Here is a 144,179-nt window from a genome sequence, read left to right as displayed (position 1 = left end):
AGAAAAGAAAAAGCTCTAGTCTCTTAGGCTGTAAAAGATATTTTCATTATATTGCTTCACCACAGTTAGAGAAATAAAGGAATGGTATATTTTATGATATGAATAAAAGTTACTACTACTAAAAATATTGAGCAATAACGTCAGTTAAATTTTATTAAAATATAAAATCATTTCCTGTTTTTCATGGATTTAAATATGCCAATTTAAAAAAAACATTTTAAATAACAAAAAGAAACATGTCATATTTTCAGAACTACTGCTTTTTTGCTAGATGTATTTTATAAATACTGATTAATTCATAGTAAAAGAGTTCATTAGATTTTATAAGTTTTTCAGAAAGGATGTAGTCCAGGATGAACTTCAACCTAGCTGAGGATGACTACAAACTCTTTTTATTTTTCTGCTTTTATTTGCTGAAGTGGAGAAACATTCAAATGGCCAGAAGACTAATGTAAGTCTATTGTGTCATGAATGTTCAGCAAGGAACGTCAAGTTAAATGCATATTCTATTTTATATTTGAATGAGACTCCCAAAGCATTTTAAACAAATAATACTTAAATACTATTTTATTGAAATAAAATACTAAGGATTAATATTAGTATTTTGATGAAATGTTAATTGATATTTTAAATATTTCATCATCATAGACCTAAAAGCTAGTTTCATAAAAACTAATATAAAAAAGTTGAAGAGCTTCTGGTATAAAATTGATATTTCTGTGAAGTACTCAAAATTTTCATTAGGATTCTATCGCTATTATGCACAAATGCACAAAATTTATAATTTAAACATATTGAAATTGTGTAAATACAAAAATAGTTTATACATTTTTGACATTAATATAAAAAGGAATGAGGTGACTAGAGATGTGTCTAAATGGAGTTGTGAACATTGGCTGTTCTTCCATAGGATCAGAGTTCTAATCTCAGAACACACACACACTCACACTCACACACACACACACACACACACACACACACCTAATTAATGGTTGTGTCATGTGATACTTTCCTGAAGCAGATTCATGTGATGTTTTGCTGAAGCAGATTCATGAGAGAAGAGGATGCTTAGAGAGTGCCCATTCAAAGGAGACCTGGCTGTAGCAGGTGTATTGTGCTGCTGCTGCATGTTTCCTGACATTTTTGAACTTGATTGGTGTATCATGACAACAAAAATTAGTATCACTCCAACGAATTACTTCTAAACAGGTCTACATCCTCATGATACTATTGCACATCTTTTCTTCCCTACCTTTGGATGGTGGGCTAGAAGATGGTTGAAGCATTTGAGAACCCTTATTAAAATAAGCTTTGAAAAGTCTAAGCACACACACACACACAAACACACACACAAACACACACATACACCATATATATATATACATACATATATATATATATACATATACATATATATATATATATATGTATATGTATATATATATATATATACATGGAGAGACAGAGACAGAAAGACAGAGAGAAACAGAAAGGAGGCAGGGAAGACGAAGAATTTGATTTTTTATTTCAGAAATTAAATCACACAAATAAAACTGTACTAATAAGAAAACAAAAGATTTAGCACAGTGTCTTTCAATATTATGGATATAATTTCTTCCTACTTGAAATAATTGTCATTTGAGAAGAATTGTTTAAAATTACATGAGCCAGATGAGTACTTAGTGTCTTTGAACCATATTTATTTCATGCATAACATGGGGATTATAAAATAATGCTAATAATGTTGTTATTTTTCACTTCATCAATTTGTCTTGATTTATTCTTCTGCAATTATGAATTCAAATACCGATTCTCAAAGCTCCTTTCTGTGGTTAAAATCCTATATATTTGTCTTGACATATATTCATACAGATCGCATCATATCATCTTATTTATGATATCACAAGTAAGATTTAAAACATTTAAAATAAATTGGTACTCATCATTTGGAAGTATTCTGAGAACTTCACCATGAGATTTATTTTTGAGCCAGAGATGCAACAATGAAATCTTACGCTGATGTTATACACAGCATATACTCTCTGCATTTAAATTCCTATAAACTAGCATTTTAAATGTAAGCTCTGGGTGTGTGTGTGTGTGTGTGTGAATACATGCCTATAGGCATAGCATGATATCCTTATTCCGTTTCAATAAATTAGTAGTCATCACAGAGACATAGCTATGATGAGGTAGGTATATCATCAAAATGCCTCTTTTTTTCACAAAAGCTCTGTACACAAATATGTTTTGGTCAGAGCAATTATGTAGATTTGTGTAGTGAAATTATTGCATTAAGTGATTTAGTCATCAAGCACACATTTTTGTATCACAATATAAATATAAAATTGATTACAAATCATCAAGGTAGAGCTATTTGCAATGGAAATGTAATTGAGATGTTATGATGAGGAAATTAATGTTGGGGTAAATGAGGTTATTTAAAACACTTTAAATTAGTATGGCATTATTCTAAAATTCATTTTCATTTGAAGAATTTAAATATGCAACAAAATGATCCTTAAGATGTGTAATTTTTCTTTGTTGCAATATAGCAGAAAATGGAAATCATACTCCAAATTGAAATAAAACTTCTAATCAGTCCTCTTTTAAGTAACACAGTCAAGTGTTACTCTACATTCAGTGGCTACAGGTAGTTGCTTCTGTGCAGTTTCTCTTTTCTGACTGACTTTCTCCTGGATTCATGAAAAACTCAAGAATAATTGGAGGATTCCCAAGGTCTCAACTGAGCGTATTCTACTATGAAGTAAAACTGGAGCATCAATATGTGCCAGAAGAGACTTAGAACTGATCTCAGCATATAAGCCATTGGTGTTCAATGCTCCAATGTAGGGAAATTAAGGGTGGGGAGGTGGGTGGAGGAATACCCTCATAGAAGTAGGGGGAGGGAGGATTGGCTAGGGACTGTCCAGGAGAGAGGAAACTGGGAAAGGAGATAACATTTGAAATGTAAATAGAGAATATATCCAATAAAAAGACTGAATCTTTTCTTGTCTCCTTATTTATTGACTATATTTGTACTTTGTAATCACTGGTTTACATATTTATTCATTCTGAATGTACTCAAGAAACACTTTGGAATGCTTTGCTGGTTAGATTCTGGACATATACATTTACCATAAGTTTGAAGTACATTTATTATCACTATTAAACTCCAAGTCCCAGGATATATTATAGGTTGCACACCTTGTAGGTATTTTTAAGATCTTCTTTCTAGTTATATTCTTTTGTTTGTTTGTTTTTGTTTTTTGTTTTTTGTTTTTTGAGACAGGGTTTCTCTGTGTAGCCCTGGCTGTCCTGGAACTCACTCTGTAGACCAGACTGGCCTCAAACTCAGAAATCCACCTGCCTCTGCCTCCCATGTGCTGGGATTACAGGCATGCACCACCATGCCCAGCTCTAGTTCTATTCTTAACATTATGTTTACCTGGAAGACATTCCACAAATTATTCCAAACAATGGACAGGAATGAAAGCTGTTCCCATCAGAATTCATTAACACTAATCTTACATATATATGATCTTTTAGTTGTATCTAGTATAATGGCTCAATACCAGTTGACTTTTAGTAAAAATATATATTTTAATATATTTTAAATATATGTCAAAAGGAAAATACTATTATCATGCTGTTTCTTCTATGTGAGGATATACACAAACTAAAAATAACAAAATCTCAAACTCTTAACACAGAAGAAAAACCTTTCCATCAACTCTTGCTCTATGACAGTTTCTGCTGCTAAAGAACAGAACAATATTATTTATTGTGTTCCACATTTGATTAACATATCAGAGCAACACAAAGCTGAATCCTGTAGATCCATCTTCCAATAGGGATTGGTGTGGAGATGATAGAAGAGAAACACCATGAAAGACGCTTCTCTTTCAGAGACATGTTGCTAAGTTCTGGCTCATTGACTTCAGCTGCTATGGCTAAATAGCTACAGAAGCTTTTGGTAACTCACATGCTTATTTTGGTTTGGAGCCCCAGACTTGACAAGTGGTCTTTAAAGTGTTAAAGTCAGTAGCATATTGCCTTGGTTTCCATATCGTGGTTGTCACAAGGACTGTGACTAGTTTTCTTTTAGTTTCATGAAAACACTGGGAGTATTGGAATAAGCCCTGTTTGTCACAACTGTTTCCTATCTTGAATTGGTCCAAAGTGTTAAATAAACAAAGTTCTGCTTTTGAACTGTTTTTGGCATCCATACCTATTAGTTTTCCCTTTACTGGATCAACCAAAAAGAAAAACCTTAATGACATCATTGTATTTTTTATCTCTTTCTATTGCATTCAATGTGTGTATATTCCATTGTGGTAATTAAATTAGAAGCTTATATTATTCAACTTATATTAGAGACATGTATATCAAGGCCACAATAACACCAGTGTACAAATTGAGTATATGTCTATTGATATCATGCAAGAAAATATGTATGTTAGAAAGAGAATGGTTTTAGATCATAAAATCACTAAAGAGAGAAAAGGGCCCCCCATGAAGCAACTGGTGTTGGAAATACTTACCAACAAGGAGAAGTTGCCAAGCTAATTACTACAAAAAGTCATTTAAGGAAATTTTACTGATAAAAATATTGCAGAGTGTTCAAAATGTTGTGACTTAAAATATCACTATAAATATGTAGAGGTATATGAGCAAATTGATGGAAAATATGGTAGGAGTTAAAATATGTACATGATGCCAATGAAACATTAATAAGCAAATTGGAACAAGATGTTTTTAGTTTCACTAGTTTTAATTTTATAATTTAATATGCAAGCCCTATATTTACCTCATTTCTTCCCCTTCGTCTCCCCCTCTAACTCCAACTCCTCCTGTATTTCCCCATTCCTCCTCACATCCATGTCTTCTTTAGTCATCATATTTATACATATATGTGCATATATATGTATGCTGAATTCATCTAGTCTAGGGCTGAATGAATGTATATGTGTTTAGGGCTGATTATAGTTTAAAATTTTAAGATAGTTTTATGAAACAGTGGAAACATTTACTTGAAGGTGAGTATTTAAGGTATAGAATCAGAATACCGTATCTATAAATACTTATTCCTAAAATAAATATACAATTCTTTTTTTTCAAAAATATTTAACATGTATCTAATTTTATAAACTCTTGTGTTACAAAAATCTGTAAAAATTAATGGAAACCTAACACAGCAAAATTAACAAGATCCATATTATATACAACTCAACAAAATTTAATACAATTAGCATAGGCATTAGTAGCTGCATGCTCTGATCATATTAAATTGTACCATCTACACACACACACACACACACACACACACACACACACACACTTTGGCACTTATCAGCTACCCAAAACAAATGATTCCATGACAAAATTAGAACTAAACAAACACACAACAAAACACTTGATTTTTAAAATTGTCTGTCCTAACTTGTCCCCATTACCTGCATTCAGTCCTTTCTTACCCACTTTTATTTAGCTTTTCCCATTATCTTTTCTTTTTTCCTTTTATTGAAGACTTTTTTCATACACTCTCTAATCTGACAATTGTTTCCCTCCAGCCAACTACTCCCAGCTTTTTCTTTACTGATTAGAGAGATTTTGATGAAAAAATTACTGAAATATATTTAGAAAGTGAAAGAAGTTACATTGCTTAGGAGTCTGGTCTATACAAAACAATGTAGAGCTAATGAGAAGTCTGTGATGTAGCTTAGTTGATTGAATGCTTGCCTGGCACTCACAAAGCCCTGCATTCCTTCTCATGCACCATAAATTAGTCATGGTATCACATGCCAGTATTCCAAGAGTTCCAGAGGTAAGGGGAAAAGGAAGTAGATTATAAGTTCAAGGCCACCCTTAACTGTTTAGAATTTAAGACCAGCCAGGAAAGATTGAGATTTTGGTTTCCAATTTTCAAATAAACAAAGCAAAAATAAATACATCCAAATGAAATCAAACTAATCCACAACAAAACAGAACAAAAACTGTCCAAAATAATTTAGCATCTTTGGTTGGCCCACTGATACATACATTCATTTATTAATACAGATATAGTTGATGTCATTAATTATGAAATGTCAAAAATGAAATGATGCCTTTGGAAGTGCTTGAAAATACATGGAAACTTTACAGTGTTACTAGAACATAGATTATTGTGTGTGTGTGTGTGTGTACATGTGTACTAACTCAACAATATAAACAAAACATTAAGTTGAAAGCTAATATACATAAAGTAAGAAATTAATCAGGTGGAATGTTTAAAAGAGGAAAATCTGAAAAAAATCAACATAAATAAAACAAACAGTATAAGGAGATAAGGATGGATCAAATCACATTCTTCTGCATGCTGACCTCCAATTGAACCAGCACCATTTGTTGAAAAGGTTATCTTTTTTCCCACTGGATGTTTTCAGCACCTTTGTTGAAGATCAAGTGGCCATAGGTGTGTGGATTCATTTCTGGATCTTCAATCCTATTCCACTGATCTGCCTGACTGTCACTGTACCAATATCATGCAGTTTTTAACACTATTGCTCTGTAGTATTGCCTGAGGTCCGGGATACTGATTACCCCAGAATTTCTCTTGCTGTTGAGAATAGTTTTAGCTATCCTGTTTTTTTGTTTGTTTGTTTGTTTGTTTTTTGTTGTTGTTGTTGTTGTTGTTCCAGATGAATTTGAGAATTGCTCTTTCTAATTCTATGAAGAACTGAGTTGGGATTTTGAGGAATATTGTGTTGAATCTGTACATTGATTTGGGCAAGATGGCCATTTTAACTATATTAATCCTGCCAATCCACGAACATGGAGATTTTTCCATTTTCTGAGGTCTTCTTCCATTTCCTTCTTCAGAGACTTGAAGTTCTTGTCATACAGATCTTTCACTTGTTTGGTCAGAGTCACACCAAGGTACTTTATATTGTTTGTGGCTATTGTGGAGGGTGTCATTTCCTAATTTCTTTCTCAGCTTGCTTATCCTTTGAGTATAGGAAGGTTACTGATTTGCTTGATTTGATTTTATAACCTGCCACTTTGTTGAAGTTGTTTATCAGCTATAGGAGTTCTCTGGTGGAGTTTTTTGGGTCACTTAAGTATATTATTATATCATCTGCAAATAGTGATAGTTTGACTTCTTCCTTTTCAATTTGTATCCCTTTGACCTCCTTATGTTGTCTAATTGTTCTAGCTAGTACCTCAATTACAGTATTGAAAAGATATGGAGAGAAGAGGCAGCCTTGTTTAGTCGCTGATTTTAGTGGAATTGCTTCAAGTTTCTCTCCATTTAGTTTGATGATGGCTACAGGTTTGCTGTATATTGCTTTTACCATGTTTAGGTATGGGCCCTGAATTTCTTTTCATTCCAAGACTTTTAGCATGAAAGGATGCTGAATTTTGTCAAATGCTTTTTCAGCATCCAATGAAATCACCAAAGCCAGACACACTGAAACTAAAAAAAAAAAAAAAAAGAAACTGGGGAAGACCCTTGAGGACATGGGTACAGGGAAAAGTTCCTGAACAGAACACCAATAGCTTATTCTCTAAGATCAAGAATTGACAAATGGGACCTCTTAAAATTACAAAGTTTCTGTAAGGCAAAGGACACCATCAAAAGGACAAATCAGCAACCAACAAACTGGGAAATGATCTTCACCAACCATAAATCTGACAGAGGGCTAATATCCAATATTTACAAAGAACTCAAGAAGTTAGACCCCGGAAAACCAAATAACCGTATTAAAATGGGGTACAGAGCTAGACATAGAATTTTCACCTGAAGAGCTTTGGATGGCTGAGAAGCATCTTAAATAATGTTCCACATCATTAGTCATTAGGGAAATGCAAATCACAACAACCCTGAGATTTCACCTCACACCAGTCAGAATGGCCAAGATTAAAAACCCAGGAGACATCAGGTGTTGGCAAGGATGTGGACAAAGAGGAACACTCCTCTACTGCTGGTGGGGCTGCAAGTTGGTACAACCACTCTGGAAATCAGTCTGACGGTTCCTCAGAAAACTGGGCATGTCACTTCTGGAGGACCCTGCTATACCACTCCTGGGCATATATCCAGAGGATTCCCCAGCATGTAATAAGGATACATGCTCCACTATGTTCATAGCAGCCCTATTTATAATAGCCAGAGGCTGGACCCAGATATCCCTAAAGGGAAGAATGGATACAAAAAATGTGGTATATATATACACACAATGGAGTACTATTTATCCATTAGAAACAATGAATTCATGAAATTATTAGACAAATGGATGGAGCTGGAGAACAACATACTAAGTGAGGTAACCCAGTTTCAAAAGATCAATCATGGCATGCACTCACTGATAAGCAAATATTAGCCTAGAAACTTGGAATACCCAAGACATAATCTACCTATCAAATGATGTCCAAGAAGAACGGAGGAGTGGGCCCTGGCTCTGGAAAGGCTCATTGCAGCATTGTAGGCCAATACCAGAACAGGGAAGTGGGAAGGGGTGGATGGGGGAACAGAGGGAAGGAAGAGGGCTTATGGGACTTTCAGGGAGTGTGGAGCCAGGAAAGGGGAAATCATTTGAAATGTAAATAAAAAATATATCGAATAAAAAAAATAAAACAAACTAAAACTGAAGACAGACAACTATGTACAACCAGAAATACATTTAAGTTAGATAAAATGTTCAATGCACTTAAACTGAAAAGTATAAACTGTCTTTTTGGAATAAATAAATAATAATACTATATGCAAGCTTTAATTTGTACTTTTAATCAATGATTTATATTTCAAAGTAAAAAAAAATAGATGAACTGGAATAGATTGGAAAAGACACCCATGAGGGAGTGTCTGTCCTTAAATATTTATAACACATTGAAGTATATTGGCTCAGTGATGTAGGTGTCGACAGTCTACATGGTGAAGAGTGAATGAAACTGTGCAGGCAGAGGAAGAAAGAGCTCACTAGGACCAGGCTTTTACCTTTTGCAGCAACAATTTCAGGAAAACTTAAGGCACCAAGGGAAGGCTGCATTCTAAGAACATATTCCCCAGGAGCTAAAGATTTGGTTCTATGTCCTATCTCTTAAAAATATTCATTGATAAATTAGTTCTCTAAATTTTTATTGATATATTGTTTTCACTGGGGTTTATATTTCAGTGATCATGCACCAAGACCAAAAGCAACTTGGAGAAGAAAGGGGTTATATTCACTTGCCATCTTTCTTATCACAAAAAGAAGTCGGCTGGAACTCAAACAGAATGCTGACCTGGAGACAGGAGCTCATGCAGAGGTCATGGGAGTGCTGCTTACTGGCTTGCGTGTCATGGCTTGTTCAACCTGCTTCTTACACTATCTAGAACTTCCAGCTCATGACCAGCACCCCCCACAGAGGGCTGGCTGGGACACTGTCCTTTCCGAGTTCCTTTTCTAAAAGAATCCAGCTGGGTCAAGTTGGCACAAAACTAGCCAGCACATGTAGATTTGTCACAGAGTGATGGGCTTCTTAAACATATTTTCATTTAAGCACATCATATATTTTTAACACTTTCAACTCATATTTGTCTATTTCCTTCCTTCATTCAACTCTACTTTCATTCATTCTTATGTATATGTATGTGTATGTGTATGTGTATATGTATATACATATCTCCATATAATTACAGATAGTCAGACTACTGAGAAATAAGAGTAGTATATTTTATTTGCATTTTACTGGTAACATATGTTGAAGGTACCTTTATAGAGTTATTGGCTATTTGTACTTACTAAAATTTTTAATGTTAGTACTTTCATGTCATGTCCAAGTAGTTTCATCCTGTGGCCCATGTTTTCAATCACATTTCATCTTTAAGGAATCTTTAAATCATACCCAAAACACAGCAGCCATTATGTGGCTAATTAAAACACATTTGAAGTGGCTATTTAAACCAGGTAGCCACCTTCAAGGCAAAGAATATATCCAGAAGGAGAGGATTCATATAGAACAAGAATAGATTGATTTACTAGGTAATTATATAATTCTTAACACTTATACCCTTAATAGTAGAGTACATATAGAATATACTAGAATGTTAAAATACACAATTTCTTACTTTGAATTAGAGACTTTATACCTGTATTTCAATACATGTAAATAAAAATTAATCAAGTTTAGAATAGTAAAGAGAACTAGGAAATAAATTAATCAAGTGAGGTTTTTAAAAATAAAACGTATTTGAACATATATATACATATATCACATATGCTCTGCTAGTGATCAACCACATGATTTTATTTGTGCTAGCGGGCATTATTCTAGTCCCAGATAAACATTCGGTATAAAAAAATCTTTACAACAGAAATAAAGAAACAATATTTTCATTTGTATCTCAGTATTGTATAATTTTTCCCTTTTATTTAAACAGATTATTTTCTTGTACATTATATCCTGATTATAGTTTCTACTCCCTCTACTTCTCCTAGTTTCTTCTCCCATCCCCTCCACTGATGATCTATTCCCTTTCTATCTCTCCTTAGAAAACCATAGGCTTCTAAGAGATAACTATTAAACATGACAAAATAAAGTATAATAAAGCAAAAACCATTACATCTAATTTGGAAAACACAAACCAACAAATGGAAAGGAGGCAAGAGAAAGCACAAGAATCATACCCATTCATTCTCACACTGAGAAGTCCTATTGAAAAATAATACAAAATAAAAACAACAACCAAACAACCAAACCAAACCAAACCAAACAACAACAAAAACCGTAAGATAAAAGCTATAAAGTATGCCCAGATGACTTGCTTCAGAACAGTCTAGGCTCTGTGCTGGCTGATTCAATCTGTGTATTCATATGTTCTTTGCTTAATTGATTCAGAGGGCCTTGTTCTCCTGGTGTCCTTTATTCTTTCTTGCTTTTATACCCGGTCTGCCTCCATTCTGATGCAGGGTTCCCTGAGCTCTAAGTGGAGGATGGATTTTGTGGAGATACTCCTTTTGATTCTCCCTTTGCATAATGGCTGGCTGTGAGTCTTTGCATCTGTTCCCATCTGCTGCCATTGGAAGATTATCTGATGGTGACTGATCTATGAGTATAGAAAAATATCGTTATGGATCAATTTATTCATTTTTTTAAGTCTAGTATTGTTTGGTTACTCTAGAATTCTTAGTGATACAGTCTCTGGTTCTTGGTCATCCAAGAGGTGTGGAATATGGATTCTGTGTCATGGAGTGGGCCTTAAGTTAAATATTACATTGGTTGGCTATTCTTGCAAGTTTTGTGCCACCACTGACCTAAGCATATCTTGCAAGTAGGACAGATTGTGTGCCGAGATTTTTGTGGCTGGGTTGTTGTTTCCATTTCTCTTTGGATAGCCTGCAGATTACATTTCAGCACCAAAGAGATCAGAACATAGGGGTGAAGGGTATATATTGGCACTCAACTAGACTTCATGTTAAATGAGATGTGTGAATATTTCCTTGCCAATAAGGGCCAGTCAGTTTGCAGAGAGTAATCCATTGTCATAATAACAGCCTGGGTTGTTTGGGGATTCACTTGAGAATCCCCTTTGACCAACTACTCAATTGAACGCAACCCAGCCCCACTATTGGAAGTCTATTGGTGATTTGAGAATGCCAGTTGAGACTTCATATCCCCGATTATTAGTAGACATTGGTTAGATCACATTCATATATTTTAGGATGGTTCCACTGCACTCTGTTTCTATGTCTACCTTCAAATTCCACTCAGTTACAGCTGCCTCGCCCTACATTCTCACCCCCTATGCTATCTATTCCCCAAGTACCCTCCTGATCCTCCCATTTCCCCCATCTTCCTTCAGTTAAACCATACAATCTGTATCATTTCTACCTCCTAGGGTGACCCATGTGTCTACCTGCTACCCTTCTTCTATATCTAACTCCTCTTAGAGTGCATATTTTCAAACTATAATCATTTACTTATGGATAATATCCACTTATAAGTGAAAACACATAATATTTATATGGATCTGGGTCCATATTGCCTCATTCAGAATTATTTTTCTAGTTCCATTTATTTGCCTCCCAATTTCATGGTGTCACTTTAAAAAAGAAAACAATGAAGCAATACTCCATTGTGTAAATTTTCTTTATCCATTCTTTTGCTGATGGACATCTAGGTTAATTTCAAATTTTGGCTATTATGAATAGAGCAGCAATAAACATGGTTGAGCAAATGTCCTTGATGTTAGATTCAGCATCCTTTGAATATATGCCAGTATTGCTATAGTTGGGTCTTCAGTTAGATTAATTCCAACCATCAGAAGAAATACCACACTGAATCCATTCTAGATGTACACGTTTATACTACATCCAGCAATGGAGGAGTATTTTCTTGTCCTTGTCAGCATTAGCTGTTCCTTGTGCCATTTATCTTAGTTGTTTTGACAGGTATAAGATGTAATTTCAGCATAGTCTTGATTTGTATTTCCCTGATTGCTAAACTCATTCAGTATTTCTTACAGTATTTATCAGCCATTTGAGAATCCTGTAACTAAGAACTGGACTTCATGTTAAAATGCATGCCATTTTTTAACTGAAATATTTGGTTTCTTAATATTTAGTCTCTTAAGTTCCTGTTATAGTTTGGCTATTAGTCCTCTATTAAATGTGAGGATTGTAAAAATCTTTTCCCATCCTGTAGGCTGCAGCTTTGTTTGAAGGATGGTGTCCTTTATTATATAGAAGCTTTTCAATTTCATGAGATTCTATTCATTGTTTATCTTAGTGATTGTTCTATGTTCTGTTCCAAAGTCTTCTCTGGTACTGATGAGTTCAAAATTACTCCCCAAATTTTCTATAATCAGGTTGAGTGAACTAGCTTATTTTTCTGTACTTACAAATTAGGCAAATCTGAGTTCATTTTCCATGCTAAAAAAAGAAAAATGTATTTGCTGTTTTTCCCAAGAATCAAGGGGGATAAGGTCATAACATGCTAATTAATGGGATAATCAAAAAGGAGGCTTGCGTGGACAATTTGGATATGTAAATAGAAGATTGGGCTATGGTTTGGAGATATGAACTCTCTTGATGATCCGTCTGGAGAGCCAGCAGAAGCAGAATACAAGCTGTCAGCTTTTACCCCTCGATTGATTTTGAGTTATTATTTCATCTCTCTCAAACATCTCTTCCTCAGGAACCCCTCTCTAATTGAGTCTGTTCCTTGCCACTATTTAGATTTTATAGTGTTAGAAGATGTTCTGCAACCTACCAGAACAGGTAAGAAATCATTAATTTTATCTAGCTGTGAATTCTGTGAACTATCACAATCATAATTTTGGCAAGACATATCCATTGATGCAGTCATGCTTATGTGTTATGGGAGTGTCCAAAAACTTGATTTAAGGCCCAACAAGTTGAAACCCATACAAGGGACCATTACTGGGACCAAGAACATGAATCTAGAGAGATCATAGGCCTTAGAACCTAATACCTTGATAAGTTAACATAAGGGCCTCATGAAAATAAAGAACTTCTCATTAGGAATAAAATTCAACAGTATTGCTATACTTTTCCAACACAATTGGAAATTACCTGGTAAAAGAAATCTCAACTCAATCAATAATACATGCTATATTCCTAGATTGGGCCGATCTCCCATTACACTACTCTATTGCAATCTATGTTATCCAATATCACTTACTGTTTTCCCAGGCCACCAGCTTCTCCCAGTTCTCTCCTATCCTCTGTAGCTCCTCCCCCTTTCTGTCAATCCTTTTCTCCTCCTTCAAACTCTCAGCTACTCCTCTTTCCTCTTGCCCAATCATTGACTCTAGACTTTATTTGAAAAGTTAAGGTAGGGAGAAGGTTCACAAAGCAACTCTTCCTCTGCAACCCCTACCAGGAGTGGAATTAGCATCAAAATACAAGCCTAGTGTTGTCCACAACTCAACAATTCACAGATTTTCTCCATAAAGACAAAGGCAACAGTCAAACTATTCTTTAACCAAAGTTTGATATTTTTTTCTTTGCTAACAATTGGTATGATATGACAATCCTCCCTGCCCCAACAAATAACCAGGCAAAATATAGTATTAGTACACAATACTAAGACATGCTTTTCACTCTGTTTTCATGAGGGAAAAATAGATATTTCATGGAGAAAGACTTCTATTTACTTACAAACTTCACATCCATGAGTGAAGATGAATTACAGGCAATCATTTAAGTTGTTTTCCATCTATTTCTTCTGGTAGGTGAATATTGTCATAGTTTACAAATCACTTATTTTTTTTAACTTTATATTAATTCTTTGTGAGTTTTATATCATGCACCCTCATCCCATTCATCTCTGCAATCCTTCATATTCACCATCTATCCTTGTAAGATACCTCAGAAAGAAAGCCAAAAAAATAAAATAAAAATAAAACAGCAAAAACAAGAACAAAAACATATTGCTGTGAAAGCTGTGGTGTGTCATGTTGTGTCACACATTATATATACATTTTTATATATACATTATATATATATATATATATATATATATATATATATATATATATATATATATATATATATATATATATTATCTGAACAGCTGTACTTGCAAATGTTCATTGCAATGAGTCATTGTTCTGGTTCCAGGCTTCTGGCTTCTGTTTCAATATCAAATGACATAATTTTTACAATGTAAAATGCTTTCCTCTCTACAATGTAAGACAAGTGTTATTCTTGAGAAACACGGGAACAATTACTTGCTTATGAAGATCTATGGGGAAAATGTATTTAATTTAAATGTTGACAATACTGTGCGTGTGTGTGTGTGTTAGGGAAGATAATTTTTAGATAAAGTGTAATATATGTAATCATTTTTAAGACTTATTTTATTTATTAGCACACTGTAGCTGTCTTTAGACACACCAGAAGAGGGCATTAGATCCCATTACCGATGGTTGTAAGCCACCATGTGGGTGCTGGGAATTGAGCTCAGGACCTCTGGAAGAGCAGCCAGTGCTCTTAACTGCTGAGCCATCTCTTCAGCGCTAGTTAATCATTTTAAACAATATTTTTATCTAGATTCTGCTATGTCAAAATGTATTAATCCTTATTGCTATTGTAATGTTCTATAATTCCTTTATTTTGGATAACTTACTGATATTTACTTTTGAAATACTGTTTTAGATTCAATCTCCCTGAGATAAGTGTGTTGTCAAAAATGTGATAACTCAAATATTTTTTAAATTTTTTTCATTAAGGAATATGATATAGAGATTGTCATGAAGAATAGTGAAGCTATGTGGTTATACTGATACATGATCTAGAGAGTGACTGCACAACTACTAAAGCTCCTGAGTGAAAAAAAAAAGTCTATGCATTGCTCTCCTTATCAGCCATCAAGCCAAACAGAAAAACAAAACAAACAAACATACAAAAAAGCCTATGCTGCCTGGTTGTACATTGCATTATGTGTGAGCAAGGCTGACTCAGGTAAGAAAAGTATTTGTGAGTGTAATAGGGACAATCCAAAATTTCAAGGCTGATTATATTTGAATAATTTATTAAAATAGCATATAAGGTGTGTACTTAAATTTATATGTATGTATACTCCTATAGCTCTGTCCACTGAAGTAAACTTTAGTATCAACATATAAGTATAAAAAATACATCTTCACCTCAAGTGTATGAGATTTTGCTTTATAAATAACAATTCTAACATGAACCTTGTCTTTATAAAAATATTTGTGAAGCTGAAGCACCTAGTGAATGGAAGTAACTTGTTCTTCCAGGAAATAGTTACTGGAAAAAAAATTGCTACCCTGACAAGGCACAGAACTGGACTTCTCTTGGTCAAATATAGGACAGATTAAGCTAGGTGATATAATTTTAATATATTATAAAATGCAATACAAATATATGCAGAAGTAATTAATGTTTTAATGTTGATAAAGAGACAACTATAATTGCATGGTACCTTGATACAGCATAATTGGATACAAAGGGAGAACAATTGACTTCATAATAAAAAATTTAAAAAAATCACAGGAGGCTTCACCTTAATGAAGCCATCAAAATGAGCTCCATCAGTTACAGGACAGATTGGAACTGAACCATCTGTTTAGACGCCTTGAGAATATGGCATGACTACTGTGATGTTACTGCCAGAAACATGTGTCCTGGATCAGATTAGGAAAAAACAGTAAACCACAGTGAGAATGGTTAACATCTATGAAATAAAGTGTCTACAGCCTTAAAAGGACACAAAAGTCAACTAAGGAAAGGGAACTGTGCTAGGGTTAAAGCTTTGGAGAGAAATGATGCCTAAACACAATGTGGGATTCTGATAAGTTGTTAGGATTGGTAGATGAAGAAGCTCTTGAGGTAACAGTGATGCTGTAATAGGCTTGCAATATTTTGGGATAATAATGAAAGATTAAGCAAATGGAAAATCTCACTTCTAAAAAATACATAATAATGTGTTTAGAGTGTAAGAAACATGTTTCAAAATGCAATCTAAAATCTCCTCCTGCTTGCAAATGCTATATATATTTTATGTTGATTTAAATATTAAGAAGTAATCAAAATGTAATTTAAAAATTCAGTGTGGATTCTCCTACAGATTCCATGATGCACTGGGTTGTAGGATGGGTCTTCAATACCAGGCATGGTTTTCCACTCATTGTGTGGACCTTAAATCAAACTATAGAACTGTTTGCTACGACCAAGGTGTGTATCACCAGATTACCGAGGGTTACGATGCTCTGCTTGTTCTTTCTCGGCACTGGAGTTTCATAGACTTCTTTCCCTTAGAACCTTGCATGTTGCATGGCACATTTTGGTCAAAAAGATCCTAAAGTAAGAAGACATTCAGGTAATTACCAGTTCAGGGGTCCTTGGTCCCTGTGTCCAATGTTCAGCAGTAGCGGCACATTTCTTGGGGTGGGGGCACCAATGGCAATTACAATATCCTATAATGTTTTAGGTTTCTCTTGGAGAACACTGAAAGGAAATTTCTCATGTAAATGGTTGGGTATTTTTTTGTTAGATGTACTGTATGGGAAAAGTTTATTTAAATTATATATTCATACACCAAATTGCATGCATTGTAGGTACCTTAGATAGGTTGTTAATAGTGTAATTTCTTATGACTTTTTTGTTTCCTTACTGTAATATTAGTCTCTTCCTTCTTTCTATATTTGTCTCTCCTTGCTCCCCTAACTAGAGCTTTTGTTTCTCCTATTTCCCTTTCAGATCACTTTTAAGGAGATATTTTCTTCTCTATTTTCCACCAACTTTTCCCATTTGACTTCTCTGGTATCTGCATAACTACATGGTGTGCAATCATGTACTCCCACATGAGGATTTGGAGTCAGGAACCTTGAATGGGTTCTTGAATCTTTCTGTGTCTGGTTACCTCACTCAGTATGATATTTTCTAGTTCTAATTATTTATCTACAAATTTCATCATCTCACTCTTTTTTGAACCTGGATATAATTCTGTACTGCACATGCCTCACATTCTCATTATCCACCCCTTGGCTGAAGGGCATTTGTGTCATTTCCATCTCGCTATTGTGAGTAGAGCAGGAGTGAACATGGCTGAGCAAGTATATGTGTTAAACCAACATAATACCTATTCACCTTTCAATATCTGTTTTTTATACATAGAGATCAGTATTGTCATTACCACTTCTCAAGTAGACTCTTAATTGTAACAGATGAAGACTATTATAGAAAGCCTCAATCATTCAGATTGCAGACTCATGTAGCCCAATTCCACCTAACACAGCAATAACATAGCTACTACACCCAAGGCTCAGGAATTATTTCTGAAAAGTTATTATCACAACAATAGGATCAGAAAGTTTTTGCTCTGTATCCAAAGAAAGTCAGAAAATACATACATAAAGTCTCACCAAAATGGATGTCAGAATATGAACTAAGCAAAGACAATATGAACAGACAAGCTAATGTCTGTTCAAGGCCAAGGAATGCTATGAAAAAGGACTGAATGTGATTAAGGAATGATGAAACCTGGATACACAATTTCTCAAGAAGAGCACACAAACCTGTTATCTGAGACCAAGGATAATTACTAAAGGCCTTCCTGCCTGTAGCATTATAGAGACTGACCAGGTTTTCCTGATGCATTTAATAGTGCATGCATGTGTGCACAAACACACACACACACACACACACACACACACACACACACACACAGAGAGAGAGAGAGAGAGAGAGAGAGAGAGAGCTACCTGAAAAATTTTTGAGTGAAGAAATGATAAGAGTTAATGGTTTGATTATATTCTAGTCTAGAAACTGAAACTAAAACAAAAAGATTAAACAAATTAAATTCAGTGCATCTAGGAGTGGAGATGAAATGTATAGCTCTGGCCAATAATTTCCATATTTCTAATTCTATTATTATGATTATGATTGTGATTATTATTATTATTATTATTCAAGACAGGGTTTCACTATGGAAATCTGGTTGTCCTAGAACTAGCTCTGTAGGCCAGACTTCCTCTTGCCTCTTCCACCCAAGTGCTGGGATTAAGGCATATGCCAGCATTGTCAGAAAAATTCTAGTTCTTAGTACAACATATACAGGATGCAGTTTGAGTTCTCTCCCCATATAGGCAAGTGTTCATCAACTAACTCAATATTTATTCTGGGTTTTCTGGTTTTATGAGTGTGTTCTCAAGTGTACATGTTCAATTCTACCTATCCAGAAAGTCACATGTGAAATTGTCCTATTTCTTATGCTTTCACAATCATTCAAATCATGACTGCGTTTAATACTCTTTCTTGAATAGTGTTTGATTATAGTCAACGATGTTCCATGTGCTCTCCATATTAAACATATTAGTCCAAAAATTCAAAATTTTATAAAATAAATTTAACAAAAATGTGTCTCATTTCTTATAAATCATTCACTATAAAAGCTGACAGCATCAGTATTCTATGCTGGTGAGAGACCTCTCTTCACTACATCATTTATCTTCTTTCTTAACATACTATTACAATTGAATTACTTGCTGAATATCAGATAACTTCAATATTTTATCAATATCATTCTATTTTGTTGATCTTTCATTTCTTTAGAAAATTCTTATTTATTAAGCGGTATATAGTTTTTTGTTCTCCCTAACTAATATTGATCACATCATTTTTATGAGAAATTGTGCATTCTAATTAAATATGTCCATACAGGATTTTTCTGTATGTATGTATATGCTTTACAAGTTGTCAAGACTGTCTCTAGGTACTCTTTCATACATTATCACAACTACAAAATTATGCTCACCTAATTAGTAAGCTTTACATTAAAGCAGTTAAATACTTTGCTTAGGAAGATTACAGCGATTACAACTAAAGCTATATGCAAAATAATTTATGGCTATTCCACACACACACACACACACACACACACACACACACACACACCACATATATATATATATATATATGTATATGAATATCAGCTAACTTTAATATTATATCAATGTCATTGTTCAATTTTTTAATCTTTCATCATTTCTTCAGAAAATTCTTATTTATTAAGCTGTATATAGTTTATTGTTCTTCCAAACTAATATTGATCACATCCCTTTTATGAGAAATTTATGATATATAAATATCATATATATATATATATATACACAAACACACACACATTACTTACTGACTTATGTGTTTGTGCATGTGTGTTTATGTATAAACTAGAAGATGACAGCTGTCTTACTCTCTCATTTTTCTCCCTTATTTCATTGAGACAGGATCTCTGATTGAAACAGAATTTCATCACTTAGCCTAGAATAGATTACCAGTAAACTCCCAGAGTCCTTCTTCTTAGCTTTTAATGTCTGGGTTATAGGCACATGCAGACTTACAGGGTTTTTTTTTTTTTATATATGGGTGAAGGGATTAAAAATTAGGTCCTCATGGTTACACAGCAAGTACATTGACTATTGTTAAAATTAATGCTAGAATACTCTCATATAAGATGAAGAGTGAAGGTAATCAAAAATATTCCATAAAATACAAATATAATTTAAAATTATATTTACAAATCAGTTTTAAAAGTTGGGTCTACTGATCCAAATATCTTATTCTAGAGCAGTTCAGAAACAGTCCACTCTAACCTTAGCATAAAAACATACAATTATGAGGGAGATTCACTTGAGTGAAATTTGTGAATACAATTATGCCTTTACATTTTATCTGTAGAAATACTGAGAGAGATTTTGGAATAGACCTTAGAATCTTAAGCATGTAGCTATACTGTATCTAAGTTAACACTTACATTCAAATATAGCACTTCATATGAAGTGATATGTATTTTTTCTTGAAGTAGTGACAAATATTTTATGATAGTTGAATGAAGAAATTTTAATTCACATTTATGAAACAAAATGATACGCCCTTAACTTTTCTCATTGCTTTTTGTAAGGAAACTGGAAATTGTTTCACACAAATCATAAAGGTCAAGGTTATAAGTCTGTGTATACATTTTATATCTTTTTTCTTTTATTTTTTAAGATTTCTACTTTTTGATAATTTCATGTACACCTTATTTTGACTTCATTTGAACATGGTTTCACTTTGTGTCTCCCTCTGTCTTGTCCAATGTGAGTTTTTAAACTAGGGTTTTGAAAGAATATGTCTTAAGAAAAATATGTAGAAAATCCCTTGTTATGCATGGACTATCCTTGCCATCCACATTGTGTCAAGGCTTCCATGCTTTTTGGATTATCATAACTGGCATTTCAATACTCAACTTACAGTAAAAGATTTTTCTTTCAGATGCACTAATTACAAAGACATTTTCTATTTAAAAATTCTTTAAAAGATCACAACAATTCATATATCTTACTACAAATATAGTTGTATAAGAATTTTATTTTTATTTTTTCTTTGCATTTAGATTAACATATAATGGAATATAAAAAATATAAATGGAAATGAAACATATTCCCACTCCTCATTTTAAAATACATGAAGATATTTCAATAACTTTTCTTATAAAATAAAGAACAAATAATGTATTATTAAATATTTAGAGTATTTAAAATTTATATTAATTTTGAAGATGAATTAATTATTTAATTTACTTTCAGGAATATAAATATATTACATATACACATATATGTAAAATTCATGATTTCTGATTTTCTCTCTAATGTAAGGTGTGATTTGACTGTTAATAAGTCAATAATCCACTCTAATTCTAGAAGTTACCATAAAAATTATTAATTCTGTATAAACTTTGCTTAAAGAAATTCAAAGCTCAAATCTTCCTTTAAAACATGACTTTAATGTGATATAATCTATAGTTAATAATAAATTATTAACCAGAACAAATATCAATTTAAATAAAATTTTACCAATTGAGGAATCATGACAATGTATTTTACTAACTCCATGATCCATTATTATTATAATAAAAACAGCTCAGTAATTAACATTAACATAAAATTTAAAATTAGTAAGAGTGTATTACAAATTAACATCCAAAGACCATTCATTTCTTTCTCAAAAGTGTTGACAAACTCATCTGCATAATTAGATACTCTGTCAAGATTAAATAATTAGAAATATAAAATCACAACAAAGCAAAATCACACATTGTCCCACATGTCATTACTCTCATAGCCACTTGTATTATTTTCAATATATTCTGATCAGAGTGAATGCTTTTTAGGATTTATTTTATTTACTTTTTGTTATAAGTATGTGTCTACGTGAGTGTTTGTGTACAGGCTGAGCAGAAGTGGATGCCAGATGTCCTAGAGATGGAGTTCTCAACAGTTGAGAACAATCAGAGGTGATGACTGGGAACTGAAATTCTGTATTTTTTATTTTTAGTTTTTTTAATTAGATATTTTCTTTATTTACATTTCAAATGTTATTCCCTCCCTGGTTTCTCCTCTGAAAACACCCTATTCCATGCCCTCTTCCCTGCTTCTATGTGAGTATTCCCCAACCCATCCACCTACTCCTGGTTCCCAGTCCTGGTGTTACCTCACACTGGGGCTGTAAGACTCCTTAGTATTCTTAACCAGTGAGCCAGCAATCTTTCTATAACTGCCTGAGTCCAATATTCCTAACCACTTTAGTTTTCTTACCTAAGACTGGGATATTGACTAGAAGTCATATTTACTGCTTATTTTGGTAATTTTTTTGAGCAATTGAAGCATTTGAGATAAATCTTACTGGTTCTCTTAACTTCTCTCCTGGATTCAGGCATGCTTTCAGTAGCTGGCTTCTATTATTTAATTATAATCTTCAACTCAGGTGAGTGTTGTCATATAGTCTCAATTACACAAACATTCCTTTCATGAATGTCTAAAGAGTGTCAAATATATATTTGATTCTGTTGTTAAATAATTGAATGCATATTTCATGATACAATGAAAGTGTCTGATTTTTCGAGTATATGTATGTGAAAGTATATATGGACATATACTTTTAAATATTATTAATATGTGCTTGCATGTGAACAGTTAATAGTGTGATAAGATGGTAGAATTTATTATTTAAGTAATTTCAAGCAGATACATGTAGACTCCGTTCTTTTCTTCCATTGTATTTAAGTAGCTGGAAAATAACTTGAACACCAATGTGATAAACATATCTGTAGACCTACAAAAACACGTTATACTTATACCCTTTTCTTGTTTAATTTGAAAGATAATTTTTATGTTTAAATGATCAGGAAAACTCCTGTGAGATTTTATCTTAAAATGTAGCCTTAAATAGATATGAAAATGTTAAAATATTCATCTTAATATGAGCCTGAGAAATAGCTCTCGTGAAATGAGTTCTCTGTTAGCTTTTAAAATGGTCTTGAATTATTTAATGTATTTCTAAGATCTTCAGTGAATAATAGCACAATAATTTTTTCATGAGCTCAGTCATCACAATGCTGGAATATTAAGATTTTAAAATTTATGTTCCTCCTATACTGAAGATGAGTAAAATATCTTCTCAGCCCATATAGAACTATTTCCCTAAATTGTTGATGTATATGCAATATGTACTACAGTGTTGCATATATAAATACATTCTTGTAATATCACAATTACATGCATAAATTTGAGCTTGCCACATATTGGCAATGCATTTTATTCTTTTCCTACTTCCCATGTCAGCTGGTTTCCCAGCAATCAAAAAGCAAATAGAGTAAGGTTTTAGAACTGTGAAGGTATTTATCTAACCCTAGACTAAAAGTTGCCTCAAAACAGCTGTATTTGTAGACAATAAAAACATAAAGAAAACATGATATATACATATATCATAATTTCAGGGAATTAATAATAGGAAAGTATTTCTAGAAAAAATGATTTGAATATTGTACATTTCCTTTTGTTGTCTGATCTTGCACTACTGGCTTATTCTTATCTCTGCTACAGGGTCATATTGTATGACTAAAATTGTTGACAGAGGATGAATATACAAGACAGATAACTGAATTATCAATGTTTTAACAAACAAATACAGATAACAGGGAAACAGGTGTGAATCAGCTATGGAGAGAATTAGTAGAACTGTGAGAGGAAAGGAGCATGGTTTATGTTTAATTCTTAATTTTCTTTTTTATTGATTATTTTATATATTTACACTCCAAATGTTATCCCCCTTCCAAGATTTCCCCCCAAAAACTCCCTATCCTTTCCTCCCTTCCACCTGCCTTTATGAAGGATATTCCCCCAACTGCCTACCCACTCCTTCCTCAATGGCCTAGTCTTCCCTTATCCTGTGTCATCAAGCCTCCACAGGATCAAGGGGCTCCCCTCCCAGTGATTCCTGATAAGTCAATCCTCAGCTACATATCCAGACAGAGCCATAGGTGACCCTGCGAGCTTTGAGGAGTGTGGTTGGTTAATATTGTTGTTCTTCTTATGAGGTTGCAAAGCCCTTCAGTTCCCACAGTCCTTGCTCTAACTTTCCCATTTGGGTCCTCATGATTATTCCAATGTTTGGCTGTGTTCATCTGCATCTGTATTGGTCCAGCTCTGGCAGAGCCTCTCCTGGGACAACTATACTAGACTCCTGCCAGTAAGCAGTTCTTGGTGTTCGCAATATTGCCTAGGTTCGGTGCTACCAAGGGATGGATCCCTAGGCGGGACAGTCTCTGGATGGTCATTTCTTCAGTTTCTGTTCCACTCTTTGTCTCTGCATTTTATTTTGACAGGAAAAATTCTGGGTTAATATTTTTGAGGTGGGCGGGTAGCCCCATGCCTCAACAGGAGGACTGTGCCAATCCACTGGATATGGTCTCTACAGGTTCTATTCTCCTTTGTTGTGTATTTTGGGCAAAGTCCTCCCTTTTGGGTCCTGGGAATCTCTTGGGTCCTTGGCATCTAGGACTTGCTAATGGCTACCCCATGTCCCCTCCCCCCACATACCTACTTTCAAATTCCTGACCCTGTGTACTTCTCTCTCATCTCCCATATCTGAAGTGGTTGCTCCTTTTTCCTTTCCTCCTCTTCTCTCCTCCCACATACCTCTCTCTCTCTCTCTCTCTCTCTCTCTCTCTCTCTCTCTCTCTCTCTCCCAGAGATTACTTTCTTCCCCCTAGTGAGTAGTGCTGTAGTATCCACACTTTAGTGTAATCGTCTTCCTTCTTGGGTTTCATATGATCTGTGAGTTGTCTTGTGGGTATTCCAAACTTCTTTTTTGCAAATATCCACTTATCAGTGAGTCTTAATGAAACTTAATTCAACAGATTTACCATCTAGCCTGTGTATATTTTAGAAAGAGAGTGAGGAAAGACAGAAAGAGGGGGAGGGGGGAAAAGTTGTATTACTACTGCAGGAAAAAGATTATTGCACATTGATCTAATCACAAATGTGTACATCTGTATAATGTTCTTACTCACGACTCCTTACCTCCTCACTCCAAATCTTTTTTTACTTCCAAGACCTACCCCTACTTTGATATCTTTTTTTTCTAATCTGTAGCCAAGGATTCTTTCTTAGGGCTGTCCACCTGACAGTTCTTGGTGGGGAATTATTTACTTGAATGAACATTCAGCAGGGGCTTTTCTTAGCATATTCATTAACTACTAGTCTCTGCATTGCAAACAGAAGCTTCTTTGACCAAAGTTGAGGTGACTACTACTCTATGGAAGCAAGTATAAATATTTAGAAGGCAGTTTGACCCCATGTTTTTAAAACAAAAACAATAGGCTTCCTTTGGCCTATGACATCCCCAGCTACAAGGTTGGACAGGTTTCCAGTACTGGATGTGAATTCTTCATGTGGAACTGTCCTCAAAACCAATAGATAAAAAGGTGATTTCTCCAAGAGTAATCCACAACTGTATCAGTTGGCATATCTTGCCCTACTCACCAAGCCAGCCACTCCTGCTTCCCTGTCCCGGCATTCTACTATACTGGGGCATCAAACATTCTTAGGACCATGGGTCTCTGTTCCCTTTGATGTCCAACAAGACCATTCTCTGCTACATATGCAGCTGGAGCCATGGGTCCCTCTTTGGTTGGTGGTTTAGTCACTGGGATCTCTAGGGTTACTGGTTGGTTCATATTGTTGTTCCTCCTATGAGGCTGCAAACTCTTTCAGCTCCTTGGGTCCTTTCTCTAGCTTCCCCGTTGGGGACCCTGTGCTCAGTTCAATGGCTGGTGGAGGGCACCCCCCTCCATATTTGTCAAGCACTGGTAGAGCCTTTCAGGAGACAGCAATGTCTACATTTTCTGTTGAGAGACAGAACTAAAATGTACCCACAAGTTAGGGGATGTGGAGAGGAACTTGTAAGCGAACCAGTAATCATGATGTATTCTGTGGGAAAATAAATCTAATTTTAATAAAAGAAACTCAAAGTAAATAAATATTTCAAATCAAACAATTAAAAATGAAACAATAATTAAGTTAAAATGTTATTCTTCCCTCCTTTGCCTCCCATGATTTTCTTTTCCCTCCCAAGTGGGATTGAAATATCCTCATTTGGGCCATTCTGCTTCTTAACATTCTTCAGTTCTATGGATTTTATTCTAGGTATTCTGTACTATTTTGTCTAATATCCACTTATTAGTGAGAACAAACCATACATATCCTTTGGGGTCTGAGTTACCTCATTCAGGATACTGTCTAGTTCCATCCATTTGCCTGCAAAACTCAGGATGTTCTTGTTTTTAATAGCTGAGTAATATTCCATTGTTCTTTTGGGGACATCTAGGTTGTTTATAGCTTCTGGTTATCACAGAAAATGTTGCTATAAATGTAGTGAAGCACACGCTCCTGTGGTATGGTGGTATATGCCCAAGAGTAGTATAGCTAGGTCTTCAAGTAGATCTATTTCCAGTTTTCTGAGGTACCTCCAGATTGACTTACAGTGTGGTTGTACCAGTTTTCAATCCCACCAGCAATGGAGGAGTGTTCTTCCTTCTCCACATCCTTGCCAGCATCGTTGTCACCTGTGTTTTTTATCTTAGCCATTCTTATTGGTGTGAGGTGAAAACTCAGGGTCATTTTGATTTGAATTTCCCTGAACACTAAGGATTTTGAACATTTCTTTAGGTGCTTCTCAGCCATTCAAGATTTCTCTGTTATGAACTTTCTGTTTAGCTCTATACTCTATTTTTTGATTGCATTGTTTGGTTTTATTGGAGATTAGATTCTTGAGTCCTTTATATATTTTGGATATTAGCCCTTTATCAGTTATGAGGTTAGTGAAGATTTTTTTCCCAATTCATAGGTTGCCTATTTATTCTATTGAATATGTCCTTTGCCTTATAGAAGCTTTTCAGTTTCATGAGGTCCCATTTATCAATTCTTGATCTTAGAGCCTGAGTCATTGGGGGGAACATGATCAGGTATGAGGAGGAGACAGTGAAGATAGAAAAGAAGCCCTGAGGGCCAGCAGAATAAATGGAAATAATGCAACCTTGGTGTTTAAGGGTGGGAGAACCCTCTAGAATATACCGGTGACCTGGGAGTAGAGAAACTCTCAGGATTCAAAAAGAGATTCCTTAGATGAAATGCCCAATAGTGTGGGGAGGGAACTTGTACAGTCCACCTCCAACATAAATGTAGGGCATCAAGTAGAGGGATGGGATTGCCATTCCACAGTTAAGAACTCTGACCCAGAATTGTTCCTGTTGAAAAGAACTGCAGGGACAAAAAAAGGAGAATAGACTGAGAAAAAGGTAGTCCAGTGACCTGCCCAACTTGGGATCCAGGTCAAGAGGAGGCTCTAAGGCTTGACACTATTTCTGATACTATGTTGTACTTACGGATAGGAGCCTAGCATGGCGGTCCTGTGAGAGACCTAACAAGAAGCTGACTGACACAGAGATGCAGATGCTTACACTCAACCACTGGAATGAAATTGGGGACCTCTGTGGTTGAATTATGGAAAGGCTAGAAGAAGCTGAGGATGAGGGAGACTGTATAAGAAGACCAGCAGTTACAATTAAGCCGGACCTCTGGGATCTCTCAGACTCTACACTAAGCCACCAATCAGACAGCATACATTAGCTGGTCTGAGGCTCCTGACACATATACAGCAGAGGACTGCCTGGTCTGGCCCCAGTGGAAGAATATGTGCCTAACCCTTGTGAGGCCTCAGGGAGTCGGGAAGCATGCTGGGGGGTGGTTGGCATCCTCTTGGAAATAGGGGAAGGAGGATAGGATGAGGAACTATGGGAGGGCAGACTGGGAGAAGGAAAATTACTGGACTGTGAAAGAGTAAAAGTAGAAAAAAACAATACATATATACATACATATATAAATACATACATACATGCATAAAATGTTATTCTTAATGATGTGAGTGCCATTATCCAAATATTTGTGAAAATAGGACATAATTACATAATTCTATTTTAATTTATCGAAAATTATCTTCATAATGAATAAGGAATTAAATTGAGTCACAATAAAATATGAAAATATTCTTTTAGCTTTAATAAATGTAAGATAAATTTTTCACATTCCTTTAATATCTAGCACAAATAAAAATGTGATTTATTAACACTTTGAATATGAAATATGTTAAAATACTTGATAAATATATTTAATTTTCAAAATTGTTTTTCCAGTTAAAGATGTATGTATAAAATTAAATTATTAGAACATGGAATTTATGGGGAAACAACACAGGTAATACAAATCCATCAAATATCCTAGATAAAAGTGTAGACAAAGAAAATAGCAAAGCGACAGTGAATATAGGAAAATTGACGTAGAAATACAAGGAGTCAGGGTACTATCAGTGAAAAGAAAAACCCGGAAGTACAGCATTGCACCATTAGCTTGTGAAAAAAATATATCTGATTACAAGAAATATTGGCTGGGAAAAAGGAACTTATACATATACATAACACTAATTGGATAATAATTAGTGCAATTTTTTTGGAGAGCTATTTGAGATGGCTATATGGAATTGAGATATAGGTACCACAATGAAGCAATATATTACAAAACACTCTTTCTGTAGGAAGTCTTAGATGGATCATTTATGAGAACAGAAAGAATTATGCTCATTACAGAAGTAAGGTAATAATAAAAGTTGGAGGATAACCTCCCAGTAGCTCGTTAGGAAAAACCTGAGTAAACAAACACTGGTTTCTTAACAGAGTAGAATATAGCAGGATTTTCCACTGACAAGAACTAATTTTCACCCCGCAGTTTCATAGAGATAATAATCAGTTTAAAATGATATTCCCCAAGATCAAGTCACTTACTATATTATAGTCTTTACATATAATTTTAAACATCAAAATCATTGCTTGTACCTATTTGATTTGAAATTTAAAAAATATTAAATTTAATTTTTTAATACTAATAAAGACAGCTTGTGTGTGAAAATGAACCATCTTCATTCTAATAGTCTTCATCTCCTACTTAAGTATACATAATTAATTATATGCAAAATGCAGAAAACCTTGAGATATGACATTTAGTTAATTAATTATTTCTTGAGTGGAGTGATATTTTTATTTTACCACTGCTCTCTTGAAATGCTTTATTTATCCTCTGGGGAAAAGGAAATAAATGATGAAAACTTCATTGCTTGTTTTGTGCTTGGGATTGAGATTTTGACTTGGGCATGCTAGGCAAGTTCTCTTTCATTGAGTAAAACTCTTTAAGAGAAAAACGTTGTCTGGTAAAATATATGTACACACTCTGAGGCTAATAGGCAGCATGGGGTTGGGGGGACCATGTAGAAAGTACCAGAGACCCTGGGAGGTGAAAGACTCTAAGGACTCAATGGCGCTGGCCTCAGCCAATGCCCAACAATGGGGAAAGGAAAGTAGAAGAGTCCACCTCCAGTATACCTCCTGAGCCTCAAGTGGAGGGACAGGGTTACTAACCCACAGTCAAAATTTCTGACCCAGAACTCTTCCTGTCTAAAAGAACTATGGGAAATTAAATGGAGAAGAGATTGAAGGAAAGGTGCCCAATGACAGGACCAACTGGTGATCCATCTCATGGGAGGGCACCAAAGCCTAACAATATTACTGAGGCTGTGATGTGGTTACAGAGGGAACCCTGTCACGGCTTTTAGGGTCAATTAAGAGGTAGAGGTTCTACAAGCAGTTGACTCCATCAGAAGCAGAAATTTATACTCAACCATTAAACTGAAGTCAGTGACTCCTAGGGGAAGGATGAAGAAGCTGAAGGGGAGGGTGACCCTGTAGGAAGACCAGCAGTTTCAACTAACCCAGACCTCAGTGAGCTCCCAGAGACTGAGCCACCAGCTAGGAGCATGGACTGGTCTAAGGACCCTGGCACAAATATAGCAGAAGTCTGCCTGGTCAGGCCTCAGTGGAAGATGTGCTTAATCCTTGAGAGACTTGAGGTCCTGGGGAAGGTGGAGGCCTGGTGTGTGTGGGGGTATCCTCTAAGAGGGAAGTGGTAGGAGGAATGGGATGAAGAACTGTGGGAAGGAAACCAAAAGTGGGGTAAAATGACTGAAATGTAAATTAAAACAAAAATAGAGCGGACCTGGTTTCCATTTCAAGTACCCAGAAGGAGATCCAGGGGATCTGACACTCTCACACTGACACATATGCTGGCAAAACATAGGTGGGCACAAAATAAAAGTAAACAAGTTATTACAAATAACATAATCAAATGTAAAAAAAAAAAAAAAAAAAACAGAACATTGCCCCTAAGGTTTTTCTATAGTAAGTGTTCCAAACTGTACTTATTTAGAAAGCTAAAGACTGTAAGGCTGAGGATTTATGGGCTGGCCTGCGTTGTCTTTTGTATTCAGGAACCATGATCATAGACAGCACGTCAATAGTTTGAGATCAGGAACATCGGCTTTAGCCAGTGTCCAACAGAACGTGTTAACATATTTTAGGGAATGTACAGAAGAGAGTGAGATCCTATATTTTTAACATCTGCTTGTAACAATTGACAAAATGCTGTGTTGTCTGTGATTGTTATCTACGCACCTATAGTGAGCCATTGTAAGGCTTAAAACATCAAATCAGTGTTAATAAAGACAGCTTGCTATTGCTAGAAATGGTTGCATAGCGATTTCCCTCATTTACTTGGGAGTTGATAGAGTCATACCATGTAAATGTTGATACCGGTACAGAGAACCTCAGAAGCATTATAATAGCCAGAAGCTGGAAAGAACCCAGGTATCCCTCTATGGAGGAATGGATACAAAAAATGTGGTATATTTAGCCATTAGAAACAATGAATTCATGAAATTCTTAGACAAATGGATGGAGCTGGAGAACATCCTACTAAGTGAGGTAACACAGTCTCAAAAGATCAATTATGGTATGCACTCACTAATAAGTGGATATGAGCCTAGAAAACTGGAATACCCAAAACATAATCCATCAAATGAGGTACAAGAAGAATGGAGGAGTGGCCCCTGGTTCTGGAAAGACTCAGTGAAGCAGTATAGGGCAAAACCAGAACAGGGAAGTGGGAAGGGGTAGATGGGGGAACGGGGGAGGGAAGAGGGCTTATGGGACTTGCAGGAGTGGGGACCCAGAAAAGGGGAAATCATTTGAAATGTAAATAAAAAATATATTGAATAAAAAATAAAAAAAAAGTTTTTGAGGTTTTCTTTTACTTATCATGATAAATCACTGTGGCATATGTACAGATGTTTATATGCATAGGAATCAGAACATCTGTGATTTCTATAAATTAACAACTGAAGATGAAATAAATGAGTGCAACCATTCAAAAGTAAAATACTCTTACATTCCCCTTCATGATGATATGACATCTCTATGGGACGTGTACTAAATAAAATGATTTCAGTTAGTTGCCATAATCTAGCATGATTTCAGTGATAATTTTGCATTTGAACATAGTTTTGTTCCTTAATTTGGTTTAATTTATATTTCATGTTTTTATAAATGATTTTTATATTCATTTACTAGCTTTAATTCAGTCAAATTGCTATTTAGAAGAAGATTTAGGAATACATTTCATAATTCTTAATAAAAAATATTAAAACTACAGATACTTTTATCCTATCACTAAAACCAAAATACAGGTAACTAAGAATTTGCTCATGCAATATAAATAAATAATATCTCATTAAAACCCTGTAAATCCCATGCTTTTATAGTATTAGCTACTCTGTTGTAAGCAGTGGGTGATTATTATCAAATTGTCAATTTTATAATGATGTTAAGTCACAGCATTTTCTCATTGTGGTTGTTGTTTTGATTAGACAGCAAAGATGGACAACTCTTCCTTCTCTGTTGCTAAATATATATTTCTCTTATGCCAATAATATGTAATATTCATGTCTTAAGATTCAACTAGTAAATGTACAGCTTTCATTCATAAAGGAATTTTTACCTTAAAAATACAAGTGAATTAACAAAGGACATCAGTATATCTATTTCTAATTTTGGCAAAAAAGTAATATTTAATGAGCAAAAAAATGTTTCATTTTCATTTTATTTTGTTTTTCAGACACCAAGGCATGGTATATAAGTCAAATCTAAAATGATAGATTAAACTTATAAGAAAGCAGTATAAAAATTTAAGCTTAGAAAAATCAATCTATTTTGACATGATTAATTCTCAATTATTCGTACCAATTACAAAGCTCAGTGCTCCAAGTTTTGCTCACAATTCCATGAAGTTATATGTCTGCATATTATATTAAATAATCCCTCTTTTAACACTGAATAAAAATAAATAAATGGTGTGGCTAAAATAGTGCGTCTTGTGGGAAAAGCAGCATTGTGTTATAAAAGAGCAATCATTTCCTCTTTGACACAGTGAGACATGTAAGGACTATTAATACATTATCCAATAGGCACATGTCTTCATATTTTAATAGTTATTAAGTAGTGTAAAAATTGAAATTACATTTAAGAAATTGGAGAAGAGAAAGAAAGTAGATCAAATCTTATGAAAGAAAGGACATTGCAATCATAGAGATGGAAAGACACTGTTTAATTGTAGGTTATTATGCCAAAAATTTATGAACATTTAAGACAAATAGTTTTTAAAACTTGGGTTAAAAGTGAGAGTAAGTCAGAGATTACTAGCCTTAGTTCTATAATCTTTTATAACTCTGCATATTTTATACATGTGTATATATATCTTTTTAATTTAAAGAATCCTTTAGTAAGTACCTGGGAGTACAAACCATGGTGGGAATAATGAGAAATTTCTTTTATTTTTTAAAAAATTTGTTATTGTTTTTTTATTTATTTACATTTCAAATGTTAATCCCTCCCAGTTTCCCCTCTGCAAACTCCCTATCCCACCCCCTCCGCCTGCTTCTATGAGGGTGCTCCCCTACCCACTCACCCACTCCTGCCTCACCTCCCTACTTTCAGGCATTGAGTTTCCACAGGACCAAGGGCCTCTCCTCCTATTGATGCCAGATACGGTCTACCTCTGTTACATATGCAGCTGGAGCCTTGTTTCTGTCCATGTGCCTTCTGTGGTTGGAAGTTTTGTCCCTGGGAGCTCTGGGGGATCTTGTTGGTTGATATTGTTGTTCTTTGACTTCCATTGTGAAGAGATGGGTTTCAGTTTTTGTCTCCTTTAAACATACAGAAAATTCTGGAGATATTTACTAAATCCTTCTTCCTTATTTTCCTTATATGCTTTAACTTTAGAATAATTATCCCAAAATAACTAGAGAATGACTGCACGTTTATTTTCCTATCTAATTTACAAAGTGATATTCTACTATGACAACTTTTTATGAAAAATAGGCAGCACTTTCTCAATTATGCTGTGATGTTTTGTACAATGACTCTGTCTATTATTATGCTTTGCTTCATTCTTATAGCTCTATTATACTCACAAATCTTTCATTGTCAAGATTTGCAGCCTAAATAAATTCCTGAGTTCATGTACTAAAACGAGCAAATGACGCGATATATAAAGCAAGGAGAGCCAATAATGCTGAGAATACAGACTAAATAAAATATCTCTAGTCTAAATTTAAGATGCTACAAATCATAATCAGTTTTCATAATTGGTTTTTCAGATATTATTTAGAGTAGATATGCATTTTAGAAGAAGTATGCAAATGTTTCAGCCCAATACAGATAATTTAGATGCCTTTCTAATACCTGTAGTTATCTGAATATATGTATGATTCTCATAGACTCATGTGTTTGAAGGCTTAGCCTATAGAAAATATCACTATTAGGAAGTGTGACCTGATTTAAGTAGTTGTGGCCTTGTTGGAGGAACTGTGCCACTGTAGGGGAAGGCTCTGAGGTCTCCTCTGCTCAAACTCCACCCAGTGTGGAACACAGTTTCCATCTGCTACCTTTAGATCAAGATGTAACACTCAGCTCCTCCAGCACTGTGTCTACTCTGGCATGCTGCCATGTTTCCCATCTTGATGATATGGACTATGCCTCTGAACTGTAAGCCAGCCCTAATTAATTTTTTCTTTATACTAGATGTCTTGGTCCTCATGTCTCTTCACAGAGTATGTTCAGTTTGTACTAAATTATTTATGAGAATCACATATATTATTGATGTGATTTGCATATAATTATACATAATATTTGTCCATATGTATGTATCTTGTGTGTGTGTGTGTGTGTGTGTGTGATATTTAGATTTAATTCAACTTGATATAACTTAGGATCTCCTAGGAAATTTCTAGATAAGAATGTTTTTCTTAATCAATTGGTCTGTGACCATGTCTGTCAAGTATGGTTTTGATGTAGTTAACTAAATGAGGTGGGGAGAACTAGCCCACTATGAGTGTAGTATCACCTGTAAATAACACCATTCACTAGGTTTGTGTACTGGACTGTACAAGAATGGACAAAAGCAGATGGGTATCTTGAGAGCATGAATATATTCTTTCTTTGCTCTAGACTGATGATGTTTTTGTCTGCTTTAAGTTTTTGCCTTGATTGCTTACCAATATTGGACTGTAATCTGAAATTGTAAACTGAAGAAACTTATTTTCCTTGAAGTTGACTTTGTTAAAGTGCTTTATTATGGTGACTGGAGAGGTCATGGAGACAAGATGTGCATATACACACATATATATACATACCACACATACATACACACACATGGATTATGCCAGGCTGTAGAAGAAAAACATTTGAGGAAAGGAAGAAATATAGTGCAAACATAGACACTTCTCTTTATATAATGATTTACTTGGTCACAAAACTGTACTGTATAATTTGCAGTTTTAAAAATATAAGTGGATGCTCACACCCAACCACTGGACTGAGCACAGGGTCCCTAATGGAGGAGCTAAAGAAAGGACCCAAGGAGCTGAAGGGGTTTGCAGCCCCATAGGAGGAACAATAATATGAACCAACCAGTATCCCCAGAACTCTGACGAATTAAACCATCAACTAAAGAGTAACATGGAGGGACATACGGCTCCAGCTGCATATGTGGCAGATGATGGCCTTCATAGACATCAGTGTGAGGAGATGTCCTTGGTCTTGTGAAGGCTCAATGCCCCAGTATAGGGGAATTCCAGGACAGGTTAAGCAGGAGTGGGTAGGTTGGTGAGCAGAGGGGAGAAGGGATGGGATAGAGGTTCTTTGGAGGGGAAAAAAGGAAAAGGTATAACATTTGAAGTGTAAATAAAGAAAATATCTAATTTTAAAAAAGAAAAAATGTAATGCTATAAAATTAATGAGCTCTTTATCCCAGATTTGAGATTTTCCTGATTCATGCTCAAATAATTTTACCCATGTATGCCATGAACTCTTATGGGTAGAAACAGTTTTATGGGAAGAAAATATTTTAAAAGTATCAGTTTTGATTAGGGACTTACTTATTTCTTTTCTTCTTAATTGTAATTTATATACAATGTATTATAGTACGGTTTGATATTGTGATAGTGTCACATGCTATCCTGTAATTTGTGTTCTCCCTGACTCAGCCTATCAATGTCTAAGATGAAACCTGTGCACTATGGAACTGGCTTCCCTGGTATCTTCTCAGCAATACTTTCAAGATTTATTTTTGTATTGTCCTCTACTATAAATAACAGTTGTAATTTTTATTGTTTTTATTTTCTATATTCTATATTTACATTCCAAATGATTTTCCCTTTCTCAGTTCCCCCCTCCCCATAAGTTCCCTAAGCCCTCTTCCTTCTGCCCATTCTCCTATCAACCCCCTCCTACTTCTCTGTCCTGGTATTCCCCTACAATGCTGGAACAAGCATTTTCAGGACCAGGGACCTTTCCTTCCTTCTTCTTGGGAGTCATTTGATATGTGAATTGTGTCTTGGGTATTCAGAGTTTCTGAGTTAATATCCACTTATCAGTGACTGAATTCCATGAGTGTTCTTTTGTGACTGGGTTACCTCACTTAGAGTGATATTTTCCAGATCCAGCCATTTGCCTAAGAATTAGGAAATGCAAATCAAAACAACCCTGAGATTTCACCTTACACCAGTTAGAATGGCTAAGATTAAAAATTCAGGAGACAGCAGGTGTTGGTGGGAATACAAGTTGGTACAACCACTTTGCAAATCAGTCTGGCTGTTCCTCAGAAAACTGGGCATAACATTTCCGGAGGACCCTGCCATACCACTACTCGGCATATACCCAGAGGATTCCCCAGCATGCAATAAGGACACATGCTCCACTATGTTCATAGCAGCCTTATTTATAATAGCCAGAAGCTGGAAAGAACCCAGATGTCCCTCAATGGAGGAATGGATACAGAAAATGTGGTATATTTACACTTGTAATTTCAAAATGTGTCCGTATTGCTATAATGCACGAGAATTTGGCATTTACTATATACATCATTGTTTTCTTAATTTAATCTATATTGTGTTTTATAACATGGCCAATGTGATATTTTCTTTTAAATGAAACATTATCTCTTGTCTTGGAGTGGTTCACAAGAAAAAACTCTAGAGACTTACCAGGAAACAGAAATTGAGAAGTCTAGAAGGTTAGAAAAGCTCCTCCCCAAGGATATGTAACAGGTTGTTGGAGGAGAGGACTGTAGTGAAGCTGTGTACTTGTTCAGGAAGCTGGCGGGAAGAAGCTTCTGTAAGTTGTTTCCTGTGCTGGAGTTGGTGTCCTGTGAATACATAGTGACTTTTAATCACCTGTGCTCTTATAAGTAGCATCTCTTTCATGATCTTGTCAGAAAGTTCAAAGGATTGCTGTGTGCCCTGTATGACTTAGGTCTAATGGTTTCCATTATCTGACATTCTTGCCTTACTTGGGGTGAATACATTTTATGTCTGTCCATGTATATTAATGGAATGTCACTAAATAATCATTATAGTTATATGTTTATATTATGTTTCTGTTTTTAAATTAACACTTTCCATTAAGTGTTCATTTATTCAAAAATATTTGGGCTAATATCAAAAAATATTAGAAGATTAGTTTGTCATTCTAAAGGGTCATATATACTTTATATAAATAGATAGATTAAATATTTTTAGTCTAAAGCAAAAGCATCTAGTGCATAAGTGTTCTCATCTCAAGCCTATTTTTCCATAAATTTTGATGTATTATTTTTTGGCTGCTTGTGGAATAGTAACTTGAGAGATGAGAGGGAATATATTCAACTCACACTATAGATTCTTAGACTGTAAACAATGTCAATTCAATTTACTATACAATGTTAAAAGTAATAATATTTTTCAGGCTTTTAATGAAAAACTTCTATTTATAATATAGTTATGTATGTATAAATTATTTAGTTCAGTTTGCACTGTAAAGAAATTTTTAAAAATAGAAAAATATCACTTGCGGCATCCTAACATCAAATGTGCAGGGTGTCTGAGTAAGTAAAGGCATTTATTCCTAAGACTGAGTCTCCATCACACTGTTGACATAACTTATGGGAAGGAGAAATCATTCTCCAGAGTTGTCCTATCATCACTAAAACCGGTACAATGTACATCATATGGGCATGAAACACAGACAAGTCAATAATTAAATAAAACAAAAGTAGTTTCAATTTTTTTTAATTGGTGACATTTTCTTCAATTAAAAGTAGATTTTTTTCTCACTGATTATGATTCATTCCTAATTTTCCTACTTCATCTCCATACCCACCCCAAGTCTGAATCTATACCCTTTTTGTCTACTATTGGGAAATAAAAAGGTTTCTACAGGGTGATAATAAAATTATAATAAGATAAATAACAAAACTAACATATTGGAATAGGACAAAGCAAACAGAAAGAAAAGAGCCCAAGGGAAGGCATGAGAAACAGATACAGACAAGGATCCCACCTGCCTCCCACCCTCAGAATCCCATAAAAAAATTGTGCAGAGGAATTTTAATGTAGCAATATGGTTGCTCTGGCAAGGGATCAAAGACATCAAAGACAAGACCTCCTGGAATGTATACACACCAAACAAATTTAATCTCTCTGGCTGAAATACATACATTAGATACCTCTAGTTAGAATCCATGCCTTTAGCAGATATGTTTAATCCAATTGAGGGATAGTCAAAGTGATAAATAAGAGATTTGTTTGCATTTCCATGATAACTAAGGATGTTGAACATTTCTTTAGGTGCTTCTCAACCATTCAATATTCCTCAGTTGAAAATTCTTTGTTTAGCTCTGAACCAAATTTTTTAAATAGGGTTATTTGATTCTCTGGAGTCTAACTTCTTGAGTTTTTTGTATATATTGGATATTAGCTCTCTATTGGATCTAGGATTAATAAAGATTTTTCTCAGTCTGTTGGTTGTCGTTTTATGTCCTTTGCCTTACAGAAGCTTTTCAGTCTTATGGAAAATTGAACATAGTACTACCTGAGGACCCAGCTATACCACTCCTGGTTATATATCCAGAGGATGCTCCAACATGTAATAAGGACACATGCTCTACTATGTTCACAGTAACCTTATTTATAATAGCCAGAAGCTGTAAAGAACCCAGATGTCATCCAACAGAGGATTGGATAAAGAAAATGTGGTATGGGCATATTTAAACAATGGAGTACTACTTAGCTATTAAAACTGATGAATTCATGAAACTCTTAAGCAAATGGATGGAACTAGAGAATATTATCCTGAGTGAGATAAGCCATCACAAAAGAACACGCATGGTATGCACTCACTGATAAGTGAATATTAGCCCCAAATATTCATGATACAAATCACAGACCACATGAAGCTCAAGAAGAAGGAAGACCAAAGTGTGGGTGCTTTGGTTCTTCTGAGAAGGGGAACAGAATACTCACAGCAGCAAATATGGAGACAAAGTTTAGAGCAGAGCCTGAAGGAAAGGTCATCCAGAGACTGTCTGACCTGGGGATTCATTCCATATAGAGTTACTGAAGCCGGATGAAATGCTTGCTGAAAGGAGCCTGATATGGCTGTCTCCTGAGAGGCCCTGCCAGAGCCTTACTAATACAGACGTGGATGCTTACAGCCAACCATTGGAGCACAGCGTCTCCAATGGAGGAGTGAGAGAAAGGACTGAATGAGCTAAAGGGGTTTGCAACCTCATACGAAGAGCAGCAATATCAACCAACCAGCCCCTCCAGAACTAATAGAGACTAATCCATCAACCAAGCATATGTAGCAGAGGATTCCAGCAGCATATGTAGCAGAGGACTGCCTTGTCAGGCATCAGTAGGAGGAGAGATCCTTGGTCCTATGAAAGCTTGATAGATGCCCCAGTGTAGGGGAATCGTGGGCAGGGATGTGGGACTGGGGTGGGTGGAGGAACACACTCATAAATGTAGGGGGAGTGAGGATGGGATAGGGAGTTTCCAGGCACGGGGGAACCGGGAAAGGGTATAACCTTTGATATGTAAATAAAGAAAATATCCAATAAAAACATAAAGAGAAAGATTTGACAAATCAATCAAAGATAGAATATTCCCAACTCTCACAAGAATAGACAATTAAAGTGAGGCAGCTTAAAGAGAAATGAGGGAGAGATAATTCAATTAAATTCTATTCAGTTGAGTGCAGTTGTTTGAAAAGTTCAGGGCAGAGCAGTTCATTTGGGGGAGTTCAGTTTGATGCAGTTGTGCTCAGCGGTTCTTTTCAGTGGCATTTGGATCAATTAAGTTCATGGCATTCAGGGGCAGTCTTTCCAAGCAGAGCAATCAAGTCAGAAGGCAGAGAAGCAAACATGAATCAGTCGTCTTAGAGAGGATTTTCAGCCAGAATAGCTGAGCTGGAAAGAATGAATTTCCTCAGCAGTAAACCTCAGAAGCCGAGCCATTCTAGGCCTAATTTAGCACATGGAGTCTGGAAGCTGAAGGCTTCAAGGTCCAGGCTTGCAGAAACCCAGATGCTGTGGAGGTTGGAAGCTTCCAGGGCTAGGTCTAGGGATACTTAGAAGAAAGAAGGAAGCTCTCTGGGCTCAACCCAAGTCATGAAGTCATAAACCTCTGGTATGGCTCCATTCTCATCCCTTCTTCTTAGGAAATAAAATTGACATTTACATTTACAGAATCAAAAATCATAATATACACTCAAAGAATATCTAGGGCAAAAAGAAAAAATATGCAATAAAATAATTTTTTAAAATGGCTTTACATTTTAAGATAATGAACCTCCAAAGATGCTATAGAGTTAGGTTTCTCTTAGTTATGTACTCTTGGGTATGCAGTCTATTCTGAAAAGTAGATTTTTTTCCCACTGAGACTCATTTGGAGAAAACTAAACTTTCATATGCAAGTAGATATCAATATGAGATAGCTTTTCTCTTAGGGATAGAATATGTGTCCATTAATCCTGTTAGTTCTAGGACTTTATCTGCAGTAGTCAGATGCAGGCCCTTTCCACACTGCCTTAGTCTGAGTTCATATGTGCTTGAGTTATCCTGTTCTCCTTGGAAGCCCTTTTTCCCCATTGGTGTTCTAAATCCACCCTGGCAACTTCCTCTCTTTTCTTTTCTTTTCTTTTCTTTTCTTTTCTTTTCTTTTTTCTTTTCTTTTCTTTTCTTTTCTCTTTTCTTTTCTTTTTTCTTTTCTTTTTTCTTTTCTTTTCTCTTTTCTTTTCTTTTTTCTTTTCTTTTCTTTTTTCTTTTCTTTTCTTTTCTCTTTCCTTTCTTTTCCTTTCTTTTCCTTTCCTTTCTTTCTTTCCTGCTTCCTTTCTTCCTTTTTCCTTTCTCCCTTTCTTTTTTCTTTCCTTCTTCCATTATTCCCTTCTTCCTTTTTTTCTTCTTCCTCTTCTTCCTCCTCTTCCCCTCCTCTGGCCTCCTTCTCTAAGACCAGGAGAGAAGGATTTAGTAGAGACATATCATTTAGCATTGGGTCTTCCCTGGCCTTTCATGCTTTGCATAATGTCTGGCTGTGAATCTTTGTATTTCTTCCCATATGTTATTTTGTAGGAGGAAACATTTCTAATGATGCTTCCTCTTACAAAATATATAGCAAGGCAGATATATAAGTGTATCTATATCAGATATATAAGTGTAGTATAATGTCATCAGAGATCATTTTACTGCTATAGTAATTTGGCAGAACAATAGTATTGGGTCTTATCTGAGGTTCCTTGCCACCCAAACTGTGTTGATACATTGGCTGGTTACTTTTACAAGTGTGTGCCACCATTCACTAACACATCAGGCTGGAAAAAACAGCCCTGTAGCTCAATAGGTTTGTAGCTGAGTTGGTGTTTAAGTTTCTCCTCTGGTAGTGTGCAGAGTAACTTCTGGTAACAAGAACACTAGACAGTAAGAGAAAAGGCTTAAATAGATACTATCTTAACTTCTCCATGTTCAAAAAATTGTTTAGGCTTTGTCTCCAGAAATAGACCATTACCATAAACTTCAAGATAGCATCTTATAACCTTAGAAACAGTCTGGATTGTTTGGGGATTCTCATGAGAGTGCTTTGGCCAACAACTATAATTGGATATATTCCATTCCCAGTAGTAGACGCTATATTTGATCTTGATCACAAGAGTTGCCCATTTGAGATTCTGTCTCTTCCATTATTTGGCAATTTAAAATGAAAAAAAAGCTTTTTTTTTATCTTAAAATTGTTTCTTCACTAATTTCAGCCATCTAGCAGTAAAAAAGAATAATCAGAAATAAAGTTATTTGATGAAGCATTGCCAGAGAAGAAAACATTGACCTAATAAGTAATATAAAATCTCTAAACTTGAACATTGAAAGGAAAATCTCCATTTTCCTTATAGTGAAAACCATTTTAAGTAGCAGGAAGATTTGATCACCCCCAAAACATTGAGGCAAATACAGAAGCAGACTCATTGTATTGGGATGCTTCCTAGGTCAGGAGAGGTTTGGGGTAATTCAGCACAGAGCTTTAATCACTGATTGTTGTGCATGACTGACCTTGGCAGGCTGCTTTGGATGGTTAGGTAATTTAATCGACTAAACAATAAGCTGCCATGAAATACATTGGGCCAGAGAATCAGATAAATCTTTCTCTTTATAATACCCATGGAAATACCCCTCCTCATACATGGTGTTGCTGCTATGTTGGAATTAGCCATGCTGGTTTGATATATGAGCATCTGAAACATTAATTATTATTCATTATAACCTAGGGTGATCTACTTGCATAGTTTTGTCATATATATATATATATATGTATATATATACATATATATACATATATATATATATATATCCTGATATTACTTCTAAAGGCAGAACTATAAAATAAAGGTATTTTATGTAAAATATTCCATCAAATAGGATTAGTTTCAACATGATAATAATAAATATAATATAATATAATATAATATAATATAATATAATATAATATAATATAATATATACACACACACATATTTTTTCTTCCCTGATGCTAAAGGAATAGTTGTCCATTTTGGAAAAGCATATAAATGAAAAACAACTAAGAAACACAAAAGGCAAACTAGACAGTGAAAAGTATGACTTTGAACCCACACTTTTAAATGAAAGAAGATGTGAATATTGGTCAGAAATTTCTTGTCCTATCTCCTTGCTTGGTACCCTAGGGCATATACAGAAGTGAAATTATAATGAAGCAACCTCTTCGAAGTACAGCAGATGGTCAAGTACAGCTCTGGTTCAAATCTGCTAGTGAAGGCCTAACAGGCCAGTAATTAAATTAGAAGCTTATGTATATGTAATTACTGAGAGAATCATAGTAGAATTCTGTTGGCACTTGGATTTGGGGGAAGATAAATATCAGGGTAGATATTGTATAAGCTGAACTCACTTGTATTATTGAAATAATTTAATAGAAAATAAGCTGATTCCTAGAATTAGCATAGCTGACAAAGGAAATCAAGGGTAGAAGTTACCTTTAGAGGAATTTAGGTTTTAATGAAGCAAGTAAAAAAGATTGGAAAATAATTCTGGACAATACTGGAACCTAGTGTAAGAAATAATTTTCTCTACTTGCTTTTAATTACATTATAGTATTGGTTCAATTTGCCCATTTGTTTTTTTGTTTGTTTTTGTTTTCTATTTAATTGATTTGGTACACATACTAAGGTAGGAATGTTAGTAAACTTTAGTGACAGTCTTTACCCCAAACTAAGTTAAGCCACTCATCTTCAAAACACTAATCTAAACAGCCAAATAAAAAATAGAAAGCAAAACACAATATTCAATATGGATACTTTGGAAAGAGGTTCAAAGAGATCAAAGGTCTTTCTGAAGTCAATATTCTTCATAGTTCTGTGAGTGAGATTCTCATTTAAATAGAGGAGTAGGGAGTCCTGGTCAAGATATATATCTTATTTACTTTTCTGTTGTGGTGTTAAAACATCATGGCCAATGATACTTAGAAAAGAAAATATTTTATTTGGCTTATAATTTCAGAGGATTAAAGTCCAAAGTGGCCGAACAAAGGAAGAGCTGAAAACTCATCTATTGATGCCCAAACAAGAGTAAGAGAGTGACACTGGGAATGGCATGGACGTTGAAACCTCTAAGCCCCTATAACATACCTCCTCCAAAAAGGCCATGTCTCCTAATCCTTCTCAAACAATTCTACCAACTGGGGACTAAGTATTTAAACATATTAGCCTTTGGGAAACATTCTCATTCAAACCACCACAAGGTGATCCTGCCAACCATTGACTTATATCATGCTCATTCATATTTGGTTAGGTGTTGTTTGCTCATATTTGAGATCAAAGTGCTGTTTATTATGTTGACACTTCACTCCACTTTAGTTTGAAAGAGAATTTTTCTGTATGCCCTAGGATGTCATTGAAACTGTGATCCTTCTGTCTTAAGCTCCGAATGCTGGGTTATCAGTATGATCTAACTGACTTCATATTCTTATTATTTATACTTCTTATTCCTATTATTTATACATTTATTTATTTCAGGGCTTTGTCTATGTACTTATTTGTGCACTTTGTTTATGTTTATGCCCATGAGAGGCTTGAGGATGGTCTAAGATTGCTGAATGCTAGACTCTCAGATAGTTTTGAACTACTTTGTGATCTTAACTACTGAGCCAAGCCAAACTCTCAAGCCCCAACATGGTTGAAAAGCCTGAGGTTCTGGCACAGGAGATGGAGTTACATAGCTCTGACTTTCCAGTCTCATCTAAACCTAGTCTCTAAGAAAAAGAATACAAAAGCCATTTCTAATAAGTTATGTGTTCTCTTCCACATTCCCTCCTGTACACTGGACAAATGATCCACATTAATTTCCATCATAACAGACATGGGATTTGCAACATTTGAGAACAGAAAGAATGACCCTTCACCATGGGACTATAAAGACCAGACCACATGGTAGGCAAAATGTATGAGAGTAGATTCTGAGGGCATGTGTTCTGACATCAGCAAATAAAACATAAATGGACAAGTTGACATATTTTAAGTACTCTTACAGTTTGGAAAGTTTTCATACCCTAAGAAAACATTAGAGATATGTATGATATTGGTACAACCTGGAAAAGAATGTGAAATGTGATAAGTATTTTTTGTTAAAGATAAAATGCCCACTTGGTTAAGGAGATGTGCTAGAGGAAGACAATACAATAAATGGTTTAAGGAACAAATCTTGTGGAAATGCATCTACAAAAGCCACTCTTCATACATGTTACAAGACTATAGAAATATCACTAAAAACTATGCTCCAGGTTTTTCTTATATATAGGTAACTGTGATAAATCATAATTTAGGATTAGACAAAATGCGACTTTAGTAATAAGACTTGAAATAAAAGAATAAGCGTTATAGTTAACATAGTAAAAATAATTTAAACTTTGTATATTGTTTACTTTAAGAGTTTTCTTTTTTTATTCGATATATTTTTATTTACATTTCAAATAATTTCCCATTTTCTGGCCCCCCAATCCCCGAAAGTCCCATAAGCACCCTTCCCTTTCCTGTTTTTGTAACATAGTTGACTGTCGGTAACTGAGATTTGGAAAACAAAATTAACAACCAAGGGCGTGTTTGGGAATAGAGCTGCTGATTCAATAACATTTGCATTCTCCCAAATGTCTCAAAGGACACCTTATTCTTTTTTTTTTAATTTATTGATATATTTATTTACATTTCAAATGATTTCCCCTTCTTAAAACCATAAGATTTTCATGTGAGAGAGGATTTCTGTCCCAGAGATCAGAGTTTATTCAATTGCATGAGTAAGGGCAGATGGTATTACCAAGTTGTTGTCAAATCCTGAAGACACACTGGCCACAATTCAGTACCGAACACTGGAAGGTAAATAAGTGTGACTGTATCAGGAAATAGGAGCATTGTGTAACTGAGTTTCTGCATGGTCAGAAGAGGGAGAAAATAAATGAATGCTGGAAATTAAATACATGTAAATTTTAGGTTTTATGAATATTAAAATAAAGGGACTTTTTTCTTATGGTATGTCATCCAGCACATATCTGCTCATTTGATGATTGTGTTGTGGAAAAGCTAGTACGTTCCTCAACACAGCAAGGTGAGAAAAGCCACAAATGTTTTAGAAATACTGAGGAGAGTATTTATAAAGTCATGAAGGTTATACAGGAAGCACATAACAATAAATGTGAAAAGAATGTAAACATGAATCTGGACTGTCAGAGAAATTTAAGTGTCTAGTGTATTATGAAAAACAATTTCAATCAGTCTGGAGGTTCCTCAGAAAACTGGACATGACACTTCCGGAGGGCCCTGCTATACCTCTCCTGGGCATATACCCAAATGATTCCCCGGCATGCAATAAAGACACATGCTACATTATGTTCATAGCAGCCTTATTTATAATAGCCAGAAGCTGGAAAGAACCCAGATGCCCCTCAAAGGAGGAATGGATACAGAAAATGTGGTATATTTACACAATGGAATACTACAATGAATTCACAAAATTTTAGGCAAATGGTTTGATCTGGAAAATATCATCCTAAGTGAGGTAACCCAATCACAAAAGAATATACATGGAATGCAATCTCTGAGAAGTGGATATTAATTAGCCCAGAAGCCCTGAATACCCAAGGCACAAATTGCATAACAAATGATTCCCATGAAGAAGCATGGAGAGGGTCCTGATCCTGGAAAGGATTGATCTAGCATTGGAGTGGAATATAAGGACAGAGAAAAAGGAGGGAAGTGATTGGAGAAGGGATGGAGAGAAGAAGTTTTATGGGACATATGGGGAGGGGGGATCCAGGAAAGGGGAAATCATTTGGAATGTAAACAAGGAATATAGAAAATAAAAATATAAAAAAATAAATAAAAAGAAAAACAATTTGTAGCAATTCTACAACATAAAAGTAGTGGTCAAATAACAATAATGCAGAGCAATGGGAAATAAAATAGCGGTTATTTCAACAATCATCAAATGCGACAATTATTGTTTGACTGAAATCAGGCTTTTATTCATTCAACAAATATTTATTGCATGATTATAAACTCCTATCATGATGACAAATGTGGATACTGAAACTTTATTTTAAATGGTGATTAGAGGTACAAATTAAAAAAAAATATATGGTTAGGAGAAACAGGAGTTTTGAAAATTATTAATTATTTAGATAGAATACAATATATATGCCAGCTAATACTATTAGAGTAACTACCAACAATGGAGATTAAAGAATTGTAGATTAGTCACAATAAAATATTTGTAAATAACAAACTGTAAAAAGAAAAAAGATCCAATGGGGGCTGGAGAGATGGCTCAGCATTTAAGAGCACTGACTACTCTTCCAAAGGTCCTAAGTTCAAATCTCAGCAACCACATGGTGGCTCACGACAATAATGAGATCTGATGCCCTTTTCTGGTGAGTCTGAAGACAGCTACAGTGTACTTACATAGAAGAATAAATAAATCTATGAGAAAAAGAAAAATATCCACATTTTACTATTCTGGAAAATGTTCTATACATTTTAAAATACCATCTTCAGGCAATAGCCCATTTACTAGATAACCCATTTTGTAATTTTTATATGTTATACATAAAGATACATTGAAGTCCCATACAGCAGTATTTTCTTTTTTTAGATATATGCTTTATTTACATTTCAAATGATTTCCCCTTCCACCCCACCCCAAAGTCTCATAAGTCATCTCCCCTCCCCTATTCCCCAATCAACTTTCCCCTCCGGCTTTCCCGTCCTGGTATTCCCCTACACTGCTGCATCAAGCCTTGCCAGGACCAGAGGCCTCTCTTCCCTTTAATGTTCAACAAGGCCATCCTTTGCTGCCTAGGTGTCTGGAGCCATGGGTAACACCATGTGTACTATCTGGTTGATATTTTTGTCCTTGGGAGCTCTGGGAATACTGGGTAACTCATATCGTTGTTCCTTCTATGGTGCTGCAAACCTCGTCTGCTTCTTGGGTCCTTTGTCTAGCTCCTCCATTGGGGACCCAGTGCTCAGTTCAATGGCTGGCTGAGAGAGTTGCCCTCTGTATTTGTCATGCACTAGCAGAGCCTCCTGGATGACAGCTATATCTGGCTCCAGTCATCAAGTACTTGTGGGCATCAATAATACTATCTGGGTTTTGTAAATGTATATGGGGTGGATCACTAGGTGGGGTAGACTCTGGATGATCCTTCCCTCAGACTCTGCTCCACACTTTTTCTCTGTATCTCTTTCTGTGGGTATTTGGTTGCTCCTTCTAAGAAGGACCAGAGTATCCATACTTTGTTCTTCCGTCTTCTTGGGCATCATTTGATATGTGAATTGTGTTTGGGTATCCCAAGCTTCTGGGCTAATATCCACGTATCAGTGAGTGTATATTATGTGTGTTCTTTTGTGATTGGGTTACTTCACTTAGGATGATATTTTCCAGTTCCACCCATTTGCCTAAGAATTTCATGAATTCATTGTTTTTAATAGCTGAATAGTATTCCATTGTGTAAATATACCACATTTTCTGTATCCATTCCTGCACTGAGGGACATTTGGGTTCTTTCCAGCTTCTGTCTATTATAAATAAGGCGCTATGAACATAGTGGAGCATGTGTCCTTGTTATATGTTGGAGCATCTTTTGGATATATGCCCAGGAATGGTATATCTGGGTCCTCAGGTAATATTATGTCCAATTTTATGAGGAACTACCGGACTGATTTCCAGAATGGTTGTACCAGCTTGCAATCCCACCAACAATTGAGGAGTGTTCTTCTTTCTCCACATCCTCTCCAGCATCTACTGTCACCTGAGATTTTGTTCTTAGCTATTCTGACTGGTATGAGGTAGAATCTAAGGGTTGTTTTGATTTGCATTTTCCTGATGACTAGGGATATAACAATATTTTATATAAGGATACAAGTATATTTTAAAATTTATATTTAACTTTTATTTTTTAGGGATATGAGTATAAAAAGGACACATTTATTGCACATATAATAATGTGTAATTTCATTAATAGTTATAAATTAGTACTATTGTTGTAAGAAACAAATTTATTAAAGAAACTGTATGAAAGTTAGAAAAAGGGCTGTCAAGGAAAACCTGGCCTTGAAAGTTACAAACATCGATCCAAATTTATGATTACAGTATGTGTAATATTTATTATTATAGTATTATCTAGTACTATTAAATAATTAATGATTTGTATAATATTAACTGTGTTACAGAATAGTATTCTATTTATATATAATAATTATAGTAGCTAAGGTAAGTAGATTTGACATGAAATAGAAAGCAAATATCATACTAAATAATGTTGAAAAATAAAAAGTAAAAATATATAGTCATAACTTACATTTGCTTAGTAATGTATCTCTGTAGCTCTTCCAGAAAATTTATGGGTATAAAGATTAAGTGAATATCAGGTACTATTTCCTAAATGACAGTTTATTTACCATCTAGCAACATATATTTTTATTTGGATAATATTTTTAATGTAATTCTATAAAGTTATATTCTGCCTAACTTTAGTATTTGAAATACCCTCAGAAGTTTGGAATAGAAACATTTGCTTTTATTTGTAATATTTTACTCATTTAAAGGAATTTTGATGGATCATACTGTATTTTAGTGAGACCATAAATTATTTCACCAAAGGCTTAAAAATTGACCCCTAGGTCCCCGACCAAGAGTGCTATAGATCTGTGATTGGTTTTTGACACCAAAAAGCTCATCACTGAGTCAATCTGTTGATGGATTCATGCTGGTTTCACCATTAGGAGATGGTACTTTAATAAAGTAGCTAACTGGAAATGTGTCTCTTCAGATATGTCTGACCTTTGCCCCTCCCCTCTGCAACTTTTGTCAGTCATTCTTTGTTCCTTATTTGGCTTTGATCAAGGAGGTAATACTGCCACACTCAACACCCTCACTAGAGGTTCAGAAGGATTGGAGCCACCATGCTTGGCAGTTTCAGAAACTGAGTCAAATTCAATCTTTTCATTGCAAATTAATTTTTTCAGGCATTTTTTTTTACAGTAACAAAAGTGTCTAAACTCACATTATAAAAGTAAAAGAAAAATGAATTTGTTTAATATGGAATTATAAATCCTATCAAATTTATTTTGTTTGAATTCTCTTTTTCACATTATTAGTTTTAGTTAAAAAATATTTTACCATTTGAGAATTTCACACATGTACATGTTTTTTCAAATCTGTTCCCCAGTTATTTGCCTCCAATTTCTTTTCTCTGCCACTCAACAATACCCCAGTCCCATTTCATATGCTCCACCACCTCCTTTTCTATTCTACTGAGTCCACTTATAGCTGCTAATTTGTTAATAGGTGAACAGGCCATCTACTGAAACCTAAGGACAAAAGCTTGAGGAAAACCATCTCTTTCTCTACATGTAGCCAGCCTCTAGGCTTAGTGTTGTCTGGCTTGATGTTGTTCAGGTCTTATGAGTACTGTCAGGGGTGCTTTGATGCAATATATGCACCTACCTTTGATTCTTATCATCTTTCTGTCTCCTTTTTCTGAACATTAGGAGGAGGAGCATCATATAGATTTGCCATTTAGTGCTCTACAGTGTGTCTGCCATCTCTTATTCTATGCTTGCTGCCTGGTTCTGGGTCTCTGTATTAATCACCATTTATTATAAAAAGGAGATTCTCTAATGAGGGTGGACAGGTTCACTAATCTATGGATAGAATGAAAGGTCATTAGGCTTTAATGCCACGTTAATTTAGAAAAGAGTAGTTGTAGGCTCTTTCTTGGAGCCTAGTAGTTCTCCAGCCACAGGTCCTTGGTGAAAAGGAGCACCAGGCATGAATTTTCTCCTGCAAAGTAGGTCTTAAATCCAAGAATAAAGATGTTGGTTACTGGATTAACATTTTAACACTATTGCACCAGTAGGTATCTCGCCAGGCCAGTGATTATCATAGCTTGTGGGGTTCACATCTGGCTAAGACTGATGATGTCTTTTCTCCTCCCTCTAGCATTTTGAAAACTCTCCTGCTGTTATAAAGCTGATACCTACTAGATGTCTATATTCTATGATTCCAGTAAATAGTGTCTTTATGAACTGGTTCTTTTCATCAAATTCTGGTGGGTAACCAAGAGAAATATAATTTGAGAATCCCGTGGAACCCCATTGGACAACAATTCCTAAACTGGTAACCTATCACTGAAATTTTTTTTTAATTTAATAGACTATTCCACAAACTGGATAATCTAGAAGTTTGAGGCCCTCCTTATATAACCTTTATGCCTCTTTAAAAGGTTTCTAATGTTAGTTGCCATTTCCCACATCTTTCTCCTGTCATCTCATTACCCCACTGTACTTAATCCTTCCTGTTCCACTGTTCACCAGTCCCCCTTCATATTCCCTATTCTCTGTTTCCTTTTTAACAATTGCTTCTAATAGTGGCTCCTTACTAGTGTTCTGACTTCTATGGGTAGACAAATTTAAATGTAAAAATTCAAAGCTAGTATTCCCACACATAAGAGAACATGAAACATTTGTCTTTTTGTGTGTAGGTTACATCACTCAGAAATAACATTTAAAGCTCCATCTGCTTACTTGACATTTTCCATTTTTTTTTAACAGCTAGATAAATTGCAAGGTGTAAATGTACCACATATTCTCTATGCACTCCTCAGTGATGGATGTGTAGGCTATTTCCATTTTCTGGATATTGTAACTAGAGCATCAGTGAACATGAATGGATAAGTGCTTTTGTAATGAGATATAAAGTTCTTTGGGAATATTCCCAAGAGTGGTATGGGTAGATCATATGCAAATCTATTTGTAGCTTTTTCTGGTAGTTCCACATTGATTTCCATGGTGGGTGTATAATTTTACATCACACCAACAGTGTAAAAGCATTTCCATGTCCACACTTCTTCACGAGCAAATTTTGGCATTGTAATTTACATTAGCCATTCTGAGTGTGGTGAGATGAAATCTCAAAGCAGTTTTAATTTTCATTATCTGATAGTTAAAGGTGCTGAACACTAAATAGGGTATTTCTGTTATTTGTATTTCTTCTTTTGAGAAGCATCTCTTTAGCTCTATGACCTATGTTTAATTAGGCTGTTTTCTCAATATTTTTTTTTCTGTTCTTGGTATATAGCAGATGTAGAGCTGAAAAAAGATTTTCCCACTCTGTAGGCTGTCTCTTTATCTGATTGAAATCTGAGACCCTGTAATACAGTCCCTTTATTATGTTGTACGTTTTTACATTAATTAATTAATTATTTAATTCACTTTACATTCCAATTGCCGACTCCTTCCTCTTGGTCTCCCTCACACAGACATTTCCTCTATTCTCCTCTCTGTTCTTGTCTGAGTAGGTGAATGCCTCCTCCCCTTTAGTATACACCTACCCTGGTACATCAAGTCTCTACAGGGCTAGGCCCATCCTGTCCCATTGAAACAATATTTTTAAAAAATAAACTAAATTTATATTTAGTTAGTTAGGTATTTATTGATAGAGTCTCTTTATGTAGCTCTGCTGTCCTGGAATTTGCTATGTAGAACACGCTGGTGGGGAATTAAGAGAGCTGCCTGCCTCTGCCTCCTAAGTGCTGGCATTAAAGAGATAGACCACATGTCAAGTTTAGAATTTTAATTGTTTTAGATTTACTATATATTTTGAGTGTGTATGTGAGTGTTTGTGTGTGTGTGTTTGTGTCCTTGTGGAGGCCAGAAGAGTGTTTTGGATCTTCTGGAATAGATATTACATGTGGTTTTATGCTACCTGATATGAGTGGTAGGAACTGAACTTGGGGCTTCTTAACCTCTGAGCCATCTCTCCAGCCTCTTTGTTATTATTATTATTTATACTTGCCCTATACTTTTGCATTGCTTGATATAATATTTAAGATTTTTTAAAAACTAAAAATTTATAACTATGCATGTATAAAACTGCCTACATTACTTTTTTCTCTGTTTTACTTAAGCCTCAGTTAAATCCCTACTATGAGGCAGGGATTTGGGTAGGGCTGGAGTTAAAAAGCAATAAAGGACTCTTGTGAGCAAAAGACAGCTTCATTAATAAAACTCATTACTTTAACACATAATTAATATAACTCATTACTTTAAAGTGTACAACACACTTTAAAAATATGTTGTATAAATATTTTGAATGTTGATTACAATTATTTCCTTGCTACTTCCTACGTGTAATTTTGCTTCAGTTAATAATCATAATGCACTAGCATAACACATACAGAGGGGAACATTCTCAGCCAGCAATTGAACTGAGCACAGGGTCCCCAATGGAGGAAGGAGAAAGGACCCAAGGAGCTGAAGAGGTTTGCAGCTCCACAGAAGGAACAATAATATGGACCAACCAGTACACCCAGAGCTTCCAGGGACTAAACCACCAACAAGAGAGTACATATGGAAGGTCCCATGGCTCCAGCTACATATGTAGCAGAAGATGACCATTTCAGACACCAATGAGAGGAAAGGCCTTTCATTGTCTTGTGAAGGCTCAATTCACCAGAATAGGGAAGTGCAGGTCAGGAAATTGGGGGATGGGGGCTTGAGCAGGAAGCTGGGGCATGGGATAAGGGGTTTTCAGTTGGGTAATGTGTAAGGGGGTTAACATTCGATATATAAATAAAGCAAATATCTAATTTCATTCTTCTGCTTATACTCTCCAGTTTTGTTGGCATCATTTTACAAGATGCAATATTTCTTTCATTGTGTATTACTTGATGTTTTTAAAAATTATCATGTGTATTTAAAAGCATTAATTTATATTTGTATCTTCAGTTTCTTTATGTTGACCAATGTACTGGTATTTACATTTGCACTATAGAGTGTTTATTATGATCCCTCTGTTGTTTAGCTTGAAATTAGGATTGATGATGCCTCTAGTAATGTTTTTATTGTTCAGAATATTTTGACAATCTTGTATCTTCTATTTTTCCATAAAAATTAAGATTAGGTTTCAATTTCTATGAAGAATAACATTGTAATTTTGATAGGAATTACATTGAACATACTTATGTTTATATATTTTTATTTATTATTCTGAGTATTAAAATGAAGGCCTTATGACTCCTAAGCAATTCATTTTCATTAAAAACTCCAAGCTAAGATTTTCTTTTAAATAGATACAATGCTATAAGAAAAAGATTTTATTATTTAACAGAACATGCCCTTTTATTTAATATGACTAACAGCAATTTAGTGAATTCTGTATCTTAGAATTGAGGATGTTTTTTTCTTTAGTTATTTGTTGTTCAGTTAAAGTAGAATTGCAGGTAAACAGAGCTGATCATATGAGTTGTATAAATTCTAAGACTTACTACCCTGGTGAGGTTTAGTACATGCAGCACAAAATATAGCATCTTTTCAATGGAAAAAGTGGAAGAAACAATTTTTTACTCACTCTTCCTGACACTCATTCCATCTAACATGTTGTATAGCTTAGCTGCCTTTTATCTATTATTGTCAAGTTGGTCACAAAATCATTTTATCAGCTACAAAAAAAGAAAGAAAGAAAGAGAGAGAGAGAGAGAGAGAGAGAGAGAGAGAGAGAGAGAGAGAAAGAAAGAAAGAAAGAAAGAAAGAAAGAAAGAAAGAAAGAAAGAAAGAAAGAAAGAAAGAAAAGAAAGAAAAAAAAGAAAGAAAGTAAAAGGACTTGGGCTTCCAAGAATCCTTACTTGAGAAATTGCGTGGGCTTATATCTTTGTCTTAACATCCGGGTAATCAAGGTCTGCATCAAAGTTTGTGATTCTATTGAGCTGCAATTATAAGAATGTAGTTAAAAGAAAAATATTTCTTTATAAAATTGGAAAGAGACTGTCAATGTTGATACATTTATTTAATCCCAGAAATTGTGAGGCAAAAAAGAAAATCCCTGTGAGTTTGAGGCCATCCTTGTTAGCAAAGGGAGGTCTAAACAGCAGACACTGTATAGTGAGATCTTTTCAGACACAGGAACACAAAACTAATAAATAAAATAAAAGATTTATTTTAAAAAGTAAAAGCAGGTCATGAAGGACTTTTTGTATTGTCTTAAATTTCTAGTGCTGTGGATTAATCCTAAAGTCTTAAGCTATAAAGTCTAAAAACTGATATGCAACAGCTAAATTTTCAGTATTCAATAGTGAATTCATTAATTATATACAGAAAGCCAAAGTAAAAGAATTAGTAGCAAATGACTGTAGTTTGACAGAGAAATGCCATCAAATCCAGAGCTTGAAGCTTTCAGCAGATATTAAATGAAAAACCCCTTTAGGACATCCAGTAAGAGCTCTTAAGAGAGAGTCCTGGTTGGAAAATATCATCCTAAATGAGGTAACCCAATCACAAAAGAATACACATGGAATGCAATCTCTGATAAGTGGATATTAATTAGCCCAGAAGCCCTGAATACTCAAGGCACAATTTGCATAACAAATGACTCCCATGGAGAAGGTCCTGATCCCGGAAAGGATTGATCTAGCATTGGAGGGGAATATAAGGACAGAGAAAAAGGAGGGAGGTGATTGGAGAAGGGATGGAGAGAAGAAGTTTATGGGACATATGGGGAGGGGGGATCCGGGAAAGGGGAAATCATTTGGAATGTAAAAAAAGAATATAGAAAATAAAAATATTTAAAAAATAAAACAAAATAAAATAAAAATAAAATAACACAAAACAAACCATCAAAAAGCAGCAATATCAGTAAAAAATACCCAAATACCAACAGAAAGATACTATCATAAACAGTGCTTTACAAATGTCCAGCTAAAAGCAACTGAGAAAAGATGTTTAAAGTACTTTTAACTAGTTTTATATATTATGAATTAATCTACTAAAACATCCTTTGCATTTCAGATTTAGGAATATTTCTGTTTTTTAAACAACATACATCCAATAAGAAGAATAATAGACTACAAAAAAAATAAATGCTTGTTCCCAAGTCTGGCAACATGAGTTCAACATCAAACTAAATGGAGAGAAAATTGAAGCAATCCCACTAAAATCAGGGACTAGACAAGGCTGCCCCCTCTCTCCTTATCTTTTCAATATTGTACTTGAGGTGCTAGCTCAGGCAATTAGGCAACATAAGGAAGTCAAAGGGATACAAATTGGAAAGGAAGAAGTCAAACTATCACTATTTGCAGATGATATGATCATCTACCTAAGTGACCCAAAAAACTCTACTAGAGAACTCCTACAGCTGATAAACAATTTCAGCAAAGTGGGAGGTTATAAAATCAACTCAAGCAAATCAATAGCCTTCCTATACTCAAAGGATAAGCAGGCTGAGAAAGAAATTAGGGAAATTACACCCTTCACAATAGCCACAAACAGTATAAAGTACCTTGGTGTGGCTCTGACCAAACAAGTGAAAGATCTGTATGACAAGAACTTCAAGACTCTGAAGAAGGAAATGGAAGAAGACCTCAGAAAATGGGAAAATCTCCCATGTTTATGGGATCGGCAGGATTAACAGAGTTAAAATGGCCATCTTGCCAAAAGCGATCTAGAGATTCAATGCAATCCCCATCATAATCCCAACTCAGTTCTTCACAGAGTTAGAAAAAGCAATTCTCAAATTCATCTGGAATAACAAGAAACCCAGGATAACTAAAACTATTCTCAACAACAAAAGAAATTCTGGGGGAATCAGTATCCCTGACTTCAAGCAATACTACAGAGCAATAGTGTTAAAAACTGCATGGTATTGGCACAGTGACAGACAAGTGGACCAATGGAATAGAATTGAAGATCCAGAAATGAATCCACACACCTATGGTCACTTGATCTTCGACAAAGGAGCCAAAAACATTCAGTGGAAAAAAGATAGCCTTTTCAACAAATGATGCTGGATCAATTGGATGTCAGCATGCAGAAGAATGTGAATTGATCCAATCTTATATCCATATACTAAACTTCACTCCAAGTGGATCAAGGACCTCCATGTAAAACCAGACACACTGAAACTAATAGGAATGAAACTGGGGAAGACCCTTGGGGACATGGGCACAGGGAAAAAGTTCCTGAACAGATCACCAATAGCTTATGCTTTAAGATCAAGAATTGACAAATGGGACCTCATAAAATTACAAAGTTTCTGTAAGGCAAAGGACACTGTTAAAAGGACAAAACGGCAATCATCAAATTGGGAAAGTATATTCACCAACCCCACATCTGATATATTGGCTAATATCCAATATATACAAAGAACTCAAGAAGTTAGACCCCAGGGAACCAAATAACCCTATTAAAAATGGGGAACAGATCTAAACAAAGAATTTTCACCTGAAGAAATTCGGATGGCCGAGAGGCACCTTAAGAAGTGCTCAACATCATTAGTCATTAGGGAAATGCAGATCAAAACAACCCTGAGATTTCACCTTACACCAGTCAGAGTGGCTAAGATCAAAAACTCAGGAGACAGCAGGTGTTGGCAAGGATGTGGAGAAAGAGGAACACTCCTCCATTGCTGGTGGGGCTGTAAGATGGTACAACCACTTTGGAAATCAATCTGGAGGTTCCTCAGAAAACTGGACATGAGACTTCCAGAGGACCCTGCTATAACTCTCCTGGGCATATACCCAAAGGATTCCCTGGCATGCAATAAAGACACATGCTCCATTATGTTCATAGCAGCCTTATTTATAATAGCCAGAAGCTGGAAAGAACCCAGATGCACCTCAAAGGAGGAATGGATACAGAAAATGTGGTATATTTACACAATGGAATACTACTCAGCAATTAGAAACAATGAATTCACAAAATTTTTAGGCAAATGCTTTGATCTGGAAAATATCATCCTAAGTGAGGTAACCCAATCACAAAAGAATACACATGGAATGTAATCTCTGACAAGTGGATATTAATTAGCCCAGAAGCCCTGAATACCCAAGGCACAAATTGCATAACAAATGACTCCCATGAAGAAGTATGGAGAGGGTCCTGATCCTGTAAAGGATTGATCTAGCATTGGAAGGGAATATAAGGACAGAAAAAAAGGAGGGAGGTGATTGGAGAAGGGATGGAGAGATGAAGGTTTATGGGACATACGGGGAAGGGGGATCCAGCAAAGGGGAAATCATTTGGAATGTAAACAAAGAATATAGAAAATAAAAATATTAAAATAATACTAATGTATATAGAAACATAACAGACAATTAAAGGTAACTTAAAAGTACAGTAAAGATTGTTTCATTTGAAATGATGTTTGTATCTTTTTTCCATTCTATGTAAACTTTGCTATTTTGCTTTATATTTTGATATCCTTATATTCATAAGTAGTATAGTATCTGAAACAAAGATATCTACTTTTGATAATATTGTGTTTTCTTTGTAATGTATGAGACTTTTTCTGTTATTAATTATCAGATTTTTAAAAATAAAATTGAATTAATATTTTCCTCTTAATGAAATAAATGTTTATACAATTTTAGGCAATTAAGTAAAATTATATTAATCAGATACTTTATTTTCCATATTAGTTTATTTTCTTTTCTCTATGACCAAATACATAACAAAATAATTTATGGGAGGAAAGGCTTATTGTATATTTGGGTTTGAAGGTTGATTTTTTTGCCAACTGGTGAGATGAAAAGAAAGAGAATGGGGAATGGGGACTGCGGGCACTCAGCCAGCTACATAATTTTTCCATTTTATTCAGTCAAAGAATGAAGGCCTATTAGTAAGAAGGTCCTGACATTCACAATTGTGCTTCTTCTGATATCCAATATGGTGAATGCCACATTGAAGACTGTGCTACTCCCCCTTTGTTATTCCTCTCTGGAAAAATTGTAACAGACACACCAAAAATATTGTTCACCAGGGCCCTAGATATTTCCAAATTCAATCTAGATAACTTCGGAATAACCTACCAAAGTCAGATCTTCAATACAACAAATTACTTAATTTTACTAACCTTTTTAAATGTATAAACTTTTTAATCTTAATATGGATATAGCAGCAGATTTTCTATGGCTACAGTTAATTTTAATGTAAAAATTACCTATTTCTATACATTTTTCCTCTGAATTCATAAACATCATATTGTTAGCATTTATATTAAAATATTAAATCTTAATTCAAATGTTAATCCACACATTGTTAATGAACAATGATACAGTTTTATTAATATTGTTATGTTGATGCCTTTTTGGAAAATTTATATTATCGAGATTCTCTATGGTCTCTTACAGTCACATTAGTCTTCCAGTGGTCAGCATTACAGTCATGTCAAGGCCACAAAGTCTGCCTTTTATTGATGTTCAAATTTCAGCTAGGAAACCACATGGTTTCTGTCTTTATTTAGAGAAAATATGACTGCAGATTCTTTCAGGGTCATGAAAACTGGTAAAATGAGTGTGCACACTAAGGGAATGGTTTGCACAATGTGGACTTGGATAGTGCTCTTCAAATGTGATGTAAATCCTCCCTAACACAACACCTGTTAGATCATAATTATTGGTATTCTGTCTAAGCTCCACCCCACACCTACATGGCAATAGCCAGGTATGCCCCGCAAGGGCCTGCCTGGGCACCCCATTCCCCAACACTGCCATGCCATACTCTCTTGACCCCCCATCCTCTCTTTTTAAGCCCTCACAATGATCAGAAAGAAAAGGAAGCATTTATTTATGTTTTGAATAATTTCCTGTTATCTTATGAATGTAAATTAATTAATATTCATTATTATTAAATTAAATAATATTCATTATTTTATGAGTTATATAAATGCCTAAGAGAAATATTTTTGTCATTTTAATACTTACAAACCATTTTTAATTGACCTCTTCAGCAGAAATGTTTTTAATAGTCTCCAAATAGTTTCTAGATTTATGTAATTATGTTACTATTCTGTGAAGAATTTTGTCTTGACTTAGTAGAATGGGTTCTCAAGAAAAAAAAACCCTTATGTTTTGAAATGAGTAAAAGTATCTAAGAGCACACCATGAGGCAAATGTCTGCAGAACCAGGTTGCTTTATATACACAAGGACAAGCTTCTGGCCTGCCTAAGTGTAAAAAGACTCTGACAGAAAATAAGAGGTTCTAAAACATTGGTAATGTCAGTTGCAGAGGGATTTAGGCAAGCAACCCAGCTAGCTGCTGACACCCACAACTGTCTGAGGAACTCTGTAGAGAACTGTATTCAGGTGAAGTAGATTGTCATGGAAAAGAATTTCACAATAAGAAACAGGTTTTTTGTTTGTTAGAACAAAAACGTAAAACATATTTAAATTAAAGGAAAGCAAGGCCTTTAGGAAAAGGAAATTATACCCTTAAGAGAATGGCCAGGGGCTTCTCAAGAAAGAGTAGTAAATGATTGATTCTACAGTAGCCTTGGAATGTTTGTATGAAGTGACTACAGCTTCCGAAGTTATAGCTTGTGTTAGTTAGAATGTGGTCAAGTTAGAACAAACTAGGGTCATTTGAAAAGAGAAAATATGGTTACAAAATTGTCTCCAATAAGATTGGCCTGTGGACAAATGTGTGATTAATGAGGAAAGGGTCCACTGAGGGAGGTCCAAATCTTGACTAGTAGTTTTGGGATATGAAATGTAGTTATCTTAAAGAATGGTATATACTCTTAACCACTAAGCAATCTCCCCCTTTGTCAGAAGATGTCTAGGAGAGGCTAAGTCTAGCAGGTGACTCACCTGTAGAAAGCCCACCATTTTGCATGGCAATTACATAATCTAATGACTCCTGGGCATCAGACTATTCCATTCGGCAAACTTTTTGAATATCAACATGAAAATGGACTTTTTATGGATTAATGCTATTTAGATGAATTAATGATTTTATAGAATTCCTGATTTGATTCAAATGATTTTAGAAAAAAAATTTAGAAAATGTTTTTTGTTGTTTTGCCAGAAAGCTGTAATAAAGTTAGACTCAAGAATATAATGTGCCCACTCCTCATAAATAATAAGTGAAGATTTTATAATAAGAAATAAAATGAGATTTCACAATTACTCTAAAAAGACCTATAGGCTTGGAACAAGTTTAAGTTTCAGAAAAAGCATTCAGCTCCAAGGATGAAGCCACAGGTGTGCATTATTTTAAAGCGAGATCATGTGAAACTATGGCTTTGAACTTATAATGAGCTAATAGGATGAAACACTGCTTTGAACTTACAATTGGCATTCTTCTATAAATCCCCATTTTATGTAACAGATATCTACTATGTAATTCTTTCTTACATAGAGAACTGTTTCTCTAAAAGCTATAAAAAACTGAAAGCAGTAATAAAATGAGGTGTAGCCATTTCTACTACATCCATTGTGTGTGTGTGTGTGTGTGTGTGTGTGTGTGTGTGTGTGTGTGTGGCTTGCCTTTGGCCTTTGCTGTGTGTGTATGGTCTTTGCCTTATCCACCAAATGTATATGTGTGCCATTTGGGGTTCATCCCCATCCACCAAATGTATCCAAATGTATATACATATGTGTGTGTGTGTGTGTGTGTGTGTGTGTGTGTGTGGCATGTAGATGTTAGGCAATCCCAGAAGACTTCTCACAATTTTCCAGTATAACTGAGATATTAATATTTCCTGTGTTATCTTTACATATTCTAACAAAAAGTCATCTTTGGCGAATGTTATTTCTGTGTGTTAATTTTATTGAGCTCCTATTAAGAATATTGTGTTTGTGACTATGCTGAGATTCAGGAGGACAGCTGCAGTATTTTTATTTTGGGTAAGGGAGGTCTATGTCTATTTTACTATCACTCTTAGAAAACTAAATAAATAGAAAAGATTACAGTATGAAATTCAAGTAATTCGCTCCCCACAATTACTTATTAGTTCTCTATGGGGTAAGAGTTAATGGATTAACTTTTGGAAAAGTAGAGAAGTGAAAGTGACAGTTTGAAAAAGTCAGGAATCCAAGAGGTAAAAACAAACACTAAAGAACAGTGCCATTTATCTCATCTCAAGAGCTTTTCTAAATAGCTTCAAAGAAATAACTCCTGTGAGTCTTCTTATGCATCTCTTACTGTAAAGAAGATCATCTACATTGTAACTCTTCTAGGTAGGTGACTGTCAGGAAACAGGTCTGTGAGCTTTGGATGATAATGTAATTGATAATTAGACTACTATTACTACCCAATTTCAGTGCCCTCTCATGATTTCTCAGAAAATAGTACAGATGACTTAGAGTTGAATCTCATAGGAATTGCACATATCTGCACAAAGAGATGGCTATAATATGCTACTGCAGAGAGAGAGAGAGAGAGAGAGAGAGAGAGAGAGAGAAAGAGAACATGGCTTTATGAATATACGTCTCATATGAGGTTTTCTGGTATGTTACATAATACTCATAAATATAAAAGGACAAAAAATGAAATTTCATCAAAAAATGAAATTTTGGAAGAAATACAAATATGGTTGGAATGAGGGCCATGTGTACCAGATGTTCTCTAGAAGGAACATTTGTAATCATGTTCTGAAGAGAAAAGAAAGGACAGTAACCTTTCCCAGGAGAATATAATTTGGTAAAGTATGTGTCCTTGAGAGTAATATATGCTTTTGTGTTTTCAGCATTTAATGCAATCACACTAAGAGGAAAGTCAGCATGCCTTTGAGCCTTAAATAGACATACTAGGTTGATAGGACAATCTGCTAGAGAACAAATATGGGAAGAGTCATATACCCCATCCACAATAAACAAGAAACAATGTTAATTAATATGCAGTAAGATGTATATGAAGGCAAAGTTATGCAACTGAAATGATAAAGCAATGTGTCAATTCTAAGGGAGCAATAGAGTTACTGGTGTTAACTATAACGGAACTTAAATGCAGGTTTCTTACTCTTCCTTTATTATAGATGGACCAGAATGCTCATTGTTTTGGTGATACATTTAAAGAGAATGAATAAATTTGGTCTTCACCACTACTTTACATAGTTCATAGTTATACAATAGCTCATGCAGTAGTGAAACCCATAATTGTTAAAATCATCAAAATGTTTCTTATTGCAATATTTAATTATCACAGTCTTTCCTGACAGTTCTTGCTCCTTTATATGCATAAGGAATGTCATAGAGACATTTGCTAAGAATGATAGATGTTTAGCAGGCTACACATTCAATTAATCTTGCATTAGGTACATTTAATCAATAAACCCTTATATAGTTTGTATACTGGATATTTCTTTAATATTTCATCTTGCTCTCTTTTATAGGAGTGGATTTCTTTGTAGTTTAATTGAAAATTAAATATCAATATATTTTCTGATAGGTATGCATAAAATGAGAAATAGATATTTGAAGAGTTTGGTGAGGCTAATTGAAGCCTACTAACATAATTCTACTTGTTATAAATTATGGTGACCATTATCACACAGACAAAATGTCTATTTCTCTATATTTAAGTTTCACACACACGCATGCACACGCACACATACACAAACACACACACACACACACACACACACACACAGACAGCCACATGCTGTCTGAGGAAAGTATATGTTGACAACTAAATGAGCTTAGTAGGTCGACTTATGTGATTGGGGGTAGGGGGTGGCATTGTGCCTCGTAGGATGACTTGTGTGACTGGGGATGTGCCTATGGGAAGTATGTTGATATGCTGATATCTTTGTATCTCTTTTTCTTACTTATAGCTGGTACAGGCTGAGTGGTTTCTATCTGCATGTGCTCCTGTCCATAATTATTGATGTTCTTGAGTCACAAGATCAATGGGTCAAATGAGTCTACAACTTAACAAAACTATGATCCTAGCACAGTTTTCCAGTTGATTACAGCAAATATTGTGCAGTAGCCATGAGAACCTGATGGCAGCTTGTCTTTAATATGATTATTCCAGAAAGAATGGATCTTTGGGTCTAAATTTTAGTACATGACTGCAGTAGATATTTTGTTTATATAATCACTTATGTGACAAGAAAGTGAAAATAGTCAGTTGTATTTATAATTGCAATGGGAACTAGCCACAGACCAGAAGACTCTGATTCTTGTGGTAGGTTTTTAAAGGTTCAGAAAGTAGATCGGTGCATTTTTCGGTGTACCACCAAGAGAGTTTAGGTCTCTAGCACAAAAGATGTATTTTGAGGACTTGGAACCACCAAGGGTATTTAAGGATGTATACCACCAAGTAAGTTTGATTATTTGCATTATCAAGGAATGATGCTGAGGTCTCAGTACCACCATGTCTCTTCCCCCACAACTAAGCTGGCTGGCAACTCCCAACTCTTCCGATGGCTACCTCCGGCCTTTGTTCCTGTGAACAACAAGGCGCCTCACCTTGACTACTGACACCGCCCCAAGGCGGTTTTACCTGACTCCCAACATAGACTTGCCAGTCTGAAGGCAGGCGACCCGCTGAGACCTGGAGCCAAAGAAAATTCACAGCCCCGCCTTTGATGTGACCGACTTCTGGGAGGGGTGGTCGATTCCCCAATGACTATATAACATGCCTTAAAAATATTAAAGTCAGTCTTGACCGGAATTACCGCCTTGACTCAAATCTTTTTTGCCTTAACCTCAAAATTCTCTTTCAGGCAACCCAGTTCACATGTAGCCGCTGGTGGTCTACACCACCAGGGAAGTTTAGGTCTATGTAGTGGAAGGGTATTGAGGTCTGAGTATCACCAAAGAAGACATTTAGGTTTGGATAGCACCAAGAGAGTTTCTTTTGTTTTATATACCATCAAAGGTGTCTGTATCTGGTAGTTTGTTCCTTTAGATCTTCTGCTTATCCTCCTTCAGAAGAAAAAAAAAGAACCAAAGATTTAATTTATACTTGGGATTCATCATGTTTTTAAATCTTTGTTCAATATTATGTTATCATTTAAAATATAATTAAAATATTGCCTGCTTTTTTATGGCCACATATCTTTCTCCCCCTTCTGCCTCTTAGATTCCTGTAAGGAGTGGTTTATCTCTATCAAGACAGTTCAGATGTCTTAAAGCCTGAGCTATCTGAAGTGCTTGAGGGAGCCCTTATATTTTCTTCATTGTGGGAAGAAAATATTTTTTAAATATTTTATATTGTAAGTCTTAAAATATTTACATATTTTATAGAGAAATGAGGATTCCATATTTCAGTATTTTCAATTCCCACATCAGAATTCACAATTTAATTACAAATTTTCCTTTTTAAAATGAAGAAGCTGTAACATGGGTGTGGTATTTGAGGAACATCTTAGAAAAAGGTATTCTATTTCTGTTACTGGGATTTATATTTGATATTTACATTATCTACTCAGGGGCTTGCCCTCTGCCCATTATAAGGTAATTTTGAATATAAAGTCTCACTATGAAAACTTCTGTGGAAGCTTCTGCAGTAGGATGTTTCAATAAGCCTTTCCAAATGACCATTAACATTATTTTCTCTTCCGCAAGCTTCTAAAATTCTCTTTGCTACCCTTCCCCCATCCTCTAATCCAACTAAATGCTCCTATGCCACTTACCCTCTTTCTCCTTTATAAACATTTTATGCCACTTCAGCCTTCAATGATCCCCTCCTTTCCCAGAACGACCTAAGCTATATGGGAATTCCACACAAATCACATATTTAAAGCTCAAAAGTTTATTAAGAGAAAGCATATGATATTTGTCTTTCTGTATCATGGGTTGCCTCTGTCAGAATGATTGTATGATTGTTTCTAGTCACATCCATTTATATGTGAACTTCAATTTTTCATTTTTAAAAATCTGAATAATAGTCCATTGTATAAATGTACAACATTTTCATTATACACTCATTAGTAAATAGACATTTCACTCATTGAAGTTCCAGACTCGAATATAAGGCAGTAATGAACATGGATGAGATATTATCCCTATAATTGGATATGGGCTACTTTGGTGTACTCCAAAGAAATGTGCAATCAGATTGCATCATAGGTCAGTTTCCAGCATTTTCAGGAAACTCCACAATTATTTCCACAGTGGTTGTCGCAGATTGTCTTTTTTTCTTTTTTCCTTTTATTTGTTATTTAATCTGTTTTTACAATCCAGACTTTATCCCCCTCCGAGTCCACTCTCTGACTGTTCCACATCCCATCCCTGCTCCACCCAACCCACTAGTATCCATGAGGATGAACCCTTCCCCATTTGCCCCACCCCACCAGACCTCCCCACTCCCTTGGTCCTCAAGTCTCTTGAGGGTTAGGCGCATCTTCTCTGACTGAGTCCAGAGAATATATGTATTCTACTTTATATGTGTTGGGGGCCTCATATGAACTGGTATATGCCACCTGGATGGTAGCTCAGTGTATGAGCAATCTCAGGGTCCAAGTTAGTTGAGACTACTGGTCTTCCTATGGGGTTGCCTTTCTCTTCTACTTTATCCATCATTTCGCTAATTCAGCCACAGGGGCACCAGCTTCTGTTCATTGGTTGAGTATAAGTATCTGCATCTGACTCTTTCAGCTGCTTGTTGGGTCTTTTGCAGGGCAGTTCTGATAGGTCCCTTTTTGTGAGCATACCATAGCAGTAGTAATGTTGTCAGGACAAGGGGTTTCCCCTTCATCTGGATCCCATTTGGGCCTGTCATTGGGCCTCTTTTTCCTCAGGCTCTTCCTCCATTTTTGTTGCTGCATTTCCTTCAGACAGAAACAATTCTAGGCCAGAGTTTTTGACTGTGGGATGGCAACACCATCCTTTCACTTGATGCCCCGTCTGTCTACTGGAGGTGGGATCTACAATTTCCCTCTCCCCACTGTAGGGAATCTCATCTAAAGTCCCTCCCATTGAGTCTTGAGAGTCTCTCATCTACCAGGTCTCTGGTGCATTCTAGATGGTCCCTGCCACCTCAAGAAATAAAGATATCACTACTTGCAGATGATATGATAATATACATAAGCGACCACAAAAATTCTACCAGAATCTCTAACTGATAAACAAATTCAGTAAAGTGGTTGGATATAAAATCAACTCAAATAAATCAATTATTGTCTTTCATCAGATGCAAAAAATTAGCTTTCTGTCTTAGTCAGGGTTTGTATTCCTGCACAAAATATCATGATCAAGAAGAAAAATTGGAAGGAAAGGGTTTTTTCAGGTTCCACTTCCACGTTGGAAGTCAAGACAGGAGCTCACTCACTGCAGGAATTTGAAGACAGGATATGCAGACTCCATAGTGGGATGTTACTTATTGGCTTGCTTTCCCTGGTTTGCGCTCAGCGTGCTTTCTAACAGAGCCTGGGGCCACCAGACCATGTATGGCAGCACCCACAATGAGCTGCCCTCTCCTTATCACTAACTGAGAAAATGCCTTAAAGCTAGATCTCATGAAGGCATTCCCTCAAGGGAGGCTCATTTCTCTGTGATAACTCCACCTTGTATCAAGTTGGCACACAAACTGCCAGTACACTCACAAACCCACATCAGTTTCAGCATTTGCTTACATTTATTTCTTTTTATCATAGCCATTCTGAATGGTGTGAGATTTTATTTGCATTTCACTAAAGGCTAATGACATTATCATTAAAAATGTTCCTCAGCTATTTCTGCTTGAGCTTTTGAGAAACTTATGTTGAGCTCTAGGCCCTAGTTTTAATTTCTTTTTCATTTTTGTTTAGTATTTTGTGTTTTCTGTGTGGTATAAATATTTATCAAGTATAGAGTTGGTAAAGTTTTTTTCCCTGTTCTGTAGTTTGCCTCTTCATTTGAGTGATGATGCTCTTGTGCTTTATTGTACAAAATGGTCTTTTTTTATGTTGCTCCATTTTTCAACTGTTGTTCTTAATGCCTGTGCTATTGGGGTCCTGTTTAGTCCCTTTTGTGTATAGAAGTGCAATTGTGTTATTTAGATTTTCTTTGTCTGATGAGGTCCTTGATTCATTTGGAGTTTTGTGCAGAGAAAAAAAATATGTATTGAGTTATATTCTTCTTCCAGTAACTATCCAGTTTGATATTTGTTCCACTATATGTTGAAGCTGAGATCTAGCTTCACGATTTATTGAAGATTATTGCTATTGCTCTTTGTTATCCTCCAGGAATTGATATTTAAACCATATTGCTGAGGATATCACACACTTGTGTCATAAAATATTGAGTGCTAGTAATTTGGAAGCTTAATTTCTTCTTACTATATTCATAGTGTTGGAAGGTGCTATATGCATGGTATCAGGAGAGAAAAGTATTGACCAACTTTATGTAGGGAGACCGTTGAACTATAGTATTGGTATTGCTGCCAAACTGCCACTTGTGCAATATCGGCATAATATGGCAGTAACTAAACACTTTCTGATTGTATTTCTGCCCCCTCCATAAACTGAAATCCATACAGCGTTGTCAATGAGGCAAAGGGACCATGACTAGATGGATCATAAGTTCTCACTGAGAACCTACTACTATTTTTATATTAAATGGATATAGGAGTAAAGTAACTCTTAATGACTTATTGGTCTACTATAAAGCTGTCGAACCCTAAATCCTATTACATAGGCATCTTTTTGTGATACATGAAAAATATGCCACCACTATCCTCAAGGTTCACATGATGTAGGACTATTGTAAGAACCAGAGATGGTAGATAACATTAAAGAAACCATTTTATCTGGATACAGTGGGATATATAAATTGATAAGTTCATAGTGATTGCATGAACAAATTCAGATTATATCTGAAGCCAGATATAATCTCAGAATAGATGAGAGAGTTGGACACAAATCCACATACCTAGATGATGAGTTCTTGTCATTTGGTAGCTTCTGGAAAGGGAGTGTTCTGATATATTGAGCAAACTCCAAGGCAAACCCTACAGTGTAATTGGTCAATATGAAGGATATTCAGAGAGGGAGGAGGAAGACAAGGTACAGGTAGAGGATGCAGCTGAATGGTTAGGGTTAGGGCTGGATCTTTGAGGAGTTCAGGGAATGTGATAGAAATTTGTTGTATGGAATTCTCAAGTAATTAAGAAACCATGAATACAAAAACAGAAACTTATGATATTCAGGATTTGATTTCACTAGAATGTGAATCTCTTTGCATAAGATTGGTTCAATGTTTTAATAGGGATGAACAGGATTTCCAATTCTACTAATTTAGTAAGAATCTCACGGATATTTTATCTATTTCAATTATATTCTCATCTTCCTTTCCCCATATTGTATTATCTAACATTGAATAGCATATAAATTTTAAATGCTTAATATATACTAAACATATATCATATAGTAACTTTGAATTAATTTCTGAAAGAACTTATCTAATATTGGCTGGCAAGCTCCATAAAGCCTTGATTCTTTTTCTTTCAAGAGATGCTAATTTAGAACTTGTTATTGGGTTAGTAATATACAATCTCCTTTAGATAGCCACAGTGTGGATGTATTCAGCAACATAGGCATGAAAGAAATATTGGGTCAGGTAGGATAGTAATGATTAGGGATAGTTCAGATATTTATTTTAGAAAGAAAAATGATTCTATGTTGAAGGGTACACTAAGCACAGCTACATAGTACAGTCACTGAAGCAGAAATATGTCTTGAACTCCCTTTTAACTGTGATTGTGGAATTGTGTTACGCATGATGCGTCCTTTAGTATTTTAGTTAAATTTACTTGATGGAGGCATTGGTACTTAGTGTTAAAAGGTGTCAGGTGTGGCACCATAAATGACATGTGAATATAGGAGGAAAATTTGAAGGAGGTGGAATAGCAAATAGGAAATGCTGTTGTTTGCCTGTCTCTGTAAATGGATGCCTTCTTTAAATGAGAAACAACATCATCATGAAATAGGCAGTTTTGTGTTAGTCCTACCAGCAACACAGGTGTATTATGTGAGTTTAGTGATGTCTGCAGGAAATCATGTTTACCCTAACAAGCTTTGTCCCTCAGTGTCTTAGAACTGAGAATATCAGGAATCAGAGATTAAGCCCATAACGTGTGGCTTTTATATGCTCATTTAAAAATTTCTACTTCAACACCAATGTGTTGAACAGAGAATATACTACTTGAAATATTTACTACCATTCCTCTCTGAACCAGCAATCAAAAATTGGATTTTAGTCTATTTTAAGTTGCTTTTATTTAAAAATTTACATTTTAAATCTTCTTTTTTTATTTTTTTAAAGTAGATTCTTTTCACATATAATATATCCTGATTATGGTTTCTCCTCCCTCTATTCCTCTCAGGTCCATCCCACCTTCCCTCTTTTCTGATTCCTTTTCTTAAATTCTTTTCAGTGATCATGTTAGCAAAATTAAGTCTGGTATAAGTATCTCATGAAAATTTTGGTGGGCAGAGGAGAAGAAGAAATGATATGCAAACAGTGGGGAAGTTGAAGGCACTACATATAATGAAACAACATTTACAGAGCTAAATAACAACAACAGCAATAATAATAATTCCAGGGTCAAGCATTTGTAAAAGTAACTATTATTCTCCTGAAGTAATTTGTCATCTCCAAGGCTGAATAAGCGTACTCTTTCTAAGCACTTTCCAAATTCTGGCTGGCTAGTTCAACTCAGTTCTGGCTCAAATTACTTTCTAGTTTGACTGATTCAATCTGGCGTTTCTCTTGGCCTCTGGCTGAAATGCTCTCCTTGAACTCATATGAACTCTAGCAATCTGTTCAAGTCTTCTAGCTCTCTCTTATTGTCTGGCATCAGCTGCCTCTGTTGACCTGAATTGCATGAGCTCTACTCCACTGTACTGACTCACTGAACTGTCTCAACCGACTGAACTGCATTCAGTTTGATAGTGTGCATTCAATTGTGCTTATTCCCCAACTCTTTAACTCTTAACTGCAGCAAATGACTGATTTGAACTCAACTGACTCACTGAATTCAGAAATACATGCCTATATGTCATGAGTGCTTGAATTAAAAGTATGTACCACCATGCCTAGACCTAGGCATTTTATAAACTTAAATTTTATATTTTTAATTACTTTGTATCCTGCTCACTGCCCTCCTCCAGGTCACTCCGTCCCGCAATCCTTCTTCCATCTCTCCATCCCCTTTTCTCAAGCTTGTGAAGCACCCCTGGGTATGCCTCAACCCTCGCATTTCAAGTCTCTGAGAACCTAGGTCCTTCATCTCCCACTGAGGCTGGAAATGGCAGCACAGCTAGAAGAGCATATCCCAGGAACAGGCAACAACCTTTTATCACATGAAACTTGCTTTGTACCAGGATGGTATTACACTCAGAGATCTGCTTGTATCTGTCTCCTGAGAATAAAGGAATGCCTGTATTCCATCTGAACCACACAAATGTTTTTATAACACTATGGAGTTATTAAACAGTGCCAATACTCTTGGTTACACTTCAGTTGTTGATGGTAATACCCATATCCTTAAGAAATGTTAAACTGTTACTCACCTGGAAGCTTAATTTTTCCTGTACAATTCTGATTTCATTGGGATGCTATTCCTGCTAGTACTGGAGAAAAGTAATAGTCTTCCCCAGCTATGTACCCTGTAAACTACAATAACAACTATCTTGTCAAGAAATACATACTATTACTATAGTGACATAAATGTTATTGGGATAACCACTTGTTTTTCTGGTAACTGGATTTAAGGCTTTATATATAAGGTCTCAAATTTCACACCTGACTGATATTTGATAAAGAACTTATCACTAAACAAATCAGAGACCATAACTGAGAACCTACAATTATCTCACTATGAAATGGGTAGTATTAAATCAACTTCCAATAGATTGTTTTACCATTGATTAGGAAAATTTCAGCTCTCAGCAGGAGAGGTTTATTTTTCAGTAGATGAGAATTACCATGGAGACCCACATCTAGACAATATGCAGAGAATGAGAGATTTCAGAGCACTCAGTTCTAAATGGGTTTTCTTCTCCCAACTTTGCTTCTGTTCTTACTGATTCAGTGTGATGTGCAGTACCTTCATTTTCCAACCTTCTCACGTCCCTCCCAGTCATCAGCTGAGCTCTTTTGAAGCCTTCCATGGCATGCATTATCTACTGACTTCCTGAAAGTGTACATTAAAGCAATATGTTTCATTTAAATTGCTTCTGTAACACAAAATTTCATAACAAAATAACTAAAATTATAGTTTAGAAAAACTAAGAAAGTGTACAAGTATCACACTGTCAGATAGCCACAAAATTATATATCTTAAGATGTTTATTCTAAAATTTGCCAACTTTTCTCCATGACAAAATTAAAAGATCTTCCCAATTTGTTATTGACAGTAAGCTAAAAATCATTAAACTAAAAATTTTGTATTTGTGGTTGCATGTAAACTGGTTTTTTAATTCATATAAGTAATTATACAAAGTCCAGTGTACTAATATCCAATATATATAAAGAACTCAAGAAGTTAGACTCCAGAAAACCAAACAACCCTATTAAAAAATGGGGTACAGAGTTAAACAAACAATTCTCACCTGAAGAACTTTGGATGGCAGAGAAACACCTTAAAAAATGCTCAACTTCATTAGTCATTAGGGAAATGCAAATCAAAACAACCCTGAGATTTCACCTTACAACAGTCAGAATGGCTAAGTGACTGGGTGCTGGAATAACTAGCCTTGCATTGTTTCATTGTTCTCGCTTGTTCAATGATCTTCACTTTTTTGAGAAAGGCACGGCAGAAAACTTATTCTGGTGTCCCATCTGGTCATGGTTGATTCTACTGATTCGTGCTGATTCAGTGGAAGACTGGCAGTTTCTGCTAGATCCTGATACTACTACTGATTCATGTTTGGTATACTGACCCTACAGAACTGGACTGCTGGTATCCTAACAGCAAAGATTGGAATTTCTCCAAAGAACTACTTCTGAACAAGTCTACATCTTGTTATCATATTTACCATCTTTTTTCCCCTACCTTTGGATGGTGGGTTAGAAGGGGATGGAGATATTTGAGAACCCTTATTAAAGGTAAGTTTTGAGCTCACAACCAACCACTGGACTGAGCTCAGGGGTCCCTGATGGAGGAGTTGGAGAAGGGACTGAAGGTGCTGAGGGGGTTTGTAGCCCCATGAAGGGAACAACAGTGTCAACAGGCCAGACCCCCAGAGCTCCCAGGGACTGGACCACCAACCAAAGAACATACATGGTGCGGCCTATGGCACTGGCCACATATGTGGCAGAGGCTGGCCTTGTTGGACATCAGTGGGAGGAGAGGCCCTTGGGCCTGAGGTTGTTCAATGCCCCAGTGTAGGGAAATGCCTTGGCAGGAAGACAGGAGTGGGTGGGTAAATGGCCAGCATCCTCACAGAGGCAAGGGCAGGGGGGATGGAATACGGAGTTTCTGAAGGGGAGGCCTGGAAAGAGGAAAATATTTGAAGTGTAAATAAAGAAAATACCCAATCAAATGAATGAATGAATGAATAAATAAATAATTAAATAAATAAATAAACAAAAAGGAAAAAGATAATTGCACTGGCTAATATTCTGTAGTTTCATTATCATTGCATAAGTAATCTATAATTAATATAGCTTATGTGAGACAAGGACGTAATTAAAGAGAGAAAAGTATGCGCACACTTGCAGAAATCTACACAAATGTGATCTCTATTCACAAAACAAAGAAAAATATTCATAATTATTTTTAATAATTGGTCATTTCATCATAATTTGCACTTAAAACGACACATTCTGGAAGATGTGATGGTTAATGCCTGTCCACCCAGTGTTTAAGAAGATGAAGTAGGATGATAACAGTGGGATGAAGCCATTTCACCACTTCTCGGGAAGAATGAGATATCTCAATGGAAAAAGCCATTTGCTTCACAGTCTGATCAATCTGAGTAGGATACCCAGCATCCACAGGTTGAAAGAAAGAACTGATCACCCACATTGTCATCTGACCTTCATATGTATGTGTCTGCGTGTGCATACACACTCACACACACATACACTCACAAACACACAATACACTCACATACTCACACACTCAGTCACATACACACACCAACACAAACTCGTAAGTAAAATAACAGTGAATAATTTCTCCATTAAATTATTTATGAAAAATTCAAATTACAGTTTATTGGACCTGGTAAGAAGAAATAAGTGACAGTGCTAGATCTTGCATTTGTTACCAGGGATAGAAGTGATCAGTTAGAATTAATTTAAAATAGTAACATTTTATAAAATGCCATGTACGGGCAGTTTATGCTATTTATTTTAGTTATTTTTTAGACCGCCCCTTTTTCAATTGGATAATTTCTTTCTTTACATTTCAAAGGGTATCACCTTTTTCGGTTTCCCACCCAGAAATCCCCTATCCCACACCTTCCCTGCTTCTATGAGGATGTTTCGCTTCCCACCCACTCACTCCCACCTCTCCCCCCTTGCATTCCCCTACACAGGGGCATCAAGCCTTCACAGGACCAAGGAACTCTCCTCCTCTTGATGCCTGACAAGGTCATCCTCTGCTACATGAGGCTAGAGCCATGGGTCCCTCCATGTGTACTGCTTGGTTGGTGGTTTAGTGACTGAGAACTTTGGGGTATCTGGTTGGCTAATATTGTTGCTCATTCTGTGGGGTTGTAAACCCCTTCAGCTCCTTCAGTCCTTTCTCTAGCTCCTCTGTTGGGAACCCCAATATCAGATCAATGATTGACTGTGAGCATCAGCCTCTGTATTTGTCAGGCTCTGGCTGAAACTCTCAGGAGACAGTTATATCAGGCTCCTGTCAGCAAGCACTTGTTGGCATCCACAATGCCAAATATAGAAAAAGTTTTTTCTATATATTAGATATTATCCCTCATCAGACGGAGGATTGGTAAAGAACTTTTGCCAAACTCTTGGTTGCTGTTTTTGTCATATTGACAGTGTCCTTTGTCTTACAGAAGTGTGCAATTTTATGAGATCCCATTTGTAGATTCTTGGTCTTGGAGCAGAAGCCATTTTTTCTGTTCAGGAAATTTTCTCCTGTGCCCATGTGTCTGAGGCTCTTCCTGACTTTCCCTTTTATTAGTTTTATTAGTGTATCTGGTTTTATGTGGAGGTCCTTGATCCACTTGTGCTTCAAATTTGTACAAGGAGATAAGAATGGATTGATTTTCATTGTTCTGTATACTGACCACCATTTGAACCAGAACCATTCATTGAAAATGCTCTTTTTTTCCACTGGGTGTTTTTACTCCTTTGTCAAATATCATGTGACCATAGGTGTGTGGGTTTATTACTGGGTCAGATTTTATGTGGAGGTCCTTGATCTACTTGGACTTGAGCTTTGTACAAAAAGATAAGAATGCATGGATTTGCATTCTTCTGCATGCTAGCCTAGAGTTGAACCAGCACCATTTGTTGAAATGGCTGTCTTTTTTTTCCACTGGATAGTTTTCATTCCTTTGTCAAAGATCAAGTGACCATAAGTGTATGGGTTCTTTTCTGGGGATTCTGCAGCATGTAATAAGGACACAAGTTCCACTATGTCCGTAGCAGCCCTATTTATAATAGCCAGAAGCTGTAAAGAATCCAGATGTCCCTCAATGGAGGAATGGATACAGAAAATGTGGTATATTTACACAATGGAATACTACTCAGTTATTAAAAACATTGAATTCATGGAAATCTTAGTCAAATGGGTGAAACTGGAAAATCCTAAGGTATATGATATTGGGTGAGGTAACCCCAATCACGAAAGAACACACATGGTATGCACTCACTGATAAGTGGATATTGGCCCAGAAGCTTGGAATACCCAAGACACAATTCACATATCAAATAATGCCCAAGAAGAAGGAAGAACAAAGTATTATGTTCCTTATTAAAAGGGGGAACAAAATACCCACAGAAGGAGATGCAGAGACAAAGTGTGGAGCAGAGGCTGAGGGAAAGACCATCCAGAGACAACCTCCCATATAAAGCCACAAACTCCAGACACTATGCCCACAAGTACTTGCTGACTGGAGCCACATATAGCTGTCACTTGGGAGGCTCTGTTAGTGTATGACAAATACAGAGGGGGACACTCTCAGCCAGCCATTGAACTGATCACAGGGTCCCCAATGGGGGAACTAGAGAAAGGACCCAAGGAGCTGAAGGGGTTTGCCACCCCATAGGAGGAACAACAATATGAACCAAACAGTAACTCCAGATCTCCCAGGGAAAAAGACATCAACCACATAGTACAAATGGCTCCAGATGCATGATCAGCAGAGGATGGCCTTGTTTGACATCAAAGGGAGGAGAAGCCCCTGGTCCTGGAAAGGCTTGATGCAGCCGTGTAGGGGAATACCGTGACAGGGAAGGAGGGGGGGTGGTTGGGGAAAGGGGGAGGGGAGAGGGCTTATGGGACTTATGAGAGGGGGTAAACCAGGAAAGTGGAAATAATTTGAAATGTAAACAAAGAATATACCTAATAAAAATAAAAGAAAAGAATTTATGAGTGTTTTTACATTAATATTCATAAGGGAAATTGGTCGGAAGGTCTCTTTCTTTGTAGTGTCTTTTTGAGATTTAGGTATAAATGTAATTGTGGCTTCATACAAGGAATTGTATACTCTTCCTTCTGTTTCTATTTTGTTGAATAGTTTGAAAAGAAATTGAATTAGTTCTTCTTTGAAGGTCTTATAGAATTCTGAACTAAAACCATCTGGTTCTGTGCATGTATTTTGGTTGGAAGACTTTTTTTTTCTTTTTTTTTCCCCTTAGATATATTCTTCATTTACATTTCAAATGTTGTCCCCTTTCCTGGTTCCCTGCCCCCAAAAGTCTTATAACTCTACTCCTCTCCCTCTGTTCCCCAATAAACTCTCTCCTGATTCCATGTCCCAGCATTCCCCCACACTGCAGCATGGAGCCTTTCCAGGACCAAGGGCCTCTCCTCCCTTTGATGTCAAACAAGGCCATCCTCTGCTGCCTATGTGTCTGGAGTCATGGGTATCATCATGTGTGCTATCTGGTTGATGTTTTTGTCCCTGGGAGCACTGGGAGTATTGGATGATTCATATTGTTGTTCCTCCTATGGTGCTGTAAACCCCTTCAGCTACTTGGTTCCTTTCTCTAGTTCCCCATTGGGGACCCTGTGCTCAATTCAATGGCTGGCTGAGAGTGTCCCTCTCTGTACTTTTCATGAACTAGCAGAGCCTCCCAGGTGAGAGTCCGGTCAGCAAGACCTTGTGGACATCAATAATAGTGTCTGGGTTTTGTAACTGTATATGGGATGGATCACTAGATGGGGTAGTCTATAGGTGGTCCTTCTCTCAGACTCTGATCCCATTTTATCTCTGTATCTCCTTCTGTGGGAATTTTGTTTCCCCTTCTAAGAAGGACCAGAATATCCATACATTGTTCTGCCTTCTTCTTGAGCATCATTTGATAGGTGAATTGTGTCTTGGGTATTCTAAGCTTCTGGGCCAATAGACTTTTAATGACTACATGCATATCTTTAGGAGATATTGGACAGTTAGTTTATCTGATCCTGATTTAATTTTGGCACCTGGAATCTCTCTAGAAAGTTGCCCATTTCTTGATCGTACAGCATATGCTATTGGTGTTCTGTTCAGAAACTTTCCCCTTGTGCCGATGTCCTCAAGGGACTTCCCCAGTTTCTTTTCTATTAGCTTCAGAGTATCTGGCTTTATGTGGAGGTCCTTGATCCATTTGGATTTGAGCTTAGTACAAGGAGACAAGGATGGATCAATTCGCATTCTTCTGCATGCTGACCTCCAGTTGAACCAGCACCATTTGTTGAAAAGGCTATCTTTTTTCTATTGGATGTTTTCAGCCCCTTTGTCGAGGATCAAGTGGCCATAGGTGTGTGGGTTCATTTCTGGATCTTCAATCCTGTTCCATTGATCTGCCTGCCTGTCACTGTACCAATACCATGCAGTTTTTAACACTATTGCTCTGTAGTATTGCATGAGGTCAGGGATACTGATTCCCCCAGAATTTCTTTTGTTGCTGAGAATAGTTTTAGCTATCCTGGGTTTTTTGTTATTCCAGATGAATTTGATAATTGCTCTTTCTAACTCTGTGAAGAATTGAGTTGGGATTTTGATGGGTATTGTGACAAATGGGACCTCATAAAATTACAAAGTTTCTGTAAGGCAAAGGACACCATCAAAAGGACAGATCGGCAACCAACAAATTGGGAAAAGATCTTCACCAATCCTACATCAGATAGAGGGCTAATATCCAATATATATAAAGAACTCAAGAAGTTAGACTCCAGAAAACCAAACAACCCTATTAAAAAATGGGGTACAGAGTTAAACAAAGAATTCTCACCTGAAGAATTTCAGATGCCGGAGAAGCATCTTAAAAAATGCTCAACTTCATTAGTCATTAGGGAAATGCAAATCAAAACAACCCTGAGATTTCACCTTACACCAGTCAGAATGGCTAAGATTAAAAATTCAGGAGACAGCAGGTGTTGGCGAGGATGTGGAGAAAGAGGAACACTCCTCCACTGCTGGTGGGGTTGCAAATTGGTACAACCACTCTGGAAATCAGTCTGGTGGTTCCTCCGAAAACTGGGCACCTCACTTCCAGAAGATCCTGCTATACCACTCCTGGGCATATACCCAAAAGATTCCCCAGCATGTAATAAGGATACATGTTCTACTATGTTCATAGCAGCCCTATTTATAATTGCCAGAAGTTGGAAAGAACCTAGGTATCCCTCAACAGAAGAGTGGATGCAAAAAATATGGTATATTTACACAATGGAGTACTATTCAGCCATTAGAAACAATGAATTCATGAAATTATTAGGCAAATGGATGGAGCTGGAGAACACCATACTAAGTGAGGTAACCCAGACTCAAAAGATGAATCATGGTATGCACTCACTAATAAGTGGATATTAACCTAGAAAACTGAAATACCCAAAACATAATCCACACATCAAATGAGGTACAAGAAGAAGGGAGGAGTGGCCCCTTGTTTTGGAAAGACTCAGTGAAGCAGTATTGAACAAAATCAGAATAGGGAAGTGGGAAGGGTTGGGTGGGAAAACAGGGGGAGGGAAGGGGACTGATGGGACTTTAGGGGATTGGGCTCCAGAAAAGGGGAAATCATTTGAAATGTAAATAAATATATCAATAAATTTAAAAAAAAAACTCCAAAAAAAAGGAAAAAAAAAGAAAATTGCCCATTTCATCCACATTTCCCAATTTTATTGAGTATAGGCTTTTGTAGTAGGATCTGATGATTTTTTTTTTGAATTTCCTCGGTTTCCTTTCTTATGTCTCCCTTTTCATTTGTGGTTTTATTAATTTGAGTACTGTCTCTGTGTCCTCTGCTTAGTCTGGCTAAGGGTTTATCTATCTTGTTGATTTTCTCAAAGAACCCAGTCCTGGTGTTGTTAATTTTTTTGTATAGTTCGTTTTTTTTTTTTTTTCTACTTGGTCAATTTCAACCCTGAGTTTGATATTTTCCTGTTGTCTAATGTCCTTGGGTGAATTTGCTTCTTTTGGTTATAGAGATTTCTGGTGTGCTCTCAAGCTGCTAGTGTATGCTTTCTTCAGTTTATTTTTTGGAAGCACTTAGAGCAAAGAGTTTTCTTCTTAGCACTGCTTTCATTGTTTTCCATAAGTTTTGGTATGATGTGCCCTCATTTTTATTAAATTCTAAAACATCTTTAATTTCTTTTTTTTATTTCTTCCTCGACAGAGTTATCATTGAGTAGAGTGTTGTTCATCTTTCGTGTGTATGTGGGTTTTCTATTATTTTTGTTGTTATTGAAGGCCAGCTTTAGTCTATGGTGACCAGACAGGATGAATGGGATTATTTCAATCTTCTTGTAATTGTTGGGTGCTTAGAAGGAGGTATATTCTTTTGCTTTAGGATAAAAATGTTCTATAGATATCTATTATATCCATTTCATTCATAACTTCTGTTAGTTGAACTGTGTCTCTGGTTTCTGTTTCCATGATCTATCCATTTGATAGTGGGTTGTTGAAGTCTCCTACTATTATTGTGTAAGATGCAATGTGTGCTTTGTGCTTTAGTAAAGTTTCTTTTATGAATGTGGGAGCCCTTGCATTTGGAACATAGTTGTTCATAATTGAGAGTTCATCTTGGCAGATTTTTCTTTTGATGAGTATTAAGTGCTCTTCCTTATCTTTTTTGATAACTTTTAGTTGAAGACCAATTTTATTTCTTATTAGAATGACTATTCCTCCTTGTTTCTTTGGAACATTTGCTTGGAAAATTGTTTTCCAGCCTTTTACTCTGATGTAGTGTCTGTCTTTGTAACTGAGGTGAGTTTCCTGTATGCAGCAAAATGTTTGGTCCTGCTTATGTATCGAGTTTGCTAGTCTATGTCTTTTTATTGGAGAATTGAGTCCATTGACATTAAGAGTTATTAAGGAAAATTGATTGTTGCTTCCTGTTATTTTTGTTGTTAGTGTTGGGATTATGCTTGTGTGGTAATCTTCTTTTGGGTTTATTGAAAGATTATTTTCTGTATTTTCTAGAGTGTAGTTTCCCTCCTTGTGTTAGAGTTTACCATCTATTATCCTTACTAATGCTGCATGTGTGGAAAGAAATTGTGTAAATTTTATTTTGTCATAGAATATCTTTATTTCTCCATCTATGGTAATTGAGAGTTTTGCTGGATATAATAGCCTGGGCTGGCATTTGTGTTCTCTCGGGGTCTGTGTGACATCTGCCCAGGATCTTCAGTCTTTTCTAGTCTCTGATGAGAAATCTTGGGGAATTCTGATAAGACTGCCTTTATATGTAACTTGCTGTATTTAATATTCTTTCTTTGTTAAGTACATTTGGTTTTTATTATTATGTGACCAGAAGAATTTCTTTTCTGGTCCAGTCTATTTAGAGTTCTGTAGGCTTCTTGTATGTTCCTGGTCATTTCTTTCTTTAGGTTAGAGAAGTTTTCTTTTATGATTTTATTGAAGATATTTACTGACCCTTTAAATTGGGAATCTTCACTCTCTCCTATTCCCATTCCTAAGGTTTCATCTTTTCATGTGTCCTGGATTTCCTGGATGATTTAGGTTAGGACCTTTTTGCAGTGTTGAATTTTCTTTTGATGTTTTTAGTGTCAATGTTTTCTATGGTAGCTGCTACACCTGAGATTGTCTCTTATATCTCTTGTATTCTGTTGGTGATACTTGTATCTATGACTCCTAATCTTTTTCCTGGCTTTTCTATCTTCAGAGTTGTCTCTCTTTGTGACTTCTTTACTGTTTCTGTTTCCATTTTTAGATTCTGGATGGATTTGTTCAATTTCTTTACCTGCTTAGTTGTGTTTACCTATAATTCTTTAAGGGATTTTTGTGTTTCCACTTTCACAGATTCTACCTTTTTCCATATGTTCTCCTGTATTTCTTTAAGAAAGTTATTTATGTCCTTCTTAAAGTCCTCTATCATTATCATGAGAAGTGCTTTTTATTTATTTATTTATTTTTGGATATTCTTTATTTACATTTCAAATGTATCCCCTTTCCCAGTTTCTCCCCTTCCCAGGTAGCCCCTATCCCATCATCCCTACCCCTACTTCTATAAGGGTGTTCCTCCACCCATCCCCTCCCACCTCCCTGTACCTGATTCCTTACAATGGGGCATCTATTGAGCCTTCATAGGACCAAGGACCTCTACTCCTCTTGATGCCTGATAAGGTCATCCTCTTCTATATATGCAGCTAGAGCCATGTGTACCCCTTGGTTGATGGCTTAGCTTCTTGGAGCTTTGTAGGGGTCTGGTGTTTTAAAATCCAAATCTTGCTTTTCTGGTGTGATGGCACATCCAGGACTTGCTATGTTGGGAGAACTGGGTTCTGATGATACGAAGTAGCCTTGGTTCCTGTTCCTTATGTTCTGGTTATCTTTAGTGCTGCCTCTGTCTCTGATTGAAGCCTGTCCCACCTGTGATCCCGGTTGTGTCAGAACTCCTTAGAGTCCAGCTGTCTATGTGATCCTGTGATTCCGAGATCCATGATCTTGATATCCTGAGTGAGTCAGAGCTCTTGGGAATCAAGTTGCCTCTGGGATCCTGAAATCCTGGTGTTACCAAGTTCCTGAGATCCTCCTATCCTGGGTGTGTTAAGAGTACCTGAGAGTTGAGTTTTTTCTCAGTGTTGTTGGACTGGATGCAGAGCTAGTGCCCAAAGTCTTGTCGGGGCACTTACTCAGCCAGGAAGAAACTCATGCCACTGGCCAGGTAACAGTTGCTACATCCCTGGATCTAGTGGGTCCCAGTTACTCCCAGTATTTTAGCAGATGCTGTGACCTCCTCATTTATGATCCTGGGTGTGTTAGATCACCTGGGAGTGAGAGTTTATACTATTTTTGATCATATGTAATAGTACTTAACATTTTCTACACTCACCAATAGACTGGTGAAATAGATACTTGGAAAACCATTCAACAACAACAACAACAACAACAAAAGCCTAACTTAAACTAAACTCTATAATTAAGTGACATATTAAACCAGAAACATTTACGAGACACTTATAGAACATTATATGCAAACATCAAAGAATAAATGTTCTTCTCAGCAGCCCATGTAACTTTCCTTAAAATTGATCATGTATCAATGCAAAGGAGATCTATATTCTACATGACCACAATTAGATAAAGCTGGGTATCTATATCAATAGAATTTATGGAAATACACAATCTTATGGAAATTCAAAGAAGAAATCCAAGATGAAAATTTAAAATCACCAGAACTGAAACAAAATGAAAACATTTTTTAGGAGAATCTGTGGGATAAAATCTACAAAGGCAAGTCTATATAAAAGAAGAAAGTCTACAGAGCTATGTGACCATATAAGCAAAATCAGAGCTCTCTAATAACTAACTTGTATACCAGAAGGCCTTAGTAAATTAGAACAGTGGCTCCCAAATTTAGATAGAAAGATACATATGTAATTTACTGTTTGTGCTTTAAAACCATTTCAAGTTAAATATAGTGGGCAGCTTTTGAACAATTTCAAAATTAACATAATTTTAAAATTAACATCGTCATCTCACAATTTATCCTCAATTAGATATTTCATATTTTTACATTAATATCCTTATGTTTTTAGAAAATAATGATAATTTCTATTGTCTTTACCATTTCTAAAATATCTACATCAGCTCCACAGAACAGATAATCTGGCCTTACAATTTCTTCATACCTTACAATTCATTCTATTTTGATAATTTGATATTATATCAATACTTAGTTCTGTACTTAATATATTTGCTTTACTCATTTCTATTTATTGATAGAAAGGTGGTATATTTTTATCTTCATAAAAATCCAGTTAATAAACTTCTACAGATTAAAACTATACATTTTTTCTTTTATTGTGTTTATATGAGTAATTAATTTATGCATGTTTGTTCATCATGTGAGTGCACTACTTACTGTGGTCAGAAGAGGGAATCCGATAACTTAGAACTGGAATAAACAGCATTGTGAAAGGCTATGTAGGTGTGGAGAATTGAACTTGGGTTCTCTGAATATGTACAAGTGCTCTAAAAGTTTGAGCCATTTTTCTAGCTCCTCATACTTTGTTTTGATAAAGTGACTTCCTTGCCACTACCATTTCCTTTGAGACTTGTAATCCCACATTTATCTCACTAATATATCCTCTTCTTTAATAACAGAGATAAAATATAATGTTGGAACTGCTAACCTCATTATTGTATACAAACATAGAATCCAAAGAAGTTTGAAAAGCAGATATAGAAAAACACTGACACATATAGCAGCGATTTTGTTTAATGTTAACTTCATCATTTCAAATATAAGAAATATATTATTCCATTTGCAAAAGACACTATAGATTTAGCAATCATATTCCTGGCAAATACATCCATAATAAATATAGATTTCTTAAACATATTAAAGAGACAATGTTTCTTTTTCCAAATAAATCCGAAATTCATTTGTATTATTATGGGGTTACCAAAGAGGAAATCTACCCAAACTCCTGAATACGCCAAATGAAGTCTTTATATACCACTAGGAGGATTGTACAAAGCAGAGTAGCAGGAAGCAGTCACAACCTCAAGTCCTTTGTTGGTTGCTGTTTTTTTTTTTGTTGTTGTTGTTTGTTTGTTTTTAATTTTAAAGCAAAGACAGCGCTGGACATTGGTAGTGAGCAAGCATTGTTTATAGAAGTAGAGAAATAGCAGTTAGGTGGGTAGGTACTTCCTATAACTTGAGGTCAGTATCAGAGTGCATAAGAATTTATGGCTAGTCTAAGTCTTTTACCCAAGATAGTTTAGCAATTAAAACATTCTTAGGAATGCTTTCATGATGTATCATATCTACAGAAGTCAACTACAATATGGCTGCCCTGGGGTCAGTTTCTCTCTCTCTCTCTCTCTCTCTCTCTCTCTCTCTCTCTCTGTGTGTGTGTGTGTGTGTGTTTATATGTGTAACATGTCTATTGATATTATCTACACTATCTCTGAAGCTTAGGTTTATGTTTCTCTTGGTCTTACTAAGAGCTAAACAATCAATTAAAACAATATTATAAATACAAGAATATATTTCCAAAACTCTCCTTATACTTCTCCTTGGGACTTTTGTTAGGAAATTTTATTTACATCTGCTTCAGAACACACACATGTGTACTAGAAAGCTGAGGGATGGTTGGTTTTGTGTCTGAGAAATAACTTAGATTTTTTTAGAAGCCTCCAAAATTGAGTTCATTTTAGAGTTTAACATTTGAAATAGAGATTCCAGTAGAATACATATCAAGAATTATATGATGTTATATATCATTTAATTATATATGATTATGTTTCAACATATACTGAGGGGAGAGACTAATTATTGAGTATCTAGGAGTATGATGATATAATATCTAAATTACAATTCTAATTTAGACTTTATTGGATGTATATTTTTAAAATTTTGCTAGGGGAACTGGTTTATCTTATTTTTTGGTAAAAATATCTAGAATACACTACTATTTTATTTATACAGAAGAACTAAAACATAATTTGAATGATCATCTCTTGTGTGAGATATATTCTTTGGGGGTCACTGAGAAATGATTCAATGAACAATACAGAAATGCTAATCATAAAATTTAAAATTTGCTCTTCTTGAAGAGTAGAACTTCAAGTACTGCAAGGGGACTTTGAATTATATATGTCATAAATATCAAAGAATAATCTAAAATTATGGAAAAATCCTTGCTGATCTTATGTTGGAGAAAATAACTCCAGATTTCACATTTATTTAACAATCATCAGAAGCAGTGTGGTTTCTTTGTGAACGTTTTAGAGCAAACCTAATTGTTCCTGCTGCCTTGACATTTTTACTAGCTTGTATGCCTCATCAGTTTAAAACATTTACTTCTGTGACTGCTGAACCATTGAGCAAATTGGTTCCTGAGATCAATATTCTTTCTCTGAAGTAGAAGAAGCCATACCCAGGTGTCTGGCAATGTTTATTCACTGAAAGCAGTTCATTTTCTACTGTTGATAGTGGCAAAGTGACACTCCATTTCAGGTCTTTAATCATTTATACCTTTTCTGTAGAAAGGTACAATTTCAAAGAAAAAAGAAGAAAGTTCAATGTCTTTCAAACAAAATCGGCCAATCAGTCAACACAGACATCCTTATCACCACAATCAGCAATAGCTGTATCCTAATTTAGGCTGTGATTCTGCAGGTGTTCAAAGACTATGTAAATAAATCTACTTATTTAAAGTGTTTTGAAGTTTTATAAATTTTGTATGGATAAGACCAGGTACAGAATTTAGAGAGACTTTTCAGACTCATTTACCAATGACAAGATTTTTGACAAAGACGGAAAAATAAAATCTTGAATATTTTGCTAAATTTCATTCACTTATCATATGTAACAATAGGTATTTGAGCATCATCACATTTAATAGGTCAAAACTAATAGTGCTTTATGAAAGATTTTAACTTTCTAGAAGAATCCAGTAATTATCATCAGGTTGTGTGTATCATAGCCATATACACTTAAACTCATTCTGTTGAATGATAAATTTTAATGAAAATTATCTTCTTAGAATTTAATGGTTCATTAAAATTTGCAGTTAACATGATCTCAAATCTCCTAAAAACACTTGTAAAATTAATAAATCTATATTTTTATAAATTATATTGATTAATTTGGAAATATATGTCAGTTTTAGACTACTTGTTCAGAATTTCTCATAGCTTTTAAGTTTCTTTTCAAATAGTTATGTTTTTAAGTTTTCAAACAAGTAAGCACTAGGATGTCTATGTACATTCTTATTTATAAGAAGGGGTAGGTCTTCCTGACTGCCTCTACTCACTGAAATTTATGAGGTGCATGCATTTCATTGCATGCGCTTTACCATGGTTTGCATATGGGGACTAGCAAATTTAATTAAATAATGTTTGTGTGGTGCACTGAGATTTGAATGCACTCTGTAAGGGCTAAGTGTCATTGCTGTTATTAAACTTCATAGCTGGCAAAAGGTGACAGCAGCCTAGAAAATTATTCTCTTAGGATTGGATTAATTACTTGAGCTGGATAAATAATTAGGATATCAAAATGTTATTTAAGAAGGGGGAAGTTTTGGTTGTTCTTCCTTTTCTTTTATAAAGTATAAGAACAAATTTAAGGTAAGTAACAATTTGGCTAGCAGCTGACTTGCTAACAGAAATGATAGAAAGTAGAATATAATAATACATTTTTTAGTAAAGGTCTGAAAGAAGGTAATTATAAATATAGAAATCTTTAGATAGAGTGAAATTATGAAAGAGTTAAATTCAGGGGGAAATTGTCTATTCTGGCTTGGTAAATTGTTCAGAAAGTTAAAGGACTTACTGCTTAAACCTGGATACCTGCATTTAATCCTGGAACTCATATAAATGTGAAAGAGATAACACACTCCACAGAGTGAATTCTGACCTCCTCACATACTCTGGGCATATATGCACTTAAACAGTTTGTGTGTGCTATCTCGGATGTAAGCATGCACAATAATAATAATAAATAAAACAAATTGTTGTGAAGTAACAGTTGTAAATATAAAATATTACATTATATTTATTTTAAGTGAAATTTAATTTCATTTGTATATAAGTAAAGTAATCTAAGTGTAAAACCTGAGGACACTTTTTAAACGGATTTACTTAAAGAAAGACTCTATCATGTACAGAGCCAGTGTTCAGTATAGTGTCTCACAAGCTTCTCAGCTTCCCCATCAAAGTGTCCCCATGCTTCAAGACAACGTTTGATAACTCTAAGCACTTACCTCTTTGATTCTTTTCTATTATATTTTTATTATAGAATAACAAATGAACCCGTTTCCCATTAAATAATATCTGATGTGAGATTCATCTGTATTTTTTTATCAAAGTACATTTATTTTTGTTTATGACTTTTTTTGAATAATGTTTTGTAATTGTAGAATGCTATTGGTATTATTAAAATGTTTTTTGTTTTAATCACTTTTGCTCTGTAATTCAGCTTGAGTGTAGGGTTAGTATTTCCCCCAGAAGTGCTTTAATTGTTCAGAATAGCTTTGGCTATCTTGGGTTTTTGGCTTTTTTATATGAAGTTGAGAATTGCTCTTTCCATTGCTGTGAAGAATTTTGTTGGAATCTTGATGAAAATTGCATTGAATTTATAGATTGCATTTTGTAAGTTGGCAATTATTACTCGGTTAATCCTATCAATCCATGAGCCTGGAGTTTATTCCAGTTTCTGAGGTCTTCAATTTCTTTCTGCAAGCACTGGAAGTTCTTCTCACACAGGTCATTCAATTGCTTGGTTAGAGTTATAAAAATAATATTTATATTATTTGTAAAAGGGAAGGCTACTGATTTGTTTGAGTTCATTTTATATCAAGCCACTTTTCTGAAGTTGTTTATCAAAAGTACTTTATTGGGACTCTTTCTTGGTTTTTGGTTTTTGTTGTTTGTTTTGTTTGTTGCTGTTTCTTTCTTTTTTGGATTTATATTCCTTCACTCCACATGAGTATGAATATAAATATATTAGAATCTAAATTCTTGCTGTGGGAGAACATGTGATACTTGTCTTTCTGAGCTCATATTTATACTCAGTTTATACTCTGAACAATACCCTCGACATTATGTATGACAGCTGTTCTAGAATATGTGAAACAGATTCTCTGAGTACTATTTTTTATTATTGAGAATATATCATAATGATTTTTTTTTATCATTTTCCTTCCTCCAAATCCTCTCATAAAACCCTCCTTGTTATCTTCTATATACTTGGGCTCTTTATGAATTCTTTTATATGTATACATATATACATATATATATGATGCATATGCAAATACAAATATTACCAAATATGTTAGTATATACCATATAGTATTAAGTCTATATGGTATATATCTATATCACAGCATACATATACATATATATATATATGCCTCACGCTATATATAAACATTATATATAACATATATTAATATATGTAACATATTACATTTGTTACACACATGTATGTATGTTTGTATGTATGTATGTATGCATGTGTTTACAGAGATAATCGTTGGACAGCCAATGATTCTCTTTTCCAAGGAAGATTTCTCCCACTCTCAGCATTACTTAATTGTAGTGTTTTGTGTAGGTTTAAGGCCTACTGAGATTTCCCTGTCCATATTTATTACTCCGGATACTCAAGGATTGGTGGTGAGGGGAAATGAGGGGAGTTTGACTGTGCTTATTCCACAGAACCACCTGGTGGGTGTTGGGCTTCAGGGAAATGCCTGTATACTGCTCAGGGGGTGGGAAAATGCAGTCTGATATGTGGTAAAGCCAAAGCTGGTACTCCCGGGCTTCTGTTCCCCAGTCACCACTGGAGAACTGCATAGAGAAGACAAGAACCACATGTCAGTGTTGTGGGTCTTTAGGCCTGTGAGGAGGCCAGGGCCAAGGTGACTTTCACAGTCTTGGACATCTAGGTACCACTGGAAGTTTTGGAAAAGTGGAGAACAGAGTCAGGTTGTGGGCCATGGATGGTTTCTAGCTGGAGGTGTGGAGCAGGGAGGGGATCTCCAGCTAGTCCCAGAGGACTAGATAAGTGTCTATAGCTTGGCAGAGGCAGGCTTGAAGTGTAGAGGCTTTAACAATCCTTCTATAGGATTTTTAGCTGTAAGGCCTTTTTCCCATGGTGTATCTTGATGAAAGAGAGAGTTCATGGTTCTAAACAGTTTATTGACTATTCATGGTAGAAAATAGATGGATACCAAACTGTACCATAAGGAATTCTCAGAATGGACCTCAGATTAAATACCTTTTTCAGGGAGGAACCTTTGGGAAGGGGAGATTATTGGCCAGTCCCTTGGGGCCTCTAGGTACACCATTAGCATGGAGAACTCTGTTCTGGGCCTACATGGCCAAATTTGGAATTGTGATATGTCTTCCAGGCCAGAAATCTGACAGGGAGTGGGGAATCACCTAAGTCTCAGGTATGTGGCCACTGAGTCTCAAGGTCTCACTCAACCCACTGTGCCCACTAAGCTTCCTGGCATGATTTTAATATCCCACACATATTAGCAGACCTATTGTTTTAAAATTTTGTTTTCCTGATAGTTAAGTATACTGAATAATTTTAAAATATTTGTTGGCCATTTATATTCCTCTTTTAATAAAGGAATATTCAGAGATACCGCCAAACTGATTTCCAAAGTGGTTGCACCATCTTGCAATCCCACCAGCAGTGGAGGAGTGTTCCTCTTTCTCCACATCCTTGCCAACACCTGCTGTCTCCTGAGTTTTTGACCTTAGCCATTCTGACTGGTGTGAGGTGAAATCTCAGGGTTGTTTTGTTTTGCATTTCCCTAATGATTAATGATGTTGAACATTTCTTAAGGTGTTTCTCTGGGCCCTTCCTGAGGGCCCTGTTATACCACTACTGGGCATATATCCAGAGGATTCTTCAGCATGCAATAAGGACACATGCTCCACTATGTTCATAGCAGCCCTATTTGTAGTAGCCAGAAGCTGGAAAGAACCTAGATGTCCTTCAACGGAGGAATGGATACAAAAAATGTGGTATATTTACACAATGGAGTACTATTCAGCCATTAAAAACAATGAATTCATGAAATTCTTAGACAAATGGATGGAGCTGGAGAACATCATACTAAGTGAGGTAACCCAGTCTCAAAATATCAATCATGTTATGCACTCACTGATAAGTGGATATTAGCCTAGAAACTTTGAATACCCAGGACATAATCCACAAATTAAATGATGTCCAAAAAGAATGGAGGAGTGGCCCCTGGTTCTGGAAAGACTCAGTGCAAGAGTATAGGGGAATTCCAGAACAGGGAAGTGGGAAGGGGTGGATGGATGAATAGGGGGAGGGAAGAGGGCTTATGGGACTTGCGGGGAGTGGGGACCCAGAAAAGGGGAAATCATTTGTAATGTAAAGAAAAAAAAAGAAAAGAAAAGAAAAGAAAAGAAAAGAAAAAAAGACTTGGAGGATGGAGAGCTACAATAAGGATGTAAAGTGAATAAAAAATAAATATATCTCAAGTAAAAAAATAAAGGAATATTCAGTTTCATAGATGATATGTGGATTTTTAAATTTATTTTCACTTAGTTTTTTGAATTATTTGCATGTTCTATATATTAGTTTTATATCTGATATATAACTATCAAAAGTTGTCTTCCATTCTGTAGGCTGACTCTTTTCTTGATTAGTAGTTTTAATAGCATCATTTAGTTTCAGGAGGTCCTATTAGTCAGTAATCATATTTCCTGAGTTTCTGAAGACCTGTAAGGAGTGGCCTTGTCTTTGACAGTATCATGAAATCTTTTCCCCACATTTTACTCCACAATATCCATTTTCAGATGTTAAATCAACGCATTTGATCCATTTAGAATTGATTTTGCTGTGGAGTGAGAGAAATGGCTTCCTGGTTCTTTCTGCTGTGTGGGGCTGCCCAGTTTTCTCAGTAACATTTGCTAAAAAGTTTGTCTTTTCCTCAATCAGTATGTCTTAGTTACTGTTTTATTATAGTATGAAACATGGCTGAGACAACTTTTAAAAGAAAGCAGTTAATTGACAGCTTGCTTAGAGTTTCAGAGGTTGGTCAATGATCATCAGAGCAGAAAGCTGGGAAGCGGTCAGGCATGCATGAGTATCTAAATAGCTTACAGCCACATTTCCTGGCCGAGAGAGAGAGAGAGAGAGAGAGAGAGAGAGAGAGAGAGAGAGAGAGAGAGACTCAGCCTAGCATGTGCTATTGAAACCTCAAAGCCTGTGGCCAACAACACACCCCTTCCGAGAAGGCCAACATTTCTTAACTTTCTCAAACAGCTCACTAACCTCAAAGAAAATATAAAAATATATAACCCTATGAGCCAACACACTCATTCAAACCACCAGTATATTTAGAATTTAAAAAATGCTTTATATCATAGATATGCCCAATACTGTTTTATTTTGTGTTTAAATCAAACAAAATGATGTCAATTGGCAGAACATAAATGAAATAGAGTATCACTGTATTAAGTGAATTAAGACACTTTCCGGACAAGTATCATAGTTTCAGTATTATACAAACTGATCCATAGGATTAAAAATAAAAAAGGAACAAGGAAATAAAAGTAGAATTTTCTATTAATGTAGAAAGGACAGAGAATGGGGTAATGTAGATTAGGAAAGGGTGGATTCTGTTTCATTTTAAAATCTGAACTTGGTAAATCTAATCAAAGCTCCCTCCATGTGTGTACCAATGGAGCAAACTTTTTGACTGTTGTACATTTCATCCACAGGAAAAAAGAAAGAAAAAAACACTGTAATTTGGTCAAACTTATTAAAATATTTTCATCTTTTATCAAAGGTGAATCTATCTAAAATAACCTCATTTTAGTTGGAAAATCCTATCATAAAAATATTTTACATTATTGAATTTAAACCCATAGTATAAATATAAAGAATTATGATATAATATCATGTACTGGTTTTGACACATTCACTGACATGAAGAATTTTTAAAGTGGCATGTCTGAATTGAATGAGGCAAATAAAATTAAAGGAACATGCAACAACAATAAGAAAAAGCCAACAGAATTAACATCATTGCAGAAAACACTAAGTATAGAAAGAATCTTATCTTTATGAACTGAATATAAAAGTTGAATGGAAAATTGTAAAAATAATAAATATTTAAAGCTCTCCTGCTAGTTATGAGCTTGATGTTTTTTGTTATCCTCTCATGAACCTATCTCAGATAGGAAATTTTTTTATGATATGTAATTTGATGCTCAAATGGAAATAAATAATTTGACTACAAATATTTTCACAATTAAGATTTGTGAATTCTGTTTTGTTTTAAATTTTAATCTTTTAAATTTGTGGAAGTAAATGACAGAATAATTACATATTTTAAGTTCATTCTGAGTAAATATTTGAACAGCAAGAGAAAGCAACCAGGGTAGGTCATAAAGTCTAAGTTAACTGTGTGGGAGAAAAAGTAATTTTAGATGATATTTTATTTTCTTTTTTGTAGTGCAAACATATGGACCTGGATGCAAGACATTATGGTGATTAAATGGAAAAGAGAGAGAGAGAGAGAGGAAAGGTCAGTATTAAAAAGGTTTTGTCATGAACAACTTTGTCTGAGTATAGAAATATACTATCCTCTACAAGACAGCAACTTGTAGTTTCTCTTCTTGTAGATATTCTTATTAGAATGAACTTAGCTTTGAAATTTGAAAATTTAAATATGCTTTGGGTTTGGAGATACTTTTGAGTGGTGAAAATGAAAATCCAATTTCATTTTTTTGAAGCATGTCATTAATTCAGAATTATAAAAGTTATTATATAAGGGCTTTCCTATTTTAAAATAAGGACAATTTTAAATGACTGAATAAAGAGAAAACCCAATTTTTGGAAATTTTTTCTTATAGAAATAATTTTAATGTTTGAAACTTTAATGAAATAGCAAACATGCATATGAGTATTAAGTGAAACTCTTATTATAAAAGAGGCAGTATAATTTGTATTGTAGAAAGTGATTTTACATGTATTATATAATGTCAGGAAGAATTGAATTATTTATATAAATCTTCATGATTTAGGAACATGAATGGAAAGAAATTATGTCTCTGGTTGCATTCGAAAGCTAACATATATACATAATTAAACATTTTAGCCTCTTGGGACTGTTACTCTTCTAGGATAAAATATGCAAATGGTCTCTAATTCAATCATTTTTTGTGATAATTACTTTGCCATTGCTATGATGAAATATCATGACTAAAAGCAGCTCATGGAAGAAAGAATTTATTTTGCCTTTCAGTTCCACAAAGATAAGAGACCATCATAGCAGGAACAGAAAGCTGACATTTTGAATCACGGAAAAAAGCAGAAAGAAGAAACTCCATGTGGCAAAAGGGTTTAGACTTTCAAACTACGAAACTTCACTGACATAAGAGAATTAAAATTGACATAAGGCAGAGCAATTTTAAAATGCTTAGTCTTTATTTTAAAACAAATGCTTGCATGCAAATATACCTAAACAAATTTCCATTGATAAACATAAGACAGGAATAATCATATTAAGGTGTACTTCCTGGCCTATTTGACATGTTAATTATCTGTGTGTATGTACCCCAAAGACAGAGTAGCATAAAAAAATGTTTCTATTATCTCATTTTACCAAAATTTTTCATTTCAGACATTTTTGGAGAAATCTCTAAGACTTTCTCATGTCTGACTTTCTATTTTTCTGTGAAAGTTACTTTCTGTACATTTTCTCAAGGCTTTAAGATTTTTAAGTCTAATAAGTTATATAATAAAGAAAGTATTTCTTATTGTATATTTTGTAAAGGAAGATATTAGAAATAGCAATAGAAAAGAGATTAAAATGGAAATCCGAGTAGTTCTAAAAGTCTCTGCAAAGAAATACTGAAAATAATAATGGGATTTGGAAAACTAATATTGGATTTTGTGATTGTACTTTTGTGTCTTTTATGTGAGTAGTTGCCACATATATGGAGAAGAGATTCATAGAGTATGTAGATTAATTCTGAGGAATTTTGACAAAATGTTATTTAAAATGTCATTTTTACAGGCAGTAATTTTTAGAAACATTCACTTCTGGAGAGCTGTTATCAGATTGATTGACAGAGACGGGAACCACATTTACAATACAGCTATTTCTGCATTCTGTCAACATCAGGAATGAATAAGCACAGCATGGTTGTGTACAGCACGCACTTTAATATCACTCAGCACACAATCCAAGCAAGTGTGCTGGCTCTGAATATATGGGAAAATAAATTAAAACGAAAGTAAATGAAGACATTAGAAAGTTTACTGACTCAGAGTAAGCATCAAATAAAGCTGGAGCGTCATCCTAAAAAATCAAAAGTAGTAGTTTTCAAAATGTTAAAAACATTATATGTAAAGAAGACTAAGAAATACTGCAGATTATAGATGTGGCAAATGTAATCAAAGGTGATCAAATACACCACATTTTTGTAACAGATAAAGAGGATTCGGAGGGCACTAATGTAATTAAAGCAGTTTCTTTAATTAGCAATATTGTATCACAGTTCTTTGTTCTTATAAATAAACCACAGTTATATAATATTAAAATTTAGACGATGCTTGTTAAAGATACATCTAATCTCTGAATAAATTTGGATGCAAATTGATTATTTTAATATATCAGAACTTTTTTAAATTAATATTAAAATATTTCTAGCAAAGAAGCAAAACATTCAAATGAACTATTTGTTAAATATATAATGTAAATATATGTGATATATCTACTTAATTTATACATAACTTGAAATATTGTTTTATGAAATTGAAATATTAAAGTTCTCATGAATTATATAAGGCCTATGTCAGCATTCTTCCCCACTGTGGATAGGTATGTAGAATAGTATATATTGTATATATTATTAGTAACAATGTGTTTTATAAAATTTAGCCTCCAGAAATATTTCAAACAATTGAAACTGGGTAATGGTAGTGCAAGCCTTTAATCCCAGCACTTGGGAGGCAGAGGCAGGTGGATTTCCAAGTTCGAGGCTAGCCTGGTCTACAGAGTTGAGTTACAGGACAGCCAAGGCAACACAGAGAAACCCTGTCTCAAAAAACCCAAACCAAACCAAACCAAACCAAACCAAACCAAACCAAACCAAACAAAACAAAACAAAACAAAAAACAAAAACAACAAAAACAAAAACGATCCGCAACAACAACAACAAAACAATTGGCAAAATGGTATGACTCTCACAGTATACAAAGGTGCTATGCAAGTTGCCAAAAGGAAAAAAAAGCAGTCAATAGTCCTACTGTATTATAAGTCATATGATCCACAACAATGATTGCATGATATATTTTCAAGGGGGTAATAGTACCATTTATATCACAGGTATAACCAACAACATCTAATTGGATTTAACATCTGATTTAATTGAATAATGGGAGAAATTACACTTTGGCTACTATAACCCTAGATAACTGCCCTTGGCTAGTGAGACCTTGGCTTCTTAAAATAAACTACACTTCCCAGAATTTTCTAAACCTGTATAATGTCTTACTCAACTTTAAATACTTATTCCTATGTCTACAGATAGTTGTAGCTCTCACTTGCATAGGACCAGCATGAGTGCTGGCCAGGTCCAGCAGAGGAGATAAGGAGTCAGCAGAGGAGGACTGAACCAGTCATGGTGGGTGGAGGGATTTTGGGCCTGTGGGATCTTGCAGCCTGACTGACTGGCAGTCAGAGTGCTTTTTTATTCATTCAGAACTCAGTTGACAAGGAAAGAGTTTTGCTGTTCCAAACATAGACCATATCATTTTTGTCCACTTCCTCTTGGTCATAAGTTTAGTCATCTGTGATAAACAGTGAGAGAACAGAGTTATATTTTACAATCATTTTGCCTCATAAGTCCCATAACCCAATATTTAAGAATCTAGAGCAATGCTTCTCCAAAGCATGACGTGTCTCACACATTTACCATGCAACCAAACTCAACTTGGAGTACTGTTACCTTCATAGCCTCTCTAAGGAAATATGTTTTTTATTTTATAGTGGAAGTCGAGAAATTTGCCTATAGTGCAGAACAAAAGTGACACACATGAGCATTTCTCTCAAGTGTGAGGTCTTTCTAACAATTCCTAACACCCTGTTACATTATCATCTTATACTTCAAGTTAGGACAGTAATGAGCTTCCAAAGTGTTTATCAGCCACATGGTTGACAGATATGATGTTACTATGTTCATGTTTTCTGTTTCTTTCTTTTGTTTTATTTCCTTTTTTATCAGATAATTTACTTATTAACATTTCAAATGTTATCCCCTTTTCACATTTCCCCAATAAAAAAAAAACTATTCTATCCCACTACCCCTGTTCCCTAACCCACCCACTCCTGGCCTGGCATTCCCCTACACTGGGACAATGAGCCTTCACAAGTCCAAGAGCCTCTCCTCTCATTGATGTCCTACCAGGCCATCCTCTGCTACTCATGTGGCTGGAGCCATGGGTCCCTCTATGTGTACTCTTTGGTTGGTGGTTAAGTCCCTGAGAGCTCTGGGGATTCTGTTTGGTTCACAGTGTTGTTCCTCCTGTGGCACTGTAAACCCCTTCAGCTCTTGGTTCCTTTTTCTAGCTCCTCCTGTGCTCAGAATAACCCTATTAAGATGGGGTACAGAGCTAAACAAAGAGTTCTCAACTGAGAAATAATGAATGGGCTGAGAAGCACCTAAAGAAATGTTCAACATCCTTACTCATCAGGGAAATGCAAATCAAAACAACCTTGAGATTCCACCTCCCATCAGTCAGAATGGCTAAGATCAAAAACTCAGGTGACAGCAGATGCTGGTGAGGATGTAGAGAAGGAGGAACACTTCTCCATTGCTGGTGGTATTGCAAACTGGTAAAACCATTCTGGAAATCAGTTTGGCAGACCCTCAGAAAATTGGACATAGTACTACTGGAGGACCCAGCTATACCACTCCTGGGCATATACCCAGAAGATGCTCTAACATGTAATAAGGATATGTCCCACTGTGTTCATAGCAGCGTTATTTATAATAGCCAGAAGCTGGAAAGACCCAGATGTCTCTCAACAGAGGAATGGATACAGAAAAAGTGGTACATTTACTCAATGGAGTACTACTCAGCTATTAAAAACAATGAATTCATTAAATTCTTAGGCAAATGGATGGAACTAGAAAATATCATCCTGAGTGAGGTAACGCAATCACACAAAACATACGTGGTATGCACTCACTTATAAGTGGATATTAGCCCAGAAACTTGGAATACCCAAGATCTAATTCACAGACCATATGAAGCTTAAGAAGGAAGACCAAAGTGTGGATACTATGGCCCTTCTTAGAAGGGGTACAAAATACCCATGGGAGGAAATACAGAGAAAAAGTTTGAAGAGACTATTCAGAGGCTGCTCTTGCAGTTCTAAGGGCACTAAACTGAAAGAAAACCTCCAAGTCAGTAAGACTGCTGTTTACTGAGTAGTATATTGTTAACTCTTAATAGTCAGAAGGCCAGTAATCATTATACCCAAGGAAAAAAATCTTCAGGCCAAAGCTGCTACAGTTGCAAGTCAGTTAGTACCATGACAGAATTCTATATTTTTATCTTTACACAAATTATTTATATGTCTATTTTTGGTACTTCTTTTTTCCATGGTCATACATCAGAGTGGCCCAGTAACAGCTAGCTTTTCTCTGTCTCTCCATTTATTATTATTATTATTATTATTATTATTATTATTATTTCAGACCTTTATTAACAAGGAGCTAACTTATCTAAAAGAGGGAGTCCTAATACTTTAGTTTTTTATCATTTATCAACACCAGTACTTTTTCCTGAATATAAACCCCTGAATAGGGCAAAGATAACTCCAGCCAGTCTAATTTTAATGCTTTATCTTTTCCTCCAGGGGCATACCATACACAGCACCAAATCTTATATGCCATGTAACCATCTGAACATACAGTAGGAAGCAGCTTTTAATTTGTTCTGCTGCCACCTTCTCTAGCCTACCATATATGTTTACCTTTTCAAGTTTACTTTGTTCTGTTTATCTTGTTCCTGAGTAAGTACAGAGGTGAATGTTCTAAGATTATCTTGGAATCAGAGCCTCATAAGTAGATCGCTGTCATCTTTATTTGAGTCACAACCTCCAGGGCATAAAGAAGACATTCAAATTGGGCCATGTAAGACAATCTCTCTAAAATCAGGATGGGTAGTATTCTCAGGGCTTTCCTAAAGAAGCTTAGAAGCATTAGTCCTTGTGGAAAGCATAAATAATTTATGAGAAAATGAGCATAAATAATTCGCGAGAAAATTTCCACCAATCCAATATCCTAACTTGTACAAATATTATAAGCCCTCAAACATGCACATGTGGAGATGATGAAGAAAAGTGGAAGACATCACAACAGTGATTGTATCACTTGGATCAACTTAGCAGGATCTCTGTCAAGCAACTGTGCTGCCTTTGTGACTTTGCCTTAGATATTGCTGTAAAACTCACCCTTCTCAAAAATAAAATAAAATAAAATAAAATAAAATATTTTTCTTTTCCCAGCAGATTGAGACTACTTCAAAAATCCACAAGTGGTCGGGAAAACAGCTGAGCCTGTAGTGCTTGCTACCTCCAACTGATATATTTGCAATATGAGCCCTATGCTTAAGGCTCAGAAAATATCTGGAAATAGGGATGGGAATTGATTGTAAAAGGCAGAATAGCAAATCTTCTGCAAGTCAAGGATTTCTATGTATTACAGGAAAACTAGACCCACAAAGCCACAGGAATATGTTTGTGTAAACAAGACATGTACACAGCTATCACCACTTGGCAGGACAGCCTAGATGAAGAAAATTTTCAAGGCCTCATACCCACATGGAATCTACAGGCAAGTGATGACTGATGAGGAAAGGAGATGCAGACTTCTCCTGGGAAATGTCACCTGGTTATCTAATCCTAAATGGTCAGCCTTAAATGAATAGACATTGAGCAATGCTAGATAAACATTCAATATTGTGTGTATGTGTGTGTGTGTGTGTGTGTGTGTGTGTGTGTTTGTGCTGGTGCAAATGTGGGTGTATACCTTTCTGTATGTAACAATGACAATTAAATAAGCAGTCATTAATTTTAGGATGAGTGGACAGCATAAGAGAAGTTTGAGGGAGAAGAGGAGAAGATAGAAATAAAAAAGGAGCACTCATGTATGAATTTCTCCAAAAATATTAAAAAATCATACTAATATTTTAATTTAACAATTTAAATATAATGCTATGGTCATTTTGATGTCTTTGAATTTATTTTTAGTTTAAATAAATGTGGTACCCTACATGTGAGAAACTAATGAAAACCCTAATATTGTTAGTCTGACTTTTTAATTTCCTATATTTTTGCCTGTTTATATTAGCGACATTATGGTACTTGTAGAGGCACTAAAGATTTTATCTCAGCTTTAAGGGTTCAAAAGGATGACATACAAATAAGAGAGACTATGAAGCATAAGTGTTTCTGAGTCTGAGCTACTTCACTAACTGTAATGTTTTGTAATTTAAGCCACTTACCTGCAAATTACATGATTATATTTTTGTCCACAGATAAATAGAATTCCATTTTGTAGATGTTTCACATTTTTTGTAGATGTTCCACATTTTTATTTGAAAGCCCTTTAGTTTGATACAGATCTTAACTATTATGTGCAAAGCGGCATTAAGCACAGCTGAGCAACTATCTATAGTAAGACATTAAGACTTTCAGGTTTATAGGCCAAGGAGTCATCAAGCTAGGTCACTTCATAGATTTACTTTTATCATTTTGACAATTTGTCTGCAGTGATCTCCATAATCACTGCACCAATATACAATCCAGAGAGATGGGTATAGAAGGTCAGTCATAGGTGCTATGAGTGGAAAAAGGAGGAAGGGGGGGTGAACTTTAATGGAAGGATAAGAAGAGAGGGTAATTAAAGGGAGAAAGAGAAAAGAGGCGATAAATAATATTAAGTTTTGAAAAATCTATAAGGAAATGCTTATCTTACAAGTTTACTTAAAATGCTATATAATATTATACATGTATATTATATTTATACATATTAAATAGAGTTATGCCTCATGAGGTGAAAATGCTTTCCTAAAGAGCCATAGGGTATTTATTAAAGACTCCAGTGCAGGGTTCTCTATTTGAATTGTTTGTCACCAGAGGTCAAGTTACTCTGACAACAATACAAGAGGTTGCACTTGTTCTTGTTTCCCTCTCAGAACTTTAAAGTTAAACCATACTACTGGAGTCTCCAAAACATGAGACAAAGGACTTGGATGAATCAGGCTGGAAATGACTTAAAAGTCACCTCCCTGGAGAAAAGCTCTAATAGTATAAGAAAGTGCTATGCAAGTTGTCAAATCAAGAAAAGTAATCAATAGTTCCTACCCAGTTGTCACAACAGTACAATGCCAGCTGAGGAAAATAACCTCAGTGGTGCAGTGTGGCACTTTTATATCTCAGATAATAAAGCATAAGGCCTCCTCATTAGGGAAAACTTCAAGCTTAGTTCTATGAACCTAACCAACTACACATAGCTCATGTAGTCATGGACTTTAAAGAGGACTGACCCTACTAAAGATATTTACATAGCTTTGTTTAATTCCTAACTATCTTCTAAATATTTGTCCTTTTTTATTCTCTTTTAAAATTTGTTCTTCTTTCAAACAATACATACCAACCACAGTGTCTCCTCCATCCACTTCTATCAGTGCCCCGTATATAGCTTCCTGCTTTCCAAATCTAGCCCTTCTCTATTTCCTTTAGAAAAGAACAGGCTTCCTAGAGATATCAACCAAACATAGCATAACAAGATACAATAAGACTAGGCACAAATGCTCTCTTATCCGAACTGTGCAATGCCGCCCACTAGGGAGGGGAAAGGTCCTAAAAGCAGGCTAAAACATCAGAGACACACCCACTCCCAATGGGAAAACCTCCCATGCTCATGGATCGGCAGGATCAATATAGTTAAAATGGCCATTTTGCCAAAAGCAATATATAGATTCAATGCAAAACCCATCAAAATCCCAACTCAATTCTTCACAGAGTTAGAAAGAACAATTCTCAAATTCATCTGGAATAACAAAAAACCCAGGATAGGTAAAACTATTATCAGCAACAAAAGAAATTCTGGGGGAATCAGTATCCCTGACCTCATGCAATACTACAGAGCAATAGTGTTAAAAACTGCATGGTATTGATACAGTAACAGGCAGGCAGATCAATGGAACAGGATTGAAGATCCAGAAATGAACCCACACACCTATGGCCACTTGATCATCGACAAAGGGGCTGAAAACATCCAATGGAAAAAAGATAGCCTTTTCAACAAATGGTGCTGGTTCATCTGGAGGTCAAGCATGCAGAAGAATGTGAATTGATCCATCCTTGTCTCCTTGTACTAAGCTCAACTCGAAGTGGATCAAGGACCTCCACATAAAGCCAGACACTCTGAAGCTAATAGAAAAGAAACGGGAAGACCCTTGGGGACATCGGTACAGGGAGAAAGTTTCTGAACAGAACAGCAATAGCATATGCTCTAAGATCAAGAATTGACAAATGGGACCTCATAAAATTACAAAGTTTCTGTAAGGCAAAGGACACCATCAAAAGGACAGATCGGCAACCAACAAATTGGGAAAAGATCTTCACCAATCCTACATCAGACAGAGGGCTAATATCCAATATATATAAAAAAACTCAAGAAGTTAGACTCCAGAAAACGAAACAACCCTATTAAAAATGGGGTACAGAGTTAAACAAAGAATTCTCACCTGAAGAACTTCAGATGGTGGAGAAACATCTTAAAAAATGCTCAACTTCATTAGTCATTAGGGAAATGCAAATCAAAACAACCCTGAGATTTCACCTTACACCAGTCAGAATGGCTAAGATTAAAAATTCAGGAGACAGCAGGTGTTGGCGAGCATGTGGAGAAAGAGGAACACTCCTCCACTGCTGGTGGGGTTGCAAATTGGTACAACCACTCTGGAAATCAGTCTGGCGGTTCCTCCGAAAACTGGGCACCTCACTTCCAGAAGATCCTGCTATACCACTCCTGGGCATATACCCAAAAGATTCCCCAGCATGTAATAAGGATACATGTTCCATTATGTTCATAGCAGCCCTATTTATAATTGCCAGAAGTTGGAAAGAACCCAGGTATCCCTCAACTGAAGAGTGGATGCAAAAATGTGGTATATCTACACAATGGAGTACTATTCAGCCATTAGAAACAATGAATTCATGAAATTCTTAGGCAAATGGATGGAGCTAGAGAACATCATACTAAGTGAGGTAACCCAGACGCAAAAGATGAATCATGGTATGCACTCACTAATAAGTGGATATTAACCTAGAAAACTGGATTACCCAAAACATAATCCACACATCAAATGAGGTACAAGAAGAACAGAGGAGTGGCCCCTTGTTCTGGAAAGACTCAGTGAAGCAGTATAGAGCAAAATCAGAGCAGGGAAGTGGGAAGGGTTGGGTGGGCAATCGGGGGAGGGAAAGGGACTGATGGGACTTTCGGAGAGTGGGGGTCCAGAAAAGAGGAAATCATTTGAAATGTAAGTAAATATATCAATAAATTAAAAAAAAAAAACTACCACACACAAAAAAAAGAAATCCAAAAAAAAAAAAAATTACTAACTTAACAACCATCATATATGCAGAGGACCTAATACAGACCCATGCAGACTCTGTGAGGGCCTATGAGACCTACTTAGTTGATTATGTAAGACTTGTTCTCCTGGTGTCATCAATTCCTCATGCTCCTAGGATTCTTTCTCTTCCTCTTTCATGTGATTTCCTGAGCTCCAAGTGGAGAAAACCTAAGGTGATCTTTGCTTTGTTTGTCTTCTCCTAATGTGTCTCTGCATCTGGCCTTACCAGCTGCAAAAGACCTATCAGCTGCAAAAGAAAACAATTGAAAAAATTGATTCTGAATATTTGTCCTTATGTCCACAGATTAGTATATCTCCTAAACATCACCAAAGAAGTTTCTTTTCCTAGAAGCACACAACTGTTAGAATTTCTGGAGGAGTGGCCCCTGGTTCTGGAAAGACTCAGTGCAAGAATTTAGGGGAATTCCAGAACAGGGAAGTGGGAAGGGGTGGATGGAAGAATAGGGGGACGGAAGAGGGCTTATGCGACTTGCAGGGAGTGGGGACCCAGAAAAGGGGAAATCATTTGCAATGTAAATAAAAAAATAAAATAAAAATAAAAATAAAAAATAAAATAAAATAAAATAATGGAAAAAAAAAGAATTTCAGAAAGTAAGTTACCATGGGGTAGGCTCCATCCTCTACACTGAAGTCTCAGGAAACATCGCAGAAGAGGAAGCTGGAAGAGTTTAAGGGTTGGAGGACCAAGACGTCTACTGAAGGACAGTTTCTTTCTAGATTCGGAAAAAAAGATGTACTCATCAAATCTTTAAATTTGATGGTCTCCTATACAAGTCCTGCATAAGGAAAATTCCAGCTGGCTTGCTAACATTTATGGAGGAAGTTCACTAGGTACCACTGCTAGATTAAAAGCTGCAATCAATGTCTACCAAAAGAGGGAGAATTAAATTGTTCCATAGATAAGTCTCCTGACAGTGTTTCCAATTGAAAGTAGTCAGCATTAAACACACATATATATGAGCAACTCTAAATAGATTCAATAAAATTGTTTATCTGTACATAGATATACATATATGCTTGTATATATACAATACACACATAAACATGTAATAATTAAAGAGGTCATGAATATGAGATGAAGTAGGGGAGAGACGTGGGTAGAGTTGGAATCACGAGGAGGATATTTTATAAATACAGTAATCATTAATAAAAATATCAGGAAATAAGGTATTTAAAGGTAAAATTTCTATGTCTGGATGCCATAAGATTCTGTGAGTCTGTTAGTTACTTTTTTAACTGTCTTTGGCTGGGTCTCCTTTGCTGTGAAGAGACACCATGACCAGTATTGGCTCATACATTTGAAAGCTTGGTAATTATGGAATGCCAATAATTGACAAGTCAGTTATTAGTGAGGATAAATAATTGACCTCTATATTAGGAGGTGTGGCTTTGTTGGAGGAAGTGTGGCACTTGAAGTGTCTCATCCTTCCTGCTGCTTGTAGATTGGTTGTAGAACTCTCAGCTCTTCCAGCTCCATTTCTGCCTATGTACAGTCATGCTTCTCACCATGGTCATGCTGATGACGCACTAACGCTCTGTAACTATGAGAAAGCCCGAATTAAATATTCTCCTTTATAACAGTTGCTGAGGTCATGATGTATCTTCACAGCAATAGAATGCTGGATGAAAAAGAATTTAATACCAGTTACCAGGGCTTTGTTGTTATAGGCAGGAAAATGCTATTAGAGGTATTGGCACAGTGACAGGCAAGTGGACCAATGGAATAGAATTGAAGACCGAGAAATGAATCCACTCAACTATGGTCACTTGATCTTTGACAAAGGAGCTGAAAACATCCAGTGGAAAAAAAAAGATAGCCTTTTCATCAAATGGAGCTGGTTTAACTGGAGGTCAGCATGCAGGAGAATGGGAATTGATCCATTTTTATCTTCTTGTTCTAATCTCAACTCCAAGTGGATCAACAACCTCCACGTAAAACCAGACACACTGAAACTAATAGAAAAGAAACTGGGGTAACCCATGAGGAAATGGGTACAGGGGAAATTTTCCTGAATGGAACACCAATAGCTTATGCTCTAAGATCAAGAATGGAACCTCATAATATTACAATGTTTCTGTAAGGGAAAGGATACTGCCAAAAGGACAAAACGGCAACCAACAAATTGGGAAAAGATCTTCACCAACCCTATATCTGATAGAGGGCTAATATTCAATATATACAAAGAATTCAAGAAGTTAGACCCCAGGGAACCAAATAACCCTATTAAAAATGGGGTACAGATCTAAACAAAGAATTTTCACCTGAAGAAATTCGGATGGCCAAGAAGCACCTTAAGAAATGCTCAACATCATAGTCTCCTCTCTCTCCATATTCAGCATAGACTTAACTCAATTTTTACTCCTAATCTCTGGAACCTGTATTTCCCAGAACTGTCACCAGTATATTAGGCAGTTTTGATAAGCTTGTGACATCCCTGAGAGGGCCATTCAAAGAAGCAGCAGTTTCTGTTGATGAATCTTGTCATTTTCTTTCCTTCCCTGGAACTTATCATGCAACATACCAAACACCAAATGACCACCATTACAAGAAAGTTCTTCCATCAGACTTCTTTGGTTTGACAGGATCTTTATCATTGCTATAGGTTGTTGAAGAACACATAGGCGTTGTGTTTGATTGCTTTCTGGGTAGGTGCTTTAGCTTTATGTTTTAGGATGGTTTCTGTTCTTTTGGCTGTAACCAGAATTGCATACATGCTAGACAAGCATACTACTATTAAAAATAATTCCAGATGAAGGATGAAGTTTTAAAAATGTTATGTACTGTTAATGATTTCCTATGATTACCTGAAATTCAGTCATTTATGAAACACAATTTAGTAGATCCAGACATATTTATTAACTCAAGATATATTGACTAAATAACATAATAATCATTATATTCCTTGAATAGATGCTTTTAATTATTAAAGAATGATATTCCTCAGCATTAAAATTGTCATTAATTTTGAAAACAGTTTCAAAATGCCATTTGTTTAGTCCCATGGAAAGAATATAATCCATTAAAACAAGGTAAGTAGTTGCATCTGTGTTTTTATGTGAACATGAACTTAAAACATTGATTCTCTACTCTGAGAAATACAATATAAACAAAATTCTTGGTATCAAATGTAGAAGACAGTGAAAGAAATAAAGATAATTGGATACATAAGTTCTTTTGAAATATCAGCAATAGTTGTAGTGGTTTCTATCCTTTCTATTCAGTTGCAGGGTGCAATTACTTTTAACCATCTCTAGAAAATAAAACAGTTAATCAATTTAAGTGTGAAGATAGTTGGTTAAAAATAGAATGCATATTTACATAATAATCCTACTAAAAGTATTATAAATCCAGAGCTTATTTATATAAAGGTCTCAGTTTAAAAAAATGTTTTTTGAAGGCAACATGATAGTCCAGTGGATAAGATTCCTTGTTACCTATAACAAACTTGATACTCTTACTGTTGCCAAGAGGTGCTTGAACACAGGAACCTAGTATGGCTGTTCCCTGAGAGGTTTGGTCAGCCACTGACCAACACAGATGAGGATGGTTGTATCCAAACCATCAGACTGAACTCAGGAACCCTGGTGGGTAGCTGGCAGAAGGATGGAGGAGAGAGGGGTTGCAACCTCATAGGAAAAACAATGTAGGCTGACCAGACCACCCAGTGCTTCCAGGGAACAGACCACCAACCAAGGCATGTACAGGGCGGGATCCATGGCTCAGGATACATATGTAGCAGAGGAGGGCCTTGTGTGACATCAGTGGGAGGGGAGGCGTTGGTCCTGTGGAGGTCTGATGACAGCATAGGAGAATGTTGCAGTGGTGGGGCAAGAGAGGGTGGATGAGTTAGGGAGAACCCTCATAGAGGCAAAGGGGAGAGGGGCAATGGCAGATGTGGGATGGGGATTTGTGGAGGTAAGTAAGATACCAGTTGAGGTATAAACGAATGGAATGACTAATAATAATAATAATAATAATAATAATAATAATATCTTATTACCAAATCTGGTGAACTCTCAAGGTTCTAGGTTCAATCTCTAAGATTCTATAGTACAAAAAACAACCACCGCTTCCAAGTTGTCTTTTGACAGCTAAACATACACCTGATACCACACATAGATAAATAAAATTTTGAATTAAACAATAGAAAATGTTGTGAAATGATTCCTTACATTTTCACTTTGGATCAGAGTGGGCCTCTGTATTCATAGTAAGCAGAATGGTTGGGTCCAAACTCCTTTTCTTTGCCTTTTTCTCTGTTTGTTTGTTTGTTTATTTATTTGTTTATTTATCCATTAGTTCATTCATTTTACATCCTGATCACTGCCCCTCTTCCCTGTTACCTGATCCACCCCCATACACCTCTTTTTCTCCTCAGAGATGTTGGAGGTCCCTCTAACTATCCCCCTGTGCCTAATGATCTGAGCAAACACAGACCTGTCTATTATAGCATGCTGTGCCATACTGTGTGATAGCTGGAAAGAAAAAACTACTTATTGAGAGCAAAGTATATATCTTTGATAATGTGGTTGATATTTGCTTTCTTTCTAGATGTAAATATTTCACAGATTCTAGAAGTAAAGCTACAGCTAAATAAGCTGTATGGGAAACCAATTCAAAACAAGGTAACAGGATTCTAGATCGAAAGATTAGGAGCCAAATACTGGGTTTTCATGTTTTTTTTTTTTTCTTGTGGCCATTGATGTTAAAATTTTATATTCTGATTGTAGAGAATAATGTAAACATAATAATGTGATTTATTTCAAAAATATACTTTTAATAAGAGGTAAATAAATATAAAAATATCCTTTAAAGGAAGGGGAATGTTGTGTTTAGAGAGATGATTGAGCAGTTAAAAGTAAATTCTTGCTGTTCATATAGCTGACTCCTCTTTGCTGCCCACCACACACAGGTTCCTCACAACCATCTGTTCCTCCAATTTAAGGAATCTGTTGACCTCTTATGATATCTGGAGCTAGCAGGCAGACATGTTGAACAAATATATATGAATATCACACACACACACACACACACACAAACACACATACACACACACACACAATTAAAAAACATTTTAAAAAGAAAGTTGAGTATGTAACCAAAACTTAAACATTCAATAAGCAAATAGAAACAAAAATAAAACCAAAATTTTGTTAAATATCAAAATATAAATCAGCTCTAGGTATTTAACATGTATTAGGCCTTGGAAATTAAAGAAAATCAAGTTATATAGATTTTGCCAAAATTTAATGTATCATAGGAAACTATAGTGAGTATAAAGAGGTTATAAAACCCAAGAACTACCATTGCTATAGTTGCACCTGAGAAATTTTTACTTGGATCTGATTGAGAAATGAGATAATAGAGTTGCCACATGATGTAAAGAATAGTTAAGCATTATTCATAACCAAAACATTGAATTGAGAAAGGTATATATTGTTTCAAAGGGGGAAAGGACATTGGGAAAATAAATACTGTTTCTCTCTCCTCTGAATGCTTGAATCAAACAACTATAAATACTACCATAAATACTCTAGCAGATAAACTAAATGTGTTCCCCATGTCATATTCTCTGAGCCTTGAGAACAGGAAAGAAGATTTCTACTCTTGACATGCTCAGTGTTTAACACATAGTTATTTAAATAAAGCTGTGCAATTTTAGTTTGACATTCCAAATTGAATAAACTGCATGCTGGAATAAATAAAGACTAAAATGCCAAATTTAAGAAATCATTTAGTCTTTCCATTTGCTATATCAATATTTTAAGAAAATCCTGAAAAATGAGAAATAATTCACACTAAACATATTTTACCTAAATATTTTACTTGCTTGATTATTATTTATGAAAGTACTAGAAACTGTATAATGTGCTTGATAAAAATACAAACCAGTACAGTATAAATCATAAGAAATAAGATCCCTTAGGCCACAAAAAATTCAACATGAAAATATTTAGCCTGGAAATATTTCTTCTGGCAAACATGATGGAATAAAATCCTGTGTTAAAGTAGATTTAATACTCTGATTGCTAAATTTGTTATATGGTAAACATAGTGGTTTTCTATTTTGCTCAATAACCTGGATATATTAAATAAAAGCTTCTAATTTTATGCCTTACTTAGAAAATATTTCTCTTTTACTATTAGAAACTGTCATATTGAACTGATTCTCTTTCCAGAATTTTTCTTAATAATGTAGCTATGGACACACTCATGGAAAATCGCTCCGTATATCTTATAATAACTGCTTTATTGAAGAAATTATTTGCACTATTCCTCTTCTTTAGTTGCATCTTAAAACTGAATGTATTAAAATAATAATAAAACATCAGATGGCAATAACTTTTCATCTCTATAGTGTGGCTTCCAAATATCTGAGGAGCCTGCAATGACAAATTTTAAATTAGACTTCAGCAGGAAATGGTGCTGGAGAGCGAAGCCACTGAGAGCAATCCATGTAGGGTATGTGACTGTTTTCCATATAACAGAAAGCCAGGATGAAAACAGATGTGTCCTATGATAGTTGCCAGAGTCTCCTAGGAAGCTGAATGCGAAGCATCACTCACCTTGGAAATAACTGGGTTTGCATCCCAGAATCTAATTTTCACCTGAACTCTTCTTACCAGTATATGAGCAAGGGAAAGTTTTTCACCCACACAAATTGAAAGGAAAAAAATGAAATATATAGATAATGACATGATTCTACCCCATTGATTTCCCTGTTGTTCCTTGCCATTTACTTCAATGGTTCTATTAGATCATAAGCGATTGTATTAAGAAATATTATGTGTTAGGACACTTCAAATACTAAGGCAGCTTTTCATGTGTGCTACAAGTTGGTAGGAGAGACCCAGTTATATTGTTATGTTTTGATTGATCCAAACATACAGACACTTAAGGAGTGCTCATGATGGAGCCTGTATTGGTAAAGATATCCCAGTATGCTAGAGCCACAAAGACACTGAGCTGTAAAGCAATCTATGCCTTTTATGGGAGGGGAAAAAGCTCAGTTGTCTCAGGCTGCCATGGAAGTTCTTATGAGTAGCTAGATGGAAGCTTGCTGATAGGAGAAATGCTTTTGTGTTTTCACCAAACTAGAAGCAACAGGCATATATCCTCACTACAGGAAGAAAGAAGCATCCATGCATATGCCACTACATGTCTCCTCCTCCCATCTTTTCCATGTCTCTTAAAGAGTCTTCAATTATGTCCAGAACCCACTGTGTAGGATTCTTTGAAACTAAAGAATCTTCAAACATTTCTGAAGATTTGCGAGACCACTTGCAGGATAAGTCTGAAATCTAGATAAATGTAGGTAGATGGCGAATATAACCACACTATGACCAGACCTGTTGTGATGCACATAGCCTGGACCTTCTATTTAACCTTAACCTTGCTCCAGAAACCAGAAGATTGGTTTGAGCAGCTTGTAGGATCTCCTTGTTCTTCTTTCCAGTGTGTGCATATTAAATATCTTTCATCATTTTTCACTTTTTATTTTTCTTTTTTCATTAACTTATTGAGGATAAGTTTCTGGACTTGACCTGGGACACAAGTTTTGAACCCCATGTTCAATAACAAGAAATTGAGAAATAGAAGAGCAAGTGGGCTCCAGACTATGCAGCCACTGGGCCCATAAACACACATATTAATGAATCCATCTTTAGTCTTTGATTTCTATTTAAGCTGCCCTATAGAACTCAGGAGAAGAAACAAGTCATCAAGTAAAGGCCTGCCCATATCATGAACTATAAGATCATGAGCACTAAAAGTGCCTATTTAATCCACTAAAGTATTCATTATATAGATAAATAATAGATAATTGATGATATATTAAAAATATTAAATATTTAAGTCAAATAAGCTTTAAAAATGAGAAAACAATTTAGGGAATCAGTCGATGAGGTATTGAGTTAAAAAAATCTAAATATTTTACTCTTTATAAAAGAAAAGAAACCATAGTGAAGTCTAGAAGCAAATAGAGACATCTTTCTGCCTAAATTTGTTGTTAATTAAATATAAGTGGCTTAATTAAAATAATGACATTAAATATTAGTGTAACAACATTTTTTAATAATTTAAGGCCCCTGATAACATCTCTATAGTCTGGAAAAAATGAAAAAAATATACCTATTAATCTGTGGAGGTTAGAAAGGTGGCTCTATAAACAAGAGCATAGTATATTGATCCAGAGGGCTCAGGTTTGACACCCAGAACATATATGGTTACTAACAACCTTCTATAACTCCTATTCCAGTGGCTATGATATGATACACAGACATAAATGAACAGAAGGCATCCATATATAAATACATATAAAAATCAAAGATAAATAAATCTTAGAAAATACAAGTAAAAGGTAAACATTTTAGTTTGCATAAAAATTTTAGCTAAGGTAAAATGTATACATATTGTAGTTGTCACAAACCTCATCATACTCTTTATATAAATAGAAAACTCTAGTGAGAATTCTGGAATTTGGGTTTCTTTTAAAAGCACCAAAATATTATAAAATATATTTTGTTTTAATCCCAGGTGTGAGGATGTGGAGCTACTTCAACAGTTATGATTGGCCCTGGAGAGGCCGAATCTATTAAGTTCAGACTCCATTTTAGAGAACCTGACCTAAGTTTGAACTCAGGCTGGTACCTCGCATTAGATTCCAAGTTACACCTCCCCCCCAGTCCCCCAACAAAAGTAACTGAGCCTAGCTCCAGACTCTAGGCTAAACCCCAGTAAGACTAGGTTATCCCCCTAACAGATCTGCATCCCCTGTTTACAAGCTGACCCCCCTGCCTAACAACCACTAATGCAAAGGGAAGTAGAAAATAAGTTTATGATAAGACTACCAGCACCAGCCAATTATGTTAAAGGCCATGGTAGCTCTCCAATTAGAAGATTAAACACATGCTCCAGCTTGTAGCTTCCTATAAAGTCTTGCCCCATAGACATTAGGGTTCTCCTCATCACTGGCCTGCATGATGGTGGTGTGCTGAGGGGCCTGAGCTAGCTTGAATAAAAAGGCCCTACTGTGATTGCAGCAGATGAGCTCCTGCTGTTTTTTGGAGATTGCTAACATTTCCCTGGCACTACACCTTGTTCTTTAGTAGAGGTGTGGTTTTACCAGCTGCAGATAGTTTCTGTGATTTTGCGACATTTGTAAATCTGGGGAGTTTTCAGAGGGTATATAAATGCTTGGGCTTTGAGAGGCAAAGCGGTCTGTTGGTGGTTTGTTGGTTGGTTGGTGTTGGTTCTTGATGGTTGGTGTTGCTCACTGTTAGTTAATTAGGCATGTGAAGAATAGAAACATATACAGTAGGAAATGAGATATCTTGCTGGTGAAGATCAAACGTCCTCCAAGGAATTCAAGGACTCCAATCAACAGGAAGTAGTCTAACAATAAAGTGGTCCCATTTCTGAGCCATGACTTGTTTTGGAGATCTCTTTCTTTCCTCCCTATCTTCTTTCTGTCCTATCTAGTGTTAGGGGTTGAAAGCGTAAAAGAAACAGGATGAAGAAAGGAGAACACACAAAATAATAAAGGATTGGCTTCAGAAATCCTATCAAAAATGATGGCATTAATTGATAATAAAAAATAAATTTTCATGAGAAATGTTTTCTAAAATCTAAAATATGCTTTACATATTTATGCTTTTATAGCATAAGCAAGTTTTATTGAGCTATGGTACTTAAATGCCATCCTACATATAAATTCTGAGAGATTTCTTTTTTATTTTTGTTCATGCAAATGGCTCTTTGAGACTGAAAAACTATTGTTTTTGACACAGCATTTTGGAACAGTATTTTTCATTTACCTTTCAAAAGCCCCAAATTATGGGACTCAAATAACTAATGTTCATATATATTAAGTTATACATATTATGTAACAACAAAATTAAACATAATTACAAACTAGACTCATGCTTTCACATGAAATTCTAATGTGCTAAATCAGACAATACATAAAAGATTGATGTGGAGTTCTACGTTGAAGTGATGATATATCTAAGTAGAGGGAAGAAATCAAGGAGTGATGGAAACATCATGTTCCATTTTCCATTAAATGCAGTGAGTGTTCCCAACATGTTCTGACAGTTGGATTTTTATTTTGAACAAATAACTTCAAATCTTCATATACCAAACAAGTCAAATAAATTAGAATGCAAGGGAGGCTTAGCCCTTTATTTTTAAATCAATCAGATCTTTTTGGTGAAGATGGAAGATATGACTCACTTTACTGAAGTGGCTGAACTAGGCCACCACTTAATTGGAAATGGCACTATACTTAGGAAATGGCAACGAAATAATGGCAGGGGCCTGGAGACATGGAATTTAAAAAGCCAGCAGTATTAGGTAGGTAATTTTTCTTTGATCATCTGTAAATGAGCTGAGAGTTAGGGAACTGAGCTTTGGAGGAAAGGTGGGGTGCTTTATCTATCACACAGCATCTTTCATGCTGCAAAACAGACCTACTTTATGTGAACTACTTCATACAATTTCTAGAGTTGATTAGGAGTTCACTTTCTGTACTTTCCTATCAGGTAGGAATTACCTGTTTCCTAATGGCTACATGTCTCTAGAATAAAGCAAAGACCACCAATCTCCAGTAGTCTTTCGGTAATTTCTGCAACAGATTCTTATTTTCACCGAAATATAGATTTCAGAATAAACACTCAAAAGTTCTGGTCTGGATTCAAGTATACATGCACCCAAGACATCAATAAAAAAGCCTTTTACCAATACTTGGTCCAGATGCGACATGAGTATATTGATTACATTGCCTATAATAATGTTATAGAGAAGACAGCAGATTCTGAGAGAAGTATACTCTTTTCTGAATCATACAATCTTTTCTTTATGTACTGAGCTGATAAGTTTATGTTAAAACTATCAGATAACAAAATAAATTCACTTTTATGATTAGGAAGAATCCCAGCTAGATATTTTCTTTGGGGGTATGGAATATCTAGAAATGGAGTTTGTTTTGTATTTATAAAGCATTCATTGTGTCTGGGAGTCAATAGTAAAGAGCTAGTGTTATTTGTTCAGTCTGAACAATGATTTTTCAGGCAAACAACCGTATCTTTATAGACACAGAAGGGAATGATTAGTCACATGACGTGAACACCCATTTTAGCTCCGTACAGAACTGCTCATTTTGTATTTTTTTCTCTCTCAGTAATCCTTATTTAAGATGCTCAAATTACAAAGATGCTGACAGATTATACCATCATGGTAAGCATTATTCTCTGTTAACTTTCCTTCGTTACTGAGTTCTGGAAGTGTGAACTTAAGGGCAACACCTTCTGTCACTGGGTCAATTGTCCAATTGTGATGACTACTTGTGCAATTTACACAGTAGATTTAGAGAGTTTGTAAAAGTATGGAGGATAAACACCTCATTTTCATTGTCATATTGGCTCCCCAGATCCCATTGTCATCACCTCATGGGTAACTGATGTCATATATGATAATTAATCAGAATAGATAGCATTCATATATCTTAATCTTCAGGAACTCAAAGAAGATAATCCATTAAAATCTGTGTTTGCTTTTCTTACAGGCAGTGGCCCATCTTATAAGTTCAGCATATTTTAGAATGGTAAACACCTGACACAAAAATAAATTAAATACAAGCTGGGTGGTGGTGGCACACGCCTTTAATCCCACCACTTGGGAGGCAGAGGCAGGTGGATTTCTGAGTTCGAGGCCAGCCTGGTCTACAGCATGAGTTCCAGGACAGCCAGGGCTATATACAGAGAAACCCTGTCTCGAAAAAAACCCAACAAACAACAACAACAACAACAAAAACAAATGCAATACAAATCTCAAAGTTAACATTCTAAAAGATATGAGAAGTGAGAAGCAAGAAGGAATGCTGAAGTTCATCTCAAGATGTTTCTGTTAAGCTCTTTGGTGTGGTCCATTTAGAAAATTAGTAACATCAAGTTCTTTTAAGTTGTGAAATACCAAAGTGATGATGAAAGTTATATATCTAAATAGTTTCAATATTTTATGCTTATAAATATTTGCAGTGTGTTTAAAAGAAAGCAATGATCACAACCATTTGCATTGTTGTAGTTAGTCAATTTCTTTGTCTGCATAGTGATAATGGATATATTCACTGGAGGCTCACAATTTCTCATTGTTGATTCTGAATATAATAAACATATTTTAAAAAAGAAAAAGATCTCAACACATTACCTTCTAATTGTATTGCTATCATGTTTCTTCAGAGAAAGAAATAAAGTACAGATTATGATCAGACTACAAGAACTAATATGAATACAGAATTATAATTTTTAAATATTTGGTTTAAGACTACATCTATGAGGCAGAGAGGTAAGAAAGTCAATAATTTGTTAGTGTTATATGCATTAAGATCAGAGTATTATTTCTAGGACCTTTGTGAATGCAGTAGCATATAGTAGAACATACTTGTTAACCCAGTGCAAGGGAAAAAAAAAACAACTGAATCTTTGGAGTTCATTGGTAAGTCAAACTGGTCCATTTGGTAAGTTCCAGGTCAATGAGAAACATCATCAAATAAAATGACTCCATGGGTGTTTTCAGAGGGGAAACCAGGAAAGGGGATAACATTTGAAATGTAAATACAGAAAATACCTAATAAAAATACTACAATGTCAGTAAACAAAACAAAACAAAACAAAACAAAACAAAATAAAACAAAACAAAAAACGGGTTATTTGGTTCCCTGGGGTCTAACTTCTTGAGTTCCTTGTATATATTGGATATTAGCCCTTTGTCGGATATAGGGTTGGTGAAGATCTTTTCGCAGTTTGTTGGAAGCCGTTTTTTGTCCTTTTGACAGTGTCCTTTGCCTTACAGAAACTTTGTAATTTTATGAGGTCCCATTTGTCAATTCTTGATCTTAGAGCATAAGCTATTGGTGTTCTGTTCAGAAACTTTTCCCCTGTGCCCATGTCCTCAAGGGTTTTCCCCAGTTTCTTTTCTATTGGTTTGGTGTGGAGGTCCTTAATCCACTTGGAGTTGAGCTTAGTACAAGGAGATAAGAATGGATCAATTTGTAATCTTCTGCATGCTGACCTCCAGTTGAACCAGCACCATTTGTTGAAAAGGCTATCTTTTTTTTTTCCACTGGATGTTTTCTGCTCGTTTGTCGAAAATCAAGTGACCATTGGGTGTGGATTCATTTCTGGGTCTTCAATTCTATTCCATTGGTCGACTTGCCTGTCACTGTGCCAATACCATGCAGTTTTTAACATTATTGCTCTGCAGTATTGCTTGAGGTCTGGGATATTGATTCCCCCAGAAGCTCTTTTACTGTTGAGAATAGTTTTAGCTATCCTGGGTTTTGTGTTATTCCAGATGAATTTGAGAATTGCTTTTTCAAACTCTAAGAGGAACTGAGTTGGCATTTTGAATAACCCTATTAAAAATGGGGTGCAGATCTAAACAAAGAATTTTCACCTGAAGAAATTCGGATGACTGAGAAGCACCTTAAGAAAAGCTCAACATCTTTAGTCATTAGGGAAATGCAAATCAAAACAACCATAAGATTTCACCTCGCACCAGTCAGAATGGCTAAGGGTAAAAACTCAGGAGACAACAGGTGTTGGCGAGGATGTGGAGAAAGAGGAACACTCCTCCACTGCTGGTGGGATTTCAAGAAGGTACAACCACTCTGGAAATCAGTCTGGAGGTTCTTCAGAAAACTGAACGTGACACTACCAGAGGACCCTGCTATACCACTCCTGGGCATATACCCAGAGGATTCCCCAGCATATAATAAGGACATATGCTCCACTATGCTCATAGCAGCCTTATTTATAATAGCCAGAAGCTGGCAAGAACCCAGATGTCCCTCAATGGAGGAATGGATACAGAAAATGTGGTATATTTGCACAATGGAATACTACTCAGCAATTAAAAAGAATGAATTCATGAAATTTGTAGGCAAATGGTTGGAACTGGAAAATATCATTCTAAGTGAGGTAACCCAATCACAAAAGAATATACATGGAATGAAATCACTGATAAGTGGATATTAACTAGCCCAGAAGCTCTGAATACCCAAGACACAAGTAGCATATCAAATGACTCCCATGAAGAAGTAAGGAGAGGGCCCTGATCCTGGAAAGGCCTGCTCCAGCATTGTAGGGGAGTACCAGGACAGAGAAAAAGGAGGGAGGTGATTGGAGTATGGGTGTAGAGAAGGCTTTTGGGACATATGGGGAGGGGGGAACTGGGAAAGGGGAAAGCGTTTTGGAATGTAAACAAAGAATTTAGAAAAGAAAAAGAAAGAAAAAAACAAAAACAAAAAATAAAAAAGCAAAAAAAAAAAAACCCACCTCAAACCAAAAACAAAGTGTGTAATGAATATGAAATGCTTCTGTGTCTGCGTTTGCTTGGGTTCCATCCTACAGTGTACTGCAGCTTTGGTTCTGGGCTCACAGGTTACCACATGCCACCCCATGTACACAGTGCTACTGTTACAACTACCCAGCTCAGACTATAGACTACTGCACACTATCAACTGCAGTGAGTTTACTGTGTAAAGGAAGCCTTCTGCTGGAATAAAACCATGATGATTCAATTACAAAACAAAACAACAACAACAACAACACCAAAAGAAAAACACCAAAAAAAAAAAACAACAACAACAAAAAAAACAATAACAACCGAGTCCATAGTATTCCTGTCCTTGTGTCATCAGAGGCCAAGGTGCCACCATGGGCCACATCATGCTTCTTCACCAAGGCCACCTTGATCTATGTCCTACCATGGATGAATACACAATATTTCTCTCATGAGTGTTCATGTCTCAACATTCCCAAAGTCTGAGTTATAAGACCACGTTTTGCTTATCTTTGCCATGACTGTTACCTGTGGTGGTAAGGGCGGTGAGAAGAATCCTTTAGCTAAAAGCCTTATACACTGACAATATTCTGTTCTTCACAAGACGTTTTAGTTTCTATAATCTAGAATTAGATATTTCCAGTCCCTAGCTCAATGTTGACTCTGTATGAAGAGATTCCCTTAGACATCATTCTTTCTTTTATGGCTTCATTTGTGACTCGTGATACCTCAAGGAGTTATTCAATGGTCTGTGTTTCTACAAACTAGCAATTGCATTCCTCTACCAGCACCAGGTAGCATGTTGCCCCTCATGTTGTACAAAAATTGGAGACTTTTTCTCCACCGAGAAGATGTTTTGTAATGTCTTTTTTTTCCCTTTAAAACACTTCTCATCTAACCAGTACATATAGCAGCATTTTTTATGTTTTACATCATGTTTTGATATGCTTTTTCTGTTTTCTTGTCTAGGTATATACTGCACATGAACTATTCAGTTATCTTTGAATTAATACATCTATAGTGCATAACGGAGTCGACAGACAAATTGTCATTTGGTTTTTGCATATAAATTTTGCCATTGTCAGATATTCCTTTAATCTATGAAATGATTTTAACTAGGGAAAACTTTGTCCCTGTTTTCCACCTGACTTTTAAAATCATCTTTCTTTCTCTCATTTTAGCCATTTGACTCCATGGTCTTACCACCCAACATATGCTTATGGAATGCAAAATAAAAATCTCTGTATTCCCTTACCATGGGCCCATATTCTTCAGTCTTCTCCATGTTCAGAAATCTTCTGAGATCATGATAATAATAAACATGAGACCCACGTTCCTGAGATGTCCTTACCAGAATGAACTTTACTTCCTTCACTATTCTCCTATTAATGATATTAGCATGAAAGTTGGAGGGACTCAACTCCAACTTTATTTATAGCTGCTTTTTTAGACATAGTTGTTTTCTTGAGCATACCTGAACTGATCCAATTAGTCATACACACAGATAAATAATTGGTAATAAGAAAGAATAGATGAATAATAACTTGTGCTAACATAAGCAACACCCATACTAAAATTGGAACAATAAAAACAAGATTATCCTCATCCCTGCCTAAGGATAATACACAAACTCATGAACCATTCTACATTTAAATAAGAATCATGGGGCAATGGTTTTATGTAGTAGTTTTTAGGAACCTGGTGACAAATGTACTTTTGATCTATGTTATGCTGGTTTCAAATATGCTATTTCAAAATCTACTATGCCTAGATGATTTCAAAACCTCATAATAGACTGAAGTTGTTCAGTTTCAGTGGGTTTTGTACGGAAGAGGCATTCTATATCTTTGCAGGTGTATGTGCTAGTGAGTTCCATACACTGGCCAAGCAACTATGTGGCATACACAATGTAATAAATAGAAGGTCAAGGCAGTATCCATAAACCAGAATAGGCTAAGAGAACTCTGCAGGGAAGTTGGAGTGGAACTAGTGGAAGATTGTTGACTGTGCTTATCTCATGCCACAGCTGGGGCTGGAGTGGGGGCTGGGCTGTTGGGAAGCACCTAGATACTGCTCCATGGTGGGGAAGTGCAATCTGAGAGACAAGGGAAATCCTGAACTGGTTCAGAGTCCCCGGAGCCTGCAACAAGGCCAGGGCCTCAGGTTCTCAAACTCTTGGACAATTTTAGTGGAGGCAGGCTTAGTGGCAGTTGCGCATCAGAGTGCAGAAAAGGCCTTCAATGGGAGATTAGGCTGCAGCTCTGTAGGTGAAGTCCTTCATGGCTCCCCACTGCAGACCTTGGTAAAAAGAGACAGTCATATGGGGAGGGGGGATCCAGGAAAGGGGAAATCATTTGGAATATAAACAAAGAATATAGAAAATAAAAATATTAAAAAAGAAACAGCAGAGAATATTAACTATAAAAAAAAGAGACAGTCCATGGTTCCAGTCTATTTTCATGGCAGGAAATGGATGCATAAAACCATACCCCATTTCTCAGGGTGGACCTGAGATTAAATACCTTTAGCAAGGAGGAATGTCTGGGATGGGATAATTATTAGCTAATCTCTCAAGGCCTCTAGGTACTGCATCAGCATGGAGAATTCTGTTTTGGGCCTACATGACTCACATCTCTATTATGTGAGAAGCATGGCACATGTTCTAAGTCAGGAGTTGGACAGGGATCTGGGAGTCACATAGGCCTCTGGTGTGTGCCCATAGAGTCTCCAGGTCTCAACATGTTCAACCTTACCAAACTTCCTGGCATGGTCTTATATCTCACATGAGATTGTCCACAAAATATTTCAAATGTAGTTTGCTTTGTGGAAGTTTTCTGAGCCTGGGTATAACTATTGTACATTGGCAAATAACAGATTTTGTAGTTTTGAAGCCTATATGACTTTGTGCCTACCCTTAAATGAGCTGTAGAATAGAGGACAGCATCTCCTCTGTAGTACATTAATAGTATAGTAAACTGTATCATCTTCTGACTGTAATTCTCTGATTGAGAAATATAGGAGAGCTCTAGGGACTAAAACAAGATGAATACAAATTTTCTGAAACTGGATGTCAAGTTGTTAACATACCTCTTTTTCAACTAAAACTGTAAAAGAATTCACAGTTTCTAAAATACAGGATATATTGTAGTTATAGTCATAACATTAAATAGATAAGAATAATATAACATACACTTTTTATTGAGTTCATAATAATAGATATCAAACAATTGACCTAATAAACATAATAATAATAAAATGTTAGTCTTTCTTTTAGAGTATTTAATATTCAATAGGAAGGAGACTCACAAGAACAGTAAATAGTGAAGTATTTGGTCAGAGACCCTTACTCTCTTAGCTATTCTGCCTAGTGTCTGCTTAACTTTCACTCCAGAATTTCTCCAACTTTGAGATGTCTATAGGTATTTCAGACATTTCTTTAATAATATGGTCCATCCCAGCATTAATATTTTTATAGTTACTGAATATCTGTTAAAGCATAGATTTGACATATCTTTCTTAGGAATAGTAGTAGGGTCAGTTGGATCTTCTTCTTTAGTCAGTTATACTTTTCTTTTTTTTTTCAGAAATACAGATACCACTCAGATACTTTTCTGATGTCTTAGCTTTTAACTGTTGTGATTTGGTGCTAAAATTTAACAGGTTCAATATCCTTCAAAGATTAATTCATCTTCCTGGGGTTAAGAAAATAAAGAAGCAATACCTGTCCTTTTACCAACACTGAGGATGCAATAATCACCTATGAGATTTTTCACATCAAAGAGAGACTCATTCTGACTTATGGTGCTGATCAGGAATTGAGCATATATAGACTTCATCCTGAACTGGAAGTACACTGGGATATCATATGTCAAGTCTTTTACTGACTGGAGATTCTGCTAACATTAGCTAGTTCTCACTTCTCCACTACTACTCTCTACTACTCCACTCTCTACTACCAGTATAGAGAAACATAGTCTCTTTTCTCTTCCAAAGAGATGTAATTTGACCTATTGACAGTGTCTTGATCTTCGACAAAGAGGCTGAAAACATCCAATGGAAAAAAGATAGCCTTTTCAACAAATGGTGTTGTTTGAACTGAAGGTCAGCATGCAGAAGAATGAAAATTGATCCATTCTTATCTCCTTGTACTAATCTCAAATCCAAGTGGAACTTACCAGAGAACTCCTACAGCTGATAAACAACTTTAGCAAGAAGGACCTCCACATACAACCAGACAAACTGAAACTAGTAGAAAAGAAACTGGGGAAGAGCCTTGAGCACATGTGCATAGGGGAAAATTTCCTGAACAGAACACCAATATCTTAAGGTCTAAGACCAAGAATTGACAAATGAGATCTCATAAAATTACAAAGTTTATGTAAGGCATAGGACACTGTCAATAGGTCAAAACAGAAACCTACAAATTGGGAAAAAACCTTTAACAACTCTACATCTGACAGAGGGCTAGTATCCAATATATACAAAGAACTCTAGAAGTTAGACTCGAGAGCCAAATAACCCTTTTAAGAAAGGGGTACAACTCCTGGGCATATATCCAGAAGATTCCCCAGCATGTAATAAGGATACATGTTCCTCTATGTTCATAGCAACCCTATTTATAATTGCCAGAAGCTGGAAAGAACCCAGGTATCCCTCAACAGAAGAGTGGATGCAAAAAATGTGGTATGTATACACAATGGAGTACTATTCAGCCATTAGAAACAATGAATTCATGAAATTCTTAGGCAAATGGATGGAGCTGGAGAACATCATACTAAGTGAGGTAACCCAGACTCAAAAGATGAATCATGGTATGCACTCACTAATAAGTGGATATTAACCTAGAAAACTGGAATACCAAAAACATAATCCACACATTAAATGAGGTACAAGAAGAAGGGAGGAGTGGCCCCTTGTTCTGGAAAGACTCAGTGAAGCAGTATAGGGCAAAACCAGAACAGGGAAGTGGGAAGGGTTGGGTGGGAAAACAGGGGGAGGGAAGGAGGCTGATGGGACTTTCAGAGAGTGGGGATCTAGAAAGGGGGAAATCATTTGAAATGTAAATAAAAAATATATTGAATTAAAAAAAAGGAAAAAAAAGGAAATGGGGTACAGAGTCAAACAAAGAATTTTTACCTGAGTAATACCGAATAGCTGAGAAGCACCTAAAGAAATGTTCAACATCCTTAGTCATGAGGGAAATGCAAATCAAAACAACCCTGAGATTTCACCTCACACCAGTCAGAATGGCAAAAATCAAAAACTCCTGAGAAAACAGGTGCTGGCAAGGATGTAGAGACAGATGAACACTTGTCCACTGCTAGTGGTGTTGTAAGCTGGTACAAACACTCCTGAAATTAGTCTGGTGGTTCCTCAGAAAACTTGGCATTATACTACTGTAGGACCCCAGTAGAGGTTATACCACTCCTGGGCATATACCCAGAGGATTCCCCATCATATAATAAGCACACATGCCCCACTATGTTTGTAGCAGCCCTATTTATAATAGCCAGAAGCTGGAAAGAACCCAGATATCCCTCAACAGAGGATTGGATACAGAAAATGTGGTGTATTTACACTATGGAATACTACTTAGCTATTAAAAACATAGAATTCATGAAATTCTTAGGCAAGTGGGTGGAACTGGAGAATGTCATCCTGAGTGAGGTGACCCAGTCACAAAAGAACACACATGGTATGAACTCACTGATAAGTGGATATTAGCCCAGAAGCTTGGAATGCCCAAGAAGCAATTCACATATCAAATGATGCCCAAGAAGAAGGAAGAAGAGCCCCCTGGTCCTGGAAAGGCTCAATTCAGCAGTGTAGGGAATTCAATTCACCAGGACAGGGAAGTAGGAAGGAGTTGATTAGGGAACAGGAGGAGGGAAGAGGGTTTATGGGACTTTCGGGGACGGAGGATCCAGGAAAGGGGAAATCATTTGAAATGTAAATAAAGAATATATCTAATAAAAATTAAAAAAATTTAAAGACAGAGAAAATTCATGCAAAATTGATACCATCTGCATAATAGCCACATCCCATGGTTGCATGGAAACAGTGAAGATGGAAAGTCTTCTCCAAGGCTAGGTTTGCAGTGTCCCTGGTGTTTTCTGTGAAAAGGGAGAATACTGTGAGGTAGAGAGTATTTAGATACTACATGCAGTTGCCATATTTTGACTGTGGATAAGAAGTATGGAAGGTTTAATATTCAATGATCTAGGAGAAAGTGGTATGGGGCACAGCCACAAAAATGAAGCAAGGAAGAAGTATAATGTGCTAAGCTATTGGTTTCCTCACTTCAAAGAGCACTGAATACCCTTGCCACGATTGGAGATTCACACAAATGCACAAAAAAGTCTAACATGAAAACAGCTTTTCATAACTGCTGCTTGGCTGTGGGTTGAGAGAGATACATTGATATATTCATTGCTGTGGTAAAGATAAAGGCTACGGATAAGCCCTAGAGTGTAGTCACTTTTCGCCTTAACAGCATCCTTAGTTTGTCTTCTCAAAACTCACCTTTTCATATAGTATGCAGCTACTTTTGGAAGTCTATAAATATAATTTTATGATTGTAAACTACTCATGCTTATATAGAGGATACAATGGAAGTCACAAATAAGCTTATAATAATGTAAGAATGCATAGATTTGAAACCCAAGCTCAGTAGTTACTAGGTCTATTAACTTGCCAAACTACTTTTTTTGTACTTTTTAGATGGAAATGTTTTAATCACTTTTTATTTAAATATAATGTCATATTTACTACCAGAATAAACTGCATAATGTATAAAAATTTTTTATTGCATGATAGGTATTTTGTTAGATATTTTTTCTCTTCTCTTAGCTACTGGTGTAAGTAGCTTTTTCTCTTTTTTTATTTTTTATTTTCCTTATTTACATATCAAACATTATCCCTTTTCCTTATGTCCCCTCCAAAAACCTCCTATCCCATCCTCCGTCGTCCCTGTGCTCACTAACCCACCCACTCCCACTTCCCTGTCCTGTCATTGCCCTTCACTGGGGCACTGAGCCTTCACAGGGACAAGGGGCTCTCCTCTCATTAATGTCTCACAAGGCCATCCTCTGCTACATATGTGGCTGGAGCCATGGGTCCCTCTATGTTTACTCTTTGATTGGTGGTTTAGTACCTGGGGATACTGTTTGGTTCATATTTCTTTTGTTCCTATGGGGCTGCAAACCCCTTCAGCTCCTTGGGTCCTTTCTTTAGTTCCTCCATTGGGGACCCTGTGCTCAGTCCACTGTTGGGCATCCACTTTTGTATTTGTCAAGCACTGGCAGAGCCTCTCAGGAGATAGGCATATCAGGCTTCTGTAAGTAAGCACTTGTTGGCATTCACAATAATGTCTGGGTTTAGTAATAGTATATGGGATGGATCCCCAGATGGTACTTTCTCTGGATGACCTTGCCTTCTGTTTCTACTCCACACAAAGTTCTTAATTTTTTGGTTTCAATAAACCAATGAAGAATTAGAAAAAATATAAATAAAAAATAGCAATCTTGCTTACCAGTGCATTAATATTATGGTATTAAATATTCACTCTTACATAGAAACACTATCCTTTCTCATGAAATAAAATTTTGTTTAAGGCTTCTCTTTATATGAGTTTTCTACTGCTCTTAAAGATTTGACAAAATGCTTGAAACAACTGAAGATAAAATTTTCATTAGACTTAAATTTATGGAGGCTTTAGTTCTTGTTAAATGAAATGGTGACCTTGTAAAGGAAATTGTGGTGGTTGGAGTATGACTAAAGAGTTACCTGCCTTCAGAAAGAAAATGTGATAGGAAGGGAGAAGGGAGAGAGAAAAGGATGGGAAATGGATGAAAGACTAGGAGGGAGGGCAAGAGAGGATTAAAAAAGGGAAGGAGAGAGATAGGAGAAAAGGGAGGGAAGAGAGGAAAACTTTAACACTTACTCTCACATACTTTCTTTAGTTTAGCTCTACTGTCCAACATTAAAACAAACCCTTTGAGTAGTACCATCTTCTGGAGAGCAGCCCTTCAACTCCAAGAACATATGAAAGACATTACATATTCAGACCAGATTGCTGTACTTCCCAAGAAAACTGAGGAATATATTATTAAAAATGAATAGGAGCATATAAGGGAAATTTAGCTCATGGGTATTTCTTTATTGCTCACAGGATATTAAGGTCATAATTTACCAGTGTGTTATAATCACAATACAAAGAGTGCTGTAGTTACTAAGATTATCAGAGTTTTCTAAACAATAGATCATTCATTTGTCAAAATCAGCAGAGAACTTGAACTTCATGATATCGAGGGTCTCTTCTACTTTATAAAAAATTTAATCTGCTTATAAAACTCACTGTGAAATATAGTCCATCACTTCTAGACTTTACATAAAGCAGAACTGCATTTTTTTCATGTGTGTGGCTGCCACCTTCTTTAGACAGAAATTTGTCCTTGTAGAGAAATGACTTTTATTTATTTTTTATTAAAATTTTTTAATTTACATTTCAAATGACTTCCCCTTTTCGGGCCCCCCACTCCCTGAAAGTCCCATAAGCCCTCTTCCCCCTCCCCCCTTTTCTCCCATCCACTCCTTCCCACTTCCCTGTTCTGGTTTTGCTCTATACTGCTACATGGAGTCTTTCCAGAACCAGAGGCCACTCCTCCATTCTTCTTGTACATCATTTGATGTGTGGATTATGTTTTGGGTATTCTAATTTTCTAGGCTAATATCAACTTATTAGTGAGTGCATACCATGATTGATCTTTTGAGACTGGGTTACCTCACTTAGTATGATGTTCTCCAGTTCCATCCATTTATCTAAGAATTTCAGGAATGCATTGTTTCTAATGGCTGAATAGTACTCCATTGTGTATATATACCACATTTTTTTGCATCCATTCTTCTGTTGAGGGATACCCGTGTTCTTTCCAGCTTCTGGCTATTATAAATAGGACTGCTATGAACATAGTGTAACATACATCCTTATTACATGGTGGAGAATCCTCTGGGTATATGCCCAGGAGTGGTATAGCAGGATCTTTCAGATGTGACATGCCCAGTTTTCTGAGGGACTGCCAGACTGATTTCCAGAGTGGTTGTACCAATTTGCAACCCCACCAGCAGTGGAGGAGTGTTCCTCTTTCTCCACTTCCTTGCCAACACCTGCTGTCTCCTGAATTTTTAATCTTAGCCATTCTGACTGGTGTAAGGTGAAATCTCAGGGTTGGTTTGATTTTCATTTCCCTAATGACTAATGGACTAATGAAGTTGAGCATTTTTTAAGATGCTTCTCAGCCATCCGATATTCTTCCAATGAAAATTATTTGTTTAGCTCTGTACCAATTTTTTAATAGGGTTATTTGGCTTTCTGGGGTCTAACTTCTTGTATTCCTTGTATATATTGGATATTACCCGCCGTCTATCTGATGTAGGGTTGGTAAAAATCTTTTCCCAATTTGTTGGTTGCCGATTTGTCCTTTTGATGGTGTCCTTTGCCTTACAGAAACTTTGTAATTTTATGAGGTCCCATTTGTCAATTCTTGATCTTAGAGAATATGCTATTGGTGTTCTGTTCAGAAACTTTCCCCCTGAGAAACTTGAAGCAATCCCACTAAAATCAGGGACTAGACAATGCTGCCACCTCTCTCTTTATCTTTTCAATATTGTACTTGAGGTGCTAGCTCGGGCAATCAGGCAACATAAGGAAGTCAAAGGGATACAAATTGGAAAGGAAGAAGTCAAACTATCACTATTTGCAGATGATATGATAGTCTACCTAAGTGACCCAAAAAACTCTACTAGAGAACTCCTACAGCTGATAAACAATTTCAGCAAAGTGGGAGGTTATAAAATCAACCCAAGCAAATCAGTAGTCTTCCTATACTCAAAGGATAAGCAGGCTGAGAAAGAAATTAGGGAAATTACACCCTTCACAATAGCCACAAACAGTATTAAGTACCTTGGTGTGACTCTGACCAAACAAGTAAAAGATCTGTATGACAAGAACTTCAAGACTCTGAAGAAGGAAATGGAAGAAGACCTCAGAAAATGGAAAAATCTCCCATGTTCATGGGATTGGCAGGATTAATATAGTTAAAATGGCCATTTTCCCAAAACAATATATAGATTCAATGCAATACCCATCAAAATCCCAACTCAGTTCTTCATAGAGTTAGAAAAAGCAATTCTCAGATTCATCTGGAATAACAAAAAACCCAGGATAGCCACAACTATTCTCAACAACAAAAGAAATTCTGGGGGAATCAGTATCCCTGACCTCAAGTAATACAACAGAGCAATAGTGTTAAAAACTGTATGGTATTGGTACAGTGACAGGCAGGCAGATCAATGGAACAGGATTGAAGATCCAGAAATGAACCTGTACACCTATGGCCACTTGATCCTCGACAAAGGAGTTGAAAACATCCAGTGGAAAAAAGATAGCCTTTTCAACAAATGGTGCTGGATCCAACTGGAGGTCAACATGCAGAAGAATGTGAATTGATCCATCCTTATCTCCTTGTACAAAGCTCAACTCCAAATGGATCAAGGACTTTCACATAAAGCCAGATACTCTGAAGCTAATAGAAAAGAATCTGGGGAAGACCCTTGAGAGATGACTTTTATATAGTGTTGCTGCATTTGAGCTACATAGCAACTCTTAGACAAATCAAACTATCTCATTGGTGCCAACCATGTGTCTTACAGATGGAGTTATTGCTTAATTTTATGGAAATATTAATGTCAAGTTTTCAAGTCCTTAATTTTGGAGACAGTATAGTATGTTTCAAGACAATGGGTGACTAGTTATAACCTTGGGTCTTTTATACATAAGGGGCTTAAGTTTTCTGGGCAGGTATAAAAATTTCTCCATGAATATAAGATTATAAGAAATACAAAACATAACCCATACATCAAATGAGGTATAAGAAGAAAGGAGGAGTGGCCCCTGATTCTGGAAAGACTCAGTGAAACAGTATTCGGCAAAACCAGAACGGGGAAGTGGGAAGGGGTGGGTGGGAGGACAGGGGAAGAGAAGGGGACTTACGGGACTTTCGGGGAGTCGGGGGTTAGAAAAGGGGAAATCATTTGAAATGTAAATAAATTATATCGAAGAAAAAAAAGAAAAAAAAGATTATAAGAAATATATCCTCTTAAAAGTTATTCCTAATACATGGTATTATGGTCGTAATATAGTTTATGCTTGCTATTATATAAAAATATCTGCTTAAAAATTTGAATGGGAAGGTATAGGCACATTAGTCAGGGGATATATGAGAAAAGAATCTGTTATGATACAAAAATTCACACATACTGACTAATGAAAAAACATATAATATAAAATTCTATTTCATGCAATATGTGTATTGACCTTTTGCCCTTGGCTAAACAGAGCCTCTCTACCCTGTCAATTCCTAGGGAGAGCATACCACATAGAATGTACTGCATAGTTTCTTATGCTTTTAAAATAATATATTTATTCATATACCAATTATACAGGCAGTACGGTTTAAGTATCTTAATTGAATTACATATTATTACTTTAATCTCCAAACATGTAGTAGACTGACATCAAGCATGTGGGCAGATGATCATAGAGATTTAATAATGATTATATTTTCTTGAATGCTTAGGCCTCCCAAGACACATACAGTAGATGACTTCTGGGTCTATGTACATTCAGAGAAGGTGTACCTAACCCTAAAGAGACTGGGAGCCCCAGGAAGTTTAGAGGTCAGGGGGGCTCTGGGGGATTGTAGACCTCCATGTGGAGAAAGGAGGTGGGGAGGATGTATGGGATATGGAATAGTCAGAAGGTGGGCAGAGGGTGGGGGGAATAAAATATGGAGTGTAAAAGGAAATAAGTTAATCAATAAAAAATAAATAAAAAGTAAGAATACTAAAGAAAACTCAATAAATGTTTAAGAGAAAAATAAAGATTATATTTTAAAATTTAGGGAAATTTTTCAGATGAACATGTTTTTCTACAAATGATGGTGGTATGTTACTTACATATTTTTTATTAAAATTATTCTTTCATAATTTCTGGCATGAATAAAATATATTTAGATCATATCCATTTTTGTACCTCCAACCAAATCTTTCCATATTCACTTATTTATCAACTTTTTGTCTTATTCATTTTCTGTTTATAAATCCAAACTCTAACTTATGTTATCTCTTTTCTTAAAATCTGAATAAGATCAAGCAGATTTCAGTACTGAGGAGAATGTTGCTAATGAGGATCACCATCCAGATTAAGAGTGATAGGCACTAGGTGAAAGACACTTTGTTACTTCAAGGATGTGGCTTAGATTTTTAGATTCTAACCCGTGTACTTCTTCCCTTGGGAAATTTCATTTTGAACTACTTCTCTTCAACAACAAATTGTGACACTAAGTAAAACACCTCAATGAATTCTGTGTATTCCTGTAGGTAACTATGACGCATGAGGCTGTTTATGGACCCATCGGCTCCTAAATTCTGAACATATCAGTTATGAAAGCAAATAGTGTCTCCTCTATCTTTGTAAGAAGGAAAAAGGCTCATATAAATGACAAAATATCAGATCAGGCTAACAATTTTAGAGTTTGTCTTTGATCAGAAAAAAATATACTATATCCTTTACATTGCTAGATGAGAGAACATAACTTAGATATAGGAGCATATCTAAGTTTTAGTTGCAATAATTAAGACAGCTTGAATATTTTACCCAGAATTAATTTATTTTACTGTTTTCTCTTATATTCTAATGTCACTTTTGCATTTACTCTAGTTAAATTCATAGCACCAGGGTGTAGGGATAATGTATTCTCTGTGACAGAAAAACTTAAGGGGGATCATTACAGAGGAAAAAGGTGTCCTTAAGATAAAAAAATGTTAGGAGTGGTTTGAAGATAGTCACCCCTGCTATCAGGATTCTTCGTGAAGGCAAAAGGGTGATGGTTAAGAGGTAATAGTTCGAATTACACATGATGGGTTAAGGAGAAGATAATTTAGGACCAGTGGGTTTTTTAGGCTCAAGAGAAAATTATTTATAATTGCAAGTAAAACTCTAACAATTCTAAATAAAAGACAGTATTAATGCATACCCTCCTAAAGAATGAATAGTAGAATTTCTGCAAAATAAACAGCCATGATATACTATGTGTGTGGAAAGAAAACACTCAGTTTCAGAAAGCATTAATTTCCAAATCTAACCACATAATCATTGGGAAGAAAGAGATTCATATATCTATGCATATTTTCCTCTGCTGGGATCTATATCTGCATTGACACTGAAGGTGCCATTCTCCTCTATTAGGTAATAGGTATAATGTACAAATAATGCACAACTATTATTTAACACTTACTCTTCAGTCTTCTGGCAGAGAATACTAGTGGACCAGAAATAGAAATATTACATCCTTTAGGAAAAAGGAAAAAAATTATATAGGTGCAAAAAAGTTACATAATATCAGGCAGAGGAATGGTGCAGTTATCCTTTTTCAGTCATAAAATGTAAATAATGAAGGGGTGCATACAAATACAGAGTTCAAAATGGCAGGTTTTTCTTCTACCCTACTCTCAATATATCCTTTATAAGATCTTTATTTTACAGTAAACAATTTAGGTTTCATCTGACAGTCTTTTTCATTGTGGTTTTGGATTAGAAATTGTCATGACAAGACATGCACACATACTTATTATTCAGTGACAGTTGAGTTGCAGTGGCTTTCTAGCAAGCTTTGAGACTAAACATTTACAGACAGAGATAGATGCTGCAATCATCACATAGATTCTGAGAGCTACACTGGTTTTCTTCTGAACTATTAAGAATCTTTTTTGTCATGATGTGATGAAGGTATTCACTGTACATGCAAATATCTCTAAATTCTTGACAATCCAAAGGTTATTGACTAAGCCCTTCATAACCACAACACATGTATATGGATTCTAGTCATATACAATTATTCATAAGACAAAGTTTGGCAACACCCTGAAAAAGACATTTATTCAATTTTCTCTAAGTATTATGTAGTATTAGAAAAGCACTCAGAAGAGAGGATATATACATTTTAAGAGCCAGAATAAAGACAGAAGGTCATGGAAAGTTATATCTTTGGGAAAACACAGTCATTGTAATCATCAGTTCACATCATCTGTCTGTTTTGCAGCAGTACTGGCATTACACGAGAATTAAGCCCACTAATATTAAAGGATGAACAATTTGCTGCAGATAGACTCATGGAGAAGTGAAGTCATTACCTTCAATTTTGTACTCATTAGTTATCCTACTAGGTGCTAAGGGATAGTTCCAATCCAGTGGTCAAACAGATGGCTCTAGTTAAATTAATTGGGTCATAAACAAAGCCAAAAGCTATGGTTATGGGAAAGAGGTTTGTGGGTATTGTGTGTATGTGTGTGTGTGAGGAGGCATTGGAGTGGGTAGGAATAAAATAAAAGATGGTATGAGGAAGAGGATAATCATAAAATGTTATACATAACTATGAAATTGTGAAATACTAAAATTAACTAGTATAAAAATTAAAAAAATTACTGATGGCATTAACTGCTGACTTGGAGCCCAGATATAACTGATGCAGATATCTTCAACACAACTCTTGCATGTAAGCCTCATGGAAGAAGAGGAAAACAAACTGTCAGAGTCCGAAGAGAAGGAAGTCTGCTCTGACATCATGTCTTATATAAATGATAGGGAAGTTAAATCCATAATACCTAAAAAATATATATACCACATTAAATGGACTCAACAAGTTATGTTTACACATCTATGTGCATAAATATGTACTTAATAATAATAAAGAAGAGGCCACTAAGTGAGGGGAAAGTAGGTTTAAGGGAGGGGAAGGTTAAAGAAAACAGGAAATAAGGAAAATAATTATATTTTAATTTAATATTTTTATTAATATTAAACTATCTTTAAAATATATTTTTTATAATTAAAACATGACTACATTATTTAGTGTAAAATAAATAGCATAAGTACTCAAACAGAAGAGATTTTTAGAAACAATTTCATTATCTAAATGTAGAAATGAAGATAAATTTTCTAGATTAAACACATGATACAAAAATCTATTCAGAGACATAACATAGGAAAGGAGCCTGTAGAACCGGTGTGGAAATAAGCTAAAGCTTTCACATTTAGAAATATATTCTAATGCATAAGTAGAACAATTTGACCTATGGAAAAGAACAATATAACTTTTAGAACAATGTATAAATAGTTAAATATGTACATGGATTTATAGGAAGGGATGACTACCTACAGAGTATACTGTTGTATATTTCCTGAATACATGGATTAAGCTAGGTAATTGTATCTGAGCTGATGTATTACTTTAATTCAGAAAGTTTACACAAAATAAAAATTGTGTGTATTTTCTTGCAAATACACATATTTTGGAATCAATTATAATACTATCTTTTTGCAATGAATTATACCTGCTCAAAGTAATGAAAATAAATGACTTTTACATAGAAAAATGTCCTTCTGAGGCCCAGAGAACATGGCAACACAAGGGGAATAGAGTAGTGTGCTCTTGTGAGTTGCTACAAGGCATCACATGACCACCACAGTATTGATCTTACAGCTGCACAGATCTTCACAGGATTGTGTCCATCAAAATTTCCTCATGGAGCAAAGAGAGGCTCATGAAACTTCTGCCTACCCTGAGAATATATAGGCAGTTATTCAGAATGGTAATTTTAGGTAGAAGGAGACAGAATTTTTTCAGTGATATTGCCACTACTTTATTAAGATGCTTTCTACAAATGTCAAAATCTTATAAGTATTCTTTATTTATTTATTTATTCATTCATTTATTTATTTTAAAGCAATCTAAGAATGTTCTTTAAAGTGTCTTAAAAAACAGAGTAAAACTTTTTCTTAAATAACCCTTCATTCTATTAACCCTTTGTCACCTATTAAGAAAATGACTTGTCTGAGACAAACATGTTACTTAAAAAACACAAAAGCAGAATACTGAGGAAGCAAATTTAGCTTAAGGGCAGAAAAATATACAGAAATTACTCCACTAATCTTTAATTTAGTAGCATAATAGGACCCCTAATCTTTGCTTCTGGTCTAATGGTGAATGGGACCTGAATGTGGACCATCAAACCTATAGATCTGTCCTTGATGCTTTGCTAAGGTATCTAGACTGTTATCAATGGCACATAGGCACCCTAAAATACAGTCTGCTTATCCAATTGAGGCTCAGGCTCTTGCTTTAAAAAGAAACATGAATAGAAAAGAGGGTCCAGACCAACTAAGAAGCAAACAACCCCACAGTATGGAAGCAGCAGGAGGAGGGAGTTGTGAGGCTATGCCATTATCCTGCTACTATGAAGGAAAGATTTAAATATCAAAAGGAAACAACTGCTTCTATCCCCAAATAAAAATGGCATGGTTCATGGGCCCTCATTTCAATTAGTTGTAGTCATAAAGGATAAATCTCAATCTTTTGTAACTGAGCTTCACACTAACTCCAACTTTATTTGCTTAAAACTTTAATATCATCAGCCTGTGAAGAAATGCACTGTAAAGTGTAGACTCATCTTGTCATTGAAATTCAAAGAAATCTCTTTTTAATTTTTTATTCAGTATATTCTTTATTTACATTTCAAATGATTTCCCCTTTCCTTGAGCCCCCATTTCCACAAGTTTCATAAGCCCTCTTTCCTACCCCTGTTTCCCCCATCCACCCCTTCCCACTTCCCTGTCCTGGTATTCCCCTAAACTGCTACACTGAGCCTTTCCAGAACCAGGGCCACTCTTTCCTTCTTGAACATCATTTGAAATGTGGATTGGGTCTTGGGTATTCCAAGCTTCTAGGCTAATATCCGCTTATCAGTGAGTGCATACCATGAGGGTTCTTTTGAGACCTCACTTAGGATGATGTTCTCCAGATCCATCAATTTGTCTAAGAATTTCATTAATTCATTGTTTCTAATGGCTGAATAGTACTCCATTGTGTATATATACCACATTTTCTTGCATCCATTCCTCTGTTGAGAGACATCTGGGTTCTTTCCAGCTTCTGGCTATTATAAATAGGGCTGCTATGAACATAGTGGAGCATGTATCCTTATTACATGCTGGGGAATCCTTGGGAATATGCCCAGGAGTGGTATAGCAGGGTCCTCCAGAAGTGTTGTGCCCAGTTTTCTAAGGAACCACCAGAGTGATTTCCAGAGTGGTTGTATCAACTTGCAACCCTACCAGCAGTGGAGGAGTGTTCCTCTTTCTTCACATCCTCACCAACACCTGCTGTCTCCTGAGTTTTTAATCTTAGCCATTCTGACTGATGTAAGGTGAAATCTCAGGGTTGTTTTGATTTGCATTTCCCTAATGACTAATGATGTTGAACATTTCTTAAGGTGCTTCTCAACGATCTGAAGTTCTTCACCAATAGCTTTTACTCTAAGATCAAGACAAATGGGACCTCATAAAATTACAAAGTTTCTGTAAGTCAAAGGACACTGTCAAAAGGACAAATCGGCAACCAACAAATTAGGAAAAGATCTTCACCATCCCTACATCTGACAGAGGGCTAATATCCAATATATACAAAGAACTCAAGAAGTTAGACCCCCAGAAAACTAAATAACCCTATTAAAAATGGGGTACAGAGCTAAACAATGAATTTTCACCTGAAGAACTTTGGATGGCTGAGAAGCACCTTAAGAAATGTTCTTTTTAATTTTTGATTATTGGTAAAAACTTAACCCAAAACAGGATGTATTTAAAAAACTTGAATCAATGAAAGCATGAATGAAATATGAAATTAAGACTGAGTCTGGTGGCCCACTTAAAAACATTGTTTTGAAGACAAAAGAACCACTGTCTCTGAATCTCTTTGAGAATAACAATTATGCTAAGTTCCAGGAACACCATTCCCTCCACACCCAATGATATAATCTGAGTACTGAGTTAACAATCCAGAATTCATATTCCCCTCCTGACTGCCGTGTCACTAGTACAAATTTAGAGTCATGATTCTTTTTGACATTTACAGTTTAGACATATAAGCTCATGTTAAATAACAACCGGTCTGTCAAAAGTACAGGAAAAGAAAGAACAATTATTTAATTAAAACCTTTCTAGTCTTTTGTTTTTGATTATTGTTCAAGTTACTGTTTTTTAGCAAAAAGCAGTTTCCATAGCGTCTACCTCAAATCTTATGCAAAGGGAAATTGGGTCGCCCCACAGCACCAAAGACATCGAAGGAGAAAACTTTCTCCTAAAGAAGAGGACGAGGAAGCAGAAAGCCCTCCAAAAAAAGAAGATGTCTGCTAGCCTCCCACTTGAGATGTCTGGGGATGAAGGCTCTGAAGATGAGGTCACTTCTGGGGAAGATTAAAAATGATATTTGGGGAGAGGTTTTATTTAAAACAAAAAAGGAAACCTCCGTAGGACAGGGTTTGGCTCTGGCTTGACTCATGGGCTTTCAGTGCTGTTTCATTTGTCTAGAATAATGCTTTTCTCTCTATCATCTATTTCTTTCTCTCTCAAACCCATTGTATGCTGACATGTTTAAGTTGTCATTTTGTCTCAGTCTTTTCTTTGCCAGTGCCCTCCCCCCACAAAAGCCATGTCAATTAATCACTGGATTGTGTTTTTAATAGAGGGAAGAAATGCCATGCCTGTAAGTATTCTTAATGAAAACCATTGACTCACACACTAAATGGAAATTAAAGTGGAAGCAGATGTTCTATTTTTATTTATGTCACTTTGATGAACACTATGACCAAATGAAACTTGGGGAGAAAAAAAAAGTTTTCTTGGTTTGTATATCCTGAGCACAGCTCACCACTGAGGACAGTTGGGGCAAGAAACCAAGCAGAATCAGAGGTCAAAATTACTGTCATTCTCTCACTGACTTTCTTAGATTGCCTTCTTTTACATTCTAGGACCACCTGTCCTGGGGTGACATAGTAGAATAAGCCTTACTATATCATCTCTTAACCCAGAAAATACTTAAAAGACTTGTCCATATGTGAGCCTGACAATTATAAATCTTCTACTGAGGCTCTATCTTCACACGACTCAATTTTGTGTTAAACTGACAAAACTAAGGACCACGAGGGACCAGCTAAATCTTCAGAGGTAGGGATCAGAGGGAGAAGGATGAGCAAGTAATTAGAAGGATTGAGAGCCATCAAAGTACATGCTGCAATAGTGAAAATGATATAATGAAAGAGATATGATACATAAGTTAATAGATATCTAATAATAATGACGGAATATATGAATTGAACTATATAAACATTGTGTCCGAATAACAAGGTTATGGCCAGTTTAGTGTTTCTTCTTAAGTACTTTTGAGTTTACATAGAAATTTTCTTTGCTGGTCATAAGTAATATTATAAAAGTAGCTATAATATTTATTTGTATTTCTTTATAAATTTTCATAATAACTCCTCATAATTTCTAGATGTACTATCACCATGCTTTTGAACTGAAAATATTTATGCCTAAATATGGCATTTTAATTACTAGAATTAACTTATTTTATGTTCTATTATTGCAAAACCAAAATTCATTTTAAGGTGTAAATAGATTATTATCTTTTTGCTAAAAAGTTTCTGGAAGATATATTTTAATTACTCTCCCATAATACTTAAAGTGTTTGGTTCAAGCTCTGGCATGTTAAGATTTTTGAAGTGGTAAATACTGTTGTTCAGAGACTTAAAAGAAAAAAAACATTTTGCATTCCATTAAACTGGTAGCTTTTATTTGATCGACTCAAAAATTGAAGCCATACAGAAAATTGCCACATTTAAATCAAGATAGACAGACCAACTTTTAGAGCCCTGGTTCAAAGCAGCTTACCCAAAGTAGAAACTTCTAAAGCAAAAAAAATGTGTGAGAACACTCAACTAGTAATTGATGTGCGGTTAGAAGCCAAATGTACCCTCTCTTCAGGGGAAGAAAATCCTAGGAGATGGCGTCTCTGGAGGGCCCTCACTCACTTGTGCGTTATACTCATGGGAACTCTAATAGGCGCCTTCAATGAAGAGTTGGGACTAATCCCTAAGGGAAACACCATTTTCAAATATCTCCAGAAATATTTTTCTTATAAATGTCTATTCAGAATAGAAACTATCTCTACTAGAGCTTTACTTATTCCCAGGGAAAGTAAAACCAATCAGCTTCAGCTCCTCCTAGATTTTCTCTCTAATCCAAAGAGGGATTTTACAGTGTTAAGAAACAACTAGAGACTCGGGCCAGGGCTAATAGGTACCACAGACAAGAATTGTCATAAAATTATAAAATATCTCCATATCCCATAGGTTATCTTAATAGCAAGAGAGCTCACAAGCAGTGACAAATGATAGGGCTATAACTCATGGGTCTTATTTAAGGAGTTCTCTAGGGAATTTATATGATAACAAGGGAAATAAATAAGATACCATAGAAAATCAGTCTTTGGCCATGAAAGTGTAATATTACCTTACTGCTAGATAGATTAACTCTGGGCTGTAGGGAAGCCTACAAGATATCGATTTGATTTATGATTGATGTGAGAGGGCCCAGGCCGTGGAGAATGCTGCCATCCCTGTGCAAACGTCCTGGGCTATATAAGAAAGTGGGCTGAGTACCACGGAAAGCAAAGACAGTAAGAAATATTCTTCCCTGGTCTCTTTTTCAGGTCCTCCCTCTAGGTTTCTGCCCCGAGTTCTTTCTCTCACTTTCATGAATGTTGAACAAAAAGCTTCTAGGTAAAATAAATAGTTTTCTCTTCAAGTTGCTTTTAGTCACTGCGTTAACACAGTAATAGAAAACCAAAACTAAAACAAATAAATCATAGCATTTGATTTTTAAAAATGGCCAAAGCATAATAAAAGCAAAAACAGGAACGTGAAGAGTGAAAGAACAAGAACATCATTGAGCCATGCACAGATTTAGAGAATGTATGAAAATGAATGTAGTATGAATGAGACTGTTATGTTAATGGATCCCTATAGTGTTACAGTGAAGTTTTCTTCATCCTTAAAGAGCACTGAAATTAGGTCAATTGCAAGAAATGCATATGAAATCATATCAAGAAAAATAATTGAGGCTCCAAAATCTTACATGGTGGGACACACCACACACACACATTTATGCATGTGCTCACAGGGATGTATATGAATCATGTACACTGTATATGTATACATATACTGTAGGACACACAAACACATGTATGTGCTCACAGGGATGTATATGAATCATGTACACAGTATATGTATACATATACTGTAGGATATACAAACACATGCACACATTTATGCATGTATGTGCTCATAGGGATGCAAACACAGAAAAACAAACACTATAAAAACTAGAATGGAACTATCTGGGAACTAATGGAAGGGAAAGGGGACAATGGGTGAAAACAGAAGTATATACTTTCCATGCCCATGATCTACTTTAGCAAAACAAAGATTATGAAGCTCAAGATATTGTTCAGCCTATAAAGTGCTTGTTCGCAAAAGCAAAAGTTTCTGAGTTTACACTCCTTGCACTCATGTAAAAGTCAGTGAGGAGCAGAGTGCTCCGATAATCTCAGTACTAGGACAGAGAACAAGAAGATCCCACAGGTTTGCTGTCCAGCCAGTCTAACCTAATCAGTATGCTCCATATTCAATGAAAGAACTTGTCTCAAAAACAGGGTGACAATGGGTTGCTCTCTGGAAAGTCCCAGCAGGACTCCATTGCCAAGGTTTCCACCCACACAGCTTACTGGGCATGGAGTAACCTTGCTGGTGTCTGCATGGAGTCTTTATCTAGTTCACATCCTAATGTCTTTGGTGCAGGGAATCACTCTACAGGTAACAAAACAGAAACATAAACACCATCCCAACTACAAAATTTTTGATGTACAAGCTGTCCTGCCTGCAAGGTATGCTAGGGCTATGGTAGTTCAGACCTTGTTGGGACTAGCCAATAAGTATCTGATTAACTAAAATCCCACTTCTACAAAATGAGAGCCATATACAACACTGATTATGTTACAAAGAACCAGAAACTAGGTATCTCAGAGACCTAGGGTAAAATCAAGCATTACTGTTCTTTAAAAAATAGTAATCATATTACTGAGTCCTCATGATATTCTGCTATGGTGATACATCAGTGCTGTAATGAAGCCACCGTCGGAGAACCTTCCTTTCTTCCTGCAGCAGAAGGAAGTAAATATATTATACTATTATACACACAAACACAAACATACACATACACATATATACACAGACACACACAGATACACACAGACATGAGAGAGAGAGAGAGAGAGAGAAAGAGAGAGAGAGCGAGAGAGAGAGAGAGAGATAGATAGAGAGAGAGAGAGAGAGAGAGAGAGAATTTAATTGTGGATGCACCTCTAAATGTGATGTGTCCATCAAATCCCAGCCCTAAGAGCTCAGGGAATTCTGTGGAAGAGGAAATGGTAAGAATTGTAAGAGCCAGAGGGGATGAAAAATATAAATAGAAAAGGCCCTTTGAAGCAGCTAAGCAATCATGTCTAATCATCAAAATATGCCAATGAGAATCTACAGCCACTGTTTACTAAACCAGCATAATTCCTAACAACAATCTGTAAGCACTTGCCCTCATATCCACAGACAGGTGTACTCTTTGCCCTTTTCAATTAATCTCTTTTTACCAAATAGAGACTACTACAGAAAAAAATATAAGCAATCAAAAGGCAAATATTTTGATCTCATTCCCATAGAATGATCTATAAACCAGTCTTGTTTGAGTGTCAGAGAACATTTTGATTGTGGGGGCAGAAAAAATATAAGAGCTACGGGACTAAAGTATTCGCTGTGAGACTGTGTCTCTTTGTAGCCCCAGAGAATTTGCTGTGCAATTTATCTCCTAGTAGCATCAGATGCAATTCTCAAAGTCTTATCATCATTACTACCAAAATGAATTGAACAAAATTGACAATGAATATGCGAAATTAGATAAGGAGAGTCGCATGAGGTCTTTTCATTTTTATTTTATTAGAAAAATTTAAAAAATCATTATTTTATTTTACTTTTATTGGATATTTTCTTTATTTACATTTCAAATGTTATCCCTCTTCAGGTCCCCCCCCCAAAACCCTATATCTCATGCCCTCTCCCCATGCTTGTAAGAGGGAGCTTACCCTCCCCACACACACACACCTTCTTTCCTACCCTGGCATTTTCCTACACTTGCATTTCCCTGATGACTAAGGATTTTGAAATTTTCTTTAGGTGCTTCTCCACCATTCAATATTCCTGACTTTGAAAATTCTTTGTTTAGCTCTGTACTCCATTTTTAATAGAGTTTTTGTTTTTGTGCAGTTTAACTTATTCAGTTCATTGTATATATTGATATTAGCCCTCTATTGGATGTAGTAAAGATGTTGTAAAGCTCTTTTCCCAATCTGTTGGTTGTCATTTTGTCCAGTTGACAGTGTCCTTGTATTACAGAAACTTTGCAATTTTATGAGGTCCCATTCGTCAATTGTTGGTCTTAGAGCATAAGCCATTGGTGTTCTTTTCAGAAAATGTCCCCCTGTGCCCATGTGTTCAAGGCTCTTCCCAACTTTCTATTCTATTAGTTTCAGTGTATCTGGTTTTATGTGGTGGTCTTTGATCCACTTAGACTTGATCTTTGTACAAGGAGATAAGAATGGATCAATGTCCATTCTTCTACATGCTACCAGTCAGTTGAACCAGCACCATTTGGTGACAGTGCTGTCTTTCTTTCTACTGGATGATTTTAGCTCCTTCATCCAAGGTTAAGTGATGATGCATGTGTGGGTTCGTTTCTGGGACTTTGGTTGTATTCCTGTCTCTGTACCAATACCATATACTTTTTTTAATCACTTTGTAATTCTATGAAGAACTGAGTTGGAATTTTGATGGGTATTGCACTGAATCTGTAGATTGCTTTTGGGAATATGGCCATTTTTACTGTATTAATCCTGCCAATCTATGAGCATGGGAGTTCTTTCCACCTTCTGAGATCTTCTTTGATTTCTTTCTTCAGAAAGTTGAAGTTCTTGTCATATAGAACTTTCACTTGCTTAATTAGAGTCGCATCAAAGTATTTTATATCATTTGTTATAATTGTGAAGGGTGTCATTACCCTAATTTCTTTCTCATCATGTGTATCCTTTGAGTGAGAAGGGGTACTGATTTGTTTGAGATGATTTTATATCCAGCCACTTTGCTGAAGTTGTTTATCAGCTGTAGGAGTTCTCTTGTGGAATTTTTGGGGTCACTTAAGTATACTATCATATCATCTGCAAATAGTGAAAATTTGACATCTTCCTTTCCAATTTGTATCCCTTTGACCTCGTTATGTTGTCTAATAACTCTGGCTAGGACTTGAATACAATATTGAATATGTTGTGAGAGTGGGCAACTTTTTCTAGTCCCTGATTTTAGTGGGATTGCTTCAAGTTGATGTTGGCTACTCGTTTACCATATATTTCTTTTAGTGTGTTTAAGTATGGACCTTGAATTCCTCATCTTTCCAAATCTTTTACCATAAAAGGCTGCTGAATTTTGTCAAATGCTTTCTTAGCATCTAATGAGATGATCATGTGTTTTTATCTTTTGAGTTTGTTTATATAGTGGATTGCATTGGCATATTTCTGTATATGGAACTATCCCTGCATTCCTGGGATGAAGCCTGCTTCTTCATGAGGGATGATGGTTTTAATGTGTCCTCTGATTATCTTTGTGAGAATTTTGTGTGCATATTTGCATCAATCGTCATATGGGAAATTGGTCTGAAGTTATCTTTCTTTGTTGGGTCTTTGTGTGGTTTAGGTATAAGCACAACTGTGGCTTCATAGAACACATTGGGTAGGGTTTCTTTTCTTTCTATTTTGTGGAATAGTTTGAAGAGCATTGGTATTGGGTCTTCTTGAAAGATCTGATAGAATTCTGCTGTAAACCCATCTGGTCCTGTGTTCTTTTTGGTTGGGAGACTTTTAATGACTGCTACTATTTAGTAGGAGTTATGGGACTGTTTAGATGATTTATCCATTCCATATTTAACTTTGGTACCTGGTATCTGTCTAGAAAACTGGTCCATTTCATACAGATTTTCCAGTTTTGCTGGGTATGGACTTTTGTTGTAGAATCTGATGATTTTTAAATTTCCTCAGTTTGTTGTTATATCTCCATTTTCATTTCTGATTTTGTTAATTTGGATACTATCTCTGTGTTTTCTGGTTAGTCTGGCTAAGGGTTTTCCTATCTTGTTAGTTTTCTCAAAGAAAAAGCATCTGGTTTTGTTGATTCTTTGTATTCTTCTTTATGTTTCAACTTGGTTGATTTCAACCCTGAGTTTAATTATTTCCTGCACCCTATTCCTTTTAGGTGTATTTGCTTCTTTTTGTTCTAGAGCTTTCAGGTATGCTGTTAAGCTGTTAGTATATGACTGATCCAGTTTGTTTTTGGAGGCACTCTGAGCCGTGAGTTTTCCTCTTGATGCTGCATTTATTGTAAAAAGCCATAACTTTTGATATATTGTGCCTTCATTTTTATTAATTCTAAAAATCTTTTCTTTCTTTATTTCTTCCTTGACCAAGTTATCAGTGAGTAGAATGTTGTTTGGCTTCCATGTGTATGTGGGCTTTCTGTTGTTTTTGTGGTTATTGAAGACCAGCCTAAGTCTGTTATGATCTGAAAGGATTGTTTCAAAGTTCTTGTATCTGCTGAGGACTCTTTGTAACCAATTATATAGTAAATTTTGGAGGAGGTACCATGAGGTGCTGAGAAGAAGGTATATTCTTTTGTTTTAGGATAAAACGTTCTCTTGATGTCTGTTAAATTCATTTGGTTCTTAACTTCTGTTTGTTTCAATGCATCTCTGTTTAGGTTGTGTTTCCATGATCTGTCCACTGGCAAGAGTGGGGTGTTTGTCTCCCACTATTATTGTGTGGGGTGCAATGTGTGCTTTGAGTTTAGTAAAGTTTCTTTTATGTATGTGGGTGCCTTTGCATTTGAAGCATAAGTGAGTTCATCTTGGCAGATTTTTCATTTGATGAGTATTAAGTGTCCTCCAATAACTTTTTTGATGGCTGTTTGTTGAAAGTCAATTTTATTAGACATTAGAATGGATATTCCAGCTTGTTTCTTGGGACCATTTGCTTGGAAAAGTTTTCACAGTCTTTTACTTTGAGCTAGTGATTGTTTTTGTCACTATGGTGCGTTTCCTGAATGCAGCAAAATTCTGGGCCCTGTTTATGTATCCAGTGTGTTGGTCTACATCTTTTTATTGGGCAATTGAATTCATTGATGTTAAGAGATATTAAGGATAAGTGATTGTTGCTTCCTGTTATTTTTGTTGTTAGAGGTGGAATTATGCTTTCTTAGTTATCTTCTTTTGGGTTTGCTGAAAGAAGATTACTTTCTTGGTTTTTCTAGAGTGTAGTTTTCCTCCTTCTGTTGGAATTTTCCATCTATTATCCTCTGTAGGGCTGGATTTGTGGAAAGATATGGTGTACATTTCATTTTTTCAAGGAATATCTTGGTTTCTCCATCTATGGTAACTGGGAGTTTTGTTGGGTATAGTAGCCTGGGCTAGAATTTGGGTTCTCTTAGGATCTGCTTGACATCTGCCCAGAATCGTCTGCCTTTTAGACTCTCTGATTAGAACTCTGGTGTAATTCTGATAGGGCTGCCCTTATATGTTACTTGGCCCATGAGGTCTTATTTATCTGAATAATGCTGGGAGTGGAGCATGTGGTCCTAGGTGAGAAGAGCATGTTAATTGGTTGTCCAGTGCCAAATAGTCATCCCTGGAACCATCCATACAAAGAACATTGTATAGACTGAACAAGTTATATAAGGAATACATATACACAAATACAAATTAGTGCATGCAATAACAATTAATGAAAAAAGAGGCCATTAATTTCAAGGAGAACATGAAGTGGGTTGGAAGTAGGCAAGGAAAGAAATGTTGTAATCCTATTATACTATCAAATTAACAACAGTTTTTCTAAAAAATATGTCAAGGATTTTAACACAATCAAGTTAATAACATGAAAAATAGATAAATGATACAAATAAGACACAATGTGGTGAAAAATTTAAAATACATGCCAAAACTAAACACAGCATTGCAGTGCCTTTGATGGACTAAGTAGAAGGGACAGGCCTAGGAAAACAAGAGTGAGCTACAAGATATACCACCAGCAGATTCCTCAACTAAACAGCCAAGAACATGACAGAAAAGAGACAATTTTAAAAGAACCAGGGGACATTTTAACATCGTTTACTATGTTTGATCCAGAAATAAAAGAAAAGAATGGAGCCAATCATATATTTTAAGCCTTTCAATATTTCACAAATCTTATGACATTAATTCTCAGATTCATAAAGCCACAAGAATACAAGATAGAAAAAAATAGACAAACAATCAAAAATAAAAGGAATGAACACGAGTCATATACATCTATTCTCTTAAATCAAAATAAAATAAAAAAAACAGAAAAATCTTCTTGAGAGAAACCAAAGAAAAATTTACTGACAGTGAAATATTGGTAAGAATTTTTTACATATTTTGTAATATAGAAGATATGCAATCTAGAAGAAATTTGCATGAAAAAATCAAGTCAGAAAATAACATTATGGAACTTTGAATTTTATATACAATGAAACTATTCTTTAACACTGATGAGAGAAGGATATTATATTTGAAAAATAACAGAAGGTTTTCACCAGTAGCCGATTAACTCTACAAATATTTAAACCATTTCTTCAAGATGATGAAACTCTTCTTTTTTGCACATTCCATTTTGAGTTTTCCCCACGTTAAGCTTTCTATATTATTCCACTGGTATCCTTCAGATATAACTTATACATTTTTATTGAATATTTACTTTATTTGCATTTCAAATGTTATTCACTTTTGTTGCCATGTCTTTGCCAAGAGTAAGAAAAATGAAAATGAAAATAAAAATATATTATATATACATCTCTCCAACAAAACTTAAATATCATGGTAGAGAACAGTATAGCTGCAGGATTAGGCAGTCTTCAACACAAGCAGTCTAAATAGAATAATTATATAAAGTATCTATATGTATTAAATATTCTTGTATTCTGTATAATTACAACTTTCTTAAAGGACCATAAAATGTTTTATTTAAATTTATGA

At 35.7% G+C, this 144,179-nt stretch overlaps 1 non-coding gene across 1 annotated transcript; it reads left to right on the top strand.

The window, feature by feature from the left end:
• Positions 1 to 117,578: 117,578 nt before the first annotated feature.
• Positions 117,579 to 117,685, top strand: LOC127688097 (U6 spliceosomal RNA). Its single transcript, XR_007978554.1, has one exon. It is a non-coding gene; the product is annotated as a U6 spliceosomal RNA (small nuclear RNA).
• Positions 117,686 to 144,179: the final 26,494 nt, after the last annotated feature.

The sequence above is a fragment of the Apodemus sylvaticus genome, chromosome 6 (assembly GCF_947179515.1).
Source record: "Apodemus sylvaticus chromosome 6, mApoSyl1.1, whole genome shotgun sequence".
In the NCBI taxonomy this organism is placed as follows: Eukaryota; Metazoa; Chordata; class Mammalia; order Rodentia; family Muridae; genus Apodemus; species Apodemus sylvaticus.
This window is presented reverse-complemented; position numbering and strand designations above follow the sequence as displayed.